At 26.4% G+C, this 144179-nt stretch overlaps 9 protein-coding genes across 10 annotated transcripts; 5 read left to right on the forward strand and 4 right to left on the reverse strand.

Annotated features, from left to right (window-relative positions):
- Positions 1 to 20722: 20722 nt before the first annotated feature.
- LOC135929472 (bifunctional peptidase and arginyl-hydroxylase JMJD5-like) lies at positions 20723 to 22599 on the reverse strand. The gene has a single exon (XM_065466075.1). The coding sequence runs from the start codon at positions 22597 to 22599 to the stop codon at positions 21136 to 21138; it is 1464 nt and encodes a 487-aa protein (XP_065322147.1). The 3' UTR covers positions 20723 to 21135.
- Positions 22600 to 22698: 99 nt separating this feature from the next.
- On the reverse strand, positions 22699 to 23441 carry LOC135929473 (mediator of RNA polymerase II transcription subunit 10-like). Its single transcript, XM_065466076.1, has 5 exons — positions 23302 to 23441; positions 23152 to 23257; positions 23026 to 23109; positions 22884 to 22986; positions 22699 to 22836 (listed from the first exon to the last, which is right to left on the reverse strand). Exons 1-5 carry the CDS (start codon positions 23336 to 23338, stop codon positions 22735 to 22737), a joined length of 432 nt encoding a protein of 143 aa, XP_065322148.1. The 5' UTR covers positions 23339 to 23441; the 3' UTR covers positions 22699 to 22734.
- Positions 23442 to 30294: 6853 nt separating this feature from the next.
- LOC135930191 (uncharacterized) lies at positions 30295 to 35388 on the forward strand. Its single transcript, XM_065466972.1, has 2 exons — positions 30295 to 30344; positions 34836 to 35388. The coding sequence occupies exons 1-2, from the start codon at positions 30295 to 30297 to the stop codon at positions 35386 to 35388; spliced, it is 603 nt and encodes a 200-aa protein (XP_065323044.1).
- Positions 35389 to 49558: 14170 nt separating this feature from the next.
- Positions 49559 to 83896, forward strand: LOC135929781 (bifunctional purine biosynthesis protein ATIC-like). The gene is made up of 15 exons (XM_065466492.1): positions 49559 to 49576; positions 49619 to 49822; positions 56796 to 56862; positions 71185 to 71422; positions 71636 to 71792; positions 72878 to 73003; positions 73585 to 73692; positions 73881 to 73966; positions 78434 to 78523; positions 79471 to 79599; positions 81653 to 81819; positions 82932 to 83037; positions 83199 to 83258; positions 83305 to 83400; positions 83690 to 83896. The coding sequence occupies exons 1-15, from the start codon at positions 49570 to 49572 to the stop codon at positions 83807 to 83809; spliced, it is 1761 nt and encodes a 586-aa protein (XP_065322564.1). The 5' UTR covers positions 49559 to 49569; the 3' UTR covers positions 83810 to 83896.
- Positions 83545 to 102825, reverse strand: LOC135929782 (dual oxidase maturation factor 1-like). Of its 2 annotated transcripts, XM_065466493.1 has the most exons (9): positions 102637 to 102825; positions 98156 to 98213; positions 88181 to 88321; positions 87766 to 88129; positions 87446 to 87657; positions 87230 to 87346; positions 86895 to 87187; positions 84190 to 84334; positions 83545 to 84143 (listed from the first exon to the last, which is right to left on the reverse strand). In XM_065466493.1, exons 1-9 carry the CDS (start codon positions 102790 to 102792, stop codon positions 84079 to 84081), a joined length of 1551 nt encoding a protein of 516 aa, XP_065322565.1. In that variant the 5' UTR covers positions 102793 to 102825; the 3' UTR covers positions 83545 to 84078. The 2 variants fall into 2 exon arrangements, with proteins under 2 accessions (XP_065322565.1, XP_065322567.1); XM_065466495.1 differs by lacking the exon at positions 83545 to 84143 and having other exon boundaries at positions 84239 to 84355; positions 102637 to 102824.
- Positions 102826 to 103847: 1022 nt separating this feature from the next.
- On the forward strand, positions 103848 to 104437 carry LOC135930385 (ATP synthase subunit g, mitochondrial-like). Its single transcript, XM_065467180.1, has 3 exons — positions 103848 to 104009; positions 104048 to 104208; positions 104251 to 104437. The coding sequence occupies exons 1-3, from the start codon at positions 103946 to 103948 to the stop codon at positions 104347 to 104349; spliced, it is 324 nt and encodes a 107-aa protein (XP_065323252.1). The 5' UTR covers positions 103848 to 103945; the 3' UTR covers positions 104350 to 104437.
- Positions 104438 to 109236: 4799 nt separating this feature from the next.
- Positions 109237 to 119705, reverse strand: LOC135930384 (cytochrome P450 10-like). The gene is made up of 8 exons (XM_065467179.1): positions 119545 to 119705; positions 119058 to 119267; positions 117531 to 117727; positions 117285 to 117469; positions 116495 to 116715; positions 110570 to 110719; positions 110195 to 110358; positions 109237 to 110051 (listed from the first exon to the last, which is right to left on the reverse strand). Exons 1-8 carry the CDS (start codon positions 119641 to 119643, stop codon positions 109529 to 109531), a joined length of 1749 nt encoding a protein of 582 aa, XP_065323251.1. The 5' UTR covers positions 119644 to 119705; the 3' UTR covers positions 109237 to 109528.
- A 17954-nt stretch (positions 119706 to 137659) lies between these two features.
- LOC135930192 (piggyBac transposable element-derived protein 3-like) lies at positions 137660 to 138412 on the forward strand. Its single transcript, XM_065466973.1, has one exon. It carries the CDS (start codon positions 137660 to 137662, stop codon positions 138410 to 138412), a length of 753 nt encoding a protein of 250 aa, XP_065323045.1.
- A 2839-nt stretch (positions 138413 to 141251) lies between these two features.
- On the forward strand, positions 141252 to 142824 carry LOC135930193 (fatty acyl-CoA reductase 1-like). The gene has a single exon (XM_065466974.1). The coding sequence runs from the start codon at positions 141286 to 141288 to the stop codon at positions 142822 to 142824; it is 1539 nt and encodes a 512-aa protein (XP_065323046.1). The 5' UTR covers positions 141252 to 141285.
- The last annotated feature ends 1355 nt before the right edge of the window (positions 142825 to 144179 follow it).

The raw sequence follows: 144179 nt of genomic DNA on the forward strand, positions 1-144179 counted from the left end.
GAAAATATAGCAAAGAATTTAGTTATATAAAAAAATAGCAGTAGCACCACTATACGGGAGGGGCGCAGGGGCTCGAACCCCCTGAATAATTTAAAGAGTCCCCTCAAAAATTTTGAATTTTTTTTTATACAGCTAAAAAAATAGGTAAGTAAGCTTTAGCATATTGCAACTTGGACTTCATGTAATTATTTATTGCAATCAATAAACAATTGATACAAATTATATTAAAATCCGATAACAACATCATAATATTACAATCATAAATATCCAATATAAACATCATCATCCCATTCCTTAATCCCCGGCAATCATTCTCGAACTTTTTCCATCTCCAATACCATATGATATGGATTCATTATTCTTGTCCATCAATCCCCGTATTCGGCAGCTAATCACTACATTAACTAAAAAAGAAGGTATTAGATAATGTTAGCTAAAAAAAGGTAATTTTGGAAATAATTATAAAAAGATTTTTGAGCCCCCTAAGATTGTAAAGACTAATGACGCCCCAGTGCCAATATACTATAATGATGCATTCATTGTAAATGAGGGGTTTTTTAATTGAATTCAAGTTCCAAAAAGTAACTCATTTACTTTCACAAATTTGATAGTTGATATTAGAGTATTAATAATTTACGTTATTCTTTTAAAACTTATGAAAGGAGTACCATTATAATCAAAAGGTGTAATTATTAATGTGGAAATGGCAAAATAATTTTTTTTTGGGGGGGGGGGGGTAAGCATAGGTTTTTGAGGAGGGTTTACATCCAGTGGAAATCCTGTAATTTAGGGCTATGCTACAGAGATAAGGGTTAGGGTTTAATTCATTATAGTTATTTTTTATCATGCACTATAATTTAATTTGTTAACATTGCGCATTGGATTGAATTGTAAGACTCAGGATGAGTCATGTTATTTATATTCGAATTATTTTTTATTTCTATATAACGTATAAAAAGGCCGTTATCGGCAGATTATTCATAATTAATATTGTTTTTATTTTGAATTTAATAAAATCTATTCTACCCGACTATTTGTGTGAAGAAAAATAATTTCTAGGCGGACAACGGCAATACTTTGGTAAAATCTAAATGATACTTAGGGCTCCTGGGCAATAGTATTGTTAAATTGTTGGATCGGATAGGCTTGGCCGAAAACCCAGCAAGGTTTGACAAAAATAACTACCTTAAACCCGAGCCAACTCATTTATTAGCCATAGATCAGATCCAAACAGACCAATGGCCCTCATAATCCGACCCATCGGGTTTGACTGATGGGTCGGTCTAAAGAGTTAGCATGCTAGATCGGCTTATGGGACGGCTAGTTGGGTCAACAAAATATAAAAAAAATTAAACTAATTTCTTATTATTCGAGTTTATAGTTTTTGATATTAAAAAAATGTTCTAAAATCTTTGGTACTAGTAATAAATTGGCATATATAATTAAAGATTGAAATATTATTCATTCTCATCTATTTATAGAATTATATGTCATTTAATAACAAAGGACGTATTGCGAGACACAATCATTGTAATGCCATTATTCAACGTACCCTTAAATCTGCGCCGATACAATCGATCCTAGAACCTAGTGGTCATTATAGATTGATAGAAAACGTCCAGGTGGCATTACCCAAATTTCTTGGAAAAGAGATCAATTTCTATTTAGGGACTATTCTTATATAGACCCCCTAGCCCTTAGAAATCCTAGCACATATCTTCTACATCAAAGAGCTCTCCAAAATTAATAAATATTCGGAAATATCTAATCTCATTTTTATACCTATAATCTCCTCTACATTAGCCACATTTGGTAGCCGTAACCTTCTTCAAGGAATTCGGTTCTCTTATTCGTAAAATCACATGATGAACCCAAGAAATGTATTTACCTTAGGCAAAGACTCTCCATTGCCTTTCATAAATCAAATTATATCATTTCATTGGAAGCCTCCTTCCAAAGAGCTAACCTAATTTTTTTTTAAAATCTTATTTCCATATTTTATTTTTTTTGTATATAATATTCCTTTTTATATTGAATTTGTGTCCTTATATTGGGGGGGGGGGCCCCCATAAGTTCCGAAAAAAAGTATTTTTTTAATTTTTTTTCTTATTGCAAATATTTTAATTAAAAAATGGTTTCAATTTTTAAATAAAATTATATACGATATGAAAATGAAATATATTTAAAAAAACAAATAAGAATTTTCTATTTTAAATGATAATATAGTTTAAAAATATATATTAAAAATTATATGTAAAATATTAAATAACAATAAAAATATATTTTAATTGTTTTCTCGCATAGTTAAATTAGATATTTATAAATTTAATAATAAAATTTATATTGTTAAACTATAATTAGATAGTTTTAAAAATTTTAATTAATTTTTTATAATTTTTAAATAAAAGAAAAATCATTTAATTTGGTAAATATAATGAGAAAGTAAAGGTGATTGCTAATATGTTTGGGATTAAAAATTTTAAACCTATATTAGTTTTAGATAGTCCAATCGCTTAAATATTGATGCATCTACGATTGAGGATTTTCATAAAATAAATATTTTTATTCCCCTATTGATACATTTTTATTTCAATTAAAGGAAAGATTTATTAGTCAAAATTTTATTATAAACAGCTTTTATTTTCTTTTGCCGGTTGATTCTAAATAAACTTTAAACACGAGAGGATATTAAGAAAATCTCAGAGTTTTATTCTGATGAATTATCAGGATCGTATGATAAATTATTTTGTGTTGTCAAATTTTGGTATAAAAATTTTGACAGAATAGGTACTCTTTGAGACCAAAATATGCTTTGCAGGCCCTTTCCATGTATAATTGCACTTTAGATTCCCTGCCTAATATCAAAACATTGCCTTTTATTTTAGCTACCTTACCGATAAGCACCTACACTAATGAAAGGTCTTTTTAAACTTTGAAAAGGTAAACTTATTTAAGCAATAGCACCGATGAAAGCTGTTTAAATGTATTAGCAATATTAAATATTTATAAGGAGATTTTTCTAGATAAAAATTTGATTCTAGATGAATTAGTCAAATCTCAGAGAAAAGTAGACCTCTCTTTATAAATTCAAATTATAAAATTGCTATATTACTATAATATGATCTTAGAAAATTTTTATATTCAAAACGTAATTATAATGAATTCTTAGTCATAATATTTATATATTATACTACATTTGCATTAAGAATTAGTGATCTGCATCGGGTCTAAATTTTCAAGCCCGGCCCTACCTGAAATTATTTTAAAAAAGTTTTGCCGGCCTGAAACCGAATTTTTTTTTAAAAAGTTTTGTCGGTCTGGCCCGAATTCACTTAAATATAGAAATTCATTTTTATAATTAATCAAAATAAAATATATATGTTATATAGCGCTAGTTTTTATAAATAAAATCAAATATTTTTATTTTACATATAAATTTAAGATAAAATTGATATATTTTAAAAAAAATTCCAAGGCCCGAATTTTTTTAAAGATATTAGACCCGCACCAGTCCGATCCCGGTTTTCTTACTTTTGCGGATTTATAATAAGAATTATTTATGTTTTATTAATATACTAATTTGTATTAATTATATTATAATTGTTAAATTAGATTTTTTTAAATACCGCACAAGAATTACTCATATTTTATTATAATTCTATTTTTTTTTAATATAGTTATTCAGAATAAATTTTTAATATAATCTGTATAAAATTTATACATTTTGAAATTTATTTTATTGTATAAATAATAAATAAAATCTATAATAAAATTCTCTGCAAAATTTTGTTATATGCAAAAATTTAATTAAAATAATTATTTTTAAATAGAATAAGATATATTGAGTGATGATAAAAAATGGGAGGTTGGGAGGGGGGCGATTTTATTACACCGAATGGATTGAATTAATTTACAATTGACTAAACATTGATAAAATTTTCAGAATAATGCTTTCAGTCGCGTATTAATCATAAATTAGTAGTGTAAAGCGTTCGTGAACGAAGTTCGTTTTTTTTTGAAAAAAATGATGAACGGCGTTCCTTTTATTTTTGACGAACTTTGAACGTGAACGCGTTCCTTTTTTATGACGAACGCGTTCGAATTTAACGTTCGTTCAATTTTAAAAATTTTTTTATTTTTTTGAAATTATATTTTTTAATCGGCTATCGCCGGGGTGGCCTAATGGGTAAGATGTAGGCTTGGAAACACGAGCATGAACAAGGACGCGGGTTCAATCCTGGTAAGAACCATAAAAACTTTCAAGTTTTTCTTCGATGACTGATGTGTAAAGACATATGGTATGATGAATTTCGGAGCTTAGAGATGACACCCCGGTCACCGACAGGCCTGGACAGCCGGGTGCTAAGGATACCTGTCCAATAAACAAAATGAAGGACACAAATGAAAATATGAATATGAAAGCTAGGGCGTTCCCTCCATGCAACGCGCAGGGTGTAGACCTCCATCCTGTGAAAAATAAAGTAAAGGTCAAAGCAAAGAAGACAAGACTGGCAAGTTTGAATATTGGGACGCTTAAAGGTAAGACGAGAGAATTGGCATCAATGTTGAACAGGAGAAAAGTTGATATAGCGTGCATACAAGAGACGAAATGGAAAGGACAGAAGACTTTGATGATTGGAGATGGGATAAATTGTACTATAATGGACTTGTTAGCAATAGGAACGGTGTCGGCATCATCCTCAGTCAAGATCTAACTTCCTCAGTTGTAGAAGTCAACAGGATCTCTGATAGACTAATTAAGATAAAACTCTGCATTGGTCAATCAATACTACACATCCTATCAGTATATGCTCCTCAAACGGGTTGCAAGGAAGAAGAGAAAGATGACTTTAGAGCTATCCTTGATGAAGCCGTAATGGAAATCCCTAAGGATGACCTAGTCATAATTGGTGGTGACTTAAATGCGCATGTGGGGAAAGCAAGAGATAGCTACAAAAGGCATCATGGTGGTTTTGGATACGGAGAAAGAAATGATGAAGGAGAGCACGTACTGAAATTTGCGCAAGCCTTCGACCTTGCCTTAACCAACACCTACTATAGGAAAAAAGATAGTCATTTAATAACATATGAAAGTGGTACTAGGAACACAGATAGATTACATGCTAATCTCTCGCAGAAGATTAAAAGATGTAATAGACTGCAAAGTCATCCCAGGAGAAGATATCGCCGCGCAACACAAGCTACTAATCATGGATTTACAAATCTCAAATAAATCCACTCAAAATAAGATAAAACTGGAACCATGCATCAAATGGGGCAAATTAAAAACAATGACAGATGCCTTTGCAATCAATGCAAACATTGAAACAATAAATTGCTCACAAGTCAGTGAAAAAATCTGGACAGACCTTTCATCCAGATTAATAGACACTGCAAAATCGACGCTAGGCTTGACAAGAGGAGGCAACAAATCACACAAAGAACTATGGTGGTGGAATCAAGAGGTACAAACCACTATACAGGAGAAAAAAGCCCTTTATAAAATATGGTACAAATCCAAAAATGCAGATGACAAGTCAAGATACAAAAAATCCAAGAGATTAGCTACAAAGGCGGTGGCTAGGGCCAAATCTATGGCATACGATGACATGTACGAAGATCTACATACCAAAGAAGGGCAAAATAAAATATACAGATTAGCCAAACAGCGAGAAAAGAACTCTAGGGATATAAACGGAGCTCCGAAAGTAATCAAAAATAAAGATGGGAAATTGATAATAAAGGAAAAAGAAATAATGAATAGATGGAAAGAATATTTTCAGGAGCTTCTCAACTTTAATTCCCACATATTGCATCTCGACGAACACTCCCCTTGTCAAAACCTTGTACAACCTATAACAGAACAAGAAATAATCACATGCCTCAAGCATATGAAAAACAACAAAGCTAGGGGTCCAGACGATATTCCAATAGAAAGCCTTAAAGCACTAGGAGATGATGGAATACATCTCCTCACAAATCTGTACAATAAAATACTTGAAAATGAAGAGGTCCCCCAAAAATGGAGGCAGAGCTATCTAGTTCCTATCTTCAAAAATAAAGGGGATCCACACAATTGTCAAAATTACAGGGGCATAAAACTAATGTCACACTGTCTAAAACTATACGAAAAAATAATAGAAAAAAGATTAAGAGATATAATCGAAATAGGAAAGACTCAGTTTGGCTTTATGCCTGGAAGATCAACAACCGATGCTATCCACGCAATTAGGCAAATGAGTGAATAGGGGAAAGAACAAAAAGCTACACATGGTCTTTCTCGATCTAGAAAAAACCTTTGATAGAATCCCAAGAAAACTTATCTGGTGGGCGCTACGCCACAAAAATGTTCCCGAAAAAATAAGAATAATACAGGATATGTATATGGGCCATACAACAATGGTCCGTAGCACAACAGGTACTTCAGCAGGCTTCACAATAGCCGAAGGAGTTCATCAAGGGTTGGCTCTCAGCCCACTTCTCTTCATTACAGTAATAGATTTATTAGCACAGTTTATACCTCAAACAGTCCCGTGGAATATGATATTTGCAGATGATATTGTGATACTTGCCGAATCCAAGGATGAAATGAAAGAAAGGTTAGTGAATTGGATAAATATCCTAGAAACGCACGGATTAAAAGTAAATAGAGAAAAGACGGAGTATATGGTGATAGGAGGAGATGAAACGGAGAGTATTGATATAAATGATTGGCAGATATCCGCAATTGAAAGCTACAAATATTTGGGCTCCACTATACAAACAAACGGCACAATAGAAAAAGAGATAAAGAATAAGATTAATCAAGGGTGGTTAAAGTGGAGATCTTTATCTGGAGTGCTATTTGACAAAAGAATCCCACACAAATTAAAGGGAAAAATTTACAGTTCCATAGTACAACCAACTATTCTATATAGTTCGGAAACATGGCCAACCAAAGAATCAGACGAGAGAAGTCTACAAACTATGGAGATGAGAATGCTGAGGATGATTGCTGGGGTAACAAGAAAGGATAAGGTGCGCAGTACAAGAATACTAAATAGTTTAAAGGTAGTGCCCATTAAGACTAAGTTAATGGTAAACAGACTTAGGTGGTATGGGCACACAATGAGAAGGCCTATGAACTACATAGGAAATAAAGTTGAAAGATTGGAAGTGATGGGCAAACCTAAAAGAGGAAGGCCAAAACTTCAATGGGGCCATAAAGTTAGAGCCAATATAAAGAAGTATAAAATAGATAAAAGAGATTGTACGAATAACATAAAGTGGAGAGAGATGTTGAAGGAGCTTACCACCAGAAAAGGTGAAAGCTAAAGAGAAAAAAAAAAAAAAAAAATATTTTTTAATCGGCTGTGTATTCCTTTTCACATTTCAATTTTTTTAACACATAGTTTATTAATTTGAATATTATTGTTTATATTTTAATTTAATAGATTAGCATAAGCATGGATATATCCTCATCATCTGATTCTGAAAATCCAAAATCAGATGAATTATCATTACTATGGCAAAATATGATAAATGTTTTACATTAACATCCTATATTTGAAAGAACTAATCCAATGCTTACCAAGTGTAAAATTTGGCCAAAAAGTATTATATTGTCAAAATCTTCAGGTTCCAATTTTAATTATTTGATTTTATAATAACTAAGTTAAATCCTTAAATTTGAAAAATAATGCATTTGGGATATTTGACCCCAACAATAACGATAGTTATTTTAAAATTAAAAAAATTAGTGGTCTTAAATATGGTCAATCATTGATAGACGCCGTATTAAATGGGATTAATAAAAGGTATTTAACCTATCACTCTCAATTAATCACATATATTTATTTTTTTAAAGATTTGAACATATATATATAAGGATCAATATGTTCTTTCTGCAATTATACATCCAGCATTCAAACTTCAATGGCCATAGATAAAACTTCCACAAAACGAACCTATTAAAAATAAACTTATAGCGTTATTGAAAAAAATGGATTGAAAATCCTAGAGAACTGTTAATTTCGAGATATCCTTTTTTTGGCGAGAGTAGAGAATGGATTGGAGGAGTATAACTTATCTCAATTTTTTGCAAATAACAAAACAATATGTTTTTAATTAATTCTCCACGTTAAAAGAGCTGTTTATTAAGTATAATACCGCAATCCCCTCATCTGCCCCTGTAGAGCGCGTTTTTAAGCTAATGCCGTATTAACTGCCAAGTGTTCCTGTCTATCAGATAAATATTTTGAAAACAATTGTTACTAAAATTTAATAAGAAAAATTTTTTATATATAAAAATATCTTTTTATTCGCTATATTATATTTTATTTATAATTATATTAACAAAATAAAACTATATTATTTTTTAACATGGCTAAAATATATTGTATTAAAAAATATAAGTTTATTTATATTAAATTAAATTTTAAAAAAATTTATCATAAAATTTTGAACGGTTTTATGAACGTGAACGCGTTCGTGAACGTGAACGCGTTCGTGAACGTGAACGCGTTCGTGAACGTGAACGCGTTCCTTTTTTTTGAACATGAACTTGAACGCGTTCAATTTTTGTCCATGAACGTTGAACGTGAACGCGTTCGATTTTTTTAGAAATGTTTACAGCACTATAAATTTGGCAATTTTGTTACTAATATTATTTTCATTTATGCTGACTACTATAGTGGTGACACCAATATAGCACAAAATTGGCAAATTCTTAAAATGAGGTTTGGGGCGGACCCAAAAAATTTAACCCCCCCCCCCATATGGATTAATCGTGGCTACGCCACTGATTAAAATTATGAAAAATATATATATATATTATATATAATTTATATTATTATAATAGAATATAAATAATTTAAATATAAAGCAGACGATATATTACAAATAAATTTTTAATTTGAGATATAAATATATTGAATATATGAAATATATTTAATAAGTTACTTGAAAATAACTAGTTAATTCGGTCGTTATATTTAAAAAAATGTCACTAATTAGTGTCTTTGCGCATTTTATCAAATTCGAAAATAACTAATAATAGTGATTTTTTTACAAATTTATATCTACAATAATATATCTAACTAGCATTAAAAACATTAATTAAATTTTAAATAATTATACAGTTCCCGTATATTATAAAATTTTGCAACAAATTCATTTCTTAAAAAAAAGTGAAAACATTTCACCTTGCAAGATATGAACCCTAAACCTCGAATTGCTAGATGACATTATCAGTACTAGACTAGGTGAGCTATAAGAATAAAAAGTTTTTAATTTGTATATATTATAGTTAATCAATGGTTGCTAATCTACTTATTATACCTAAAATACTTTTATATTAAAATAAACAAAATATGTTTATTTTTACATAGGAAATAAAATTTATTACAAAAATATATATTATATACTATACATAATTTATATTAATAAACAGAATAACATCTTTATTCTATAATTATGTCATTTACTATTCAATTTTCTTTCTTCTAAAACAAAAATTTTCACTTTTTATGACTTCTAAATATACTTATTTAAAAAAGACGAACTTGTTCATACTTAAAATAAGCAAAATGACCTCGTTCAAATACTTTTTGACCTGCATTAAAAAGTAATTAAATATCCAAATTAAGCCGACCTTGAACACAGCCTAAGTCTTTAAATTTAAAATATTTTACAAGTTAATTTTTAGTATTTTTTTTTATCAATTGTGAGATTTTTTTTATATAATTAACATTTGTCAGAATCAAATCATTGAAAACATCAATTGTTATTTTACTGACGATTCGATTTGATTATATTTCATACTCTATACTATATTAGCCACATAGAGAATTAGAAATTTCACATCCAGTTAGCCACTCATATTTATATTATTGATAAATACAGGGTTTTCCATTCAAAAAAGGAAAAGTCCCAATCAAAAAAGGAAAAGTTTCAATCATAAAAGGAAAGGGTCCGATCAAAAAATGAAAAGTGTCAATCAAAAAAAGAAAATCCAAAAAGAAAGGAAAAAGTCCGATCAAAAAAGGAAAAAGTCCAATCAAAAAAGATAAATTCCCATTCAAAAAAGGAAAATCGTAATTTTTTTAAAAAAAATTATAAAAAATTATAATAAATTTTTCAATTTTTCTTAAATTTTTATTTATTTTTGTCATTCCTTCTTATTTTATTTCTAACTTTTTGCGATTTCTTTACTTTATTTGTATCTTTTCAATTTATTTTTCTTCTCATTTTTGATAATTTTTTTGTTTTTTTTTATAAATAATTTATAAATTTAGGTTCATTTTTTTAACAATTCTTTACGTTTTTTTATCATCATACATATGTCGTAATTTTTAAAGGGATCATAACTATCCGGGATCTTCACGGGATTTAAAGGGATCCCTTTAATATTTCAATTTTTTAAAGGATAAAGAACCATGATATAGAAGAATCTTATTTTTAAAAGCGTTTCGTTTCGTTTTTTAATTTTATTGTTATTCATTAATTTTCAATGTTGTTTTTTTTGCCTTATGAAATAAGATATGTCTAATATAGGGTATCAATCGATAGCTAATCAAAAGATCTATTCAACTGGAGGTCAATCTCTCTCCCATAATGGGCGGGTCTAGGTCTTGGGGGGTCAGAAATATTTTTATCAACACAAAATATCGATATGGGTATCAAATAAAAGCTAATTTTAATATGGTTTGAATGTTTTCATTCTTTGTCTGGATGGGTATGACTTGGTCTAGGGGTGGGGAGGGAGTGTATGGAGTGGGGGAGTGTAAAAAATAAGTTTTTTTGATATGTGTATCAAATAAAAGCTAATTTTAATATCGTTTGACTGAAAGTCTTCATTCTTGGTCTGGATGGGCACGACTTGGTCTGGGGGGTAAAGGGGGGTGGGTGTAAATAATTCTTTTTGATATGTGTATCAAATAAAAGGTAATAAAAATATTTTTTTATTGTAATAATAATAATGACTAATAGAGGGCGGGTCTAGGTCTTGGGGGGGGGGGGGGGTAAGGAATATTTTTATCACTACAAAATATTGATATGGGTATCAAATAAAAGCTAATTTAAATATCTTTAGATTGAAATTATTTATTTTTTGTCTTGATGGGTATGCTGTCAAGCCCTCAACATATTAACAAAATGTCTAGTTAGATAGAATTTACAGAAATAAAAGAGAATGAAGATAAAACAATTTTTTAAATCTTTTTTCGGTTCCAATCCTGAACTTGAAATATATAATTTGCAGTGTTCTATATTTAGCGCGTTATTCCATAGCTATTTTTTTAGTATCGATAGCTTTAGCGTGCTACATTTTTTTAAAAAGTGCTCTAGCAAAAATTATCATAATAATTTTATAATTAATTCTAAAATCATAATCTTTTTATTTTATTTATCTAAATTTACATTTAAAAATATGCATTGTAAATATATTTTTCAAAAAAAAATTTTTTAAATGTCGAGAGTAGACATTGATAATTAAAATAATTTTGGTACATATAAAATAATAATATTATAATTTTAGAATTAATTATAAAATTATTATAATAATTTTTGCTATTTATTTAGTAACGAGCTACCGATCTTTTGGGGGATGATATATAGAAGGCCGGACTCGACCACGTGATTCCGTTATAATATATTAAATAATGAGGGTCTTATTACATTTTAATAAATTTTGATCGGTATTTAGCAAATTAGGTTGGTATTTAGAATATTTCCATTCATTTACTTGGTAGTAAGCATCATTAACCTTTATCTTCATTCTCTTTTATTTCTGTAAATTCTATCCAACTGGACATTTTGTTAATATGTTGAGGGACTGACACTCTCCCAAAATCCTACCTTCAGCCTCATCGTGGCTGGGGAGTGGCAACGACATTTGGCGTCTAATGGAGGTCTTAAAGGTTCCCTGTGATCTGGGTCTAGAATAGGATCACTGTCTCCTCGACGGGGCGTAAAAACCACTTAAAGAGGTTGATGTCAGGAAGGGCATCCGATTGTAAAAACCTTGCTACAAAATTTCCCTATGGTTACAACAAAGCATGGGCGGGGTACAGCCCAAAGTACCCCGTGGGCCTCCTCATCCGCCTACGACAAAAAGAAGGATGGGAAACCTGGTAAAACCACGATTCATGAAAATGAAATATATGACGGCATAAACGACCTGATAATAAGTGGAGAAACCAGTCTACGGGGGATCGAGTTAGGGTCGCGACATGGAATGTTGGGAGTATGACGAGAAGAGCGGGAGAAGTCGTCGATGTATTGCACAGAAGGCATATAGATGTGTACTGCATACAGGAGACTAGATGGAAAGGAAATGGGACCAGAATGATTGGCAAGACTAGCGAAAAATATAAATTCTTTTGGCAAGGAAGTAATGATGGTAAGGCTGGAGTTGGGGTATTGTTTGCGGAGAAATTGGTAGACAAAGTAGTCGAAGTGAGAAGGCTAGATAGCCAGATAATAGTTATCAAGATGATTTTTGGTAGAAAGCTATATAATATTATCTCGGCATATGTTCCTCAGGTTGGAAGAAGTGAAGAAGAGAAAGATATATTTTGGGGACAGTCTATTGGAGGTGACATCGAGAATGGCAAATGAAGAGGGAATTATCCTGACTGGTGATTGGAATGGACATATGGGAGCGAGTAGTGAGGGTTATGAAGGAGTACATGGAGGGTTCAGTTACGGCATGAGAAATTTGGAAGGAGAGAGGAATCCGAGAAGCTGGTGACTTATAAGTCGGGTAGTACCAAAAGGGCAGTGGATTACTTTTATTAAGGAGATGTGATCGATGTATAGTAAAAAATGTGAAAGTGATACCGGGAGAGGGATGTATAAATCAACATCGACTAGTTGTAGGAGATCTCACTCTGTGCCAGGGTCAATAAAAGAAATTTTGTGCCAAGGCTGAAGGTTTGGAAATTGAAGGAGGAGAGTGCTAGACGTCAATTCAATATGACATTGGCAATTAAGGAGGCGGAGGTGGCACAAGCATCTGGGGTAAACGACAAGGGGGAAGTCATGAAGAAAGTTTGGATGATAACAATTGAGGAGGTATGTGGATGGATAAAAGGGCCGCCTAGACATAAGAAGACTTGGTGGTGTTTCAGAGTATGATATAATAGAAAATAGTGATAACGATATTTACAAGATGGCTAAAAGAAATATTAAGAAATTAATAGCGAAGGCTCAATAAGAAAAAAGACACGAGTTTGCTAAAGAAGTGAAATACGCTGATGGAATTGGAAATATGGTTCGAATGGCAAAGCAGATGTCAAAAAGAGGCAGGTAAAGTGTTTGAAAAAAAGAGAAGGAAAAATGGTGATTGATAGTAGTGGTATTAAGAACACCTGGAAGATTTACATGAAAGGACTTTTAAATGAAGAAAATGAATGGGATAATAATGTTAGTTGTGCAAAGGTAGAAAGTCCAGGGTGTAAATTTGTCAATGAGATAAAGAGAACAGTGAAAAAGATGAAAAAGTTTAACGATGGTGATATCAGAGATGTTTAAAGGTTCTGATTATTTAGGGATTGAATGGTTAATAAATTTAGCCAATCAAATTGTCACAGAAGGAACTATTCCCAAGGACTGGCGAAGAATTATAATTATCCTAGTTTACAAGGGGAAGGGTGATCCTTTAGATTGCGGGTCTTACAGAACTATTAAACTCTTGAAACATGCAATGAAAGTATTTGAGAGAGTGTTAGAGAAGCGGATAAGGGAACAAATTAAAATTGATGAAATGCAGTTTGGTTTTACATCGGGAAAAGGCGCGACAGATGCAATTTTTGTGGTGAGACAAATGCAGGAGAAGTATCTTGCGAAGGAAAAGAAACTCTATTATGCGTTTGTTGATTTAAAGAAAGCATTAGATAGGGTTCCGCGTGAGGTTATAGGTGGGCCTTGAGAAAATCAGGTGTGGAGGAATGGTTGGTTATCGCAGTGATGGCAATGTATGTTGGAGCACAAACAGCAGTACGGACGGATTATGGTGATAATGATAGATTTGAGGTGAAGGTAGGACTTCATCAAGGATCCATGCTGAATCCATTATTATTTATCTTAGTTATGAATGTGGTGGCTAAAGAAATGCGTGAAGAACTTCTCTGGGAGCTATTATATGCAGATGACCTTGTATTGGCAAACAGTGAGAAAGAATTGAGGGATAAAATAGTAAATGGAAGATGACTATGGAAGCAAAGGGCCTGAAAATGAATGCATCAAAGACAAAGGTGATGATTGGTGGGGAAAATCTAAAGATGGAGGAATCCGGTAAGTGGCATTGTGGTGTATGTGGAAAAGGAGTTGCTAGAGATTATATCCAATGCACCAGATGCCAGAAATGGGTACATAATAGATGTAGCGGGAAAAAAGGAAATGACCTTTATTTGTAGAACATGCATGAAAGGGATACATAATAATGATAACCTAGAAAATGGTGGTCTGGATATTGGCAATGGGTTAACCCTAGAAAAAGTGGATAAGTTTTGTTATTTAGGTGATATGCTAAACTCAGATGGTGGTGTAGATTCTGCCGTTGTTGCAAGGACCAGACAAGCTTGGAAGAACTTCAGAGTCTCTATTTACAAATAAAAAAGTCTGTCTGAAGTTAAAGGGGAAAGTTTACGTAAGCTTTGTGAGGAGTTGTTTAGTTTATGGCTGTGAAACATGGGCAATGAAAGCGACTCACGAAGCCAAATTAGAAAGAACAGAGATGAGGATGATTAGATGGATGTGTGGGGTATCTCTGAAAGAGAGAGAAAAACTAGCAAGGAATTGCGAGCAAGATTGGGTATAGAAATGATTGGAATGGTAATGCGACGAAATAGACTAAGATGGTTTGGGCATGTGGAACGTATGACAAAAGATGACTGGGTAAAGAGATGCACCATGATGTAAGTAGGAAGATCAAGACCTAGAGGAAGACCCAAGATGACGTAACAAATGTGATAGCGGCGGATATGAGAAGCATGAATCTTACAAATATTGATGCCCAGGACCGTCAAAAATTGAAAAGAAAAATAAGAGGGAAAACTGGCATACCCGGGTAAACCTGGAAATCGCCATATAACGGAGAAGAAGAAGTTGAAGGACTGACAATCATACCCATCAAGACAAAAAATAAATAATTTCAGTCAACCCATATTAATATTAGCTTTTATTTGATACCCATATCAAAAAAAATTATTTTTACACCCACCCTCACCACCCCCACCCCCCAAACCAAGTCATACCCATCAAGACCAAGAATAAAGACTTTCAATCAAACCATATTAAAATTAACTTTTATTTGATACATATATCAAAAAAATTATTTTTGCACCCCCCCCCCTACATCCCACCCCCAGACTAATTCATACCCATCAGACCAAGAATAAAGACTTTCAGCCAAACGATATTAAAATTAACATTTATTTGATACCCATATCAAAAAATCATTTTTTTTACTCCCCCCCCCTTTATTAACCATACCCCCCCCCCACCCTCAGACCAAGTCATACCAATCCAGACAAAGAATCAAAACTTTCAGTCAAACAATATTAAAATTAGCTTTTATTTGATACCCATATCGATATTTTGTGATGATAAAAATATTCCTGACCCCCCAAGACCTAGACCTGCCCTTTATGAGTAATTATTATTATTACAATAAAAAAATATTTTTATTACCTTTTATTTGATACACATATCAAAAAAAATAATTTTTTACACTTACCCCCTTTCTACACCTTCCCCCCAGACCAAGTCATGCCCATCCAGACCAAGAATGAAGACTTTCAGTCAAACGATATTAAAATTAGCTTTTATTTGTTACCCATATCAAAAAAATTATTTTTTCCAGCCCCCCCCCCCTTCACCATACACCCCCTCCCCACCCCTAGACCAAGTCATACCCATCCAGACAAAGAATGAAGACTTTCAGTCAAACCATATTAAAATTAGCTTTTATTTGATACCCATATCGATATTTTGTGTTGATAAAAATATTTCTGACTCCCCAAGATCTAGACCCGCCCATTATAGAGGAGAGATTGACCTCCAATTGAATAGATCTTTTGATTAGCTATCGATATATACCCTATATTAGACATATCTTATTTCATAAGGCAAAAAAAACATCATTGAAAATTAATGAATAACAATAAAATTAAAAAACGAAACGAAACGTGCGGAAAACGCTTTTAAAAATAAGATTCTTCTATATCATGGTTCTTTATCCTTTAAAAAATTGAAATATTAAAGGGATCCCTTTAAATCCCGTGAAGATCCCGGATAGTTATGATCCCTTTAAAAATTACGACATATGTAAAAGATAAAAAAACGTAAAGAATTGTTTAAAAAATGAACCTAAATTTATAAATTATTTTTAAAAATACAAAAGAATTATCAAAAATGAGAAGAAAAATAAATTGAGAAAAGATACAAATAAAGTAAAGAATCGCAAAAAGTTAGAAATAAAATAAAAAGGAATGACAAAAATAAATAAAAATTAAGAAAATTTTTTATATTTTTTAAAAAAATTACGATTTTCCTTTTTTGAATGGGAATTTTTCTTTTTTGATTGACACTTTTCCTTTTTTGTTTGGACCTTTTCCTTTTTTGATCAGACCTTTTCCTTTTATGATTGAAATTTTTATTTTTTTGATAGGAACTTTTCCTTATTTGAATGGGAAACCCTGTAAAGTACGAAAGCAAGTTTTAATTTCTTTTTTAAATTTTGTAAAATTAATTAGTTTTGGTTTCACTTTTTCAATAACCAATTTCTCCACATCAAAATTTCTTAAGCCAGATGATATTTTTAATAACATAATTGCAATTATTAGACATTTTGAATTTATCAATTCTTTTAAAAAATAATCAATTTTTTAACAGATATATCATATAAAAATGTTTCTTCTTTTATTTAGAAAATAATTAGCTTTTTTTATTTGTTACCCCAGCGCTTATTTTTCAAACGTTAAGTTATACAATATATTGTGCAAGCTCAAGATTTGGCAAGTAAAAGACCAAACTTTCTGCCATCTATGAGCAAAATCACCAAGCCTGCACAATATTATTTATTATGGTTATAATCAAGATGTCATTATTAAAAAATCAACCCGAATCGGGTTTTTTAACAACACTAAAGATTATCTTAATTTTATTTTTTTTTTAAATTTCAAGGAAATCAATACTTCCCTTGCCTCTTTGGACGCTTAGTTACTGATATATATATATTCTACAATCGCAAATATATTTTATATTAAAAACATTAACTTTATGCTTACCAAATGTTTTGTATTATTTATTACTTATATGCTACTATTAGTATGTATGCATGGTAAATGGTAAAATATGGGGGGTATGGTGGGCGAAGCCCTCCTTTCCCCATAATTTATTTTAGTTGAGCCCCTGGATCTGCAAAAGCTAAAAACGCCCCTGAAACCTACATGTATTCACAAATCAAAATAACATCTATAATACAAACTGGACTTTAAATTAAATGCTTTACCCCTTAAAACCAATAAAAATTCTCAAATTATAGCCTTAATTTAAAAGTTTTATCTTTTATATTTTCTTCTCAAAAAAAATATAAAAATATTTACCATGTTCGGTGTTTGAAACGAGCCTAATTCAAAATGAGCATTATTAATTGGAACTAAATATGACCAGCTTTTAGCAAACTCCAGAATGAGCGCAAAAATGGATGTTCACTGAATTTAAGCAACCTTAAAGTATTTTATGATTGGGAGTTGTTTTATTTTGATGTTTAGGATAATCTAATGATATGATAATTTATAAAATAATAATAAATAAATTATATTTATTTTCATCTATTATATTTTTGATTTTTCATTAATTGCTTAAAGCGAAAGGAAGGAAATTATAATAATATAATGCCACAAAGAAAATAACAATTTGAAGTAAACCCTAAATTTTATAAGAAAGTTAAATAAGATATTAATGTATTTGTTTAAATGTGTTATTTATTTATAATATTTTGAAAAAGAAGGCTTTAACAAACATAGCATCTAACTAGTGATACCCCTACCCGATGTTTCATCCCCACTTTAAAAATAGTTAAATTGATTATGAAAAAGAAAAAAATATATCTTCAGGATTTATTAATACAAGAAGCTTTAATTAATTTTTTTGAAATGAATGTCATCTCTTCAAATGATGATTACTTTTGTTTAAAAAGTAATATATCCAATCAAAATAATTCAGTAAATGATATTGAATGAGAGCTCTTAAATTGTATAGAGATGACAGGTGTAATATAAATATGTTAAATAGTCAAAAATATATAAAATAAATATTTATTAAATTGACATAATATTGCCATCCTCTGCCCTCTTTGAACGAATATTCAGCTTTGTTAATATGATCAAAAAAGGAAATCGTCAAAGGCTAAACTACAAATTGTTTGAAAAATTAATAATAATAAAAAATAATGCTGATTTATGATATTTACTAATTAAGTTTTTATAATAATATTGCTTTCATTATAATATACAATTTTTAAAAATATATCTATATATCGCATTATCTATATAAAAAATTTGTCTTTTTCTGCTAGTTTATTTAAAAAATAAAGCTTGATATTTTATTTAAAGTTTTTAAAAACTATCTTGTATATTATATCTATTGATAATTTTCCTAAGTATTAAGTATCTTAAATACAACATGTTTAAAAGCATTTGTATCTGAATATAATTTTCTGAAAATTTGCCCAATACATAGTATAATAAATCTAATAGGTTTAAAAATTGACTTTTTTTGTTGATTCAAAATACAGCTCAGTATTTATAATATATTGAATGACTATATAAGGCTTGGCTAAGGCTAAAAAAGTCATAAATAGTGTTGTTACAGGAAGCGTTATGTTCTTAATTCTCCCATTTAGAAAATGAAACAAAAATCCACTTTAACCGTTATTTGTTTGTGTAACTCAATGTTATTATTAAATTAGCACTAGCGATAGCTTGAAAGTAGCATAGTAGAGGGCTACTTTCAATTGTTAAAATATTAATTCTAAAATCATATTTTTTATTTAATTTAATCTTGAAATTTAAAAATCTGCATTATAAATCTTTTAAAATTAAAATGGATTGATATTTAAGATAATTTTGGCACAGATAATATAGACAAAGTAATTCCCCAGAATATGATGATAATATGGAATTTCCTTTTCTGGAGCAAAATATTTTAATTTCGATAAAAAAATTAACACAGGGTATAAATTTCATAGTACGATATGCTGGAAGGTTTTAATAAAATAAGCATTTAAAAGTAATATATCAAACAAATTTAATATCAATGTACAGACCAATCCTTAAAAATTTAAATCAAAGCTGTATTTATAATAGTTTTTAAGCTAGATGAGTTAATGTGAAATTGATTTTCTGGCCCAATTCAAACATGGTATGTTTCAACTGGCCATAAGATATTATTCAGGAATTACATTATAAATGAAAAATTACAATAAATATTAACATTTCATAAATTATTTTCTAGATGTTAAACATGCTAATTTCTCAATAGATAAAAATTTTAAAGTGGTAACATGGCCTGTTGACAAACATATCACTTATCCCTTACATAATTTTTATTCTATTAATATTATATAGAACCCTAGCCAGATCAAAAACGCCGCCTACTATGGATGATTTTGCAGAAATAAATAACACTATTGAAAATTAGACACATTTTTTTAATCTAAAAATGCAAAACGTTATCAAAAATAAATGCTCAAATGAATATTTTTCTTATATAAAAATGATACATTAAATTTAATACTGCATTGTGTGCTAGTGTTAAACGATAATTTAGTCATAGCTAATACTTTCTGATCATCACTCTAGATTGGGGGGATGGCAGTATGAAAATTCTATTATTATTGGGATGCAATAAAAAAGTAAATAAATTATATCTATTTGGAATATTAGTAATATTTTTTATTTGTGATAGGTAAAAAATATTTAAAAAAATTCAAAAGTAGAGCACTTAGGAAAATGCTATTGGTAGCCATAGTACCATACTTTTAACACTGGTTTAACGTTTATTTGTTACTTTAAACACATTTTTATGCTTCTTTTAAAGAAATTAGGACTCTTACTTACCAGCAAAGAACTTAGCATTACTATTGGTCTTTAATTGGACTGCAAAATTTTACGCAAAGTCATACACTCTCTTTTACATCCATATAGATAGCCTAGATCACCACCCTAGTCGCTTTTCAAAATGTAGTTGCATAGGTACTATGCCATCAATTCGATCATTAGTTGAACATTGAGACCCACAAAAAATATTCCTCCCATGCAGGAATTTCTGGTCTCAGCCCTGACACCCGATGGGATGACCCTAGTCCCCTAGAACCAATGTATAGCTTTTACTTGGAATTATAATAGTGTAAATTGTTTTACCTGACCCCTATTAACTCCATCATGAGAGCAGAAAGCATATATACCAATACATACACCTAAATAATCTATTGTATGTTCCAATAGTTTCAAACAACTTTGGTTAATTTGGACCTCAAGCCCTAAAATTATTCAAAACAAAAGCAAAGGTTACATTTAATCACAGGTGATGCAAAAGAGGGTTTCTATTTGTGACAATGAATAATGATATAAATTTTTGGATCAAACTGTATAACTTATACAGTCATTATGCCAGAATAAGAAATTTAAAAAAACAGCACACAAAAATTATTTTATTTCAAAAATTAGTCCTTTTATAAATGCTAATGATAAATTTAGTTATTATAATAAAATATAATTATTTTCCATAATTCTTTATAACACTTTCGATTTTCATTTATTCTTATTTTTAATTATGTGATGAAGAGCTTTTTGTATGTTGCCAAATCCTGTACAGGATCTGTGAAATAGTTATTTGAAAAAGGTATGATTTAACTTACTATAAAAAAGTAGGCATGTCATTCAGATAATGGAGAGTATTTTTTGTCAATATCTTAGAGGGGTATAAGTTTAAGAGCCTCTGAACTAAGTTTCTATACTAGCTGCGATATACATTATGCAATTACAATTCATATATAGTAATAGCGAATTATTTTCACTTTATAATTAAATCATCATTATTTAGATAATAAAAAGTGTAAAAAAATATATTATTTATTCAATTCTATTGTCATTCCCACCAAAAGTTGACAGAAAAGCTAGATGTTAGAGATTTAACAAAATGCCAATATTTAGGTGGGATGTATAAAACATCCCCAGATTTGAGTAAGGTTTCTTTATATGGAACATCAATAAAATTAGGATATTTATCTATATCTGGATTTTCTACATCAACTGGGCTTGTGTTATCACTCAATAGATCCTTTTTTGAAAAATGATATAATTTTTCTGATGTAGATGGGTGATATAAACGTACATACTTGACACCAAATACTTGACATAATAAATTAGGTTTAGGATCAAAGTGGAGAGGAGATACAGTGCCAGCTGGACCAAACCAGCAATTTATTTCAACGTCTTCCTCAATGTTAGCCTCTGGCATATTTCTTTCAACATTGTTATTTATATTAAATTTGGAAGATGATAAATTTTTATTATTATGAAATTTTTCTTTGTTTTTTTTAAAGGCAATCAACTCATTTGATAAAGTACACATACAATAAATTGGAATGTCAATGTCCTCTTTTAATTCTGGTATCTGTTCAAATAAAAGATGTTGTGCCAAATAACCTTTTGGATTGTTATCATCGAGTATATAATCTTTTATAAAATCTGAAAAGAGCATTAATTTTTGAGTCCATTGTTCATCAGTATATTTTGAACCTATTTCAATTGGGACAGTTCGTGGCCCACAGACATTTAACAAATATTCTAAGTTCCATTTCATTGCTCTATTTGATTTGGAATCATATTGAAAGCATGGCCAATCAATGATCGATTTTATAATGACCAAAGGCTCTTCCCCAATTAACATCTGATGAAATTGGGAAATGGAAGGGCAATTTAATATTGGGACCTGATAATTAATGCAATAATTTAAATGTTGTTGTTCATTAATAATTAGATCTTGTAAGTTATTTCCTATAACTGTTGAAATATAATCTGGATCCTTAGTTATATATTTACTGAGTGATGAAGCAAGCTTGTTATATATATTTTCCCCATTATAAAATATATTTGTTAACCCCATCAAAAGTGAATAATCACATAATTTTAATAATTTTAGCAATAATTGTCTAAATTTTTTCTTGTCATTATCAAAATCAATAGGATATTCTTTTAAAAAATTAATCACAACATTTAATTTAAAAATATCAAGCAAGGAATTAGTGCATGCAATATAGATTAGTTGGATCATTAAAATAAATTTCAGGAGATTTATAAATGAATATATATATCTCCAATGTACTCCAATGTTACTCCATAGTCCAGTATTTAATTTTTCCCATATAAAATCAGAGATATAATCAATAATATTATATATATCTTCAATAACTATGATAAGAGATATTGTAAAAAGTGAATAGGGTTTTGTTTTATTATTCTTCCTATTACTTTGATTTGATTGCTCATTTTCAATTATAGGTAAAATTATTGTAACTTTATTTGATGCTCTATATATTAGATTATACATTTCAGAGCCTATATTAATTTCATCTAAATAATTTCTGATAAATTTAAAATTCTTGGGTATAAAGGGTGTTATTTGAGTTAAAAATAGGTTATGAATTGATTTAATATTGTATATGGTATTCATTATTAAAAAAAATTATGGTTGAAAAGTTGTATCTTCACTTCTTAAAATACAATACTTTGTTGTTTCAGTAGGAAAGACTTTATTTATTTCAGTCATTAGTGTATCTTTAAACTTCTACACAAATAATTTTTTAAAATAATATAGAATAATTAAAAGGAAACTTTCAGAGATTCCACTCTATTTTTGGCTTCTTCATTTTTAAATAAACATTTATCCATATAATCTTTTATATAAATCTCAGGAGTTAGACCTTTATCAACATATCTAAATAAAATATAAAGCCATATAATTTATAATAACTACTCAATTAAATCCAATGGTATTTGAATATCATAAATAATCGCTTTAGATTTTTGAAGATCTTGCAAACTTTTAATGATTGAATTCCTTTTTATAAATAATATAAGATTATAACATTAATACATTTACAATTGGTGATTAAGATTATTTTGACTTTGAGGTTGAAAATCGCAGACCATAATTTCCAATAATCGTATATGTTCTATCAATTCTTCGAGTTGATGCTCCATATTTTCTATTTTATTTATTTCCATTTCAAATAAAAAAAATGAAAAAAACCAATCATTTGATATATTTCCATCAAATCAAAAGTCATTCGCGTTATGATGATTTTAAAAGATAGATTGACATTTCCTTTTAAAATTATTTTACTTGCAAAAATTAATAAAATGTTTCAAATGTGGAGGATTATTGAGAGAGAAAAAATGAAAGAAGGTAGTGTACCGAACATAAAGGAAACGGAGTAGCAAAATATAGAATGTTTTATGCCGAAAAGGGGGACATGTGGCAAAAGACTGGGGAATTTGTGACTATGTTATGGATGGCAAAGAATATATAATAACAGTCACGGCCGAGCGAATAGGTGGCTTTCTTAGGAGGAAATAAGTAAGAGGAGATGTGTAAATATGCTACAAGGGAGGTGGTACATGATACTTGTTCTAGAGTGATGATAATTTAAATGAGAGAACGATTCCCATGTTGTTTGATACGGGAGCAGCTATTTCGGTAATTGGTTAGGATAGTATCAGAGTATTTCGCTAGGGGAATACTAGATAATGAGGGATTAAGAATAAGAAAATTTGATAGGACCCTGACTACTATGGGTAAGATAGAAATTATTGAAGAAGCAACATTGGATGAGAGGGTTCAGGTATTAGAATTATGGATTATCAATTGAAGTATAGAAGCTGTGTTCGGGTTGATCAGGGTCACTCGAATTGATTCATAGTATAGTTTATAGAGAAAATTTTCATAGTGGGGCATATTTGCACCAATAACTAAGTGTGGAATATGCAGTTATGGCGTTTAAAAGAGAGTATATGTTGCCGTAAGACCTTGTTGAATGGTGGAGAAAGGGGGAATAATTCTAAGAGCGAAATTGACGAAAATAATTATAAGAGAGAAATAGGGGGGAATAATGAAGTAATTCTCAGCTCGAATTAGGGGAAAATAATTATGGGAACGAACATCAAAGGATCGTAATAAGGGGAAATAATTATAGGGGAAAAATAGGTAAAAATTACCAGAGGAAAGTTGGACTTGTTAAAGAATATCATGATATCAAGAGAAGAGAGGAGAAAAGAAAGAGGGAAGGGACGTTTGAGAGACACAGAACAGTAAAAGGGAGTTGTCACTTAATGAAAAACTGACCAAAGTGCAAGAGAGAGTTCGGAGATTGGTATAAAATAATCACGATTCAACGAAGATTTTTGGGGTGCCTCAGAGATTATGAAATGGATATTAAATTAAAGGATGGTTGACAAATACCATTTGAAAGAAGAAAATAAGTAGAAATACAATTAGATCAAAGGGTACAGAATAGCATCGTATGTCCTGTTGAATATATGGGCGACTTAACTGGTGCCTGTGAAGAAAGCCAGTGGCGGCTCCGTCTATTCGCAGATTTCCGGGTCACGTTATATCCATGGGGTCATATCAGTTGCCACGAATTAAGGAAATTTTGGCCAATTTAGAAGTATTTATTTTTAAAAAGTTGATTTCTTGAATGCATATTTGCAGCTTGATAATTCGGAGGTAAAGAAGTTATTAACGATTACTACGCGTAAGTTATTGTTTGCATCTGTAGATCGCCATTTGGACTTACGCATCAGCTCCTATTATTCAGCGAACAATGGTGGTCGTTTTTCAAGGAATGGAGGGGGGTTTTCTAATATATGGACGATGCACTGGTAATGGGAAGAACTCTAGAACAGCATGAACAGAGATTGGGGGAAGTATTTGGGAGAATCAAAGAAAAAGGATTACGTACTAGTGCGGAGAAATGTGTGTTGGGGGTGATGGAGGTGATATATCTTGGGATCAAAATTACAAAAGAGTTGAGGTTGACACTTAATAATAAAGCAGAAAAGTCTTTTTGGAAATGGTCAACTATTATCATTGGTTTGTGGAGGGACTTACCTAAATAGCAGCGCTAAAATATAAATTGCTGAATTGGAAAAGAACCTATTTTGGTTTAATTTAATAATAAATTGTAGGTGTTATTGGCTGAGAACGCTTGTAATGAAGGTCTAGGAGGAGCCTTGTTGCATTATATTGATAAATTAAAGAGACAGGTATTATATTTTTCAAGATTATTTAGAGCAGCAGAGACCAGGTATTCTATGACTAAGCAAGAAGCGTAAGCTGTCATTTTTGAATTAACATCGAAAATATCTCGTTGGAAGCAGGTTTGTTATTTATATGGATAATAAACCGCTCATCTATTCAAAAAGGACATAGTATTAATGCTATCGCCCGGCAACAAAGATGATAATTGCTAGTGGGCAATTTTCATGTACAAGTGAAATATCGACGAGGAAGAGAAAATTATTTACCCGACATTTTATCATGCGGAGCTGGAGAAGATTTCGAGGGAAATGAACATGAAGAATGGGACTAAGAAAACAAGCATGTACTGATCAGAACGATGACTGGAATATCAATAAATTAAAAGGGCAACTTTAAAAGATAGAGAATTGAGGCAAATTAAAGCGTGCATAAAGGGATGGAAAGCATGGCAGGATGGGGATAAAACGTTCAAATATATAGAAAATGAGTTGGAAATAATAATGAATGTCTAGTGAGGGGAAGTCGGAGGAGCATGTGCTAGATGTAATTCCTGGGCTTCGATGCCTCGAAAAGACAAAGAAAGTGTGGGCCGAAAGCAACTCAGCCGTGGGAGACTTCTTTGGTTTGACAAGTTATATAGTAGTGGATGTTTATTCAAAGTAGGTGGAGTATGTGGAGGTAGGAAACACAACTTAAGTGGTGATAAAAACATTGAAAAATCTATGGGTTAGATACGGAGTGGCTATTACAATCATATCGGACGGAGGTGAATCTTTTTTAGTAGACAGTTCAAGGTTTTCTATTGGGAAACCGGAGCTAAACACATTTGTTGCCACCATATCACCCGAGTTCGAAGGGTCAGGCGGAGCGGATGGTAGCCGTGGTCAGAAACTGGTTGAGAGAATCTAAAGATGGAGGCGGAGAAATGTGGGCGGTATTTCCGTATTACAACAACAGTAAAAAGGTAGAAGAGGAATAGCCCGCGGAGAAACCACCCATGAATATTAGAGATGTAGAAATCTATTTGGAATTTCTGATTGGCTCTTACGAAGAAGGTGAATGTGTTTATTTTCCTATGGCAAAAGAAGGTATTTTCGATTTTAAAATTTTTGCTTTTGCTCTTTCAAAATCGAGAGGTTTTCTGCTATCTTCATTATTAGATTGTTGTATAGTCGCGTGTCCAGTGGTATTAATTTTAACATATTCTACTGTTTTACCAATTTTCAAATTTAAATCTCTTAGGATTATAATATTGTATCTTGATGGCAGAGAGTCTATCATATTTGTCATTGTGTTTATAAACCCCAATCTATCGTTTTTAATAAAATTTTATGGTAATTAATAACTTACTAGTAGAAAGACCGTCAAAAATAACTGTGAATGAGATTTTTATTCATTTTTTTACGATAGACGTCATGCCAGATCCAAGCTCAAAAGATTAGAAAGCATATAATTATTAAAAAGTTTATCCAGCCCAGTTCAACCCTTAATAATTTGTTAAAGATATTCCCATGTCAGGTGCAAGCTAATATAAATTTTGAGGTTCCAAGCCCAGTCGTATCCAATATAATTTTAAAAATTTTTTCCCACCTCGGAGATAGTTAAATTTTTAATTGATTTCATCACATGAAGGGGAATTATCAGATTTACCAATTAGTCTAATATGGAAAAAAAAACGTAAATTCCGTATTAAGGAAAACTGGGAAGGCCTGGGCAACCGCTTATTAGAGAATCATGACAAATAAAATTAAAATAAACGACTCTTATACTTTTTTTGTAATATGATCAATTAAAATTATATCTAAAAAATATATTGTTTATTATATAGGGTTATTGTTTTTCAGATAAATTTAATGTATGTCTTGCATTTCTGATATTATTTGTCAAAGAATTTGATAAGGGATATATATTTTTTTATGTTAAGTAAAAATAAAAAATGCTGTCTATTTAAATTACAAAAATGCCATTAAACACTAATGAAACTTATATGCAAATTATTTATATATTTTTTAAGATATTTTTTTATTGACATATAAATTTAGGATAATTTTTTTAAAAAATAATGAGGATTATTTATTATGTATTTGATAAAATTAAGAGCAAATCCTTGTTGACATTTTAATTTTTGATGAAAAAAGCGACAAAATAAATCTGGGCGTTCCCTGGAGAGGAAATAATTAATGTATGATTTTATATCATTTAGGGTTGTAGATGAAAGTGATGACGGATTTACAAAGCAGTGTACAAAACACATTACGTCCTGATAAAGATGATATGCCTATGCCTTGGGATACCGGTAAAAGAAGAAAGAAAAACGATATATCTGTCAATGCCAGCATTGGTATCCCCCTCTAAAATAGAATCATGAACGACAATAACTCACCATAAAACGGTCGTAAGTATTGTTATTAAGGCCACGACAGAACTACTGCATATATTTCCATTAATAAAGTTGATAAAATTGGCCGTACTGTACATTCAAGTTTGAACACGCAAAATGATATTTTTGTCAATGTCAGGATTGGTATCCCCTTCTATAATAGAATCATGAACGACAATGTTAACTCAACCATAAAACAGCCGTAAGTATTGTTTTAAAGGCCATGACAGAACTACTGCATATTTTTCCATTAATAAAGTTGATGAAATTGGCCGTACTGTACATTCAAGTTTGAACATTCCTCTAAGTATTCATGAAAATTTCTCAGAGAATCGGATAAAGTAATATTTATATTAACTCCTAGTGAAGTGAATGATAGTACAGAATTAAATGTTTATATTTGTTAAAAAGGCGGAGGCATAGGGATTGTGGTAGTGGTGATAGTATAATTTGGAGAACTGGGTGAAAATAAAATAAACATAGATATAAAACATAAGATAAAAAAAACAAAATAAACCTCCAGATGAGTTCATTTCAAGCGTAGTTCTTTATTAATTTGTCTACCAGTAACTCTAGAACGGGTAAGGCATTTGTTTAATCATCACTATTTTCTTTGCTTATCTTTAATAATAGATTTATCATGTTGTAGCAATGTGAGGGTTTAGGGTAACCTAGACAAATAAAGAAATCAGTCAAAAATATAAATAAACTATTGTTGAAATTAAACAAACATTAAAATAATGTAAAACCGGTAGATAGGTCAATATTAGATGCATATTTATAGTAGTTGAAGGGCTATCATCAAAAAAAAATCTTTGGGGGACTTATCAAGCCTATTATGATATTCTAAAAGTTAAAAAATAACATGATGAATGTAATGTTATTAAGATTAAGGTTAATTAATTGTAAGGTAATTAAAAAATAAGATAAAAAAAAGGGGGGGGGGAAAGAAGGTATAAATGATTATATTATAAAAATTATATTAAAGGAATTGATAAGATTTTGAGAAATAGTGGTTAATAGATAATTGAGATAGAAAAAAAAGAATGAGATAATAAAATTCAGTGATAAATAAATTCATTAAGGGAGGGGAAAAATAAAGAAAGAGTTATTTATAAGCGTTGGAGATTATAAATAGGTTAGGATAAGAATATTTAAATATTTGAATATAATTGGCTATCTTCTTAATTATTGGTTATGAAAGAAAAATATGAGTATCAAAAATTGTAATATAAGTACTGACAAAAATTGTGAGTATGTTCAAAATAAATATACAAGTTGAGTATCTTGTAGAGATTTCATTAATGTATAATTGATAATATGAGATGAAAATTGATAAGGTAATCTAAAAAATAAAGAAAGGATTAAGTGAAATAAAAAGTTTCATTCATATTTACAAAGTTGAGGGAATATTGTTTTTATCAATTCAAAGACGATTTTTCAAATCTCTCAATCCATGTTAGGTATGTGTACACCATCAATTCTCGAACATCCATTCATCTGTTTGTATAAAATAAATAAATAAAACAAATAAAAAAAATAAAAATAAATACGTACCGATGACATGACGTAGCGAAGACATGACGTAGTGATGATATGACGTAACGATGACATGACGTCATGATGGCGTAGTGAGGACATCGGAAAATTATAATATAGATGTCAGTTTAAAGAATATTTTTGAACTTGAAAAAAGCTGTTGTTAAATATGGTTTTATATTTATAATTATTTTATTTAAATTAGATGTTGTTTAGCATAAATTGCAATTTATTTCATTCATTCGTTGTATTTTAAATTATCTATTAACAAAACCTGTTTATGATATAAACTGACTTCTATTTTTATACGCAAGCTGTATTTTATTTCCTTTCAAATTTTAAATCTTTTTCCATTATAATGTCTATGCAGCGTCTACATGACAGGATTTCCACTGGATGCAAACCCCCTTCATAAACCTTTACCTACCCTCCTAAAAAATCCCCGCGATGTCTCTTTATGATTATTTTCACCTATTTATTTATTGATACTCTTTTTAAATAATTTATAAAAGATAACTTAAATTAATCTATCTCTACTACCAACTATCGATATTTTTTGAATATAAAGAATTTATTTTTTAGATAATAAATTTAATTAAAACCTCCATTATTTACAATGAATTAATTATTATGGCATTATGAGCTTGCTGAAATATCTAAACCTTTTAAATTATATTTAAAAGGATAGTTTATTTGGAAAACAATGTGTATGATTGTTTGCAATATATAGATTTGGTCGATGAATTGTATTATAATAACACTATAATAAAAGTATTAATTTTTACAGCGATAAACTTTGTCTTATTTTATCTCAAAATTTAATAGATAACCCCCCAAAAAATTTATCCTACCCCCATTAAAGCAGCTTACCCCCTACCCCCTCAAAAAAATAGGATGCAAACTGTTCCTACCCCTCCCGCTCATGTAGACGCTGATTGTATGGGTTGAATCATTGATAAAAAATAACACTATATCTACTGTTCAGGCAAATTTTTTTTATTTTAATCATATTTATTTACAGATTCTATGAACATTAAATCTCAATAGTGATAGTAATCATCAAAATGTACACTAAAGAATTTAAACTTAAAATCAGCCATCACCCACCTTTAAAGTAATTAAATTATACTGTAGTTCTCGGGTGTAGGCTCTTTTTTTACCACACTCCTTTTTACTAAGCCTATAGAGGTTTAAGCAACTTTTTTCGAAATGTAACGCCTACAAGTACGGGCGGCTTGCCCACAAAGTGTGAAGGGCTCCTCATTTTTCTTCCCCTAATTAACTATCCAGTTTGATGGATTTTGAGGAAAACCTAGCTTAGTCTGTTGTACCCACAACCAGAGGTCGAAAACGCTTTTATCGTATCACGTATTAACATTTTAAACAATTATATTATATTATTTCATTCACATGACACAAGATTAAGAATTTGATTGATTGTAAAAGTATATATATACATGTAATTTATAGTTGTGTAGTAATATTTTTTAGATAAATTAAATTAATAAATATTATATTTGGCAATTCTTTGCTCACCTTAACTGCTGCTGTCATATAATTATAAATTAAAATTAAATTCTAAAATAGCAAGTAAAATCATTAACTTATAATTTATTAAATATATTTTTAAAATATAAAAGCTACTGAAAAGGTTGCAGAAATCAAATGTTATAAACGTATATTAAGTCAATTTATTGATATTTAAATTTAAAAAATATAATGATCACATAATTCAAAATAGTTTCCTGTATATATTGACAATTTAATTTAATGTAGTTTATAATAAATTGATCTTTTTTTTTAAAGTTAAAATAAAAAATTGAACATTAGTTTATTAAGTAAAGAAACAATTCTTATTACATTTGAAATATAGTTACGCCATAAATAGCTTAAGGATGTAAAAAAAAACAATTTTTTAAAGTTAAGATAAAATACATGAGTGTCACTGTTTAACAGCTACAAATAAATTTGATTTTAATATAGTGTTTATAAATTGGGATATGAGGGTACCCAACCTAGTCTCTCACGTGTGGGAGATTTTATGTTAGCTATTGCATTATTCGGAAATTTCATAAAACTGGTAGGATTATATTCAGCTTAGTGTTATATTTTGATTTTTCAAAAAAATTGTGGTAGTCTACATATTAATGTGGCAGACCTGGAAATCATGCGCATATGGCTCATCGAGCTAGCATCTGTGATTCATCTATTGGTCCGCTCAAAATTAACAGTGCTAAATATATTATTCTTAAATTATCTAAATCACAAATAAATAATTTACGGCTCAAATTTAAACTCAGGTGAACTCCTGAGTCGACTCAAATGAAAGCTGTTTTTGGAACGAGTCTATTTTTGAATTCAAACTGAGTTTAGAGATTAGTTGACTCGGCTTAGCCATTTAGCTACATTATTATAGTAGAATTAGAACAATTAAAAAAAATACAAGTTCCTTAAATACATGCAAGTAATCACCTCCCCCCCCCTCCCCATCTTATTACTTTTGTTGTTTTAGTAAATATTATAAAATGACAAAATATTTATCATAAGCCTTTATCGCCTTTCTCTCTCTTAAAAAAACCGATAAAATATGTAAAAATATTTATAATAAATATAAGTAAAGTATAAACTTTTTGCTCCAAGCAAAATTTTGTATTTTTCACATATTTTATAATCTCCACTTAAATTTATATCATCTATGGTATATTTGAGAAAAACTTCAATTAACATGTTTAAAATATATTAATTTATTTATAATATTTGCTATAAAAAAGTTTTAATTTAATGATTATGTCAATTGTCACTTTTATATGGTCCATCTTTATTGAAATTTTAATTTAACATGATTGCATTATATATTTTTACCCAATTGCGACAAAAAAATTAAAACATAACGGTTATGACAATTGTCACTTTTCTATGGTAAATCTTATCTTTATCGGAAGTGAGGCCTTCTATTTTATTAAAACAATGTGAAAATTGAGACAGATCACAGGGGGCCCCAAAGAATGATTTTACTTTCGTCAGCATATTTCTCTCTAAATTGGATCAATTTTTTAAGCATTCACTCTTCTCTAAGGTGATATGTACCTATTTTAATATTTTTTAAAGTTCTATTTAATGTTTTCTATATAAAATATATATTGATATATTTTTTTTTATATAAATTCTAATATATTCTTATTTGTTTTTTTTAAAATATAATTTTAATTTGATATTGTTCGTATTTGTATATAATTTTTTAAATTGAAACTGCTTTTTTAAAAACAAAATTAACTACCAAAAAATCATTTTTACAATATATATTGTTACCCCATTTGCATAAAAAAGTTCAAAAAAGTTAAATAATAACGATTATGACAATTGTCACTTATCTTTAATAAATTTTCATTGAAATTTTAATTAAAGATGTTAATAATATATATTTTTTACCCATTTGCGACAAAAAAGTAAAAAATTGACGATTATCACAATTGCCACTTTTTATGGTACATCTTCATTGAATTTTAATATAGATATTAACCCGTATCGGTCAATTCAGTGAAATTTTTATCGCGAATTTATCACGAATGTCGTTTACAGAGAATAAATTTTATAGAGAAGGTAATATCGCGAAAAAAGTTCCGCGAATATTTTTCTGCTAAACATTTATAGGGACGAAAATATCGCAAATTTATTTCTGCGAAAATCGCGAAATTATTAGAGCGAATACATTTTAGCGAAACTTTTATAACGAATTTTTTACCACGAATGCTTTTTCGCGAAGTCATTATCGCGAAAATAAATATATTGTGAATGATTTATTTAAAAGAAAACAACATATTGAATATTAATTTACTTAGAAAAGTTACTTAAATCATAGCGAAATGTTTTATGAGTCTTTTGTTACCTATTGTCTATTAAGTAAGCATGTAACCTTTATCTGATATGATAAAAAATAATTAACCAATATGTTTCTGGCCCCCCATCACCCCTCAAAATTTTTTTTTTTATATTTTATTTAAAAAACTGTTTCAATTTAGAAATAAAATAAATAATATATACGATATTAAAATGAAATATATTTTTATGAACTAATAAAATATTAAATAACAATTAAATATATATTGTAAATATATTTTTATTGTTTAATTAGATATTTTAAATTTAATAATAAAATTTAAATTGTTAAACTAAATTGATAGTTTTTAAAATTTTTATTTAATTCCCACATGGATATAAGAAAATTTTTACTAAATAAAGGTATATTTAAATTGATTTAGAAAATTTATGTAATTTGATTTAGAATAACAAAATCCTCAAATGCCGATGGTAATGGTATTCACTTTTATAATATCTTTTATTTAAATCTTGCAATTAGAAATACAACCACTATACCCAGGTAAAACTAATGAGTTAATAAAATTATCAAATGATAATGGTATGAAATTCTAAATTATCATTTTTAAGTTCTGTTAATAGTGTTGTTTATTCAAATTTGTAAAATAATTAATTGAGTATAAATTTAAATGTTTTGTTACATATTATGTTGTTTATTCAAATTTGTAAAATAATTTATTGAGTATTAATTTAAATGTTTTGTTACATATACCAGTATATATACCAGTCGATGATATACATATTATAATTATTATTATTTTATTTTTTAAAGTAGAAATAAAATTTATTTAAAACTAAACACAACTTAATTATTTCTTGTTTCTTTTAAGTTCTCTTAATTTTTTATAATTAGAAACATTATGTGTTATAAAAGCATGTGAGCTCTCAGTTGATTTGGCTGAAAATTCATCAAATGATGGTATGGTATTTTATAATATAATTAAGTTCTAATTTTTATTTGTAAATTATATTATTTTCATTTGAGTTATTAAAATTTTGCAATGTGCTTTATTTAGTTATAACCCTTTTTTATACGAAAAGCTCATCATTTTGATTATTGTAAATTATAAGCACAAGCAGAGTTGGGCAGTATTGTGTAAACCTGTATCTTAGATAAAAACAAAAATTTCCTTCTATGTCTTACCCTGTCTTTTAAATTTGTAATAAGTAACTTGAATCTTTATCTAAGATATATTTTTTATAAACTATATTCTTTTCTTGTTGTGCTGCTCAGGTCTGAACTCTACAATTCACATTGAAATATATAATTTAAAATTTAAAATAAATATAGAAAATCAATGTCCTCAAAAAGATATTTCATTATACTTAAATTTTAAGTTTAAAAATGATAATGAAAAATTGTTGGCTGTTGAAAATATTTGGACACCTGACAAATGCTATAAATTCCCATTGTCCTTGGATAAAAGAAATTTAACATTTCAAACATCGTGGCTTAACAAATATAGCTAATGAAAAGAGAGCTTTTTGTAAAGTGTGCGTCATTTTTTCGCCAAGATAGGAACCGGGTTACAAAAACTCAAAACATTGGTAAGTCAAGTATATACAAGATGGAAAGATGCTCTTGAAAATTTTAATTATCATCAACAAAATATATATCATCTCAATTCTTGTGAGATATCTGATGCTTTAAAAGCCATCTCTATGAATCAAAAGATATCAATATCTAGTGTATTGAATAAAAAAAAATTGATATTGTTACAACCAACAGAGCCAGAATAATTATAATAATTGATGCAATCATTTGGCTAGGGAGGCAGGGCTTAGCATTAAGAGCTCATAGAGTATCAGCTGGCCCTTTAACACTTTCATCTTCTCATAATGAGGGGAATTTTAAGGAATTGCTGAAACTTTTATGCAACAATAATGATAATTATATAAAGCTTTTTGAAAGCTCGGCTAAAAATGCCACCTACCTTAGTCCATGCATTCAAGATGAAATTATATCCATATGCAATAAGTTTATATTGAAAGAAATTTCTTCAAAAGTAAAAGCATCACCATTTTTTAGTGTTCTGGCCGATGAAACTTTGGATGTTGGGAACATAGAGCAATTATCCATAGCAAAAAGGTTTATTGATATGGAATCAGGTGATTATAAAATGAAGGAACTACTTGTTCAATTTATTGATTTAAATGACACTAAATCAGAGACAATAGCCAAAGAAATTTTAGCATCCCTTCAAGGTCTAGATTTAAATCTAATGAGAGGCCAGGGATATGATGGAGCTCCCTCAATGAGTGGTCACGTTAAGGGGGTGTAGTCAAGAATTAGAGAGCTTTATAGCACCCATTTATATTTTAACTGTAGTTCACATTGCCTAAATTTGATGATATCCGAGGCATGTGAAATTCGAGACATCCGGAACAGTTTACGTAAAATTTTTTTAATTTAATTGGAATTTATTATATTTTATTATGTATTATAGATATCTTTTTATAATTTAATATATTTTTCAAAATTTAGAAACAATATCGTCGGTTTGTGACTTTTTCACCCAAAAAGTGACAGCTATTTATTGGAACATTTGATGATATTGATTCAAATAATCCTATCATTGAATCAATCTTGAACCTATTTTTTAAAAATGAGAAGTGACAATTGTCATAATCTTTATTTTTAGACTTTTTTAAGGCAAATGGGTAAAAACATTTATCAACATGTTAATAAGATTTCAGTTGATGTACCATAGAAAAGTGATAATTGTCAAAATCGTTATTTTTATTTTGAATTTTTAGCAAATGAGTAAAAATATAAAGGGTAAACTTGTTAAATTGAAATTTTAATAAAGATTTACCAGAGTAAAGTGACAATCGTCAGAATTTTTAAGCTATTTTGCGAAACGAGCGAGTTTTTAGCTCACTTTCGCTCATCTAATAAGGGGCGGGGGAGTAAAATAATTTTACAAAACGGACGAGCGGTGGGTAAATAATTATTAATCTCTTCACATATTAAATAAGTTATAAACAGCAAAATAAATTTTAGAAAAAAAAATAATTTATCGATTTTAAAATCAAGACAAATTTTATGTAATTTAAATCAAAAAGTCAGAAATAGTGTTTTCTATCATATAAAATATCATTAGGTAAAGATCATACTTTAATTAAAACATGCGCATAACCAGAGAGGGAAGAACCCCCCACCCCTCCACCGTAGCAAATATTTTTTAATAAATATAAAAGATTTTCATAATGTGTTAATTGCAAAGTAATCTATTTCTCAAATAGATCTTTTAATTAAAATCTCACAAAAATTTTAGGTTTATTTTCTTACACTTTTATGGATATAAAAATATTTTATCAATCAAAAAAAAATTCATTTAATTTCAATTTCTAGTGTGTATGAATTGTTCAGATATTCAAATAGTCAGAATTTGCTGAATAAAATTATTTCTAAGGTGCTACAGGTAGAAATAAACTGCAAAAAGCATGCCCGACTAAATGGAACTTTCGACATCAAGCTGTTACAGCTTTTTTGGATATAAATAACCTATTGAGTCCCCTTAAAGAAATATCAGAGTTGCCTTTCCAGATATTTCATCTGAATAAGATCATTATTAGATTCAATGCGACTAAACATCAATTCGAAATTATAAACTCTCAATTTTATCAAGTATGAAAAATATTAACAATATTTTTAGTAATTTAATAGAAATCAAATTTTAATTAATTCAGAAGACCAGTAGCAAGTTTTGGCGGGGTACTTATTATGTTAAAGCAAGGTTTATTTTGAAAAAAAAAATCCAACTAAATTAAAAAAAAATATTAGAAGCCACTGGATAGTTTAGGGAGACGAATGATAATAGATTTTTGACTTATTTTTTGTAAATTATATCAAGTTTTTCACATCTGGTTGATATATATATCTAATTATAGATGACCTGGTAAATTTGACAATTTATTTTCAATTATTTACTTAGGAGTTACTACTGTTTTTACGCAAATTTTTTTAAAAATAAAGATGCGCTATGACAAATAACCCCTAAGGATAATAGGTACCCCGGTAGTTTTTCTTATTTCTTAAATTTTTATTTTTTTAAATTTTATAAATAAAAAACGAAATTATTTATTTTCTTAAATATTTTTTTTATAACACATTAATTTTTTATGCACAATATAACCCCGGCCTCCCCTAATCATCTTTTTACAAAATTATAATAATATTTTGATTTAAATAACAAATCATAATATTTTATAAAAAAATTTAAAATATATGTGATTTTAATTTATTTTTGCTTTTTGTTTTATATGTATGGCGCCACATATCATTTATTTTTACTTTGTTCTATTTTTTAGAATTAAAACCCCAATTCAAATGATATATCACGACAATAACGCCGTATATGTGTATGCCTCCGATTCGCACATAGTTAACTCGTTCTGCGGATACGACAACATGTCAATTTCATTCATCGAAGCACTGATGTCTAACATCCCATCATACGCCATCAACCATATTAATGCTAAAGAAGTCTCAGCAGGAGTTGGTACCCTTCTAGCAAAAGAAAAAGACGGGGTTCACCTGTTATTTTCACCGACTCTACGGTCTGCTTACGTTTACAAAAAGGGGGGATCTTGCTCACCATCCATTGAAGTAGTCCTGACTCAGATTCTCTAAATGTTAGGACTCCAGCACTTTGAAAACCTAGAGCACGAGCCATCAGGAAACTTGGTTGGGGATAGAGCACCTAAGTTACTCTTCGAAAGCATCAACGAACCAGCTACAATTCTCCCCGCGGTAGAGCAGGCTGACCATCAGATCAATCTTCAGATCCGAAATAATAAAGACTTCGTCCCTAATATCTGGACTCTCAGTCCAGTCCCACATCTTGGAACCTAGACCAGATATCCATCGCCACAGACGACGACCTTAACCAAGGTTTACAATGCCAAATAAAAACCAAATCCTCAACAACAATGAACATTTAGAACACAACTTCCCAGCGCTAATATAATATATATATCGCGATTATAATACAGCGTCTACATCCACGAAGGGGGGGGGGGTAGGAGCAGTTTGCATCCTTTTTTTGAGGGGGATAGGCCGTTTTAATGGGGGTAGGATACATTTTTTGGGGGGTTATCTATTAAATTTTGAGATCAAATAGGACAAAATTTACTGCTGTAAAAATTAATACTTTTATTTTAGACCTATTATACAGTTCATCAACCAAATCTATACATTGTAAACAATCATAGACAATATTTCCAAATAAATCTATTTGCTATCCTTAAAAATGTAATTTAAAAGGTTTAGACATTTTCAGCAAGCTCATAATGCTATAATAATGAATTCATTGTAAATGATGGGGGTTTTAATTGAATTTATTATCTAAAAAATAACTCCTTTATATTCACAAAATGTCGATAGTTAGTAGTAGAGATAAAATAATTTAAGTTATTCTTTTTAAATTTTCTGATTATCATTATAATTAAAAAGGTGAAATTAAAAATAGGACAACATCGCTGCCGAAGGCGGCGAGGATTTTTAAGGGGGGGGGGGTAGACATAGATTTTTGAAGGGGGTTTGCATCCAGTGAAAATCTTGTCATGTAGACGCTGATAATAATCATTACCCATTGTTGTTCTTATTTCTTCCAAAAAATTTCTTTATTTTGTTATATATTTACCAGTTTTATTATATCGTAGGAAATTTGGTTTTTATCATTAATAAAGCACCCAAATATAGAAGCCATAAAGGCCAAAATATTTGGGCTAAATTCTATCATGCAAAACATAGGCATAGTAATAAAAGAACCCTGAATGTAATTTGACCTTGGTTTTTATAGTAGTTTAAGAATTTGTATATAAGGAATATATCTACCAAATTTCAAATTATTGATTTGATATTTTTTTAAATATTTGAAATTTGTTGAGCTTAAGGTATGGGGTAATTACGGACGAAAAACGTAAAAAATATGCTTGAGCCAACAACTATTTAATATAATATCATTAAGGCTTAATGATGGGGGACCCCACTTATATATTTTTGTGAATAGTAATTTTTTCACAAATTATTTTGGTATTTTAAATCAAAAAGTTCAAAATAACGCCGGTTACTCCTATATTTTTTTTAACAAAGTATTATATATCGTGTTAGATCATACTTTACTTATAACGTATTATTCTGATTTTTTTTGATACAATTGTGACGAATAATCGACTTTGATAATTTTCAATGGCGTTTAAAATTATATAAACCCAGTATTGAAAATAAAATGAGATTAATCGAAAATAGCTAAAAATTATGGTTTTTTTATATATTCTCTAAAATAGTATTGATTATGATATATTGTAGTCTAGAGTGGTAGTTTTTAATAATATTTATATAACATCTGCGTGGTACAATAAGTTAAAAAATGGCGAATATGAAAATTGTCACTTTTCTTTATTTCATCTTTACTGAAAAAATTTTAATTTAACATGCTCACAATTTATACTTTACCTATTTGCTTTAAAATAATGAGTATAACAATTGTCACTTTTCAATGGTTCATCTTCACTGAATTTTTAATTTAACAACTTATAATTTATATTTTTACCCATTTTCTTCAAAATAATTGAAAAGTAATGAATATAATTATTGTAATTTTCTATGGTTCATCTTCACTTAATCTCAATTTAACATGTTTGCAATTTATATTAGCCATTTGCTTCAAAAAAAATTGCAAAAAATTTAAAATGACGATTTTGACAATTGTCACTTTTTATGATGCATCCTCATTTATATTTTAATTTAACATGTTTACAATTTATATTTTTACCCATTTGCTTCAAAAAAATTAAAAAATAAGGATTTTGATAATTGTCATTTTCATATGGTTTAAATTCTCTAAAATCTTAATTCAACATGTTTACAATTTATTTTTTTACCCATTTGCTTCAAAAAATTCAAAAAAGTTTAAAAATAACGATTATGACAATTATCACTTTTCCAAGAATCTTCGCTGAAATACTATTGCCATATTTATAATATATATTTACTTATTTGCGTCAAAATAAATTATAAAAATAAGGATTAAATGAAAATTGTCACTTTCTATTTATCTTCACTAAAATCTCAATTTACCATGTTTACAATTTAATTTTTATTATGAGTATATAGTAAAGCAAGTTCGACCTAAGCCGACTAAATGGTTCGACTAAGCCGATTAGATGGATCATCAGTCGCTAAAGTTCTTAGTATAGTCGGAAGAACTAGACTAATTAACAACACTAACCAATTAACGCGATATAGATCTCCTGATATTAAATTCGCTATAATATCTTCGCAATATATTTCGCGAAATAGTTTTTGCTATATAGTCTTCGCGATTTGGGTTTCGCCTCGCGATAAAAGTTGCGCTAATGACATGGAACCTAATTAACCTATATTTACAAAAAAAAATTATAAAATAAAAATTTACTAAATTCTTAAATAAAATTGTATAAGAAATTCAAATATGAAAAGATTATTGTTCAAATATTTTAAAAAAAAAATCTTCAAATTTTCTGATCTTCAAAGATCTCGATCTTAGAAGATTATTGCTAATTTTCTTAAAATAAAAAGTCTTCAAATTTTGCGATCTTCAAAGATCGATGAAGATAATTGCTCAAAATTAAAAAAAAAATAAAATCTACAAGTTTGACGATTTTCAAAGATCGAGATCTCTATATTTTTTTTTAATGTTTATTTTCAATCTATTCTTTTTATCTTAAAATGTGAAATTTCAATTTCTTTTCAACCTATGATAAATAAAGTAAAAATCATTCATACCAAAAGTAAAAATTTATAGTAACAACCATATAAATAAAACATTTAACCTATTTTCACTTACACTTTGTAAACATGCTTCAATCATATCTTATTCATCTCATCTCCCTTCCATTATACAAATATCCTTACAGTATGCCAAAAATATTTCCTATCCAAAACCATATCAAATAAACCTCTTATTATTAATCCCAACATGGGGCGTCATTGGCCTTTACAATCTCAGGGGGCACAACTAATATTATGCTTTTTTAATTATGCAAACTCTGAACAATTATTCTTAATTTCATCTTTTGATATATTATGCAACAAATAATAAAATTAAAACAATACAAAACATTTCTAAATATTATATTTTTAATATAAAATATTTTTAATACAAAATATTTATCCATTTATTACAATATTAAATATTTTCGATTGCAAATCTAAAAAAAAATTTGGTCTAAAGAATTACAAGTGATAAAAAAGGTTAACCTCAATTGATAATGGTTTTTAAAAACCACACAGGGCGATATAATTCTTAGCAACCTACATTGACAAAATGTCATTTAAACTAATTTAAAGTTGTGTTACCATTTTAGAAAATGTTTTATAGAATTGACTAATAAGGAAAAATTTGTAGGTCTAACCAAATCAATAATTCCTAAAGAGGATAATATAAAGACTAATCCAAATCATAAGACTTTATAGGCAATATCATTGTATATGGGTTAATAATAGATACTGGCAAGTCAACTTATAACAATTTTCTAAATACCAATCTAATTTGCTAAATACAGGCCAAAATTAATTTAATGTAATAAAAATCTATTATTTAACATATATTATAACGGAATCACATGGTCGAGTCCGGCCTCCTATATATCATCCCCCCCCCAAGGGCGGAACCACAAAGTTGGAATAAGAAAAAAACATGATCTTTGTTGGGATTGGACACCAGAACCATAGAATTGACAAGCGATGTTCTTGCCTATAGGCCACAGACAATTTACAGAAATCAAGATTTTTCAAATATATATTATCATTAATTTGGTAGTACCTATCCAAATGAAAAATAAACAAAATGCAAATATGAGGCAGTATCTATAATAAATGGACTATATGATGGTTAAACCTAGATGACATTATGAATTTAGATATGTAATGTAGATAATTATTGTGAGACATTAAATTTCTAAAAGATATCTTCCATTTTTAATGATGTATAAACGACTAGATAGTTGACTATTATCCCTCATCTAAATTATCAATCAAATGCTCTCAGCAGCAGGAGTAATAATCCTAAATTACATAGCCACACAAATAATAGATGCTTGTTAATTTGCAGTCATAGCCATGGCACTCACTATGTAAACTCTATCAGAATTTATTATTATTACAAGTTACCTTAAATATAACAAAAATGCCCATTACTCTCAATTATATAACTTAACAACCCAAAATAATTCTTTCTAATAATATTAAATAAATACCATTGACCATTAACGACGATCCATATTTAACATAATTATCTTTATTTCCAATAAAACCACAACAATCTAACATAAAATATGTAGAAAAATATAACATAATATAATTATCCAATTCTTCATTTCTCAAGGGTCCACAGCTGACATCCAAAGGTCCACAGCTGACATCTAATTCAATATCTCTTAATCTCCAACTACAGGTTTTTCCGAACAATGAAATACACCCCGTGTTATCTCCTCTTCTTCCCCCAAGGAAAACTTAATTTTCCTGTCAGAAAATAACTGACATTTGATGTATTATATTAAATTTATTTCTTCTTTTTTTCAACAGCTACAACACGCCCACCCTTCACAAGCCCAGCGTCCCTCTCTTTGTGGTGGTGTTGTATCAAATCGCCCCTTTGAATTGTATCGAATCACCTCTTTGAATTGTATCGACTCACCCATTATAATTGTATTGGGACGCCTTGAAGATGTTCAGGGAATTTATCGAATCAACTTCCCTTATAATGATTTATAATATAATAACTCCAGTGCATTTCAATATAAAATCGCCAAAACAGACATTATCAATAATGACATGTACATTGGGGTATCTGCATTTATAATCTACGGAACATTAATATGGACAATGTAATATCCGTAAAACATAATAATTTATTCATTTTAAGACATTTGGAAACTACTAGCTATAATATACATTATTAGGGTATGATTCATGGTAATTAGGAAATAATGATTTTACATATAATAATGTAATGTGAAAACATTGTCTATGTGTGAAACGCAATTTCAACACATGTAATTTTCATTCTATCATGTGAAAAAAAACAAAGCTACATCTTTATAAATATTTCCTAAAATGAATATAAAAATCCATCTTTAGGTATTAAAAATAATTGTGAAACTTGGCCGAACAAAGATTAAAAATAAAATTACAATACATACGTATATAAATACATTTAATATTATATATGAAGGAACAAATATATAATATGTAGAAAATACAATATTTTCCATCTAGGAATTACTCAGTATCCTAAGAAAAATATACCATTTCTACCTAACTCTGTCATCACAATTAGCACAAATTCACAAAAATGTAGAATGCAAAGTAACAAAAATTGATAATATAATGGGCTATATGGTATATATGTAAAGAATTTTTAATATACCTTCACAATATAAAATAATTTGAGTCTTTTCTTTAAAAATATGTTCATAATTAAATAGTAAAATGTGATGTGTTATAAAATTATTAAAAAAATAATGTATTATGCAGCATAAATTTACAAAAAAAAAAAACTTTCCCCAGTATGCAAACTAAACAATATTTTCACCTCAAGGCATACCCCTCAACACGGGCTGACCTTATCTGTAAAAATATTTTCCCTTCACATCATTGCATACCACACAAATAATATAATAATTGCAAATAAAACTTCTTATAAAAATTTATAATTTAAAAAAAAATATATATATTAAATATAAAGATTTCATAATTTGGAAAAAAAAATATTATACACCATCTAATGTATCATACAAACTCCTATCCAATTTATATATACACTAAATGCAGACACTAAATCAAAATAACTATCCACATCTAACCTTATAGATATTATTCTGACTTCATCATACTTCAATTCCTTCAAATTCTCATTCATAATTAAATATATCATATGTTACCTATACAATATATTAACATTATAAATAATAATTCATAGTTAAATATATCATATGTTACCTATGCAATATATTAACCTTAATTAATAATAAATTATCCCATACATATTCATCCCTTTACAAACCCAAAATGCATAATTAAATAATACACACTTTATTACAAGAGTCTATATCCATATATATTTTCATAAATTTCACATATTTAAATATTTAACAATCCTTTCTGTCCTGCTGTTCATGAGGTCTTTCAGCTTCCTATGACGGAATACCTATAACACCATTCAATGAGTTTTAAGGCATACCAAATAATGATCAAAATTATATGTACCATATACATCTAAACATAAGATAATATACCAAATATTACTGTCTTAAATTCCTGATCTTATTTCCATATTTCTGCCTAATACTCATTACATACTTTCTATCTTACACCTTTTAAGTTAAATATAAAAGTATAGAAATCCTTAAACTCATGTATCTGTATAGTTTTTAGTACATTGCCTTGTCAAAATTTCTCTTATGTAATATGCATACAACAAAAATTTTGTTTTACTTTAAAACCGAATGAACCCACTCTTTCGATCTTGGTCAGCTGGCAACAATATTACAAGTTACCTTAAATATAACAAAAATGCCCATTACTCTCAATTATATAACTTAACAACCCAAAATAATTCTTTCTAATAATATTAAATAAATACCATTGACCATTAACGACGATCCATATTTAACATAATTATCTTTATTTCCAATAAAACCACAACAATCTAACATAAAATATGTAGAAAAATATAACATAATATAATTATCCAATTCTTCATTTCTCAAGGGTCCACAGCTGACATCCAAAGGTCCACAGCTGACATCTAATTCAATATCTCTTAATCTCCAACTACAGGTTTTTCCGAACAATGAAATACACCCCGTGATCCTTATCTCCTCTTCTTCCCCCAAGGAAAACTTAATTTTCCTGTCAGAAAATAACTGACATTTGATGTATTATATTAAATTTATTTCTTCTTTTTTTCAACAGCTACAACAATTATGTTATATAAATTAATAAACAAAAATAATATAAATCTTTAGAAGAAATAATTATGCAAATATATTGAAGCCTTGAGTTATTTACATGGCAAGGATGCCATATTAGAAATGAATTTTGTAACTATAAGGACCAGAGTGATATGATGAAAGCAATTAAGATTTTATATATTATTGTCGCACCACATCTAGTTGGTATATTATATCTTAAAATAATAATAGTTCGTAATAATATCAAAAATATACTGTATTAACAATTTAACTTACAACTGTATTTTAAAGAATAAGAAAATAGCTTTCCTAAAAACAGGTAAAAAAGAGAAGAAAAGATATCTAATAAGATTGCATCCATTGTGGGATGAATTATAAGATGTTTAATTTAATAAAATTTTAAATAAATAGATCGTTAAAGAAATGAATGCTAATTGTTACTTATATTTATTAACAACAGCATTTATTTAGTAAATATTAACTGTTATATATATTCTATAACTGTCAAATACGTCTGTAAAAGTGGCATTTTACCTAATATTTGATAATCAATTTTATATAATAGAGGATTATTAACTATATGTCTACTTACTTTTTATAAATAAATCTCATATACTTATTTGGACCTTGAAAATATTTTTAGGTAGAGGCATGGTAATTAAATCTAAAAATGAATAATATAGTTGATTAGTGATTTTGAACTCGGCTAATTACATTATTAAATTTGTTAATTTTCAATTTATAAATAAATATATTTATTTTAAGATTATAAAATAATTTTAAATAATAATAATCAATTAAGCTTCAATTGTTAATGCTAAAATAATATTTAGACATTATGAGTGATCTTGATATTCCATTTTTAACACAGATTTATTGCAAGCTGACATAGTGAATATATTTATATGTATTTATAAATAGTCTTATTAATTTTTAAATAATAAAATCAAATCAATATATAATATTTAATAGAATTATAAAATAAATCGTTCAGGGCAGTGGCGTAGCTACGGGGGTGGTTTTCGGGTTTGGACCCCTCCCAGAGCAAAAATTTTTTTTAGATTATACGTTCAAAAGACTTAAAAGTGACTTTATATCAAATAAATACCATTAATATTTATATTTTCCTGATTTTGATTTTGTGGAAGGATATTATAATACTATAAAAATTATTCTGGATAATATTATTATAAAGTCATTGAGAATAATCTACTAAATTATAATAACGTATTATTGATGCATTTAAAAAAATATTTATTATATATTATAGAAGATATTTATGATTTGTAAGATAAACCTTGCCGAAGGCCGAGCAAAAGGGCCGAAGGCCCGTATAAGGTGGTTGCTTTTATGGTATGGACCCCCTCTAAGGAAAATTCCTAGCTACGCCACTGGTTCAGGGGGTCAATAAGTTTATTTTTAGTTCAGGGAGGTATTAGGGAGCCATTAAGAAAAATTTTTTCCGCTTCAGGGAGCTATTCAAATTTATCAGGGGGCTATAGCCCCTGCCCCCCCCCCTCTTGTGACGCTACTGCCAACATGTATGTTAATACCATCACAAATAATTAAATCTATGATTAAAAGTATCTTCACGACATGGAAAATGTTGTTTATAAATGCGGAATTTTTTTGTTTTTAAAAATTATTCCTTTTCACAAAGAACCAAATCGGAAAATGTTTATTATAATTTTTAAATCAAATCTATACTCATAAAGACAATTTTAAAAATTTAAATTTCTGTTTTCATGATTCAAGGGATATTAAAGTTAATCCTAATCACGTCAGGAAATATTTTTCATGCTCACTCACGCTGTTACCCACGTGACCTATCGTGTTAATTTCACGGACCACACCCACTTCTAATCTATATATGACTTGACAACTTATTTGTCATATCTAATATTTGATTTCTAAGTTTATCAAAAACCTTTTCCAAATTTTTAATTAGTTACATCTAAAATTTAGATGCAAGTTAAACTAATACACCCTGATAAAACTACAAAGCAACCTAAAATAAATTTATCACTGTAAATCTCTTATTCTTATAATTCACTGAAATTTTAACCAATTTATCGGTTATATTTACTCATATATCTTTCAAAACTGCAACATTCTTGTTTCTTTGTTTAAAAGATATTTGATTTTTGAAAAATATATCATGAATTAGTAATACATTCATCCATAACATGTTCCTTTTGAATTTAGAATGAAGATCGAAAAATCGGATTACAAGCCTCATTTTGGAAGTTTATTATAAAAGATGATAAATAGAGGCTATTCGAATATTATACATTTTATTATCTTTTGCAATAATTAGTAAAGAGAAGAATTAATCATCACATATTCATAAATCCAAATTTAATGAATTTTTAGTATATTTTGCTGACTTAGTGTTGTTAAAAAGACAGGTTAGGGTGGATTTTTCAAAACGGCTCGATTAAGATTTTAGTTTAAGTAATATTATTTAAGCATCGAGATTTGGCAAATAGATGTCCAAGCATTTCTGCCAGCTATGAGCAAAATCTTTAGGTTTACATAATGTTTATTTTGGTTATAATTTTAATCGGGCAGTTTTTTAAAATCGACCTGAATCGGGCTTTTATAACATTTTGATGTTTTTCTAAGGATTGAATTATTAGAACCGTTGTCAAATAAAGAAAGGTTAGAACTAAAATGATACTAAAGACTAATATCCTCGATATATACTTTTCTATAATATTCGTCAAATAAGAAAGGTTAGAACTAAAATGATACTAAATCTTTATTAAATAATAAGATAAAAACATAATCAAAATAAATTAATTTAAAATAAAATTAAAAATTAAAGATTAAAAAAATTAAGTTCGTAAAATCATAATCCTTTATTCAAAATTATAACATTATCAAATTAACAAAATTATAAAAGTAAAAATAATAAAAAAGATTAATAAAAAAAATAATAAAAAATAAAATACAAAAAAGTTAATAATTATAAAAGATTTCTTTGTATGGTAAAAATTGGCCTTTTTATACTTTTTTCAATCTTCTTTATAACTAATATTCATAACTATTCAAATATAATATTTTTATCATGCGTTATAATAATAAATCCAAAAGAATTCTTTATGCAAAATAAATATAAAGTACAAATTTAACTAATCTAAAATTTACAACATTTAACAACACTATACTAACTAAAAGAAATTATTCATCTTGTTCTGGTTTTAGAAATTATACAACTATTCCAAACATTTTATTATTATGGAAAAATATTTATATTTTATCTGTCAAACCATATAAAAAATATAATATTTATAAATAATAGGAGTTCTCTTTGTTTTTTAGTAAAATTGCAATTCATATTTTTTTGCACATCGAATCTATCATATTTTCAAGATTTTCATCAAAGGATGCGATTGAGCGGTTGATTTTTCCTGCTGTTAAACTGCCTTCAAAAAATTCTTTCCGAACTTTTATCATTCCCAACATATTTTTCCATTTTCGAATATTTGGCAAACCAGCAAAATAGAGAATTAGAAAATTCACATCCAATGTGCAACATGTTTTTCATATTTATTGAAAATTAATAATATATTTTCTTTTCTTTTCAAGTTCTATAAAATTGATTTTGGTTTTTCCTTTTCAATAATCAGATTCTTCACAAGAAATATTAAGCAAATGATATTATTACTAAATTTTTTTAAATAATATATTTGCAATTATTAGACATTAAATTAATTATTGCCTAAAAATAAAAATCTTTTCTTTCTCTTTTATTTATTAAAAATATAAGCATTTTTTTAAATTGCTTTCCGATCCCTTATTTTGTTCACAATACATCCGCATGATTTTCTCTTTATTTATTAAAATAGAAGCAATTTTATATTTATCCATATAAAGTTATTTTTTTAACGTAATAAAAAAATCATACAGAAACGAGCATGATTCTTTTAAAATATTTATTTTAAATAAATAAGCAATATTAAATTTGCTTCCAATAATAGCTAAACGTATAATATTAATTTTAACATTGTCAAAATAACATTCTTTTTTTTTAATGAAGTTAAATCATAATTTATTTTTTAATATAGCGTAAAGATTTTAATTATATTCAAGATTCTATGGAAGCTTCGTCGCTTGAAAATTTATTTTAATTTTATTCATTACAATTATCTTAATAAACTCTTCTTTTTTCATTAAAACATTAGGTTTGTTAAACCACTTTAATTTTATTTTTGTGGCCTTACCGTTACCAATGACAGACATTGTCTTACATGAGACTTTTCATAAAATTGTTTTCTAATTTAACTTTCTTATTTTTAATAACTTTTTGAAATACCATATCTAGATTAAAGGAAAACTAATAAAAAACGCAATTCTAATTTTCGATATAATAAAAGATAAAAATACTTAATTGGGCCTAGCCACATTTTTATTATATTAAATAAGATTGACCGATGTCACAGTTATCTGTTATTTCTTTATATTAAGCGGCAATATATACTTTTAAATTGTTTAAAATGCAAGGTGATTTTTTCTTTATGATCTTTTTATAGATTTTTTTAATAGCTCTTATTAGTGTTTATGACAAGACTGCCCTTGAGAGTTTATCTAGATCCCTGTTTTCAAATGGTTATGAGATTATAGCATCAGGAAAAACAGCATCATTTATATCATCATTGAATATACCTGTAAAAAATATATCCCTCTATACAGGATTTACAGAAATTTTAGGAGGGCGGGTTAAAACACTTCATCCTGCAATACATGCCGGTTTTGATTTTTTTATTTTTATGAAAAATGAAAATTATATCTTGAGAATAAGTTAGAATAATATTTAATTTATGCATTGCAATCAGAGAAATGTTGACTAATTTTTTTTTATAAAGGTTAATTTTTATTTTGGAATATTGGCCAGTATTGGTTAAAATATAAAGTATCAGCCAATATGATCAGCATTGACTTTACACCAATATCAAGTATCATTGTATAGATTACAATTCTTTAATTTCAGAACATTGACAAAATATTAATAAGTTTGCAATTAAATAGTTATTAATGATATGAAAAATTAATATTTGGCTCAAGCCTGTCAGTAGCTCAATTTTTTAGATCCAATCCTGTGGCCCAAGCCCGAATGTTTAAAAAAGATTATAGGGAAGAAATCTCAAACAAATTTTTTATTTTATTCTCTATTTAAAAATATTCAACAATAGATATGATAATTATCTAATTTCTATTTATTGTATTATAAGACAATTAATAATATATAATTCCCACCTTAAATATATTTCATAATTGTGATTTTCAATCTGACAAAAAAGGAAGAATAGGAGAGAACTTTGAGCTACAGACTGGACCTTTATTGACAATGTTGTCACAACCTGGGTTGGCAAACCTGGTGTATTTTAATATTCATTCTATTTTTACATTTATCCATTTTTCTTTAAAATATTCAAAATAAATATTTTATACACTCTTAAGAATAACTTTATATAATTTTTGAATAAAAAATGATTTTTGGATATTAAATTTAAAACTTTAATAAAAAATGACAAAATAGAAAGTTTTTATAGAAAAGGAGTAAAATAAAGCAATATCAGAAATAGATGGACCAGATGGCTTAGGGTTCTATGAGACTTGATCAAAGATAAGATGTTGCCCCCTAAAACTTCATTTGATTGTGGGATGACTGACTTTAGCTTAAGGCCTGTTGCCAGAATTTATTAAGGTTTTTAATCATTTATATATCATTCCAAATCAAATTTAGCAAAGTTTATTATAAAATCTAATAATCAATTAAATGTAAAAAATATTCATATTCCATTAATGTTAGGAATAAAAACGTTAAATTTTATTTTTCTCCTAAAAGAAAATTTATTTTTGAATAACTTGAACCCAAATATAAATAATGAATAAGTTAAATAATTTCATATATAAAATTACTATAAATATACTTGTTATTAGGGATGTGGCAATATTAAATATTAGATCCTGGCCAATATAAATCCTTTAAAAAAAAATTGAATTGGGCTAATATTAAAAAAAAATTATCCAATATTTTTATTGTATAATTATATAATATTTTTTATTTTATACATAATTCCCTAATAAATTACAGAATAAAAGGGACCAAAGTTGTATTTTTAAAGTTAAAAAAAATCAAATGTTAAAGAATAGTTAATAATGTGATATTATTAGACATGTGCTCCAACAGCATTTTTGGCGGCGGCGTTTCTTTTTTAAAAATGATTGGCCGGCGAATCGATTTAGATGCCGCCACAAAAATCGGCAGCTACAAATATTTTTCTAACTTAATTTTTTTTAAATTAAATTTATAAATTCATTGGAAACACTTTTAAAATAAAATTTATACTTTATTATGTTTATAACTATAATTTAATGATTTTATTAATTTATAATTATCATGAATAAATATTATTTTATTTAGATTTAAAGGACATAATAATGATTTTTTAGAGTTCAGAGTGAGCCCAGCTATAGAAAATACACGCTCGCTGGGTGTGATCGTAGCTGGAACGCACAGGACCTTTCTAGCTAATATTAAAAATTTAGGAATATCCAATGCTCTTATCTTCCAAAAATCTAAGACATCTTTTATCTCCAAATTATAAGGCGAAAATAATGAATAACACTCTTTTTCTAAACTGGTTAAATAGTCTTGTTGTTACAGGTTATTGTTATGAATAGATGAATGTTTTGTAGCCAATGGCTTAAGATAATCGAGTTTTGAAGCAACTTCCGTTGTTTCACATTCGTTTGATTCGTCCGTGTATGGCCGTATAGAGGTAGCGTGTTGACATAAAAATTGAACCGGAGTAATATTTTTTTCCTTTAAATATTCATTTACTATGTTTATAGATTGAAAACGAGGATCCAAAAGTGCTCCTAACCCCTAAGTAAAAAAATAAAAGAAAGAGAAATAATATATAAAAAATAATTTATGTATTTTAAAATACTACCTAAAGATTGGTTATTGAAAATCTATTATCAAATTTAGTAAGCATATTTTGTTTAAGGGATTCTATGGGAGGACTATCATATTCTTTTACAATTAAATGATTGTTAATTTCACTACGAAATAATAAGGCTAAATTTATAGTAACTCCTTTTTGGACAGAAAATTTTTTTTGAAGGTTTTAAGAAATTAAAAGTTTATGCACCAAATCCCAATCGGAGCTAAATAATTTGAGATCCGGTTTCTCCATTCTATTTTATAGAATATTTAAAGGATTTTTGTTATTGCTAGTCACACTTTTCAGCATTATTAAAATACTATGCCAACGTGTAGGCATATTTAATTTTAAGGTTTTATGTTTTTTCTCATATGATTTTTGATTTTCACTATCTTCATCAAACCCCAAACGATCTTCATTAAAAGGATCATTATCATCCAAATCTAAAATATCCGATGTATATGATATCGATTCAAAACATTTTCTATATGTTTATATTTTCAAAATCCGCTGTTTTGAATCGGCAACTATAATTTCTCTCACTTTTTTAATGAGATTTTCTATTTTATTAACTTTTTTATTCAATCGACTCACTAGATTATGTAATCCATGCCCCAAACATAATAGACGAACACTTTTCTTTACATTGGGTCCTGCATCCGTAACCATTTGAATTTTCTTGGACCCTAAATCAAATTCATTTTCAACTTCTATCTCGGAAAGAATAGTTTCAGCGGTATGTTTTTGAGTGACATGATGTGTCGCCAATGTATAAAATACAATATTAAAATTATTATCTATTTCGTGAAATGTAAAGGTAATATAATTTCGCCGTCTATATTTGTCTGTCCACATATCAAAATTTAGGACCTATATTAATTTGTTGGCATATGTATGCTTTCATTGATAAATACACATCATCTAATCCACTCCGGCTAAGTGTAGTTGTATCTGGTAATTCTTTGGTATCTGAAATAATGCCATTGTTCTACATAATAAAAAGTTAATAATAAAAATATTATGCCATAAAAAATTCTAAATATGAGATGTTATAAATAATTAAATATCTTAACAGTTAAAATAAAAATTAAGATTCCCCTATAAAAAATTATAATAATTTTACAAATAACCTTTAGAAAATCTTGCATTCCAGTATTATTTATAGAAGAGAATGGCATTAAATCCTTGCAACACATGAGTACATAATTCCTTACCAGAATCCATTTTTTATCTTTTATAGGGTCAGTTGTATCTTTTACAATGGGTTTAGAAATAACTTTAAATTTTGTTTAGATATTTCTTCTTTACATGATAAATCATGTTTGTCAAGTAAATGTTTTATTATGTTTGATATGCTGATATTTTTTGAAAAAGATTTGATTGGATAACTAATTAAAAAATTTACAAATATTTTTAAAATAATCTAAAAATTTACTCTGAAAATGAATAATTATTTTTATTCTCACCATCTTTATCAAGTGCTATTTGCAAGCATATATTACTAAAGACTTTATCTGTAGCAACACTGGTTCTCTTATTATTTATGCCAGTTTTTAATATTAAGGATCCAAATTGTTTCCATGCAAAAGAAGGCTACAAAGTATTACAATGCTGCATTCATTATAATTGTTTTAGTCCTGCTATTTTTATATATATGTTATAATGGAAACAAAATAAAAATCATTATTTAAATTTCCTATTATGATAAAAAATAAATTTTATATAACGAAGTTGTAGATTTTTTGAAGCATCAAAAATTAAAAGAATAAAATATAGAATAATATAAATACCTTTTCTAATTTAATGTCCTAATCTTATTTTATCTAGCACGTTGGTCACAGACATGCCCAAAATGAGAGAATATGGATTGTTACAAATCAAACTTATAGCAAATAATATTTATTAATTTTAAAAAATAAAATCGCATTTTTTAATAATTCAAAAAATATTTAATATTTTTCTTCTAATTACAATTCATAAATAATATATAAAATAAATATTATTTGTAATAATAAAAAATATGTATCATGCTGCCACGTCGCCGAATTTTTACATCGGCGGCGGTGTTTGGCGTCGGTTTGGTCAAAAATCACCGGCGGCTGCGCATTTGACCGGCGGCGCACATGTCTAGATATTATTTATTTTTTTTATTTGCAACAAGAAAAGGATTTTAAAATATTTAACAAATTACATTCAGCCATATACTTTACCCATATTTTAAATGACATGATTTACCTTTATTGAATAAAAAAGATAAAATATATTTAATCATTAATGAATATCCATTAAATATTACCTTCTCTATGAATATGAAATACGGAAAATTTCAAAGCGTTCCTTATTTTGAACAGTTTACGATTCGTTATTTTTTTGTATTGTAAATATTTATTTTTTTATGACATTTGTTCAAAGATTAGCAGAGACCTGCAGAGGTACCATTTGCACGGTCCGGCCTGGATATTTTAAAATAAAAGATTTTTGGCCCCGGCCCGGATTAGACGAGGCTAGGAATTTTTTAAAATTATATTCGACCTGGTATATACAAAAAATTTACCTATTTGGTATTTTATCATATTTTTAAGCAAGCATATTAGCTAATGTTGTTAAACGGCTCGTTTTGAGCCGATTTTTTAAAACGGCTAACTCAATTTTTCGCCAGAAAAATATTGACTAAGCCTCGAAATTTCGATAATATATGTTTAGACCTTTGCTCCTTCTATAAACAGAATTTTCAGGCTTGCATAGTATTTTTCTGGATAAAATACTGTGTTAGCCGTTTTTAAAAATCGGCTTAAAACGAGAAGTTTAACGTACATATTTTATTTTTTTATATTCTAAACAGATATTTAGTATGTTACAAATTGATACTATAAAAAATTTGTATAAATAATATTGAATATACTATATTAATTGTATTTATAAAAAAAATAAAACTATATTTTAATAAATAAAAAATATACATATATTATATAATAATGTATTTATTACCTATTATCCTTTGCGTTTATTCCATGGCAGGAAAACTATTATATTATGTAATAGATACTATGAGTGTTAGCTAGTGTTAACTTTCACCCAACATTATATTAATCATAACTATATATAATCATTATAACCATATCTAATCATTATAACCATATCTAATTGACGAATATAATAATTCATGTTAAATAAATTTCTTAAAAAAATTTTACAGCCCGGGTATTTTAAAAAAAAATTTTCAGGCATGGCCCATGTATATTTTCCCGGGCCGGGCTTGGGCCGGGCCTGCAGGTCTCTGAAGATTAGTAACTAAGAATCAATCAAATGTCATTTAGAAAAAACCAAAGTATTTTTCCGGTTCCTGGAGTTAAACCAATTAATTTTGATAGGGGGAGGCATAATCATTTCTCTGCTACCGCACAGCATATAGCCAGAAATCCCGGATAAAAGCCTGTGAAACAAATCAACACAAAAAATATGGAAAAAGACATAGGAGAAAAGACAGTGGGGAATAAATAGAAGAAGCGACGGAAAATTTTTTACAGGAATAAAAGGCTTCGAAAAATAAATCTATATATATTAAAATAAAACTGCTAAGAGTAATATTTATGGTCAAGAATTATAGCTTATATTTTTAATTGTACATATTTTATGTTTATTTATTTGACATCATTACGATTAGACTCAAAGCGGCCCGTCAAGAATTTTAAAGTGGTGGTCAGGTCATAACAGGGGTTTGCTCGGTGCGTAAAAAAATTGCATAAACTTTCTGGCCCGGTATGTGATAAATATTTGTGAGAGAAAAATCATAAGAAAATATTTTGCACAAGTTGTCTGGCTTGTTTTTAGCCTGATCTGCTACGCGGATCAAGACATGCAGATCTGTAATGTATATTTCCTCCACCGAAATAACATTAGTCGAAATTAGTTAAAATTCCCCTTTAAAAAAAATATTATTCCTTATATCTTCCGAATTGAGGTTTGAAAACCTTTTTCTAAAGTTTTTTTATATTCACTGTAGGCAATGGTTGATCGAACACGATTTTTGTGATTAGGGGAGAATAGATCATATTGCTCGGATTTTGCATTTTTGCGATATTTATTTTTAATTTCAGTTTAAATAATACGATTATTTATTTTTTTATTTTAAAAATATAAATTAAACGCATTTTTACAAAGTGAATTAAAGAAAAAATCACAAATTGCTTTGCCCTAATTCTAAATAATTTTATCTTAGGAAAAAAAAGGGATAACATCATTTAGTTTAATTTTTAAATTTTTTAATGGCCTGGTTAGTCTATCCGGTCCAATTTGTTAAATTTATAAGTCCTAAACCAGGCTCTAGCGAGGCGACTTTCTACCCCTCCCCTTCTAAACCTTACTGACGTATTAGATATATACATGCATAATTAAAATAAGATTATTCTTGATCTTAAATATTACTTTTAGTAGTTTTATTTTTATATAAACAATTTATTTTCTGATATTCCTGCACAATTTTTATCCTCAGTTTTTTGGATGAGTTTTTTTTCTCATTATCGGTTACTCCACCCTTGAAAATAAAATTACAAACAATTATAAAATTAATCGAAATATAATTATGGTGACAATTGTTAAATTCATATTTTTTATTTTAAAAAAAATTCACAAAATTGTTGATCCATATTTTTTTTAATCATAAAATCATTAAAAATGATTAAATAAAAATATAATTTTAATTTGAGACACTAAAATACCATGTCAAAAATTATTGCATAAAAATTTACATATTATTCTATCAACTTTAGGCATCCTTGCAAGAGACAACGAAATGGATCAAAAAGAACTCGACAAATTGAATTACCATAAGATTGAGTTAATATTATATATGCTGTATAAATATTGTTCCCAATTCCCATCAATAATGTCTTGAGTGTTGTTAAATCGCCTAATTTTACTCCAAAACGGGTTAACCAAGTTTATATCTTAATTTATTTTTCTCAATTTTCAAGTAGAAGTTCAACTTTAAAGTTCAAACCAATTTTTTTAGGCGAATAATATGGTTGAGCCGTTTTGAAGTCGGCCAAAGATAGTTAATTGAACAAGACACTATCTTGCCCAAACTCAATTAGATATTAATTAAAGTATTAAAAAATTCTTGGTGATACTTATTCATTTTTTTCTATATATTCCTCAACTTTCCACGATCAATAAATTTTGAGTCATTATAAATATGAAATATTTAACAAATTACATTATGTTTCATATTTAGTTTTTTGGAAAGTTCCAAATATCCGTTCTCGTTCCATAATTGTTCATAAAGTTCTTTTTCATATTCCTGATTAAATATAATTTATCGATATCAATCATTTTAATATCGGCTGGTCAAATTTTAATGTTCCATATTCATTTTTTTCAATTGTTTAGAAAAGCTTTTTTTAAATTTAAATGGTAGAAATTTTTTTTTATCTGATAGATGGAATGATATTTAAGCAACTTATCATCGCTTACCCTAAAATAATATTCCCCGAAAACTCATTTTTATACCTTTGAAAAGAAGTGCATGGGAATGGAATAAACAATAAATTAATTTAATTTCAATATGTAAATATTCCATATCCAGAAATAGAGGCCGCATTTTATTTACAGATAAAAAATAAAGGGTATGGAACATTTTAATTATTAAAAATTTACAAAATAAAAGAATAATGTTTGATTTTTGAAATAGCCTCATACTAATCACAAGATTAGATATTTATAATTTGGATACAAGGATTTAAAACTTTATAATATTAATAAAAAAAAGATTCTTATTCTTTGACATTTTTATTATTGATTTTTTTATATTTTGCCTAAAATTGGATATAGAACATTAAAATACTTACCTACTGTGTATAAGATTTAATTTGTAATAAGTTAAATATATAGTGACAAATCAACATGAGTTTTAACCCGACTCCTTCAAATTTTTACTAGAATTTGCATATATTACAACCAGGGTTGCCAGATCTTCCGCTTTTGGCGTAATTTCCCGATTTTTCACTTTAGTTTATGCCAAAATAAGCGTCTATTGATTTACGCGTTCTCTCGATTTTCCTAAAATAATTATCCCGATTTTTTTTATAAATTTTTCAAAATGTAAAATAATTAAAAATAGCTTCCAGAAATTTACGCTATCAATTTTAATTCAATCATTCATTTATTTTTTATCCATATGAGAAAGGAAAAAACAAAGAATTCTAATCTCCAATTCCAATTTAAGATATAATATTAATATTAATATCTTAATTTTAAAAATAAATTTTTATGATAAATCATATAACAATTACTTCTTCTGATTCTGATGATATAAATAATTCTTATGTAAATGTGAAGTAATATATATAATTTTTAGAAATCAATCTATATAAAAAGATATTTAAGAGGTAGGCAATTTATTATTTACAATTTTAACAGTTTTATATGGCCTAATTATAATTTTTGATTAATTAAATAAAGTTTTCTTATGATATTTCATTTATTTTCCAATTTTGTTCCATTCATTTAAAAAATATATAAATTACAATTTAGGAAAGTTTAACCCAATAAAATGTAAATTGCAATATCAAAATAACTGGAATTCATTTAATCATGTGTCAGAGTAGATAAAAAATTAAGGTTGTAAGACAAAATTTCATAAAATGTGATGATCATGATAAAATCGCAACATTTGAAAATGAAGCTAATAAATTGATTAAAACACTCATTTCGTATTTAGAAAAAAAAATGAATTTACAAATAATAAATGGGAAATCTAAGTATTATGAAGCTGGAATTTTAATATAAAAGATATCGAATTAGATGAATTATTTCAGGAATTCGTTGCTTTAAATACATTTATAGAACAAAATAATAATATATCGAATTTGGCTCATGAACATTGCGCCAAATTTTGAAAAAATATGCAATATTATATTCTCGTTATCACATTCAACCGCTGATTCAGAGCGCATATTTAGGTATGATTTTTGGCGAAAAAATCGTAATCTGTTGTCTTTATCAGCTTTAGAAGTGGAATTAATGATCAAACATGATTTTAATTATATACTTATATAGATTTTAAAGAATATGTAGCAAAAAATAAAATTTAATTAATAACAAAATCTAGTGTTGTTAAAAAGTCGAGTTCTTACGACTTGCGACTCGAGTCGTAGTCGTAAAAAACGGCTCCGGCTCAAGCCGATCAAGGAGCCGCATGAGTCGGCTCACTTAGTCGGCTCGCTTAGTGGGCTCAGAGGGTAGCTTGAGTTTATTTTAAATTTAGAGCCAAAAATTATTTTTATGTTATTGAGAAATTTTAAATAATGTAGAATTTTATTTATTTATTTTTAGTAAAATAATTTATTTTATTTATATTTTATTTAATTGCAAATAATATGTTTTGATTTGATTATAATAAAAATGGATTTATTTATTTGATTTTTTTTTAAATAAAAAAAAATTAATATTTTTGAGCTAAAAATTTTAAGCATGCTGATTTTTTAAAGAAATTTTATTTTTTTGTTTTATCATAAAATTTTATTCTTTTTTTAATTATATCATAAGTAAATAATCTTTTAGGTCAAATCTTCTATAGTTTTTTTTATATTATTTTTATAAATATATCTATATTTTAAGTTTATTATTAGAGGTGGCTTTTTTTAAATATTTTTTTAATAAATATATTTATATTTTAAGAATATTAAAAGAGGTGGTTTTTCTTTTTCTAAATAATTTTTTTTTTAAAAAATATATCTATATTTTAAGTATATTAAAAGAGGTGGTTTTTCTAAATTATTTTTTTATTAATATTTATGTCAAACTTTTTTTTAATGCGACAATTGTCATATGCGTTATTTTTTAAGATTTTTGAAATTTTTGGACACAAAAGGGTTATAATATAATTTATATTGTAAAGATATTATATTATAAATTCAATGAAGATGTTCCCTGGAAAAATTTAATTATCATAATAGGTAGGTATATTTTTGAACATATAAGATTTTTTTGTGACGCTAATGGGCAAAAATATGTTTCTTTAACAGGTAAGATTTAATGTAGATGTACCCTAGATAAATGACAATTGTCATAATAGTTATTTTTAAAGTTTTTTAAATTTTTTTGACGTAAATAAACATGTCTAAATAAAACTTCAGTGAAGATGTACCCTAGAAAAGTAACAATTGTCATAATCGTTGTTTTTAAAGTTTTTCCAATTTTTTTGACATAAATGGGCTAAAATAAGCATTGCTAACATGTTAAAATAAAATTTAAGTGAAGATGTACCTTAGATAAGTGATAATTGTCATAATCGTTGTTTTTAAAGTTTTTCGATTTTTTTTGACTAAATGGGCTAAAATAAGCATTGCTAACATGTTAAAATAAAATTTAAGTGAAGATGTACCCTAGATAAGTGACAATTGTCATAATCGTTGTTTTTAAAGTTTTTCGAATTTTTTTGACATAAATGGGCTAAAATAAGCATTGCTAACATGTTTAAATAAAATTTAAGTGAAGATGTACCCTAGATAAGTGACAATTGTCATAATCGTTGTTTTTATAGTTTTTCGAATTTTTTTGACGTAAATGGGCTAAAATAAGCATTGCTAACATGTTTAAATAAAATTTTAGTGAAGATGTACGATAGATAAGTGACAATTGTCATAATCGTTGTTTTTAAAGTTTTTCGAATTTTTTTGACGTAAATGGGCTAAAATAAGCATTGCTAACATGTTTAAATAAAATTTTAGTGAAGATGTACGATAGATAAGTGACAATTGTCATAATCGTTGTTTTTAAAGTTTTTCGAATTTTTTTGACGTAAATGGGCTAAAATAAGCATTGCTAACATGTTTAAATAAAAATTTAGTGAAGATGTACTAAGAAAATCATAATATTTTTTTTATTTTTGTCAATTTTTCTTTAACTTTTATTTATTTTAGTTATTCCTTTTTAATTTATTTCTATTTTTTTATTAATATTTATGTCAAACTTTTTTTTAATGCGACAATTGTCATTTATGCGTTATTTTTTAAGATTTTTGAAATTTTTGGACATAAAAGGGTTATAATATAATTTATTTTGTAAAGATATTATATTATAAATTCAATGAAGATGTTCCCTGGAAAAATGATAATTATCATAATAGGTAGGTATTTTTAAACATATAAGATTTTTTTGTGACGCTAATGGGCAAAAAGTTGTTTCTTTTAGCTAAATAGGCTAAAGTAAGTATTGCAAACATTTAAATAAAACTTCAGTGAAGATGTTCCCTGAAAAAGTGACAATTGTCATAATCGTTATTTTTAAAGTTTTTACGCAAATGGGCATAAATATAGAATGCTAACATGTTAAATTAAAAATTATGAAGATGTACCCTAAATAAATTCTAATGACAATTGTCATAATCGTTATTTTTATTTTCAATATTTTTAATTTTTTTAGCCTAAATAGGCTAAAATAGGTATTGCAAACATTTAAATAAAACTTCAGTGAAGATGTACCGTAAAAAAGTGACAATTGTCATAATCATTATTTTTAAAGTTTTTTAAATTTTTTGACGCAAATGGGCTAAATATAGATGGGTGGGTCTATTTATCGCTCGGGCTAACCACATAATAAATTATTTATTACTAAATATCGCTCGGCTAGTAAATGTCGCTCGACAAACCACATGATAAATTATTTATTACTAAATATCGCTCGACTGGGAAATATCGCTCGGCTAACCACATAATAAATCATTTATTACTAAATATCGCTCGGCTAGTAAATATCGCTCGATTGGGAAATGTGGCTCGGTTAACCACATAATAAATCATTTATTATTTAAATTACGCTTGGCTAATTACATAATAAATTTTTTATTACTAAATATCGCTCGGCTTATATTTATGTATTAAATTTCCAAACATTTTCCAGTGGGTTTTCACTTTCCTAATATTAATTAAGAATTAATTAGTTTATAAATAAGATAAAGGTTTGGACAGGTGTAAAAAATTATCTATTAGATATTTTAGCTTCAATACTTTGCTCATAACATTTTTTATTTATTAGAGTAAAAGAAATAATATTCTATCCGCTAGATGGCATCTTTAAATTTTTTATTATAAAATTTAAAAATAATATTTTTGAATGTGTTTAATAAATTTCGCCATATTCTATTAAATATTTTTAATTTTTTTATTATAAAATATAAAAAATTATTTTTGAATGTGTTTAATTCGCCATATTCTATTAAATATTTTTAATTTTTTTATTATAAAATATAAAAATAATATTTTTGAATGCGTTTAATAAATTTTGCCTTATTGTATTAAGAAATTATATAGGATAATCATAATTATCCAATATTTCTAGAATATCGAATATATTTCATCAATATATATCAGAGTTGTAAACCCCCCTTCTAAAAAAATGGGTTCAGGTGAGAGTTCAGTGAAAAATCTCTGAATCCGGTTCAGGGTAGTATAGTTAAATAGTCGAGTTTTATTGACCCTGAACTCGAGCTGTAGTCGTAAAAAACGGCTCAGACTAGTGCGGCTCAATAAGCCGTTTGAGCCGATTCTATATTTAAAAATATTTTATATATTATCAAATTTATAAAGAATTATACAAACTATTATTTTATATATATGATCCCCAGAGTTGTTAAAATACACTTTTTAAATGGATCTAGATGCGAATACACCCATTTTTAAGTTTTAAATTAAATATAGGGTAAAATAAATCCTTGAAAAAAAACCGAAAAAAAATTCCCAAAAAATTTTTGTTTAAATTTTTCAAAAATAATTCTGCAGCTAAAATAACGGAAATATTTCTAAAAAATTATATTCAGTATTTTCTGAAAGTTGAGTATTTATTCTCGACGTTTGAGGATTTTTTTTAGCATTATTTCTGTTTTAATTCTAAGCGATATAGGGCAATCTCAAAATATGGGAATTGATAAATCGGTTGGTAGCTTTGATACTTTATAATTTATTAGATAACATAAAAAGTATAGATTTGTGACATCTTGGAAAGAAAACATGATAGATTTTTATAGAAATAGATGAAAATTATGATTTCAACTTTTGAAAAAAAAGATGGAAACAAATAATATTTTTATTATTTAATTTCTTTTGGGGAAAAAAAGGAAAGGGAGGGAAATACAATTGAAAGTTATGCTATTATGAGAAAAAAAAATATGTAAAAAACGGAAGTTATTAATATTAAAAAAAATAAAACTCAAATTTTAAGATGCCAGCCAGGCGGCAAAAGGATTCAAAAAGTATTAATAGTTAAAAATTAAAATAACATAATATCAATCACAATTCACTTCAAAATAATCATTTGTTACACATCATAAATTTTTTTTTCGAATTCATATTCACAATCACAATTCACTTCAAAATATAATCATTTATTTATTACACATCATCAATTTTTTTTCGAATTCATATACACAATGGAGGATGCTATATTAAGGTTAATATTCATTTACTCTTCATATTTTCTTTACCTATGAAATGATTCACAAAATATAGTCAATTATTTTATTATGGTTTTTACTTTTTATTCAAATAAAGATACATAGGTTGTTACATACTGTGACCCTATTAAAAAAGGGTTCGAGTTTATTTGCAAAAAATATCTGAACCAGGTTGGGATTCAGGTTCGGTGCCCAGAAAAAACTTAATTTAGTTAAAATAACAGATACAAATTTTTTATTAAAATTAATCTTATATTTAGTTTAAGAATTCACCGTAAAAATATTTATCATTTGGAGTTCTGGTGACCATCATTTAAAAAAACAATATGGAACTATATAATATCATTCTAGGGCCATAATTTAATAAAATTTGACAAATCGCTGTTTTTATTGGGAAATTAGACTGGTAGGGTAGTTTTTGAATTGTTTTAAAAAATATTAATATAAATATTAATTTTACCCAATGTTGTGTGCCGACTCTGAATATTCGCACAAGGGTTCAGACAGCACTCACATTTTCATACATCCAAATTGGAAATCAAAGATTTTGGCAATTTTATTTGATATCAAGAAATTTTATTTAGTCAATTTTAATAAAACCTTGATATGGTTACATTTTATAAAAATCTTATTTGATTTTATCTTCGTTCTTTTTATTTACTCAAGATTCATCACTTGAAAAAAAATTAATTTTCTCTATTTTTGCAGATTAAAAAGAGATCCAGCTATGGCCTTAATAGAAAAAAATAAATTAAGAGAGCCACAACCAATAACGTTAAAGAAAATATCAAAAGATTCTATAAGTGAAAAAATTATACAAATGGCGCAATCTCCAATCTTAGAAAATTATATTCCGCAGGAAATTGAATCTGATGGTAATTGCTTTTACCGGGCGGTTTCAATGTCGTTATATAAACCACAAACACATCATATTTTTTTAAGACTGATAACGGCAATAGAAATAATTATAAATCCTCAATATTATGATAAAAACCATCCTGATTTTTCCAAAACTATAAAATTAATCCAAATATATGGGTGAATGAGTATTATGAGATACTCGATTCGGCTCTAAATATAAATGTTTGGGCTGAGCAAATTCATATATGCGCATTAAGTGCTGCTCTTGGCAAACCAATGCCCATCAAATTCATTAAAGGCTTTTACCGATATCCTTTATGGCAGGGGTGTAAGCCAGAGTTTAAAGCCTCATATTTTAATCATGTGGACATCTACCATATGTCCAAATGATATATTTAATATTAGAATCAATCACTTTGTATCTCTCATACCAAATAATTATATTAATACATTAACAAAAAAACCCCAACTGTCCAACAATATCATAAAAGATTTATCATTTTCGATAGAAAATATTCTAAAAAAACCATGTAGCGAAGATATCCGATTAAAATCTTTACCTTTTTTTTAAACAATATTATAGCCGAAGGAGGTCATCCAAACTATGGGTTTTTTTTAAACATTGTAAAATCCATAAAAATTTTGCTTTCTCCCAATAATATATTGCACGAAATACCTTTAGGTATAAAATATAATATGTATTTTTTAATTTCTAATAATAATTTTACAAATTATAAGAATAAAAATTTATATATAGATGATTGTGGGCCATGGACAGGCTCAAAATCAAGCTCAAGAAAATTATATTATAATATATATAATGATATTGTTCAAGGTCCGTATATTTTTAAAGATGGGCTATTTAGGCAGGACACTCATCTAGGTGGTTCTAGAATTTTTAAAAAAATAGAACCTCAACCTTTAACCAAAAATATAATTGTTCTTTAAAAATACTATAGTATTTTAAAGAGAAGTAAAGAGTATAAACGCCGAATTTTAAAAATTAATTTTATTGAAAAGCCTAATTACGATTTCAAAGATATATATTTAGTTGAATATATAGGACAATGGCCTGGTCCCGCTTGCCATGGGAATTCCAAAAAGATTGTAAATCCTTATGTACGGACTTCAAATCAGTTATTATCAAACATTAGAAATCAAATAAAGGACAATCAAACATGTCGCAATATTTATAATAATTATATATTTCAAAAAGACCCAATTAAACCAAAAAATTTAAAACAAATTTATAACTTAAATTATAAACTTAAAAAAGATACAAAAGTACCTCTAAATTTTGCGATTAATATTTTACAAATTACTAATGATCTACATATTTCGCCATTTATCCAATCAATAATTCACATCAAAGAGAAAACACCATCGATAATTTGTTATACTCATTTTATTATTAAAACTATTAAGTTTTTGTCAAACCAATCTGACTTCTTTATATTAGGCGTTGATAAAACATTTAATTTGGGTGATATACCTAACTGCTATAGTATTTAAACATATAGCAGTTAAGAGATATAAAACAGATGAATCCCCTATATTTTTAGGACCAATATATTTGCATGGAGATTCTGATATGACCACTTATCATACTTTTTTCTCTCATTTGCATTCTGTATTTTTAAAAAATAAAATAAATATTAAAAATATCATATTTGGTAGTGACCAAGAAAAGGCTATAGTAAAACCTATTCAGGAAATATTTAAATTTAATACTCATTTAATATGCACACGTCATTTAAAAGACAATATAAGAAAATATTTGTCGGAAAAACAAGGTGTAAATGCTGTTATGTCTAAAAAAATTATACAGGATATTTTTTCTTTTAATGGGATTTTATTTTCTCGGAATGACCAAATATATAATGAAAAATTAAACGATTTATACAATTATTGTAATAAAGAAAATTTAAATATTTTTTTGCTATATATAAAAAATAAATTTCAAAAAGTAATTTATGAACATGTTTACATTCCCCTAAAAAATAAAATAATAAATTGTTTATGGACAAATAACAACTGCGAATCTATGAACCATGTTTTAAAATCATATATAAACTGGAAACAACGTCCTTTAAAAGAATTAATCGAAAAAATTAAGGATATCACAATGTTACAAGAAAAAGAATTTAAAAGATCCTTCTCAGGAAAAGGAGAATATTTTTTAAATAATGAATATCGCAATTATTTAATACCCGAATCGATAGATTGTCATGATACATTAAATAATTTACTTAATAGTCAAAGCAAAGATAAATTACATTCATTAGATAAAACTTTATCTGTTTTAAAACCAAAAGGCTCAAAAAAACCACATCAGCGACGTAGAATTAAAGCAGAAAGGACTCGATAAAATATTTTTTATAAATTTTAATTCCTTATTTTTCCCCAATTTTCCCCTGCTCATAATCTATTTCATCAAAATATATAATTTTATTATCCTAAATGTATATTTAAATCTTCTCTGCCGAACAAATTATATTTTATGAACGCAATAATTATATTATAATAACATTATATATCAATTTGGTAAAAATAATTAATATGAATGAATAAAATGAATTACCATCGTTATTAATTTATCTGATTAATAAAAATTGCAAAATTTAAAAAAGACTACTAATTTTTTACCAAAATATAGATAATGCTATAAAAAAAATCATAAATATTTTAGTCATCATGAGAGAATATGGCGAAATTTATTAAACACATTCAAAAATATTATTTTTAAATTTTATAATTAAAAATTTAAAGACGCCATCTAGCGGATAGAATATTATTTCTTTTATTTTAATAAATAAAAAATGTTATGAGCAATTTTAATTTTATAAAAGTATTGAAGCTAAAATATCTAATAGATAATTTTTTACACCTGTCCAAACCTTTATCTTATTTATAAACTAATTAATTCTCAATTAATATTAGGAAAGTGAAAACCCACTGGAAAATGTTTGGAAATTTAATAAATAAATATAAGCCGAGCGATATTTAGTAATAAAAAATTTATTATGTAATTAGCCTAGTGGAAAATTCGATTAAATGACTTTACTATCTTAAGTAGACAACAAATTTTCTATGGAAAAGATTATAAATTGAAAAAAAGGGTGCGGTTTATCCGGTGCAACATTTATGGAAAACTAACAAGAATTGTTAATTATATAAATATATGTATTTTCTAGATCATACTACACTTGAATCATGGTCAGTACATAGATAGTTACATCTAAAGAAAGGTTTTGGTACTTGTGGAATCCTAATTATGGACATATATAGATCTGTAATGATCTTACATTTGTGAATCCCTTAGTTACACCTAAAGAAAGGTTATGGTATCTGTAGAACCCTAATTAAAGGACAGGTTTTTTAGAACTAATGATTTGCATCTATAAATCCCTTTTAAGGAAATAGCATTTATTAACTATAATATAGATAAATACATCTTTTTTACACATATAACTTTAAACTATAATAGTTACTTGTTCAAAAATTTAAAATAGCCAGTTTAAGCAAGAATGCACTTAAATATAAGAAAATAAGGAAACGCTTGGTTCTCTAAAGGGGATTATAATAATGCATATCATACAAATTCTATAACCAAATGATGCAATTTTATATAATAACAGGGCTCAAACTCTAATAAAACTTAATAAGTATATAGAAGCAACTGATTGTAATAGAACTATAAATTTAATTAATAAAAGTCTAACCCTGATTATAAAGATTATATCCATCTTAATCCTAATATTCTTAAAATATTGTCTAAATCCTATTTTAGAAGAGACCTATCTAGGTATGAATTGTTTAATGAATAAACTTCAAATTTCAGATATTGACAAAAATATGCAAATAAGTCAATGCATTGGAGATCTTAAGATGATTTTAGATTTTGAATCTAGCAATGTAATTATTAAGCAATATTGCAAAATTATCAAAAATCTTTTTGAAGTAGCAAATAGTGGAGAACCAACACTTGCTAATGTAGAAATGATTAATATTACCACCATTCTCTTCTAACAACTCAGAATGCACCTAAAAATTTATATCAATTTCTTAAAGATATGTCATTCTTATCTAAATTACAGATTAAAAATATAAATGATCAAATTTTGCTCTTTAAATATATCTCAAATATCAATCCAACCAATTATCCAGATAAAATTGGAAAATCCTTAGAATACTTAGAATTTATAATTAAAATTTTAAAATATAGTCAACTCTCAAAGAATCAAAGTACAAATAATTTTCCAATTGATGTTCTTGGTCATTTAGAACATTTGAGCAATATTAAAAGATTTTGATACTATTGCAACCCTTTTTTAAATAATTCAGATAAACAAAATATCAAAGAAATTTTATCGAACTGTGAATCAAATATATCTGATAAATCCCATAAGATAGAATTATAAAAATTTATTAATTATATAGTTTATGATAAATGTAAAAACTAATTCATGTTAAATACATTTCTTTAATATTAATCAACAATATTTGTCTATTATAATATAGCACTGTCTGTCTTTCAGGTTTGAATTTTCATTTGTTATACCATAACTGATGAATTGATAATTTGGGATTAGCTAATTGACATTTAATTTTAACTAGAAACTAAGAAAAAAAAATTGATATGGTAATGATTATCTCAAGTCCGTGAATAATAATGATAACGATTCCGGGCTCACTATAATAATGATAATGTGGTAAATAATGAGGATCCTGAGCATTGCTTGCTTACTACAAACAAGGATTTATGCAGACACTATTGACTCTAGAATGACGAGAATAATTGAAGGTAAAAAGAAGGAAAATATCAGACAAAGATAGTAAGCTCTTTTAGGATAATGGGTCTCAGGAATTGGGAATACAATTACAGGGAAGTTGGATGCCTCCTAATAGGACATGCTATATAGACATAACGTTATCTTACAAGGATATACATACCTAACATAAGAATTACTTTTTTTCCATCTCTAAAATATATGACCAGGCGTCAGGTACATTATTATTTATATTTGGTTACAACTTCTTAACACTATCTTGCCGGTAACGGAACTAATAGATCTCCTCTTTCTTACTCCTCTCTTCTTTACTATGCTAGCTGACTACATAGTGGTACCGTCCACTATAATAAAACGGATATACATCATGTATAGGATCTATATAGTAGTGAATATACTTGGTGCACGCTACAACTCCTGGTGGGTGATGAAATTGCACGAAGTGCAATTTCTGGCGTGGTAATGAATGAATGAATTAGCCTAGCGTAATTTAAATAATAAATGATTTATTATGTGGTTAACCGAGCCACATTTCCCAATCGAGCGATATTTACTAGCCGAGCGATATTTAGTAATAAATGATTTATTATGTGGTTAGCCGAGCGATATTTTCTAGCCGAGCGATATTTTCAGCCGAGCGATAAATAGAACCACCGATATAGATTGCTAAGATGATAAATTAAAAATTTAATGAAAATGTACCCTAGATAAATAACAATTGTCATAATAGTTGGTACATCTCCACTAAAATTTTATTTAAACATGTTAGCAATGCTTATTTTAGCCCATTTACGTCAAAAAAATTCGAAAAACTTTAAAAAACGATTATGACAATTGTCACTTATCTATCGTACATCTTCACTAAAATTTTATTTAAACATGTTAGTAATGCTTATTTTAGCCCATTTACGTCAAAAAAATTCGAAAAACTTTAAAAACAACGATTATGACAATTGTCACTTATCTATCGTACATCTTCACTAAAATTTTATAAATAACTATTCTTTTAAATATTAAACTTAAAATATTTAATAACTTTTGACTTCATTTACAATTTATTAATAATATTTGCAATAGACGAATGATTAAAATGTCATAAATGTCGATTTCTGATTTTCTATTTATGGTTTATGACATTTAAATTTTTTAACAATATTTATCATTATATAACTTTAAATGCCTACCAGTATCTTATATAGGAAAATTTAAATGACGCTTTTAGCTCAATTAAGTTTAAAATTAAAGATAATGTATTATACCCAAATTGACCAATTTTTTTACTTTTAGAGACCTCGATCTCAGCCGTTGTTTGGAGTTGGGGGCTAATAATTAATTTTTTTTAGTTATTATATCTTAGAAATTTTTCTAAGGGGGCGGGTTGAAAATAGTGTTTTTTTGTTAATTCATCACGGAATTCACCATATATATATATTTTTTAAAGAAAGATTATTGAAGTAGATAACTTTATTCTAATTTTGTCTTCCATTTTAATAAAATATAAGACTCATCAATTAGTTTTTTCAATATTTATAAATAGTATTTAAAATTCTTTTCATCCTTATAGTTACAAAAAAATGTTAGCTTTTTTTTCGTTATTTAGAGACATGCGATCTGTAGTAGAGCCCTATTATTTCCTCTCCTGATCATTAATCTTACCATTTATAAATATTTGTTTGAATTTGGTTTTAGGGAATTTTAAACTTTACTAATTATCGCGATCAAAATATTAATACTGCAAAATGCCAGAAAAGTAAATGTTTGATTGAACTTAAATTTTAAAAAAGGTTTAATTACGAATATTATCAAAGATTTACGAATAATTCCTTTTACGATATTTATTAGAGAATTTTTTTTACGAATAACAATTTAAAATTTGTAATAAATAACTCAATTTAATAAAACCTCTTAAAATTACTATTCACTTTTAAATGGGTGACTCCGAAATATGACTTTGTTACGGTCCTGATAAGATACTATTCATTTATTTGAGGATAAAATCTCGCGCTTAAGGATTTAAGGTTTATAAAATCTTTTTTTCACATATTGCTTTAAAAACAGTTTGGTGATATGTAACCTCTATCCCTTTTCTCAAGTAGTCAGAGAACCTGATGTAGCAATGGATGTAGCTATAGAAAACATAGATATAGGAGGTATTACTTTGATCAGGGCGGCGGCTAAGAATTTTGAAAGAGTCACCGTACTTTGCGATGTAAAGGATTATGAGAGGGTTTTGGACGAAATTAAAACCTATAAAGGCAAAACCACACTACAAACAAGACAGGAATTGGCTTTAAAGGTTGAATAATGCATATTAAAGTCTTTTCTCTGAATATATAGAAATATACTCTATTTTAACCACTTATATGATTTACTTATAGAGATAATTCATAACTTTGCTATCAATAATCGAATTTCAAATATTTTTTATATTTTAACTTGTCATCTGTTAACAGCTACGTTCAACAAATACTTATATATTATTAATTTATTCCTTATCTTAATTAACTAGGCATTCACTTGCACTGCTGATTACGATGATAAAATATCTGATTTTTTTCGTAAACGATTTAGAGATTCAACTTATCAAATTGATTTGAGGTATGGGATGAACCCAAGTCAAAAACCTGCTCAAATCTTCAGTTCAAACCACGAATTGCCATTTAAAGGTTATCCAAACATTTTTAATATAAGCTAGAAATCGTTTGATTATATTTTATTATTATTATATTTAGAAAATCGACTTGACATTGATATTTTAAATATAAAATTTAGGTAATAAAGTGGAATTATTATCGCTTATAAATATGACGTAATGTGTCAAAAATTTGATTTATATGATAATCATAAATATCTATTTATTTTAAAGCTAACTGAAATTAAATTTTTTTTTTAGTTTGAAATCACTCAATGATAAAGCGAGTAGATTGTCGCTCGAAAATTAGAATGATACTTCTTTTTTTTATTATAGTTTTAAATTATTAATTTTTTAGATTCTTCCATAAATAATTACTAATATAAAAATATTGCATTCATTTTGTGCTTTTATTTTTACAAAAAAAATAACTTTAATAACTATACTTTTTTTGAAAATAACTGATACATTTAGTTTGTTACTATGAATATTTGCATTATCTTTATATGATGATTTCCCAAATTTAATTACATTGTTTATCAAATATGATGCCTCACTTACATCAAGCTCTCCTTTAAAACATTTTTTATAATCTAGGGAAGCTTATTTTTTTTAAAAAACTCACCCCTTTTAGACAATATTTAAAAAAAAATAGATTAGCGTTAAACTCAATAAAAATTTATTAAGCCACATTAATTTAATATTATATTGTGTTAATTTTATATTTTTTCGGTGCTAATAAATATTGTGGTATTTTTTTTTCAGCGTAAATAAATATTACATTGTGATGTATTTTTATTTTCAGTGCAATTATTTTTTTTATATAATTTGTTTTCATTTAATTGATTAAAATTTTAAATCGTAAAATATATTTTTATATAAAAAAATTATCTTAGGAATATAATTTATAAAGTATTTTATAATGTAACGAGTTAATTTTTGAAATAGCTAGTTACTTAAAATAAATAAATAACGAGTTACTCTTTTAAGAAAAATAATATTTTTCTACGCCATTAGCTATCATTATTTCCGATAAAAATGAGAAAATCAAAAAAATAAATTAGAATAATTTATATATAATTTACCAATTTTAACCTTGAAAAAAATATTAAAAATTAGTATTGAATGGAGCCCCTGGTTATATAAATTTACTGGACGCCTTAAATTCTTGGCAATTGGTGAAAGAACTTAAAGGCGCCTTGAATATACCGGCAGCAGCTTCATTTAAACACGTTAGTCCAGCAGGTAATATAATTTTTTTTAAAAATAATAATCTCATTATTATCTTGGCCCTTTAAGGTTGTTTTCTCTTATTTTTAATACCTATTGACCAAAATGCAACTTATACACCATAAAGTGACCACTTTGAGATTTTAAAACGACTTCAATAAAATCAGGCCGGTCTATCTTTTGATATTGGTATTCGGCCCGATCTCAGTCCTTGATCCTCACTAATATTTAATAATAAATATATAAAAACGAAGCACAAATTGTCATTTATTAATTTTACTAATATTAAATAAAATTCATAAAGGCGAATACATAAGTTTTAATTGATAAGATGCATTTATTAAAAATTTCCTAAGTAAAAATATTAATGATTGCAAAATATGTAATATTTATTAAAATAAAAAAATACGAGAAACTTTAAAGAATAAATTTAATTTAATTTTAATCATTTAATAGTCAGGGTTGAAAAGACCGGAACCTATTAAAAATCTTTTAATATCGTTTTTATTTATTCCGAACTTTGGCCTTTCATTAAATATTGACATGTGGATATACATAATTTTTATTGTTACTCTATTTCACTTATAAATTATAAGGTGTCGGTATTGGTGTGCCATTCAATGAAGAAGATGCAAAAGTTTTCATGGTTGAAGATCTATTAGAACGATTAACTCCTATTGCTTTCGCTTATGCCAGAGCCAGAGGTATCTTGTAGTTTTTATATCACTCACAACAATGAAACTCCCCATAAATTGTCATCGACTCCTTTTAAACTTTTGGTATATAAATTTTTCAAAACGATTGCGGAAACTTAGTAAGGATTATTAAGAGAATCTTATTAGATCCTATTTATAGATATTTATATTAGCATTTTAAAAAATAAACAAAACAGGTTCTGATAGAATGTCATCTTATGGGGATTTTATAGCACTATCCGATACATGCGACTTTATAACGGCCAAAATAATATCCAGAGAAGTTATATTTAATTAAATTTATTAATATAATTGACGGAATGACTCACAAGGGATGTGGTAATTTGGGCCCTCACATCTGGCCCATTGGTGTTCTTGAGAGGGAGGGATCGACGATGGTCGTTATTAGGCGAGGTATCAGATATAGAGGGATCCATTTTCTTTCTTGGTTTAGAATCCTATTAATAATAGTGCTTAGAATAAATGTAAAAAAAACATGGCAAACGAGGAAATCCTTTTAAATTATCCTTTTTAATTTAACAACCTATTTGATGCATTGTTATTTCCACTGTAACTGCATCCATATAAAACCTAAATTAAATAATAATCAGCCGTTAAGAAAAATAATCGTTAGGAGTAAACCTCTGATGGGTTCTGCCCCTTTCAATAAAACAAAATATAACCCTAACTAAAAAATTATTTAAAAGTACTTAAGGGAACCATCCCTATCGAAGTACGAAAACAAATATTTGTTATAAAAGGAAACATTTTATTAAGCTAATTTTTACATAATTTTATCAAGGGATTATATCAGAGAACTGCGGAAGTACTAATTGTCCGCCTGGCCCGGTTTGTTAAAAAAATATTTTTAGGCCCGGCCCCGATTTAAATTATTTTTTATTTTTAGGCCCAGCTCGATTTTTATATTTTCAGGCTATGCCCATATTATTTAAAGAAAAATTTCGGGCCTGTTTTTTTAATAAAATATACCAATTCAGCATTCCATTTGTTTTTTCAGCGAATATTTTGCAATTTATGTTTTATAATGTATATTTTTGATTTACTAAAAATATTAATTATAGTCAATGTAATATATCATTATATGATATTATTTTAAAATATATTATATATTTATTATTACACATGATAATGTCGAACAATATTCGGCCCACCCTGAGATTTACAATTTTTGGGTTGGCCCGGCCCGAGTTTATAGGAAATGGCCTGACCTTGGTTGTTGAATTTTTTTTCTAGGCCCGGACTTGGCATATTTAACTTTTTTTGCCAAGTTTTAGTCTGGTGCACGTCTCTGATACAAACTATATAAAAAAAGCCTTTATATAATATTTTTCTAAGCAATTGCAACAAGAAATAAATACTCTCTTTGTAATTTACACAAAAATAGTCCTTTAAATTTTTAAAAAAAGTCTGCCTGGACCCCTTAATTTTTTTTGTTAGTATTTTCCGGCCATCACGTTTTTAATATCTATATCTAATTTTATTTCCTCTATGTTTTTGATATCTGTATCATGTATTTTTAATTGCATCATAAAAATAATTTGCTTATTTTTTTGTAAATTTATATTTAGTGTTGTTAAACGGTTCGATTTAAGCCAATTTTAAAAACGTATAATTCAATATTTTATCCAGAAAAATATCTCAAGCCTGAATATTTTGCTCATAGATGGCCCAATGGTCTAGACTAGAGGTCTGCATTGGGCGAAGTTTCGGTCCGCCCACCAACGCCCTCCCATCTAAGTGGGCGGGTTAAGAAATTTAAATTTTTTGTTCAAAAACAAATAAAGAAAAATCATATAAATGATCAATAATAATATTTCTTTTTTTAGTTCCAATCGTTTTTTTTAAGTGAAGAACACTTTACTAGTTTTTCTACATCTTTATCTAATTCTTCACACCATATATAATGTCTCGTAATGGATTTCATTGATTTAATACCCGGATGTCCCGTATGCAATATATGTAAAACTCTTTTTTGAAGTGAGTACGAATGATTGATCTGCCATTCCAAAATAAAATACCGTCATCATTTTCTATTTCATCTATTATTGTTCTAAAAGCTTGTAATTCTGGTGCTTGATTTTGTATATTTGTACATTTCTTAAAATTGGATCTTTTGCGGTTTCCTCTCTAAGTTCTTTTCTTGAGAGAGTTAATGTGTCATAATTAAGATTTCCTATATTTTTCACTGTTTTATTTTCGCTTTCTATCATCATTTTTTTCTATTGGGTTTCGCGATAAAGCATCTGCAATTATATTATTAGCGCCATTCTTGTACATTATATCATAATCATATGCAGATAATTTATAAGCCCAACGTAATAATCTTTGGTTTGTTAATGAGCTTAAATCTCTGCTATTACCAGGTTTGTGGTCTGTTCATATTTTAAATTTTGGTCCATACAAATAGTTATGAAATTTTTCTACGCCGTTTATTATTGCTTTTGCTTCTTTGTCTATTTTAGAATAATTCTTTTCAGAGTCTTGATTCTTGAGGTGTAAGCTATTGGAAATTTGTTACCATTATCATATTTTTGCATGAGTCCAGCTCCAAATCCTTGGTTAGATGCATCTGTTTCTAATATTAACTCGAGGTTCGGTTTATAAAACTGTATAGTTTTTGTTCTGTTACTATTCCGCAGGGATCCGAACCGAACCATTAAACCGCTAAAAACCGGTATTTTTTATTGAACCTGAACCGAACCTGAACCGCTAAAAAATTTCTAGCCTAACAAAACCGAACCTCTAAAATCCCTCTGAACCGGTTCGAGTCTCATAATTTTATATTTATAAAATAATGTGTAAGTTATTACTAGTATATTGCAAAAATTTAAATATATTCGAATTGTTTTAAAGATTATTATCAATCACATTTGATTGATAAGTGTCAGTCATAATTTTTATAAACTTTTGTATATTGCCATTTTACAACATTTTTAAAATATTTTAAGCTTATAAATTATGATGACTAGAGAAAAATTAAATCCAATTATAAATTATTTACATATAGTATTATAAATGACACATCAAATCTGATATACTACTGGCAGTGCCAGCTACCCAAATTAGTATGGAAAGATGTTTTTCAACTATTAAATTTACATTATCTTCTTATAGATGTAATTTGAGTGAGATGAATTTTGAAATTGTGCGGCTTAATAAAAAATTTTTAAATAATTGTTCATATTAAAATTAATCATTGATATTTGTTATATTTATAATTTAAATGTTATTTTTTAAGGAAATGAAGGTTTTATATATGTGTTTTTTATTTTAATTATGAAATAAAAAAAATTCTTCCCTATAAATAATTCGAATGTAGGTTTGAATATAAAAGTGTTCAAACCGGTTTTAAAAGTTCGAACCGAACCTATATTTTTATTTTTTGCGACCCGAACCTAAACCTTGAACCGTTAATTTTATCCGAACCTGAACCGAACCGATATTCGTTTCGGTTTGGATCCCTGCATTCCGAATAGCATGAAAACGATTACAAAAATAGCATGATGTTTTATTTTGGAATGGCAGATTAATCATTCCGTACTCACTTCAAAAAAGAGTTTTACATATTTTGCATACTGGACATCCGGATCTTCTTAAGGAAGAAGATATATTTCAAACGGATATCCTACTTTGGTGGAAACGACAAGAAAGAGATTTGCCAAAGCTATCAAGAATAGCAAGAAAAATATTGGCAATTCCTGCAACTAATGCTTCTTCTAAACGAGGATTATGCATTGCTGGAAGGTTTTCAGAACAAAGAAGAACGTGTTTGAATCCCGAAAATGTCGATTCATTATTATTTTTGCATTATAATTACATATAATATCAATTTTATATTTATATTTTTTTCATAAATATTCTATTTGATCAAATAAATTCTCCATAATTTAAATTAATTATTTTTTTTATAAAATTTATTGCCTAAATTATAAACTTTTTGTAAAGGTGTAATGCTGAAATATTTTTATTAAATGCTTAAAAAATTGAAAGAATGGCCATAATTAAATTTATAAGCGTTAAAAAAAACCCGCTCGCCCAGCCCGCCCATAGTTTTCAAAAATATATATACCCGCCCGCCCCGCCCATTTGTCTAAAATTCTTACCCGCCCGCCCATTAGTCCAAAATTTTTAACCCGCCCGCCCATTATTTTTTAATCCAAGCCCGCTTATAATTTATAATCAAATTTGTGTTATTAGAAATTGTCAATATTTTATAGTCACTAGTTCTAATAAATTTATAAAACTTAAGAAAAAGATTCTTAAATAACTGAGAATAATTCTAACCCCCTTTTCCCCCCATAGCGAATTCCTGCATACGCGCCTTTTACTATATATTATATTTATATTTTATAAATTGATTTTATATAATAAAACGTATTATTTAAAATATTTCTTAAATTTTAATTTTAACGATTATACTACCATAAAAAAATAAATTTTTAAATATTCCTTTAAATAACTTTTCTTAACGAAGGTAAAGAAAAACGTAAAAAAAGTTTCTAAAGTAAAATAAAAAATACACAAAGGAGAAGAAAAGAGGAAATATTAATAACTAAGAAAAGTTTCCTGACAAAAATAAAAAGCTCCAATTCACAAATGTTTTATTTATCTTTCCTAAAATTTGATATATGCAAATTTTTCATCTATATTTTTTAATATTTTAATCATTTAAATAAATATGTAATATAATTTATAAGATAAATACATATAAATTACTATTACCATATAGGTTTCAGATGGCATAATTGCACCAGATTTTACTCAAGAAGCTTTGGAACTTTTATCTAGGAAGAAAAATGACGGATATTGCATATTAAAAGTTTATAAATATTTTTTTTAAAAATATTGTATGCATTGCAGAACCATGAGTAGCAATGTAATTAGTCTGTGATTAGCCATCTTAATGGTTTGCTTTAAATAGAATTTGATCGTCACTTATTTGGCTTAATTTTTTCCTTAATAATGTGATAATTTTAAGGAATTCCTCACTAAAAACACCAAGAGTATTGGTGGCAGATTAGATAAAATATGTTAGCAATGTCTGAATATTTATTTATTTTCAAGATTCTCTGCTAAACTAATTGCTGAGGCATTTCTGTCGAATCATGCCGAAAAATTTATGTAAGTGTAATTCGAGCAACTGAAGACCAGGGTATTAAACTGATACCATTGGGTCTTGTAATGTTCCTTGAGCATAAGATGATTGGATTCTACGGTATTGGGATACTGGCCCTTTTAAGAGCTTTTAAGATTAAGTATGTTTGTATGGCATGGGCGGTGACCTTTAGAGAATCTTCAATGTAAAAGATGGTAGTATTCTTTGAAATAAGATTCTGGTCTTCCATTTTCTCGGGATTACACTTGTATCGATTTTGATAGCAGTAAGTTTAGCAAAAATCTTGTAAATAAATAAATGTTTAGACATCGGTAACGTATTTATCCCACTTGTCACCAATAATCTTGGTGTTTTTGGTAAGAATTCTTAAATTTATCCCATTATTAGGGAGAGAATTAAGCCATTACGATGGGTATTATTCAAAGTAATTGCATTGCTATCCATAGTCTAGCCTCGAAGTAACCCTGTCTCACCTTTGCTATTACCTAATTTAATTGTTTTTTTAAATTTATATTATATAGTTTTTTTATGTGTACTTTGTTTTAAATTCTATTAAATATAAATAAATAAATGAAGATTGTTTTGAAAATTTATATACTAATTGCTTTAAAGCTTAATCAATTTATAATTATGTGTATAAATGTTATTAGATGGATCCTACTTATGAACCGGAAGTTATGGAACGAAAAATCCTGTATGGTTTAACCCTGGAACAACCTAGAAATAAAACTAAAATCGATAAAAATTTCTTTTCACAAATAATGTCGAAAAATATAGAAGTAATTTGATAGTTATTTTTTAATTTCCTTATTTCAACTGCATTTAAAAAAATGAACATAACTATTTAAGGCACGACTACACACCACACCAAGTTTGGTATGGTTTAAACTTCATCTTATATTTTGAAAATATCTGGTTACAACTGAAAAAACAAAGATAAGTAATGGTTTGAACAAGCTTGTTAAGCTATCCTTCTAAAAGGATCGAATTCCGATTTTTTAAAATGAATCGAAATTTAGGATCTACTTTTTTTTAAAAAGGATAATGATACTTTTTTTATTTTATAAATTTCTGAAGAAAATTTATGCTCGATACAAAATTAACTAATAGAAAAATAAATTAAATATAGTGTAAATTTATTGTAATAGAATTATTTAACAATAATAATATATTTATAATCAAAATTACCTTTTAATAATAAAATTTTTTGCGAAATTGTTATCATTCAAACATCCCCATCTTTTAAGTTAGCTTTATATAATCGCTCCACCTGCAGGTTTTTCAAATGGGTAATTAATCTTTCTTCTAAGAAATAATAATTAACATTATTATATGTAGCTGAAGAATAGGTAAACGGTCTCATTTTTATCTGCCACTTTAATAACTGTACGTGTATTATCTTTTAATCTATAATAGACATTAGTAAGAACCTAAAATAATTTATTTTATTTATAACTCAATAAAATTTTTATTTAAAACTTCTTTATTTAAAAAAATATTTATATATTGAAAAAAAATTCATATAAAACATAAAAACTAATAAAATTTGTAGGTTGCAAATCAAATTCTTAAATTGTCTTGATAAAATTTATTAGAAAAAATAGAAAATATGGCGAAGGATGCTAAAATATAGTGGAGTTATTTAGGTTTTTTTTAAAAAATAATATTTTAATTTTATTTATATACTTTTTAAGTAAAAAAAATAAATTTTTAAAAGGATGATTATTTAAAAAAATCACTATCCTCAATTTAATTGAAAATTAAAAATCCGGGTAAATTCTCAAAATTAAGATCGAATCCAAGATCGTCGAACTTTTGATCTATCTTTTAATAACTCTGGGTTTAAATATAGAATAAAAAACAAGTAAAATCTAATTTTTTTAGAAATTTGTTTACATAAAAACGATAGCTGAAATTGTAAATGAATGAATATTTTTATAAATATGTAACTATAATTGAAATAAAATATGTTATAACAACAAAATTTCAAAAGAAAACATTTAGAGCTCTCAATTACTCCTTCTTAGGCATCATCATCTAAATTTATTTGATTAGGCAGATAATTCTAAACCATTTTATCTATTATAATTATAATTGTTAACATGATTATTCATTATATTTAAAACGTAGTTGTTTCATTATTTTTCGATAATTCTCCTTTATTCCTCTAAATGCACTTTATATGCTTGAACGAAGAAATTATTTTTTTCAAAATCAACATTTCTCTAATTATATTGAATAAAGCCCTCCCTCCCCCCCTTTTTTTTATCAGGTGAGATAATATTTAAAAATCAATAACGTTAAATAATAAAAATTGTAGAATTTTTTTTTAACAATTAGGAAATCATGGTGAGAGATATAGCTATTTACTAGAACACCAATAGCCACTTCCAACTATTTATAGTAGCAGTTATTTTATTATATAGGATAAAGTAAATTTTTGGGCACATTTATAGTTTTATTTTGTTAAATACTTTTTTCTTTAAAAATTCTGACTATTCACCAGTTATTGCCTCATTTAAGTGATATTAATATTTTTGAACATTCTTTTCACCAATATCATTTTTCTTTCAAATATTACTGCATCATTATAAAACACAAAGGGATATATGAGAAATTTGTGTGGGAGAATAGGCTTCTCAAAACGTTTGTGATTAAATTTAAACCTAATTAAAACTTTGTATCATGCATAAATTTTTATATTTAATATTAATTTCTGCAATTTGTTGTTGCCTTTACCTTCATTTGCGTAACCCATTTTTCCTGAGTATTTTAAAAATGTCATTCATGACGAGTTGATTAATGAAATTATTTCTCATAATCTATAAACAGTTATCTGATGCTGCTTTGAGTGATTTGATAATAGCCACAATATCCCTAAAATTTACTCAATCAAATTCTGTGTGTTATGCCAAAGATGGTCAGACTATAGGGATAGGAGCAGGTCAACAATCGAGGATTCACTGCACCAGATTGGCCGGAGATAAAGCTGACAATTGGTAATATATAAATAAGTATTGTTCATTAAGTTTTCTTTTAGTTTGTTAAATTATTTTAATAAATATAAGATTTGAAAATATATTTTGAATATTCTTTATTTCGAGCCTCTCAAAAATTAAATTTATATAATTTTTTTTTCTGCAAAAGAATTAAAATGACCTATTTTGTATTTAATAAATTTGGGTTTAGTTACTAGCGTTAATTTTTTTTTTTTGAAATTACATTTTTTAACTATCACATTTTTGCGAAAATATAATTATTGTAAATTCTTATATTTTTGGAATGTAACGACTAAAATTATTTACTATTTAATTTATTAAATAATACATTATATTTCATTATCATCATCTGATTCAACATTTAAAATGACTACATTAAATATAATGTCTCGCTTACATTAAGGCGCTTTTATAGTTTATTTAGTCTAGGTATTTTTGGAGAAAACTAAGTGTGCCTTATAAATCAAATTTTGAGAATAGTGTATTTCTAAGGTCAAATAAAAATTTATCAAGCCCAATTTTGTACGAAAATATATATTATATTGGGATAGTATGACAATTTTTTCAATTCAAATAAATCTTTTTTTAGTGCAATTGTTTCTATATTCAAATTTATTTTTACTTAAATTCCTTTGGTTTAAATTTTTCGCAAAACTATTATTTATAATAAAAAATGTATAAATAATTTACGTATTGTTACTTTTCAAAAGTATATAAATACTTTCTTAGTTAACAGATTACATCCGCTATTTTTAGTAAGATTTGACAAAAATCAAACCAAATGTTAATTTAATTTTTTTTTCTCTTTAGCTTTCACCTGGTGGTAAGCTCCTTCAACATCTCTCTCCACTTTATGTTATTCATACAATCTCTTATCTAATTTATACTTCTTTATATTGGCTCTAACTTTATGGCCCCATTGAAGTTTTGGCCTTCCTCTTTTACGTTTGCCCATCACTTCCAAACTCTCAACCTTATTTCCTATGTAGTTCATAGGCCTTCTCATTGTGTGCCCATACCACCTAAGTCTGTTTACCATTAACTTAGTTTTAATGTTAATTTAATACATGTATATTAATATTTAAACTTTTAATCCTTAAATTTTATAATAGGTGGTTACGGCATCATCCAAAAGTTTTAGGGCTGAAATTTAAAGAAGGCACTAAAAGAGCCGAAAAAATTAATGCCATTGATGCTTACATTACTCAAGAGATAGAGGTATCTAATTCTATTTAAATGAATGTTTATAATATAATGTTTATGAGGGAAAATGTTATCTCTATCTCCTATTGGTATTAATTCTATTAACTAATTCAATCAATTCCACTTATTAATAATATAAAAAGTTTATTAAGCTAACGTAATATCATATGATACAGAATATTACAGATCAACAATGGTGTAAGGTTTTGAAAGAAATTCCTCAAGAACTGACCTTAGTAAAATAATCATTATAATTTTACGTTTTGAATTTCTTTATTAAAGCACGAAAAAGTGGAGTGGAATAAAAAATTGAACGGTGTAATCCTTAGTTCAGATGCATTTTTTCCTTTTAGAGATAGTATTGATAGAGCTGTAAATGTGAGTCTATCATAATATTATATAAAAATCATTGCTTATTTTAAATTTCAAAATATCGTTATTTAAAAAATCTTATAAATAAAATTTATTTTTATTCAAAAAGATATGAGAATGCTAATTTTTAAATTAGAAGTTGTCTATTAAATTTTATTAACAATTTACACGAATAATTAATAACGTTTTAGCCTTTTAAATTAGGGTATCAGTTTTAAATTTCTAATCCCTCGGTAAACGGCTTATTATATTAAGTTTTATACGTTATAAATTTCTTTACTAAAAAAATATTTAGTCTGGCGTTGAGTACATTGCAGCTCCATCAGGTTCTAATAATGACAAATCTGTTATAGATGCTTGCAATAATTATGGAATAACTTTGGTTTTTACCCACGAAAGGTTGTTTCATCATTGAATATAATTAATTTTTTGTAATGATTTTATAAATATTATAATAATTCCAAATCACTCATGTGATATTACACGCATTATTTTACAATAATATTTGATTCTTATAAAAAAAAAATATGATTATAAAATAAATTTGCATTGTTGGAATAAATAGTTTTGTAAAAAATGTATACATAATAAATACATAGTTTTGATATAATCATAAAAATTATAGAATAATTTTAAGTTTCATTTTTAATTTGTGACAACATTTTCGTAATTTGTCGATTTGAACTATATATAAGATTTATAAGACGGACTATTTAAGATTGTATCCTCCCCAAAAATTTCATGCTTTTCTAATTTTCAATTAAAAATGATCAATAAAATTAACAATTAAAATACCTGTTAATTCTTCGATGTTGAAATCTGGTTTATTAGAAAGGTGAATAGGAACAGATTTGGAAGAAATTAAACTTGATTTTTTACTAGAAAATTTTTTCCTATAAAAAAACGAATGTGATGTGCCTCTTTTACGCAAAACTGGAATCTAATTATTTTTAAAAAAAATCTGAAAAATAATTGCTATTAAAAAAAATTAATACATTTTCTATGATAATTTAAAAAAGATCATTCTATAAAAACGTAAATGGAATTACAAGTTCCCAAAAAACAATTTTAGAGTATTTGGGGATGATTAATTCTATTAACGTAATTTTGATAATGATTTTTTAAATTTAATTACAGTAATAGGCAAGTAGTTATGAGCAGAGGCGTACCAATACCAAGGCTAGTCCTAAAATTTTTACCCAAATTTATTGTAGTAAAGATTTTTTTTATATAAAACAAACTAACTTTTTTTTGTTATTTACTAATTTATTTTATTAATCTTGGTTCAAATATGCCATAAATGAATGGCCTGACTTTTTCCAGGTGATGAAAATGCTTAATTTTTTCAAATATTATTTATTTTAGTCTGAAATTCTAAAAAACCCTAAAATTACCCTAAATAGGAAATTTAAACCGTTACAAGATCATTTAAAAATATATATAAAATTTCAAAATTTATTTGACAACTATATCAATAAAATGATTTAGGCATTTTTTAAAAATTCTAATTAGAATTGTAGAGCGTTTGTTATTTATTTATTGTTCATTTTCAATTTTCACTTAAAACAATTTACAATTTTTTAAAAATATTCTATTGGATCAAGAATCACAGAATGAAAATACAAAATATTTGAATTCGGGTCAGGCTTAAAATTCGGCCTGGTAGGTCTCTGATACCCTACTTATACTTTATTTATTATTAGTAAAAAAATATTTCAACATTGTACAAAAGATTTTAAAATTATCTCAGTGCTGCTAGATCCCACCACTCTCGAAGGTTTAAAATAAATAATTATATAGGAATAAAAAAATGAGATAAACCTAATCCAGGGTCATCTTTTCCCTCTGGATCAGGAGATATTTTTGTATATATATTAACGCATTTATTTTAAAAAAATGATTTATAAATCATAAAAAAATTTTTTAACATTATTTTGATTAGTAATTGAAAATAATTAATAAGGTAGTTACAACACAAAAAAAATAATCTCTAGGTGAATAATATATTGGATACTGTTGATTAATCATATTTATTTTACTGATATTTTCATTGAATTAAATTTACATCATGTATAAGAGAGTTAATAAATATATATAAAATCCAACATCGAACATGGTTTTTAGGATTTAGCACAGATGAAGAAATTAAACCCGGTAGATCTCTAAAAAAATCAATAAATTTTGGGTTTGTTCTTTAAAAATATAATTTTTTAATAGTAAATTGTTGAGATTTCGACTCAATAGAGATAAAAAGTATCGGCCTTGATATCGATGCATCTCTAGCTAAGAGATAAGAAGCTATAATTCTGCAAATATTGCATTGGTCCTTTTTTTTAAATTTTTTTATTAATTGTGTTTTTATCTATTAAAGAATTTGTTTTTAAACTGTATAAATGAAAGTTTTTTACATTATGGGATAAGCTTCTAAATATTTTTTAAGTATCAAATAAAAGTACATGAACTTTGCAGAAATTTAGTGGAGTATGCAATAGAGGGATAGAAAAATAGTTGCAGTAACAATTTTAAAATCTTTGAAGGGTTTAACCCATTACTTCTGAAGGGTTAAAAGATTTTAAATTGAGCTAACTTAATAAATTTTAATATTCATTATGAAAAATAACCTATTATTTACCCTTTTCGTTAAATTCATTTTTTTAAAGTTGCATATACTAAATGCTTAAGATAATATGTATTGCTCGCTGAGTATACTAATTAGCTAAGATCCTTTTGGATTTAGAAAATTAATTTATTTCTAAGTGAATACTTACTCACCAACCATTTTGATAAAATTAACTGCTACGAATCTAGGACTATTCAAGCATTATACGTCATAATTATATTAAATTAGCTTTTGATTAATTTCTTTTGGAGACAAAAAAATGCATGCAGCATTTCTCGTGCTAAATCCAATGTAAAATGTGAAATATCGATTTGTAAAATAGAAGAAGTATATGTTACTTGCATGTATATAAATGATTGGCGACCATCCAAATTATAAAAAAATTAAAATAAATTTCCTACATCCAAAGAGGTTGTAAACTCATCCTCGTGACATCGGACCTTCGTTATTTAAAATCAAAGTGCGATATTTTACAAAATTTGGAAGATGACAAAAAACGTAATATAAAGGGGAAAAATATATTAACATAAAGACTGAATAATTTAAAAACAATTATGAAAATGATATCTATAACCTTCAAATAATAAAATATTTAAATTGAATTCAGAAAACGTAGCCAAATATTCGGCCATTATAATTTATGAATATTATTTCTTTTCTCTGTAAAAAATTGTTATGATCTACTTAAGGTATTTTAAACTTAGTGACAACGTTCTTCATTTGAATAAAATGTTAGAATCAAAATTGTTCAAAGATTTACAAATAAATTAAAAATTTTTATATAAAATAATAAGATATGGTTTCATTAGATAAGACGAATATTTGAACCATTACCAATTATTTTTATAAGTTTCTTAAAACGTGATCAAAATTTAAATACCTGTGTAAATGGTTCGAAATGTGATAATTTTGATGAGTAACAAAGATCATTTGCAAAATTTAGTGAATGGAATTTGGGATCATTAAAAGAGCAAAGCGAATCCGAGACACCCTTCAAACCATGATTTAAATTATTTTTGAGCATGTTACATTTCCCATTCATTTCAATATCAACATTATCCTTGTCTATTGCATTATCATATTTATTAAATGTGCCATTCTTTTCAAGTCGATTTTCACACTTGTCAATATCGCTTATATCATCTTTATGTTGCATACCTAATTCGATAGGGTCTTGGAAATATATATAACTTATATTTATTGTATATTATATGCCTGCTAAATAATCCTCATATTCTTGCAGAACGTCTATTCCAAAAAAAGCCATTAAATGAGCATAACATTTGGAATCTGCAAAAACGATTGCTAGTCCAATCATAATTGATTGGATACCTGTTATATGTTATATAAAAATTATGTTGTGCTAAAAATTGAGTTTTTTAATATAACTAATAAGGTTAGTTGCTCATATAATAATTAATATACGCTGACCTAAATAGAACGTAGTCCAAAAACTGATTCCAAATGAAAATTGTAAAATTGAATCGCCTAAGTGTATGTGTAATGGAACAGGACATTTGACTAACCAAAACACAAAATTTGCTGTTAATAAACTTAGACCAGTCAATATCCAAAAGAAGCCACTGTATTTAATACATATGTACACCAAAATGTTTGCAAGTAACCAAAATGGCAGGGAGAGCCTTATAGATATATGGGGAAAAAGAGTAAAATTAATTATACAATAACACGAATTGAATGAAAAACAGATTTAAATTTTAAATTTCATGGTGTGTCTAATAAATTATTACCAAATCAATATATGGCTATAATAACCGGCTAAACGATAATGTCTACCCCATCTAATTTTTTCAGCATCCATTAAAAAATATTGTGCGACCCAGAGTATGGGTGTGGGCGTGCCTCTTATTCGCGCCTCGTTATATTGACCAATAAATTTCCCTGATATGGGGGAATGATAGTTTTGAACCCCTTGTTCCCATTCCCACCTGAAAGCTTCGTTATAGTGTATATGGCTTAAAATGATATTGATATTGTGTTTTTGACTAGATCTTTGGGACGCATTAGTTAACGGATTAGTTGACGAGTTTGCATTAAGATAAAATTGACTCATATGATTAGACTTGATTTTTGATTGAGTAATTATGGCTGGGTCTATATTTTTTAATAAAGCATACAAGAATGTATAAATTAACATATATATACCTATCCCCTTCAACGAAACGTTAAACCCTCGCAACCCAATATGCACAGAAATTTGGCAAATTATATTTTTCTTCGAGGCAACGCTAAAAGTGGTAGAGGTTATAATCGAAGCTGTTTCCCAAGAGTATGAGTAATTACATACTGTATATAAATATATAAAAAAATTCTTAAATTGATATTTTTGTAAATTTTTAAAATGTTTAGATTTTTGATGTGTATATTTATAATATTATATTTTAAAAAATTAATAAATAACATGGTAAAAAATAATGTTAAATAAATAGAAAGCTTATATCCATCATCTGTTTAAATTGCTCTTAGTTTTCTCGATCTCAGGGCTTTTCTTAATTAATCTTTCGGGTAATTAATATGATGGTTCGGGAATTTTATATGCTACGCAAGTGCAGAGAATTGGCTTTTTGTTATATGATATTGTGACTTAATTTTGTTTTGATTGTGCGCCAGGTTTGACTTACGGATAAATAAAACAATAGTTAAGCTTCCTATGTGGAGAATAGAAATAATTAAGAATCACATTAATTTTACTAATTGCCTAATCTTTGACAAAGATAACTTCCTAAAAAATTGATTAGGGAAAGCATCGAATCGTTAAAACTAAAAACAATTTGAACAGGGAGGATGTATTTAACCTCCCTATCAAATGGAAGAGCTTATTATCCCCTATCAATGTCATTAATATACTGTAGATGACCATTCATTCATTAAAATACATATAAAAGTATACATATATAAGAGTCGGCTGTCGACCATGATTTCTGTGATTTGGGGCTTCGAACTCGTTAAATATAAGGTGCAGTTTCAAAACTAGATCAAATTCGTTAGCCCGGTTTGGTTCAAAGTGGGTTGGGTCAAATAAATTAATTTAGAATCCAAAAGCGTCAATCAAATTATAAAAATCAAATATTTAATTTTTGAGAATCTAAATTTAAAGGCTATTTATAAAGGTATATAATATTTTATTCAAAACTACACTAAAACAAAATACAATATTAATGTCTCAAATATTGATTATCATTTTAATAATATACATAATTCGATGTTTATAATTTTAATACAGGAATCCGTGGCGTCAGTAAGGGGTTATAGGACTCGAGCATTATCAAAATTTTGGAAATAACTCTCAAAAATTTAAAAATTCAATTGACAAAAATTTTAAAAAAAAATACAAATAAAGTAAAAAATATTAGTTTTTGCTTATTTATAAAGATGGTGACTATGAGTACCCAATTAAACTAAAAAGTCTAATGACGCCCCTGATAGGGCATATGTGATATGATATAAATAATGGGAAAAAAAATGATAAAATAAATTCTATTTGCATAATTATATCATATTTGAAAATTAAAATAAAAAAAGCAATTTAATTTTAAAAATATTCGCCTGAATCTGAAATTGAAAATGGGTTAAGTTTACAAATAAATTCATCAGAACCTGGTTTCCAGCTATGAGTTCAGTTCGGTTAAAAGTCCTGAATTGACTAAATGGCATTTATGTTTTTATTTTAAAAAAAATATTCTATTTTAATTCGATATAAATGAAAAATGTCATTTAATCGGTTCCCGTTCTAAATCGCTTAAAATAAAAAAATAAATTGGGAAATTCACTTATATCTCATAGAAAATTTTTAAAGTAGTTTTAAAAATAATATAATAGATGATAAGGAAGTAAGCGTTCGGATTTAAATTGAGTTGTTTTTAAAAAAATTGCTAAAAATGGGATAATACCAAAAGAAACTCCATTTCCCATCTTTAGCCATTTTTTCAAAAATTCAATTTAAATACGAGTGTTTATTTTTCTACCATCAATTAATATTATTTTCAATATTACTTAAAAAATTTATAGGAGATAAGCGAGATTCTCACTTTTTAGGGATCCGATTTCATTTAATCTCCGTGTAGACTACAAAATAGAATCTATAGCTAATTTATTTTGCCTATTTCTCTCAGTTAATGTTAATCAGTACATAAGGTTGTGTTGAACAATATGTGACTTTTCCTGTTTGGATCGCCACTGCCAATTTTTATATTATATTAACCCTACCTCCTAATATATTCACTTTTCTACCTCTCTAACCCCTATCTACCTACTCGAGGAGGTTGATTTAGTTTAAAATTAAAAGCGACCTTCTACGCTTCAACAGGGATTTATATCTTTGAGCTATAATGAAACTTAAAAATGTAACAAATCTTTTCATATACATATATTATAATCATAGGTGGCACAAGCTATCAAAACAAAAAAATGCAAAACACCGATAACGCAAAACTATTAAAATATGTACTGTTTAACATAACCCATTTCTTTCATTATTTATGTTAGAATTTATTTTTTATCCTAAATTTTCTTTAATTTTATGTTTTCTTGACAATAATAACTAAAATGTTGTTTAAACGTCGGAATAAATTTTAACTTAATTTCTCATTAAATGTGTTATGCCATTAAAACGACAGCTTCACAGGTGGCGGCGTATCGATTTAGACGCCACCACAAAAATAGGCGGCGGCGTCAATTTTTCTAACTTATATTTTTTTAATTAAAATTATAAATTTATTGGAAACACTTTTAAAATTTTTTTTTGCTTTATTATGCAAATTTCGAATTAAAACTATAATTTAACGATTTTTAACTTATAATTATCATGTATAAATATTATTTTATTTAGATTTATAAGATATAATGATGATCTTTTAGAGTTCAGAGTGAGCCCAGCTATGAAAAATACACGTTCGCTGGGTGTACTTGTAGCTGGACCATACAGGGCTATTCTAACTAATATTGAAAGCTTAGGAAGATGTGATGCTATTATCTTCCAAAAATCTTAGACATCTTCTATCTCTAAACTATAAGATTAAAACAAAGAATAACACCTTTTTTAAGACTAGTTATGCTATATTTGAATGTTTATATATATTTTAAAAGGTTACGCTATTTGAATTATATAACTTTCTTACATTTAATATTATCTTATGGAGGTCAATGTAATTGCATATTAGTAGAAGTTAAATTGGATAATTATATAAATGTATATATACCAAAAGAATTATAAATAAAATTCATTATCGTTTTTTAAACTTTAATCGATTTAATAAGTTAAATAGTCTTGTTCCAGATTTTTGTGATAAATTGATGAATGTTTGATAGTTAATATCTTTAGATAATCGAATTCTGAAGCAACTTCTGTGGTTTCACATTCGGTTAATGACAACAGAGGTAGCTATCATCTTTATCCAGCATTATTTGCAAGAATTTACAAAAGAGTTTATTTGGCGTAACATTGGTTCTCTTATTATTTGTATCAGTTTTAATATGAAGGATCCAAAATGTATCGAGGTAAAAGATTTTGCTGCAAGGATAAGGATATAATGTAGTTGTTACAAGATTTTATAATGCTGTATCCATTATATATGTTAGTCCTGCTATATTTATATATATGTTATGATGGCAATAAAATAAAAATCAAAAATAAATTTTATATGATAAGGAGTTGTGGATTGCACTAAGAAAATATTGTATTACTCCTTATATAAATGATGGTCTTACACAAAAGTTTTGACAGATCAAATCATTGACTCAAAATTATAATCTATACTAACTATATACAGAATACAGATGATAAAATCTTACCTTTTTAAAACTTATTTAAAATAAATCTTTTTAGGATTAACGAAGGAATAGGATTAATTAAAATAAGAAATATATAATAATATTTCAATTAGTGATCTGCATCGGGCCTAATTTTTCGAGCCCGGCCCGAAATTTTTTTTAGAAAAGTTTTGCCGGCCCGGCCCGAACCCGAAATTTTTTTTAAAAAAATTTACCGACCCAGCCCGGCCCGAATTTATTTAAATATAGAAATTAATCTTTATAATTACTCAAAATAAGATATATGTTATATGTAGTTTAGTTTCAATAAATAAAATCAAATATTTTTTTACATAAAAAATTCAATATAAAATTGATAAATTTAGATATATTTAAAAAAATATCCAAGGTCCGACCATACCCGCCCCGAATTTTTTTTTAAAATATTAGGCCCGACCCCGAATTTTTTTTAAATATTAGGCCCGGCCCGAACCCGATTATTTTAAATAGAATTAGGCCCGACGGGTAACTTTGCAGATCTCTAATTTCAATACCTTTTCTGTATTAATCACAAATAAAATGTTATAACAAATATTATTTAATAATTTTAAAAATTAAAATCGCATTTTTAAATAATTTTAAATATATTTATAATATTATTTTTCTTCAAATTATAATTCATAAATATATAAATAATATTTTTAATAATAAAAAATATCCATCACGCCGTCATGTCACCAGATTTTTACATCAGCGGCGGCGTGTTGAGCGCCAACAGTTTTTGGCGGTGGCGTCGTGAGCGGTTTATTGGCTCTGCGGGGCACAGGTCAAAATATAGATAATTAATAAATAATAATATTTTGCCTATTATCACCATCATTAAGTATTTGAAATTTTTAGAGACTGGTAGAAAATTAGTATGATTTTAAAATCTGGGGAAAATTATTTAGACTGACCAAATTTAAAAGTCAAAACCGAGGAAAATGGGGAAAAATTATATCTGGACCAGGCGTGAAAATGGGCAGCCTATGATTCATTTAAATATTAAAAAAAAATTATCATTATGGCTAAAATTATGAAAAAAGAACATTTGCTTGATTTGATGATAAAATGTCTATGGCAAAATATATAAATTAAATGTCATTTTATATGTTAAATTTTTTTTTATCGTGACATAATTATATAGTGAGGTTATATAAAGGAATAATAAAAGAAGTTATTTCAAGTAACAGGTTTAATTTATTTCATTTTTTTTATTAAAAAAAATTGATATTAATTTTTTAGGATTCGTGACAAAAATTAACAATAACTTCTTTTCAACTGATAAATCCATGCGTAAATTTTTGGAATTAAAGTATTTAATCAAGTCCAAGGTAAGAAATATCCAAGTTCAGGGTTAACTATACAATTTAATATTCCCAATAAAATATATCGTGTAAACAGAATTCCAAGAAAATAAATATAAAAAAAATTATTTTTTTGAAATCGACTTTTTTTTTAATTGTCTTTAATCATTTTTATTTATTTATGTTAAAAAGTGAGAAAAACATGCCTGCACTTTAAATATAAAAATTGATCCATTGTATTATTTAATGAATTTTTAATATTTCCTAGATTATAAGCAATATTGAGACTAGCACTAAATAATTTTTTTTTTAATAAGTATGATGACTGGTTAATTATTCCTCAATTTGTAATAAAAAAAATGTTTATCGGTATTTAAAAATGTATGAGGGATCTGCTGGCCCGGACTAAAACACGGCAGTAAAATTTATAATAAAATCAAGCCTAATGAGACCTATTTTTTTTTATTTATAAAATTTGAATCGGACCAATTAAAAAAAAAATTTAAATTATATAAATTAATTAGTAGGAAAATAATGAAGAGCTTAATATTCATTTGGACTGGGCCATAAAATTATTAAAAATTAAAATCGGGGCAGGGTATAAAATATTTTTCAAATCCGGATCTGACCGTGTAATAGGTATTTCTGAAGGTCTTTGATCAAAATTTACCTTGATCTCATTCCCTAAATTCTATCATTTTATTTTAATAAAAAAGTTTTTGCTAGATTTAAATAACACAAAGAACCGAGTCCAATTTGCAGCTCTGGTTATTGATATACAAAAAGTTTAAAAAAAAAGAATCCAAAGAGAAACTATTAAAAAAGCCTTAATTTTGATTATACTATTATAATTTCAAAAAAATAAGACAACGAAAATCAATTTTTAAGAATAGGATGGATAAATTAAGACGGGCAAAAATTTTGTTGATATTAGCATATTGGGGTTGATATCTATATGCATAAGGTTACACTTTTTTAAAACATATATTTTCCTTATAATTTATAAAAAAAAATTTAGATATTAATTTATATAATTAAACCTTTAATTCTTTTGAATAAAAAAAAAGAACGCAAAAGACTGGTCGAAAATCATGGGGAAATATTGGTGTTAAAAAATAAGGTCAGATATTTTATCAAAACATAATTTTCTTTCAAGATTTTTAATTTCACAATTCAAGAAATATAAGATATTATTTTAACCTTTGGTAACTTAATATAATTTTAAAAAACTCACAAATTATATAATTTTTTGTTACATTAACCAAAACATTTATGTTCAATGAATCGTTTTTAAAAATAAAGTGAATGGGTGTAGAGGAAAATCATTTGGGTTCGGCGGGTTATTTTCTTTTCTTGTATAGAGGTATGTGTATGAGTTAGTTGAGATAATGTCAGCAGAAAATATAATAGAAACCTCCTGAAGGTCAGAATTTTTTTCAAAATTCAATTTTCAAACCCGGCCCATTTTTCTTAAATTTAAGCCAGGCCTGATTTTTAAAATATGGATCATTTTAAGATAACATTTCGAATTCTAAAAAATTTTGGCTGTATTTATATTGTTTCGAAAGGAAATTAAAGGTATGAATAGTTAATAAATTTTAAATGCTTCATTATATTCCAAAATTCCCCGCTGATTAATTGAAATTGTAAAATTATTATATTTGTATATAAAAAAAATTTTTTAGTTTGAGTTTATGAGAGTTAATGGATTTAAATGATACAAATCAAAATGATTATCCAAGGGGAAATAAGATGGATAAATCTTATAAACTTTGATTGAATGACAACCAATTGAGCTATGAGAAATAGGATAAACAACTTATAAAAATTAATGCCCATATTATTGAAGGAAATTTTATTAATAATAATTACTAGTTAATAGTCTGACGAAAAATTTTCTATATTTAAAAGCACCTTATTTCATTAGAATTCTAAACAGGGGTTGGCAATCTTTTCGACCTCATATTGATTGTTTGGAAAAATCTATGTGTTTGTTTAATAAAAGAAGCTTCAAAAAGAAAACTTTTATAGATCAAGAAATTGAAATTCTTTGATAAACAAGATCAAATATTTCTCAAATTATATTTGCGATATGAAATAGATGTATTGAGGCAAATTGCTCCTGCCTCCTGTTTATATAAACATTATTGCTTTTTATTAATAACGGCTTAAAGTTGCGAATGGAGGTTTGAGATTTTTATAGTCAATTAATGCTTAATTTTAAGGGTAATGTTATATGATGTTGATCAGCATATAGCCATTTGCTAAACAACGAACAACATTTTAAAAATTTCATTAAGACTTAAATATATATTAACAAAATCAAGTGGTCGAGTCCTATCTAGTATATATCATTCCCCATTAGCACTTATTTCTCCTGGGCATATGTAATAAACATTTTTGGGGATAATTTGCAAATTAGTAGTTGCAACATTTTATAAAAGAAGCACATCTTGAGCTAATATTAATTAGTTTAAATAGTACAGTATGTTGATTTATATAGTGAGTATAGTTGGGTAATCAGTATATTTTGAGCCGTTTAAGCTTTTTAGCCGGTTAAAAAATCGTCTAACCCGAGTTGTAGGTCGAAAACTATCACTTTGGGCCCCGGGCTTTCTTCGCCGTAATTTTAACGGATTTTCTCTGTCACGCGCCTGTAGATTGAGCCAAATTAGCCGACATTTAGCCATTACCCAACTATAATAGTGAGATAAAAATTGGAAATTTGCAAAAATTATAAAGAGATCTAGTCAATTGTTTTTGACTGGGTAAATTATTAATAGGGTCTATTCCTTTAAAAACTAGCTTTATTAATTTAAGGAACTGATGCGAAAAAATTTTAATTTTATATTGGCTAGTTTGTTGTTATGTAATAAAAATCGAATTGTGGGATGCAGATACTTAGCAAAATACACTTAAGTCGAGTAGATTTCTCATTTTAGTTTAGTTCTTCGTCAGATTTGATCATAAGTATGATTTTTTTAACATCGTTTTTTTTTAGATTCAGGGGTGTGATTCGTTAAGGTGTTTTTTATTAAGACCAGACATACAAAGTACAACTTGCCAACCCTGCGTTTTTTTCCAATATAAATTTATTATTATTTTTGATATCGATGGTATCGGCCGATAGGTGTGAGTATCGGTATCGGCTAAAAAAGATGTTATCGATTCATCTCTGGAGAAGATTGTATTATTCTTTCAAAAATTATATGATATTTTCTATTGTCTTAGCAGATAGATATTTTATAAAACGCTCAAATAGGGAAGTATTTTTTTCAAAAATACCTGAAAAAATCTATACTTTGCGAGAAAAACCTTAGGCTAAATATATGAAATTGGAATAAATGATAAGATGTAATCAGGGGCCCCTTGAAATCGGGAAAAGATATATGAGAAGAAGAAATCATTATTGAAAGTTTAAAATATCTATCTCAGAAATTTTATTGATAGAGAATAAATTAATCCATATAACTCTTGTTTAACTACTTCCAATGTTTAATTATATTACTCTTAAAAAATAAAATAAAGATTATAATATTTTGAATGAATCAACTATGCTTTGTTTTTTTTTTATAATAAAATTTCCTGGAAAAGTGAATTTTTGATGATATTGAAAAAAAAACGAATTCTGATTATTTGTGAATTGAGTAGAAAATTAAAACATATAGCTTAATATTATAGTAATATAATAAATAAGATAAGATTATCATGATATAAAATAAAATAAAATGTTTATTTATTTTAATTTATATAGCAAAATAATGTCAAATTACATAAAAGATGTAAGTTTAGTGTGATAATTTCTCATTTCTTAAGTAATTAGCTTAATTTTGAGATAAAAATTTAAAGGTTTATGTGAGATTTAATTCATAGGTCATTAGAGTTTTGTTTAAAAAAAACTAGACTGACTCATTTAGCGAATTTAATTGTAAAAATCAGCTCCAATTATTGGAAGTCAACTCGAGTTGATCAGAGCCGTGAGTATTAGAACTTTTAGTGGACGATGGAAAAATTAATTTGACGATACTTTAAAAAAACCACCCTAAGAAAAGGATTAAATCAAATTTAGCCAAAAAAGGGAATCAAATCAGTATATAAAAGAATAATTAACAAAAAACTGAAATTAGCAAAAATAGGAAATAAAAATGTCTAAGATTCAAAATTTAATGGCCCCTAATAATTTAGAGGCCGCTTTTCCACCTGCTCTTCCCAAGAGTCTGGTTAGTGTTTTTAAAGGGCTCGATTTGAGTCGATTTTTAAAAACGATTAACTCTATATTTTATCCAGAAAAATATAACGCAAGTCTGAGGACTTTCTTCAAAGATGGCACAAAGGTTTGGACATCTATTAGCGATCTCGAGTTAGGCAATATTTTTTTGACTAAAATATTGAGTTAGCCGTTTTTAAAAATTGGCTGAAATCGAGCTGTTTAACACTGAGCCTGGTTAATCAAAAAATTGTGATTAATTTAAATAATTGACATTTATGTAAAAGTTATGTTGGTGTTTACTTTTGTTTATTTTAAGATGAATTATTATTTAAAAATTTTTTTTAATTAGAAAAATACGCCCATATTTTATTCAAAACGGAAGAAGATTCTATATCAATAATAATTAAGTTTTTTTTTCATACTTGATTAAATTAGAAGGAAATCTAATTATCTTATTTATAAAATTATTTTTCATAGTTTAATATAAAAAAAAATCATATTTTAGATTTCATAAGTTTTTTGTAAATTTGTTAAATATTAAGTTTATTAAGTCAATAAATTTATACAAGTCATCATACTATTTTGGCAAAATCTTAATTTAAGGACAGATATTATTAACCTCAAATATCAGAGTAAGTTGTTGTATTATAATATTTAAAAAAAGCTATTAGATGATACATTTTTATTAGTTTTTTTCTCCTTTAAGAAACACTTTTTTCAATGCATTTTAAGAAATATTAAATCATAAGAGGCTACCTTCTTTTTATTCGAAGCTGCTATTGGTCAAAAAAATATCTAGAATTAAAATAAAATTACTTATGATCAAGATCCCGGTCATCAACGTCAAGCAGCCATATATAAACGTGTATATTCTCTAAATTGTGATAAATAAATAACGATAAAAAATAAATGTATTTAATAACATATTTATTATTATTATGTATGTATGAGACGGGCTTAAAACATCTTAAATAAAACTAAGGATCTACACAGGAGAGTTCTAACGTTTGACAAATAGAACGTTTGGTAGTTCGTTATAACAAAAAAGTCAATACTATAAAGTTAAAAATTATAGAGTAGTTTTTAATATATTAGATATGCATAGAAATATGAAATATTCGGAATTAGAGATCTACAAAGTCCGACCCAACCAAAAGCCCGTGCCCATTATTTCATTTTGATTAATATTATTACACTAAAGTACTAAATCTAAATAATATAATATAAATTCATAAAAAAATAAACAAATATTCATGATTATGATACAATTACACAATACAGATATCAAACCCAATTGATTTATAAAACGATTGTTGTAGAAATAGATAGCCATAGAGGAGAGATATAAAAAATAAGAGCCATAATTGAAATTGGGAAAAAATTAGTTACCGATATTAAAAACAGGGCTCCTAATCCTTACAACCCTCGAGATTTAAATTAACCCGAACCCTTTTTTTAAATTTAGAGTTCAGGCTTTAAGAATCATTTTTTAAAAACACTTTTCGTGGCATCCTTTCCGTCACATTTTGTAAAATTTTTTATCATAGATAATATATATTTTAGGTTGCTTGCTGAATTTTTTTAAAATCGCTGACATATATATGTCCTTGACAAAAGGGCCCGGAAAGCACATTGGACAAAGACATTGTATAAAAATACCCACAAAAAAAGACAGGACAAAATTTACCCCTTAAAATTTCTAAAATGGGTTATTTTTTTCAGTGTATTTTTGCCTGGATTTTCTCGATAAAAAAGAGAACAAAATATAACAAGGTAAAAGTTGCAACTTGCAATGCACTTTCAAAGTTAGGCAAAAAAAATCTATGTCATTCTAGATTTTGGAAGATATCACGATAATTCGCTTAAATAAAAGCGAAATCCCTGAAACAGATTTGGGCTCAAAATCTTAAAAAATCTTCTAAAATTTAGTAAAAATAACAAAAATATGCAAATAACTATAATTTTTTAAATAAACCATAGTTGTCATTTTGATCATAGTGTAAAAGATGATTAAAAAATATTTACTAATATTTCAACATTTGATTACTACGAAATGAAAGTTCAAAAGCAATAATGATGACAAACTAGAGATCTGCAACAGAAGGATATTTATCAAGCCACAGGCGGGCAATTTAAAAAAAATTAAACATTGGTTGGGTGAGCGGGAGTGTTAAAAATATTTTAAAACAATGGGGGGGGGGGTATATTGAGCGGAATAACCGGAACGGACTTTCATTTATTAAAAATGATTTTTTTATTTCAAAATATTGCATAAACTTAAATAAAAAATAGGGAACCGAACTGTTAAACACAAACAGTTAGAACCGTAACCAAACTTTTATGCCAAATCGTTTAAAGGAAAGAATCGAGCCTTTATATTTTTAGAACCGTTTCAGACCATTTTTTTATATATAAATTATAACTTAGACCATAATATTTGATAACTTACACATTACTTTTCCCTAGGGAGTTTTTATTAATTATAATTTTTTCAAATTCTGCAAATTTAATATTTTTTAAGCTTATTTTTATTGTGTCCCCATAAGGAAAATTTTCTATTTATGGCCCTGATTATGACAAAGCAAAAGGTAGTGTATATTATTACCTATTATCGAACGGAAGAATAAAAATTTAAAATAACTCAATTTGATTTTATTTCTGAATTAAAAGTCAATCAATAATATTAAGTATTAATTAATACATTTAAAAAGAATTCATCATGAACAAATTATCAACTTTCTTTTATAATTTTAAGCTCTACTATACTATTGTATTATAAAAATTATTTTATCACAAACATAAATTTAGATAGCCAACTATTTCGATATCTATACAATAAATAATAATAATCAAGGACTATGAGTAAAATTAAAAAGGATATAAAAAATTTATAAAAAATTGAGGCCAAAATAGGTTGAAAATAAAAGTCATTATAGTTTTTAAATATAATAGTATTAAATTTAATATAGATGGTGCACTAGATTTTTATTTGATAACTTCGTATATCCTTAAAAACATAGGAATAATGATAATATTATTATATTTCTTAAAAAGCAATTGATTTCTTTACAAAACAAAACTCTTTTCGATTATATTGTCAAAATATAATTACATTTATATTTATATTTTTGAAAATCGCGTTAATTAGAATCAAATAATTCTTTATTTATATTAGTACGAATAAGAAAAACATTATCCGATTCGATTTGTTGAAATATTCAATTCGAAAACTAAATTCCTTAAAAATATCTTCAAAAATGAATTATTAAAATCAAAAATATGATTTATAGAAAGTATAAAATATAAAAAAATATAAAAAAAATATAATGTAAGGAACAAGTTAATACTAATAAAGATTAAATAATTTTGAATATTTACGAATAATTTCGAATTATTCGATAAGATGGATAAAAAAATTACTAAATGAATAATATATTTTTCGTATTCGTATAATATGAATCAAATTAAATAAGGAATAATTCGTTTTAGGTGTAAATTTTAAATCATAATTTAAGGCAAGGCTTTAGGCAGTGTCCTAGGTCGGCTTAATATTAAACAGTTGGCTATTTAGTATCCAAAAAAGTAAACCAAAAAAAATATATAACCAAAAACCAAAAAAAAAAGAAAAAAGAATAATAAGAACAATGCCACCAAATACTTAAAACAAAACAAAAGAGGGTGTCCTGGTTTAAAAACTTTTTAGCCTATAGTAAAAAGCAATTAAGTATCCAAATTAAGCCGACCGAAGACACTTTTTTAAAACTTATTTACCCGTGTATAATGTAAATTCAAGTATTAAACTTTAAAATTTACATTCAAAAATTTGCGTTTAATCTAAGAAAAATATTTTATAAATAAAGATAAAGGGATTATTTTATTTCAAGCAGAGATGCATCGATACCTAACAGTTCGATATCTTGAAAAATATTGATCGACGGATGCCACAAATAAATATTTTAAAAGAAATTATATGTAGTGTACATTCAAAAAAGTATATAAAATATTAATACTGAATAAATTCTAATTTCAAGCGTTTTGTATAAAGTTTAACAATTCGTCAGTTATTTATATTTTTACAATAAAAATAATTGAATTAATATATATATTTAAAATTGGCAAATTATTTAAATTAAATTATTTTTTAAATATATCAGCAAGGTTTTTTCTTTTGAATGAATGAATGTTCTAAGACTCGTTTGTTCCGGGAAACTTCAGACAAATCAGATACCTACAGAGGTCGGAATTTCAAGCCCGTCTCTGATTAAAAAAATAATAATTTCAAGCTCAGTCCAGATTTTCAAAATAAATTTATTTTTAATTTTTGACCCAATCTGTATTTTTACTTTTTTTAAAATCATTTTTTGATCAGGGCCAGAATTTTCAAAATTTAGTTATTTTGAATAATTTATTGATTAAATAAATATCAAACGTTCTATTATAATATTTTTCAACTGATTAATTAATATATTTTAAATTAATTTTTTAAAAATCCTACCTGAATTCTTAATTTTTTTAAACTCCAGTCCAGATTTTTAAAATTATACCATTTTTAGCTGGTTCCAGGCCTGCATATTTATTTCTAAATGGTAACAGGGGATTTATCTATTTTTTGAGGAATTTAAATAACAATTATAGAATCTGACAATTTCTATTGTGGTGTATTCATATTCATTAACTGCTCTTTAAATTTAAAAAATTTCAATATCAATTAGTATTTCTAAAGGTGTAAATCAATACAATTAATTCTCTTAATAAAAATTTAGTTGGTGGTTTAGACAGCTCTTATTTATTTTTCATTAAACAAAAATACTCCTTCCCAACCTTTATCCAACATTTTAGTTACCTTTTGTAATAATATATTAAATTATATTCCCATACAAATACAATAATTTGCCCACCTTTTGGCAGTATCAAAGTCTGATAGTGATATTCATCTAATAAGCTGTAGGGCCATTTTTTAGGAGATTAATTTCTGATTATTATGGAGAGTTGTAAAATTTCACATATTGTAAGGATACAAATAGACAACCCACCACCAAATTCTATTATAAGAAACTGGATTTTAAAACGCCTTCAATGGTTTAAATCAACATAGATTTTTAAAATATTTCAGTGATACTTAAAAAAATTGCTATCTTGTAATAAAATTTATTTAAAAAATTTATTCAATAGGATATATTTTTATCAGTATTGATTTCTATAATATGGCAAAAATAATTAAGTTTATTTTGTTAGTATACTAATGTACCTTGGTAAATAAAATGTCAATTTTTTTAAAAAATAAATCTTAAAATTACTTGTTTTCCACGCACACCAGGTAATATAATAAAAAATGAAAATATCAATGAGCCGCAGAAGTATAAAAAAACTATTAAAAAATTATCGCATTCTAATGATTTAATAGGTGAATATAAAGTTGGGTAATTGAATTCGCGAAATGCTTTAAAAATCATAAATTTTCAAATTAATATTTTATCATATGTTTGCATTTATTTGTATCCACGACAAATTAAGATATTTAAATATTTTGCAAAATTAAAATCTACAATTGATAAAAGTACTGTTTTTCAATATTTAAATTCAAAAAAATGTCTAGATCCAGGTGCGGTTTTATCCGGTGGAAAATTTGAAGTGATAGAACGGTAAATACAGATTCTATGAACATTATATCTTAATATTGATAGTAATTATAACTTACACTAAAGAAATTAAGCTTAAAATCAGCCATCACCCACCTTTAAAGTAATTAAATTATACTGTAGTTTTGGGTATAGGCTTTTTCTTTGTCCCACTCCTTTTAAATTAAAGCCTATAGAGGTTTAAGCAACATTTTTCGAAATGTTGTGCCTACAAGTACGTGCGGCTTGCCCATAAACGTGTGGAGGGCTCCTCATATTTTTACTTTTATACCCAAATTAAATTGTTCCAAATAGATGGAAATGAGGAAAACCTAGCGTAGCTCTGTTGAATCTTCAACGCTAGAGGGCAAAAGCGCTATATATCATGTATCACGTAAATCTACAATTATTATATATAATAAATGTGATTTCTATTTTACAGACTAGCAGATATATTGTGTTTATAATATAAGTAAATTTGTTCTCATTCATTTTTTTATCCGATATTCATATAGTTTTTTCATAAGGTTAAGGGGGGAAAGGGGTGAAGCGTATTCGAGCCCCCAGAAAATGTTGAAATCTTTTTATATTAAAAAAAAGTTAAAATTTTAGTTAAAAATAAGGCCATTTTGAAAAAAATAGAAAAAAAATATATATTGATATCCCTGAGATTATAAAGGTTAGTGACAACACTGATATATATTAATTATCAAAATGGTTTTAAATTTCAGGGGTAATATTGGAGGCAATCAATGAGCTAAAATTTCATAACTAATCGAGCCAAATTTTATATTTGAAAAAAAACTTGGGCTACCTTACAGTTTACAATTTTTAAAAAGGGGGTAAAAATTATTAAAGCGGGCCTAATCCTGATCTCATTATTGCCTCACAAAAATATAAATAGATTCTAAAAAATTGACCATCAGCTGTCATAACTGCATTCTAATGTTTTCTGTAATTTAATATCCTTGTTTAGCTTTAACGATAAATGGCATCAAAATTGAACAAAGTTATTAATACATTAGCTATCAAGGGTCCTATATATACAAAAGGTATTTAAATTTGCAAAATTTATATATATATAATTAAGATGCAATCAAATATACCTACCCCAAGCTGAAAACCTTTTGGCATTATGCTAAAATCGAAATGAGACCTCCAACATCTTCTGAATTTCCAAAAATTCAAAATCAATTTCAAGATATATTATCATTATTTAAAAATGGCCAATGGAAGAATCAATCTATTAAAGTTTTAAAAATATATTATTTTTGCCAAATATAATAAAATTAGGAAGCCTGGTTGAATTCTCTAGTGGCTGCAGAAATATCATTTTGGTTTTTTGTTGGTGAAATTATTGGCAGAAGAAGTTTTTATGGCTATAATGTCTAATCTGAGGCTCATTTTAATATCTATTAATGTCATAAATTTATGTCACATAAACAATTAGCATTTTTTTAAATAAAGAATAATTGCTTTATATTTTTTGTTTTCATGGAAATAAATGTATTTTTTATTTATTTTAAAATTTGGTGCCCTTTTAACCAATATACATTATATTACAATTAACATGGATATTAAATTCATAAACTTATTACATTTATATCTAAATATTAAGAAGGGTAGGGCAGGAACTTGTCGTATCTCTAAAAATTGGGATTGTGCTCTTTCCAGAAATTTTCCAAATATATAAAGAGCACAACAGGTTATTTATACCTTTTTTGAATATAATGTTATCTTAATATTAACATTTATGTTTTAGCAAATAGAAATTTTCCCCAACTTTCATCCTGCCCCCTCCCAAAAATGAAAACAAGATGTATAAACTATTATTTTTTTAAATTCATGACTAGGTTTATTCAATAACAAATCAAAGAATAAATTATCAAATACAAGTAAACAATTATTTGATTCAAATACAAATTAGAGATCTTCATTTGGGCCATGATAGGTCTATTTTTATAAAATAATTTAGTTCAGGCTGGCATGGGTCTAATGTTTTTTAAAATAAAGGCAGGATCAGGTTAAAATTTTTAAATATGAAGCCATTACATTTTGTCAAATAAATTGATATAAAATTCTTACAAGAAACAAGGCACTAATATTTTTTATTTGTAGAATATTTTTTTACAATAAAAAAAATTATTTTTCTATATTTAAATAAATTTGAACCTGGCTGACAAATAATTTTTTGCTAGCTTTTTGGAACAAATAAAGAATTTTTTTATTTTGGAATAGGCTGGGCAGAACAAATTTTTAAAAAAAATTAGGCCCGGCTTAATAAATTAGACCTGATGCAGATCACTAATTTAAATAATTTATTTTGTTCCATTTAAATAATTTGAATAATTGGATTTTTTTTATTGAATTACAAATAATTGAAATATTCCACTTCTATTATTAAATATTTGGATAATATAAATTATTTATTATAGTTTTTGTTTTTTAAAAATAGGATAAACATTTACAAATCAAAATAATAATAAAAATTTTTTAAGAAAAACATAATTGTGCTCCTAAAAGGGAACAATAGTTAAATTTTAAATATTTAATTGTGTAATCAATATAAAAATTCTAAAATACATATTTCCATTTTATAAGAATTCATTAGGTTCAAGTGTTTGCATTTTATTTTGTGAGCTAATTTTAAAAAAAAAAAGTGATAGGTGGGGCATTCCCACATCAAATCGACCAAAAAACGAGGTTTTTGGACGACCATCCTTAAAATGAACGAAACTTAGTATGATAGTTATTTATGTTGTATATATTAATAAAATCAAAATTTTAGAGTGCTAGCTCAACCAGATCTAAAGATATACGCTTTCAAAATCGCGTAATGCGTGATTTCATTAAATCTTGTTTTTTTTAAAACATACTTAAGATAGAGTTACAAAATTATATATCATTTTATAGCCCTTAAAATTTTATATTGGAAAATGTCGAAAAAAAATTCCAAATGTTTTCTAATTTCCGGGAAAAATAAAAAATTAACATTTAGGATGGGATTTTTATGGGTGTTGATATTCTCTAAAAATGTTTATTACCTTTATATTAAACGATTTAATTAAAAATCTCGATAGCCATTTCTTTTTTTTTAATTTTATAAAAAAAGAAGTTATATAGATGGCGTTATATTAAAATGATTTTGCATATAATATATTTAATAAAAATATATATTGGTAAAATTTCGATTAAATATAACCATAACCAATATGATATCCTGGGGATTATTAGGACGATATATTTAAAAATAAACATATTTTAAATTTTATATACAAACAATTTTTAAAAAACCACTTGTTTTAATCATTAATAGATTCATGAGGCGATAATTTGTAGGTACGCCCTGTCACTGTTATGGGATCTATAATCGTTATTTGATTAATGGCAACCATATCTTTTCCTCAATTGCCGAGTAAAAGAAGGATTGTGATGGTTAATGGGGTGTAAAAAAAGTAAATATATATCTCCTCTGTAATTTCATTCTTTTTTAGAATTGTGACTAACCACCAAAAAGAGTCATAAACACATGTTGCGAATCCTTCAATATCAGCAAAAGAGAAATTATCCTCATTTGAGATATTGTTAATTTGAAAGGTCTGTTCATATGAATATATTTTTGATTTAGGTTTACTTAAAAGCAAAGGAAATACAGCATGTATTTCCCGGGTTCCTGGATTGGGGCAAGCTAAATTGAATCTTTTTAATCTCTTCTAAATTGTATTATTCGTTGGTTCTATAGGTAAAATTTACTGATGACATGTTTTATTTTGCAAACGGATATATATCAACTGGTGTTAAAATGTGCCCTGAACTGGTGCGCTGAAGACTTGAACGTATCTTTCAATTTTTCGCCAAGGCCATCATATGGACCTTTTCCATGGGATGTAGTTGAAAAATGTCATTCAGCTGATACACTAAAATCTAATTCATGATAACACAGATTTATAAAAATTTTTGTTTTTACATTGCATAGCTGATAAGTCAGAGCAGCAATATATTTTACTGTTGAATTGATTGGTCAAAAAAATAACGATAATATATACAAAAGTGAAAGGATATATTTACAAATTATGGCCTCAGGAGTTTCTATTAATAAGCACAAAATGGAATACGATAAAAATAAGAGATATGTTTTTTATAATATTTGAATACAAATTTTAAAATGTTTTTTACAATATAGCGCCTTAATAATCATCATATCTCTACGGGCTGCTTCCTTACTTATTGCCCCAGGACATCTGGTTATATATAATTAATCGATTTTTTAAATTTATAACTAATATAATACATATTTTATTAAAAATATTATATTAATAATTAATTAATTTTTAATTTTATAAATTATACATATAAGTGTGTTTTATCAAACAAAATTGTATAATGATGAGATCACCATTCTATAAAAAAAAGATATAAAGAATTTATTATAATTGCTCGAATAATTTAAGACACGGAGTTAACTATCAAAGCTAGGTCAATAATGGATAGCGAATATGAATATAGCGGAGTATATTCCAGCATAAGGGATCCTAAATATTCCAAGTATAATGACATTAACAACCATCATTAAGATTTTAAAAATCCCTATTACGCAGTCATAAGGAGATAATCTTTACCAGCAAATTCTCAATCCTTACAAAGCCTCACCATTGCTTCCCCTACTCATGATAAATAGAGTTAGGAATAAAATTACATCTTAATATTTGCAGATTTCTTCTGGGACATTCATTAAAATTCAATTCTAAAGCGGGGGGAGGGGGATCAGCCTACCAAACGCAGTTTTATAACATCTATTTGCTGCATTTATCTCATTTTTTCCCTCAAGCAATTTGTTTACAGCAAAACCTTTTAAAAATGATGAATGCTACCAATGCCACAATAGATAATAAGCTGAACTAGTTTGTATTTCTAAAAATGGCCTCCATACACTTTGAAATAGAAAATTTAATATGAGCAGCTATTGAAATAATGGTATTATTATATCTATTTAATCTCATATTTTGTTTCATGTTTCTCCTTTCAGCATTCACAATAATTTTTTAAAAATATTTACAAAAAATAAATTTAAAAAAAAAATAATATTAAGCATTTCCTCGAGTTTCAGTGAGTTACCTTATTTTTTATATGAACTTTGTTTTAAATTCTTTTTTTAGTAATAAACTCAACGAACTAAAATAAATCTTATTTTTGTATTAGATTTGAAGATTAATAAAATTTCTTGAGAAAACATATTTCTACGTTAATTTACTATACTGAGTGGCTGATTACAATAAGATATGAAACATTTTGTATAGGAATAGATTTTTTGGCTTCATTATAATAATAAATTTTTAATGACAACTAGCTTAGAAGATGTTTTTAAGTTTAGTTTATATATTTACACCTCAAAAAATGAGCCAAATCTATTTTATTATTTGCATACGAATTTGACATTATATTCAAAATTTATTTTAAAAAAATAATTCAAAAAAATTAATTTAGAATGATTAATAATATTTAATTATAATTTTTTATTAACTGCAAAAAAAAATGATAAATTGTTTCAAGATAAATTTAACGCAAATGGAGTAATAGCGCTTTTAAGATGTAAAACATTTTTAAAAAATCGGATTTTAACCGGATAAAAAGTTATGAGTAGTAGATAGGAATGGTTTATTTTGAAATAATGTTAATTTTATTTGCTCGACAAGGAGAAAAATAATTAATTTTAAACAAGGGTCTGCATAAAAAAATTTGGGTGGGATTGTTTAAAGTTGATGGTCAATTTTTTTATTTATCAATTTTTTAAAAAAAATTAAATATTTTTTCTCGTGGAGTAAAAATTTTTTACTAAACTTAATATTCCTACAAGATTTGTATTACTGGTTTAATATCAAAAGCTTTTAATTCAGTCCAAAATCTTATTTTAAAATTTTAACTTGTTATTTTAAACTATTCACAAAAAATTTTATCCTGTAAAATCCAATTTTTAAAATATTTTACATTTTAAAAGTGCTATTAGTGGAACATACTTTATCAAATTTTTGCCAAAATTAAACTTAAAAACTATTTTTTCCATCTATATTTCTTTTTCAATTTTTAAACAATTATGTGACAAAATGATGCATATTATAACCTATATTTAGAAATAATTACTTAATCCTGTCTAATTATATTTATCTCTATAACATATAGATACCTATAGTCGCCCTAGACAATATAAAAATTGTATATACTCTTCTATTTTTTTAATACCAATGATGTAAATTTTTTTTATTTTAAATTCAAATAAGTTCCTTGTTTAATGAATATTATATAAATACCAATTTATACTTAAATTTGATATATATACATATATATATATATAATAATAATATTAAATGTATAAATATAACAAATTTATTAACATTGATAATATTTTGAAGATTTGCATTTAAATGATATTTTACAAATCATTAAACATAATACAAAAATATATAATACTGAATATTTTAAACTTTTCATTATTAATTTAGATATATAATCAAATTTAAATAATCACAATAAATGTAAATTGCACTGGATGAAAAACTACCCTTAGCAAGAATGATTATTTTCTATGGGTAAATTTTAACTTGATCTTGATTGAAGGGCATAAAACTAGATGTAATACAGGATCTACATCCTCCATATGTTTACCAATTGTCTCAATTTCGTAATGCTGAATTATATTAGATATCACGGTATATATTTCAACTTCCGAGATTCGCCTCCCTATACACATCCGTGCACCATGTCCCCAAGGCAAAGATGCAAAGCTAGATATTTCTTTGCTCATTTTTTTAATATTCATTTGAGTTTTAGTATTGTTTGAGCTGAACGGACATTTAAGATTTCTTTGATTTACGTTATCGATTTGAAAATAATCGTCAGAATTTTTGTCTTTTGTGGATGTTATGTTTTCATTGGACCATCGTTCTGGAACAAATATCTCTGGTTCATCAAACAAATTTTTGTTTCTACCCATAGCATATAAACTACCTTGCACATGAGTTTTTATAGGTATATCATATTCATTTAATGTTAGGCTCTTGTCTATAATCCGACTGGTTGTATAGACTACAGGGTATATCCTTGAATTTAAAAAGAATTTGTTATTAAATTTATAAATGCAGGTGAATTTACTTCTAAAAAACATAAATAAAAAATTTAATATAACAACTAGGTTTTGATCAACAATTCATTAAGATCGCAAATTTCTAAAAGTGCAATATACCTCAAAGCTTCTTTTACGCAACATTTCAAATAATTTAGTTGATGCATTTGATCCAAGTTTATACCATCAGATTTTTTAATTTGTATAATTTCTTCGCACAATTTATTTTGTACCCTGGGATTTTTTGCCAAACAGTATAAAGTCCATAAAACTGCAAAACACGTCTATTGTATTTTTAGAATTAAAAATATGTTTAAAAAAAATTTGAGCATTTATTTTGGTGGAATTTTGATATCCATTTAAGAAAAATAGATATCAAATTTTTTTGTAAGAACATTTTTATAAATAAATATACTACTACTACAAAAACAAGATAACAAAATGTAACATCTATACGAACAAAAATATAGATAAAATAAAAAGGTAAAAATTTACTGTTTCTATAGCAGCCATCATTAAATCAATCAAAGTGACATTTATTTCCTTTTTTGACCAAGTTGTATTCATTAAAAGATGACTTAAGATCGAATATGATTGTAGAGAAGTGTTTTGTAATGTATTATTCTTTTCGTATTCTAAAACTTTCTATTAAAAGAAATATACATATTAGTATAAAACTAAATAAAAAATCATTAAGTCTTTGATCCCTTTCATAAGTCAGGTTGGATTTGTCAGAAAAAATGAGTTTTTAATATGTATAACCTTGATGTTTTTTAAGCCATTTAATTTGAATAATTTATTATCGAAGGCTATGATTTTTTGCGGTCTATCAAAATGGGCAGTATTTTTATTATCAAAAAATAAATGTTTTATCCTTTTAGGTAGTATTTATAAAATAATGAGCAGTAAAAAAACTGTTTTTTAATAAAAAGTTATATTATAAAGTAAGTCATTTTTAATTTTTTAAATAAATACTTAATTTTTTTGAATTTCAATAATGGTTTGATGCAGGTGCAAATTCTTGGGTAAACAGCAATTGTTGCAAATAGAAATTATTTACATATGATATTAATTAATTTCAAATTTCTCTTTAAACAATAAAAATTAAGTATTATAATAAAATTACTGAATATGTTTAATAATTAAGTTATATAAACAAATAAATAATTTATTAGATAGTTTAGATCTTTTAATGTAATTATATTCAAAATAATTAGAATGAGAAAATATAATATTTAATCCGCAAGGTGATTTATTGTTTTTTATATATTATTTTTATTCTGTTCATTGAATTTATTATTAAAAAATGAATAGGTCATATAAAACAATTAAAGATTATAAAAATATAACGCATAACATATATAAAAATTTAAATGAAAACAAACAATTGGCTTACTCACAGTGCTATATGGAACCATAAGTAGCAATGCAATTACTTTAATGAATAGTCATTGTAATAAAGATCTGCAAAGTTAGGCCCGGCCCGAACGGGCTTCGGGCCGTGCTTGGGCCTAATTCTATTTAAAATAATCGGGTTCGGGCCGGGCCTATATTTTTAAAAAAATTTCGGGCCGGGTCGGGTCGGACCTTGGAAATTTTATTAAATATATCTAAATTTATCAATTTTATATAGAATTCTTTATGTAAAATAAAAATTTTTGATTTAATTTATTGAAACTAAACGCTATATAACATATGTCTTTTATTTTAAGTAATTATAAAAATTCATTTCTATATTTAAATAAATTCAGACCTGGCCGGGCCGGTAAATTTTTTTAAAATAAATTTCAGGTTCAGGCCGGGCCGGCTAAACTTTTTAAATAAATTTCGGGTTCGGGACGGGCCGCAAAACTTTTTTAAAAAAATTTCGGGCCGGGTCGGGCTTGATTAGGCCCGATGCAGATCACTACATTGTAATGGTTTTAAGATTTTGATCGTATTTTCGATCATTATTAATACGAATTTTTATGGAGGTAATTATTCTATTTATGCATTTATTTAATATATCATATAATTCCAAGTAATATTTTAACAATATTTAAGATATAATCTTAATTTGCAACATTAAATGGAACGGTCAGAAAAGTAGACGAATTTATTATAAAATGACTTTACGATCATAGTTAGACAAATCATTGTAATGTAAAATAAAATGCTTCATTACGATTGGCCCTTATTCGCCATAATTTTCTCCTTAAAATGTGATAAATTTAAGGATTTCCTCACCAAAAACTCCAATTGGTGACAAGTGGTATAAAACATACCTTAGCAATGTCTGAATATTTGTTTATTTTCAAGTTTTCTGCCGAAACTAATTTTTGAAGCATTTCTATTGGATCGTGCCGAAAAAATCGATGTTTTTAATATATATAAATAAAATAATTTAAAAACGACCGACCTTCGGGATTACTCACCAAAATTATTAAGGTCAATATTGAGTAAATATTACAATCATTTATTTTAAATAATATTAACCCTATCCCATATTTGGAGATGAAATTCATAGCCTCACTCAAAAAATAATTTTAAAATAAAATACGCCACCATACAAAATAATATTCAATTTCTTATTTTAATTATTTTGAATTTGTTTTCTTTAAAATATTTATTATTAATTAATATTAAATTTAATAATAAATATATCCAGTAATTTAATTTCAATGATTTGTTTTTATATTATAAGAACGGCGTTACCTTTTTTCGTGCTATTTTTCAAAACTCGAGAACGGGAGTTAGCTCCTTTTTAGGTGGAGTGGAAAGGGGGTGCTCCGTCGCTCCTTTAATCTTATCCCATAGATTATTTTAAAAAATAATCTTAATTAATGTATTTGTTGAATACAATAAAAATAATATAATTTGTTTAAATTTATGAAACTATTTAATTACAAAGTTATTCATATTTTTTTTATTCGTACCATTTTATAAATTCAAATGATAAAACTTATGGAAGATGTTGAAATGGATGTATAGATCTAAAGAAAGCAAATATTAAGACCAAATGTTTATTATATAAAAAAGACAATATCATTCAAATATTTTTATAAAATACATTACCCCTCTTCTCTCTAGTTAGTGTTGTTAAATGGCTCGATTTGAGCCACTTTTTAAAAAGTAACTCAATATTTTAGCCCGAAAAATATTGCCTAAGCCTCGAAATTTCGTAGATGTCCAAACCTTTGTGCCATCTATGAGAAAAATACTTAGGCTTTCATAATATTTTTCTATAAAATATTGAGTTACTTTTTAAAAATTGGCTCAAATTGAGCCGTTTAACAACACTTAGTGCTCTTGTGCGCTTATTATCCCTGAAAATATTTTAACTGAGTAGCTTGGCTGCTTATCAGATTCAAATTTAGAAAATATATTACTTGTAATAGTAAATAATTTTTTTAAAAAATTTAGCGGAGGAAGCCCACTCTTTTAATAACTCAGTCGTGGGTGTGGGATCTAGCTTCTTTGAAATGGTGGGATTCCTTTTAAAAAGGCGTTAACAACTATGAATTGTAATTAAGTCAGACAATTCCAATATTTTAAAATTAAATAAATTCACACTTTAAAAAAATTTAGACCTTCCTAAATGCCAACAAAAAATGAAAACGTATTAATAACTTGTCAAAAGTTTAAAACGATTACCAAATTATTCAAATAATTTCCAAAATTTAAATTAAATACTGTCTAAGTAAATTAATTTGCCCATATTTCTTAATAAAAATTGCTTGAATAATCATATGTTTATTATTAATTTTTTTAAATCTTTACCGAAAAAAAATAACGCATTTTGTTTAAGCTTACTTTTTTATGTAAAAAACTAGATAATTTATTATGGCTCTCTTTTTTAATATAATAAAAGATTTCAAACAAAGGGATCCATTAAAACTTCTTTTTTTTGCTTCAATATCCATCATCTAATCTCCGAATTCAAACAAAGGTTCAACTTAAACCAAAGTTTATGGTATTAGCTGATTGAACCATAAGTGGCCACTCAACGAATGTAGGTACTTTAAAATATTTGAAGACTAATTCCCATGCGTACAGCCTTACAATCAATAATAATATAACAGATTATATTTTTTAAATAACAAACAAACCAATTTGCTAGGCTACAAAATACTGACAATCACCGTGTCCGAAGAACTTCTACTCAACATTTTCAAAAGCTTCAACACATCCTAGGTCATTTACCAGCATATCAATGTCTATTTATAATACATAAATGTCTATATATCTAAATTTTTACAAAATTCTGTTTATCAGCCTTCTTTAAAACAATATTTTTATATCCAAAATTTATAATAAATCAAAATATTTGTAGAAAAAATTTTAAACATTGAATTACCTCATTTAATTGGTCACTCGCCCAATTGCCTTTTAAATCGAGTAGTTTAGACTCTTGCACTCGATCTTTTATCTTTGAAATCATTTTTATCACCCAGATTAACAAACAACTCCCACCAACCGTATATTAGTTTACGCAACTAACAAGTTGGAGACTAAACCACCTCACACCCTTTCATCAATCAGCACCTACAAATTCTATTCCCATCTTTATACTCAACTTTCAAGCATTTAATCAGTGAAACCCCTGCAGAGTTGTTATCGAGAGTACTTGTATCTTAGTTAAAAGGTCCATTTGTCAATATCTTTGTGATATTTTTAATAAGATACTTGTGTTGTAACTGTATCTAAGGTTCATTATTTTCAAAAGAATCTTATAGTTTTATTTTCTAGACAAAAGACACTGATACATTTTTTTTTTATATTTGTGTTCATAATATTCAATAAGCACATAAAACTATATTTTCGTGTATTCTTTTTTTAATTTCATTGTTCCTATCATCATATTTTAAAAATATCGTTAAATTTTACCAACAAAAATATGCTTGAAAATCTACAATTTGCATCAAGATAGATATATAACTACATCAAAACAAAATAAGTGAATCATATATTATATATATCAATCTAACATAATGGAATATCAACATTATATAACATTTGTAATTTGTGGGATGCCAAAGTTCTTAGATTGTAAACTCTTTTAATCTGCTGACAAACTAAATGGTTAAAATCACTCCCTAGTCGTAACCTTGGTAATCTCTTATGAGATGAATGATTGAGAGGCCATTAATTTACGTATTGAACCGAATAGCCACATGTTTGTATCAAATGAAATTCACCAGCTTATACAAAGATTAGACATTGCATACATATGATAATATAGCAATTAACATAGTATTAACACGAAAAGTTTCTCGAGGCCACCAAATAAAATATATTTTTCATTTTCAAGGCTTAACAGTGGCACTTATTCCCAATTATATCGAGCCAGCAACCAATCTAACATAGATGAACTAAGGCCTGATAGTACGATAACCATCCATTGGGCCCTTGACAATATGGGACTGTATTTACTTCTCCCTTCAAACACCAACATAATCTCGAACCCAGGGATCAAAAAGATTTAAAAAATTTAAAGATTTAAGCAACTTTCTTTTCATTCCTATAGTCACATCCACATATGGCCATTTTTCGCCAATAACATCCAGGTTCTTAAAAAAATCCAGGCAGCAAAATTAGACATTATACCAACGAAACCAAAGAATTTCTATGCATTAGATTAAAATTAAAATTTTTAGAAATTAGACATTCTTTAATGGTTGTTAAAAAGTCCGATTTGAGTCGATTTTTCAAAACAAGATTTTTGCTAAAATAATATTGTGTAAGCATCGATATTTGGCAAATAGATATCTAAGTATTTCTGCCAGCTTTATAATCTTAATCGGATTTTTTTAAATCGATCCGAATCGGGATTTTTAACATAACACTACTTTTTTTTCATTCTAAATTTGAACATTTCTTAGATTATATTATTAAATAAAAAATTGTAATATTAAAATAATCACTTAATAATAGGATTTTATTTTTACAATAATAATCCAAACTAAACATTCTTTAATAAGGCTCATTTGAGGTTAGTCATTTTTATAAAATAAATTTATCTATGGGCAATATCATATATATTTTTAAGATAACTAGGAAATATATTGCAACTGGAATAGGCTGCACTTGCAAAAATTACCCTATTATAAAAATTCGTATTAACATTATGCCAAGAAGATATTATTTTAAAGTGCCCGTTAACTATTTGCACACTAATTTGTTTTGCGAATGATAACGTATTTTAAATGTCTTGTATAAAAATGTTATAAATTAAATTTTTAAAAAAAATTTCATGTTAATAATATTTAACGAAATTATGCTATAGAGCAATAGTATAGAATAAAAAATTAGTTCAATAGAGTTATTATTAAAATTAATTTAAAAGAAACATAATTATTATTTAAAAAATTTTCTTGTTATATTTGAGGGGAAGTTAGGCTAATTTAGAAAAATCTTTATATACTACTTAAATCAGTTTACTTCTTCAACAAGATCCTCACCAGTTTTAAATATGACATCGGCATATTTTTCATTTTCTTTCCATAATTTAGTTTTGTAATATTTGTACCAAGGAAAATCTGTAATCAAAGACTGTAATGTACGGGTATATCCAGCAACGCTTTCAATAAAATGGGTCGTTTTAATAGGCATTGGATCTTGAAAACAATTTAAACGAGAATCGAATAGCAATACTCCAATGGCTAAAATTGTTAACATTTTTTAACGAAACATACACATTTTATTCTATACAAAAATCATGTTTACACCAATAATTTTGAGATTTTAAAATTGTAAATATTTAAAAATTTTACATTTACATAAATTTTAAGTAATTAATGCCATATCTTAAAACATTTATTATGATGACATTTTTAGTAAAAAATGTCATAAAACTACCAGATAAGAAACCATTTTATTTCAATTGTTAACCAGTATAAAAAATGATTTAATTAATTTTTGGCCAGACCCCATCTTTTTAAGATAAAAGAAAAATTAGCAAACGTAAAAATAAATTAACTAATTTTAAAATTGCATGGCCATATATATTAATAACCTCCTTGGAACGACCATCATTATTTTTTAATGATTAAGGCTGTCAAACATCATATACCTGTGTATGGTAAAGGCTTGATGCGGGTTACAAAATAACTATTATATTAAGGATACTATTTTAGTAATGAAAATAATAATGATAGTCATGTTCTTCTTTATTGTTCCCTTAACTTATATTTAACAAATTTACACGTTTAATAAAAATATAAATATTTACATTCCATTGCCCATTTAAAGAGTTCTTTTTCAATGCAAAAGTTATCTAGCCTGGAAACAATCTTTAAACGTTGAACAAAATCGGTCGATACTTCATTCAATCTTGGCAAATAATTATTTGCCTCTTTCATATCCAACATTTTTGAGTTTAAAACTTTACGATATTTGTGCCAATCCTCTCCCACACTATATAAAAGAAAATTGTATTATAATATATAACCATTTAATGTTTTAAAAAAAACTTTACGCATTAAAAAGACCAATGGGTAGATTGCGTATCCTTCTATAGTGTATCATAGGCTCTAGAGCCATTCGGTTTGGGTATTTCGAATCGGTTCTAACTACCTTTGAATATTCCTTGGGGTCTGTTATTACGACTAATACCTCGGGCCCTATCTTTTCTTTATAGATCGTGCCAAATTCGAGGCTTCTATCATATTGAGCCTAAATTGTTTATTTTTTATGTTTTTAATTTATATATTATATTAACTTATAAATTCAGAGATTAAGGATATATTTGAATAATTATAATGAGATAAAAGATAATTCGAGGTTATCTTATTAAAATAAACAATTCGCAAGCACATAGCAATAATGAAATTAATTAAACTATTATGATACCGTTAAAGCCTTAAATATTAAATTTTGAAATTCATAGATCATACGCATAGTGTTAATTAATTTAATTTATAAGGAAAACTATTTTCACACATTTAGCCTTGAGTAAAATGAAGTAAATAATCTTTTAAGTTGACGATGAGATTTTTATTTTATCTCAATTAATTGGTATGTAAAAATTAACTTAAAGGCTTTAAGATATCATTTTGTATGTTTGTGGTTTTTCTTATATCTATTTATAAATTATTATTTACAAGATTAGAAAATAAATCATTTCTAAAAAATTTATGTAAATTTAGACAAACAAAAAGTTGTATAATGTTAGTTAAATTACATGTGGTGGGCTTTGGTTAATGTGAAAATTCTTACTTTTTATATAAAAAATTTTTTTAGTTTAGAGACAAAATTAAAGGTTAATACACCTAAGACATAAACATTGTCGCAAATAATTATTCAAATGAATTTTAGCATTACAAATATTATTTTTCTAAAAATGCACCTCTTATTTCCAATTTGTAACAAATAAGTTGAGGCAAATTAAAAGATCTCTATGGAAAAAAAAATAAAAATGAGTGGTTAATATTTAAAATTGTAAATAATTTAAAAGGTTTCATTTTTTTATTTAGTATAAAAATGGACATACCTACATGTGAGACAATGGCATCACTAGTGGGTCCTATCTGGTGGTTCAAGTCCGTCAAAAAATTTCGAAACATTTCAAAGTAGAGGTTTGAAATGGGCGGGTTTTAGCCAAAAGTTCGCCTGCTCGTTATTTTATAATTTATTTTAACTCGCCTGCTCACCCATTAAAATTCACCCACTCGTCTTCACTTCGCCTACTTAAAATCCTCTTATTGTTTAAAGCTATTTATGGCCCGCCCACCACCCGCCTAATGTTTAAAATATTTAAGAATGCCTGTCCGGAGATGGGCGGATGAGCTATTATTGCAGATCTCCATTTCGAAGCAAAAAAAATTGATTTTTAACGAATTGCAGATTTTAAGTACTCTATGAGCCCCGGAAATTGAAAAGTCTAGTAATGCCCTTGGTCTGAAACGGTGTCATATAAATGTGGGTGTGGGGGGGGGGTGCTTATTCAAAATTAGTTATCTTATTATAACGATGTATAATATCACTTTTAAAATAAAATGTTAACCTTAAACATATTATCGAATCCATAACCATTCTTTTTGATATAGTCAAACAGTGTTCCGATCAAAGGCCAGCCTTGTGGTCCTGGTATCATATCAAAAGTTTTAATAGCTTTAGTTATAATTTTTTTCTCATCGACTTCATTTATTTTGGATTTTTCCTTGAGAGTAAGGTTAGAATCGGGCAAGATTATTGAAGAAGAATAAACTTTATCCTTATAATTAATATATAAATTTATATTATTGACTAATTTTTTTAAATATATATTTGTATTAATGATTTAGATTTCACGTTCATTTGATAAAAAGTGTCAAAATTAGGAGGAAATATAGATGATTATTTTTAATTTAGTAAAATATATAATTGTTCAAGGCTTCCTTAACTTTTAAAACTCTCCTTTTTCTGAGATTATATCTAAATCGAATCTTAATTCAGGGATTCCATGTAATATTTTATACATTATATTTTATACTATATTTTATTAAACTTACATTATATAAATAGTTCCTTCCATCGATAGGTAAATTTTTGAAGTCTTTGCGAAGAAGCAAATTATAAAATTTAAGAATATATCCTTCTAAATGTTTCATAACTTTATCTAATTTCGGATATCAAAATTTAAATTTTTTCTTAAATAAAATAATTTTGAACTTATATTTTTTTTATAAATAGTGTCTTTGATATAAATAGTGTCTATAATATAGTATTTATTAAGAGATACAACTTTCTCCATATAGGTCAAAAGTTGTTATGCAATATTTTTTAAAATAATTTTTTGTTAAAAATTTAGTTTTGTAATTTCATTTAATTATATAACTATATATTTTAATTTGCCAAAGGAAAAAATATTATTAAATACTAATATAATAAAAAGTGAATTTTTAATAATATACCTATATTTAAATCTTAAACTTGATTTATATATTTAGTTTATAACAACATTTTAAAATAAAACGTTATGTGCATTGGTATAATTTTTTTTGAATTAAATTATTCGATGATAAAATATAATGATTTCATTTACAATGATTTTACATATTATAGTTGGATAAAAAGCATTAAGATTTCAAAAAATTTATATATAATATAATATTTAAATTTTATTTTCCTTTTTTTTTAAATTGTCAAATGAAAAATAAAAATGTCTATATTTAAAATAGTTATTATTAATGTATTTTTGTTTTGTGTTATTTGTTCGGTGTCGTGATAGATTGTATATTTTTTGTGACATCTTTTTCGACACAATATTGTTGCAAGAATTGGGGATGAATTTCTTAAATTAGCCTTTCGAATTCAATAAAAAAAATTCAAAAAATAGTTTTATATTTTGTGGGTTAAGGTTAAATGTCACCTTGTATTTTTTAATTTAAAAAAAAACCCACTTTATAATGTGAGGATGAATTAATCATTTCTTTGTTTGATAAATTGACGTTGTGTTATGTGTTTAAAAAATTGTTTAAAAATAATTAGATATATTGAATTTACCAATTTATAAGGAAAAAAAATTATATTAAAATTAAAACTTATAGAGCTTTTATCCTGAAACTCAAAAAAAAATAGATGTCACATTTTGTGATCGATATCGATAATTATATAAATATTGACTCTGAAAAAGATATATTATATTCTCACGATGATATAAAAATATGTAATCTTATGACATTTATTTATATAACAGAACAAATATTTTTAAACATGATTAATATAATATTAAATCTAGTATAATTTTTTTTGAAATTTTAATAAAAATTTATCATATTTTTAAGGTGTCCTATATAAATTTGAGCAATAATGATAAAAAAAATTTGGCATATTACATAAAAGATAATTATCATAACTTTATTTTTAATTTGAAGAATATTCAATTTGTGTTATTAAATGATATAAAATTTAAACATAAATTAAATGAATTTATAAGTTTCATAATAATATATTGAATAATTATTTAAATTTAACTTAATTGGTAATAAATAACCTATTTATTTAAACTAAATAGAATCCCTAATTTATATATTATTTTAATTGATCTTGAATCATTGTAAACGATAAATAAATAAAAAGGCCCATAAATTATTTTTTAACAAGGGGTTAAATGAGTTTTCCTACTAATATTTTTTCAAACTCAAAACAAAAGGACGGGATGAAGCAATCTCAAAGGGAAATTTCAGATGTTTATTTTGAATTTTCAGTGTCAGCTATTAGATAATAATTGCAACACCTTTTAAAATATTTGCAATGCACTAACCTAAATATAGAAATAACAAACATTGAAAAAATATTAAAAGGAATTGAAAATGATTTTTATTTAAAGTTTAAAATTTTAGGCTTAAGAATTCGCTAAGTTTCGAAAAGTATGTAAATTTTTTTTTTATAAATTATGTCAGAATGATAAATTGAAGTTAATTTTTTTATAAAGTATTTAATAAAATAATAATCAGCTAAAAAAATGGCATGAAGTAAAAAGCAATTAATAATAATATAATGAGGATTGATAAATAATTTCTTGGCTCCTTCTATTTGATCAATCTCTTCATAAATTTTAGAACACCACCTTTCCAGAGTTTATTTTATTAATTCAAGTTACTCAATAGTTCATAGATTATATTAGCACAGCATGACTTCATTAGTCAAAATCTGTTACTAACAGCAGAACATGATTTCTCATAATTGAAGTTATAAATAAATTTTAAATTCAGGGTCCGAATCAGACTCGAATTAGATTTGAACTTGAATTGGTGTATGCAGGGCTCTACTTAATCTTTTTTGTGAGATTGAATTGTGAGGAATTTATTTTTTTTATAACGACAAAATTTTTAATTTTTCTGTTGTTTTTATAAATATATTTTTTGAAATATAAAAAAAACTGGATGGATCGGCTCGGTCCTTTTTTCTAAAAAAAATTTTTGGATAGGATTGGACTCGGATTTTGGAAAAATATTCGTAGGATTAATTTTTTTCTCGGATAACCACTCGTCTCTTGAATGACATTACACCTATTTAAAAATTTTGTTTTATGTCCTTTTTAGTCACCTTTTTAGCCACTCTTATATAAAAATATATTTATATTTACCCACCCATAATTCTATTATGTTTATATATAATTTTTCTGTTATTTTTTATACGAGATATAAATATTTAGGGGCGACCAGGGATAGTGTTATCCCGGGACAGGTACTTATCATATAATTTAAAAACTAATTTACCTTGATATTTGAAATTTTAACCATAAACATATTTAAATAAGATGCTTCTTCAATGATTCTAAAAATGTTTCGCATGTTGTTAAACGGCTCGTTTTGAGCCGATTTTTAAAAACGGCTAACTCAATATTTTAGCCAGAAAAATATTGCCTAAGCCTTGAGATCTCGCTAATAGATGTCCAAACCTTTGTTCCTTCTATAAACAAAATCTTCAGACTTGCTTAATACTATTCTGGATGAAATATTGAGTTAGCCGTTTTTAAAAATCGGCTCAAAACGAGCCGTTTAACAACACTACATAAATATGCACATGTAAAATTTTAAATATAACTTTAAATTTTAACACGATAAAAATAATTTTTTACATTTTTACAAATAAATTTTTTTATAAAACTTACTCTAACTAAATATCATTTTTAAATAAAGTAATTTCAATTTTATTATGCATATAAATATTAATAATATTTATGTTATTTTAATATCTTAAAACTATTTAATTAAATGTGAAGACCTGGGGCAGGGTTGGCGGGGTGTGTATTAGCCATTTTTTAACAAGACCATATTTATGAGAACACGAGAAGCCACCAGGTTGTCTAGGGTCACGAATGAGATTATAAAGTTGGTTGACGCTTTTTTTGTAAATTATATGAGAGTTTTAAGTGTCAACAAGTTGTTCCGGGTGATATATGATATGGATGAATCTGATATATTTAACATATTTGACAATATATCTTCATTAATTTATTTAGGATTAACATCGTCTAGGGTCACGAATGACAATATAAAGATGGCTGAAACTTTTTTTGTAAATTATATGGCAATAAGTGACAACAAGTTCTTCCAGATGATATATAGTATGGATGAACCTGATACATTTAGCATATTTGTCAATATTTTTTCATTAATTTATTTAAGAATATTTTTCTATAAAAAAACAAATATCTATTTTAAAAAAACACCACGAAAGGCTAAAAGGTACCCCCGGGCATTTTTCATAATTCTTACATTTAAATTATATATTAATAAGAGACGAAAAGATTTTTTTCTTAAATATTAATTTCTACAGTATTATATTGAAAGAATAAAATTACTTTTAAATATTTTGTAAAAATTGCTCCATCTATTTTTTATACTACTGGGCATTAATAACCTCGTCTTCCTTATATCAAATCTTTTTAATTATCTAAGACCAAGGTATTGAAGTTAAACCATCCATCAGTTTATCCACTGATACTTGCAAGTAGGGCTCTAGTAAGATTACATCAAATTATTGAATTAAAAGTCGCATGCCTTGCATATCTACTTTACTATATAATCAGTACCTGTCACCTTTTAGAATCGACCGACTTTTACATTTTATGCATGGATGTGGTTCAACTTGGTAATGCATCCAACTATTCATAACCACAAGTGCAATCAGTATTTTGTAATAGGGGAATATATTCCAACGGAGGATTCGATTAAAGTATTTGGCAAGTTTAATTAAAGGTTAAAAAATTGATAGGCATATTAAGACTGTGGGTAGAACAACTTCAATCAAGGCCAATGATTTATCCTTGTGAGTGATAAAAAATAATTGCATTATTCAACAAACTTGATGCCAAATGAAAGATATATTTTAGGTGTAAATTAAGCCTCCATTTTCCTAGAAATCTCGCAATTTAATATTGAAAATATTAACCAATATATTTCTAAAAACTTTATAATACAATTAATTATTTCATAATTTAAAAAAAAGAAAAGAATCTAAAAATATGAAATAAAAAAATTTAAAAAGTATAATTCTGAATTTTCCAAACATTAAAAGGATGTAGCCTTCATTTATAATTCATTTTTTATTTTTTGTCAATTTTTAAATGCAACCTGATATTGGTGTGTAAAAATATTTCGATTTTGCCTCAATAACATATTTTTTTTAAGATAGATGACAGATTAAAATATTTTCTATCCCAATGATACATCTTATAGAATGTTATTTTAGAAGAGAATTTGAAATCTAAGCTTTATTGGTTTTATGAAAAAATTAAATAAACGCAAAAGTGCTATCTAGCCCCAGTCTAATTTAATTAACAACAAATATATAAATAGTATTTAATAATGTAGGGGACTATAGTGGGCCGATCGGGGAAGTTCATATATACTGTGGATACCGTTAAGGGCTTGTCATCTAGGTGTGAAGTGTGTGCATAAATTAAAAAAAATTTGGCAAATGGCATTTGTTTCAAATTTAAAAAAAAAATTTTTCCTTGTTAAAACTTCAGACAGGACATTTGCCATAATTTACTATCAGTTTAAAACTAGATGACTCCAATTTATATAATATATTTAAAATTAAAAATACAAATACAAATACAAATTACCCATCATATTTAGTAAAAATTGAAATTATATAATTTTAGATGCAATAATTTGTGCATCATCATCCATCAGTATCAAATAAAAAAAATTATTTAAATAAAATGTAAACAAATTGATATCATTTTAATTTTTATTAAATAACAGTTCAGAGTTGTTAAGAGATATTTTTCAAATGAATTAAACATAGATACGTTGTCTAAAAATGGATCTAGATTATTCATGGTCTATAAAACATATTAGAAAAAGATACTTATTACAAATGTATCTAGTTACAGATACAATTTTTATTAAACTTATATAAGATAAATCTCTAATTGGGCTAGAAAAGCTGATATCCCATCTATATAAAATAATGATTGTTAGATTATTAATTCATATACAAAATATATAATTAAATGATTTTAAAAAATTGTTAGATTTTAATAATTAAACATTCTCTATGACTATATTAAAATCTCGGCACTCATTTTGAAAAATATTATTCAAAATTTGATGAGTGTCAAAACTTATATCCAAAGGGATACCCAAATAAATTGAATCTTAAATTATTTGATAAAAATTATGATAGTTAATTAATATAAATAAAATAAATAATAATAAAAATTTATTTGGTTTGATTTTATAATGAAAAATAAGAGGACATATTATTAAATGAATTTAATTTAAATATTATTATTTTTAAAATAAAAGTAAAATAAAATTGCATCTAAACATATTTAAAAAGTATCTAAAACAGATACCTCTAAAATAGTATGGAGAAAAGAAACTCTTTAAAGCGTATCTAGATACAGATATCACATTTTTTTTATCTAGATATCCTTAACAACTCTGCTAAATATGATGGATCCTAAATTTATATATTTAAATAATAAATATCATAAAACCAAATAATATTTGTCAATTTTCAGAGTTTTTATAATATATACCTATTAAATGGATTTAGATTTAGAAACAGATACATCGTTTAAAGACAATCTATATAAAGATATATGGTCTAAAAACATATCTAGTTACAGGTTCAATTTTTATTATACTTATGTAAGGTGCACATATAGAGCTTAAGGAATCTATTGTTATAATTCAAATTTCTAAGTAAGTTAAAAAATTTATTAAGCTGATAAATTAAAATTTATATACTAAATATATAATTAAATTATTCTAAATAATCACAAATTGTCAAACATTCTCAAAATTTTTAAAATTAAGGCACCCTCTTTTATGTCTATAAAGACATTTTTAGCTTTATAAACTCTTTCTACCAAGGCATTTGACTGCAGAGTGGTTGTTATATCTGATGAACAACATAGTTAATTTTGCATAATCATTAAATATATTAAAGTACCCACACTTCTTTTTAAAAAAATCATCAAAGGGGTGCCCAAATAAATCTTATATGAATTTTTTTGGTTTATTTTCAGGAAATGTCTAAAAATATTGATCTAAAAATTATTATACACTTCCAATTGAAATTACTTTTTATTTTATCCTGCTTTCAAAGTTAGATAGAATTCGAGGCGAATATAAAATATGATATAAATATAATAAGTTTACAATTTTTTTAGACTTCGCCGAATTGAGAAGGGACAAATTATCAATGTTTTCTGCAAATTTCAACAAGACCAAAGTTATGCACATGGACAAACAGAATTCAAACTTTTTAACATGTAAAAATTAATTTTTTTATTAAACTTTATAATTAGACCTTGAAAACATCAACATTTAAAAATAATTTGAGTCAAATGTTTTACTTCAAAGTTGTCCGTCATTAGCTCGATTACATCCTCTGAGGCGATCTCGTCATTCATTAGTTGCACAATCAACAATTCTTTGATCAAAACATAACCATTCCTCCACAGGTCGCTTTTTGAGATAGAGAATGCAAGTTTGATAACCACATTCTTGAAGGACGCTCCATATCTGTAGTCAATCGGATTGAGATGGGGGGTATTGTAGGGCCAAAGTCTTGGTAAAATAAACCTGGACTTTTGAAAGAAGATCCACAGTTTACTCGGTGAGCTGGCGCCCTGTCCTGCTGGAATATGGAAAATTCACTGCCATACAATTTAAAACATCATGATAGTATTATTCACCTTCTACCCCTGGATAGATAAAAATGAAGTCTGTGTCAAGATTTGATATCCCGGCTAAAGTTATGACGGATTTAGAGAAATATGAATAAATACGAAGCAATCAATTGACTACAACTTGTTTTTTTAACCTTATTATTTTTTAGATTTATCGGTAAAGTTCTGTAAACAGCTTTTCATTCGTGAACCATATATGAACTTCTGAGAGTCGTAGAAGTTGTTTAGTACATACCAGAAGAACAATCTTATCCACATCGGTTAGATCCTGCTTGTTTCTTTTTAAACATTGCAGCTACTGCCCTTTATGGATAATCCGATGAACTGAAGCTTACGAAATATTACTGTTTATCTGCTAATCTAGTAGCAATAATTTTTGCAATCAATCGGTTTCAGGCTTAGATAGACCAGCTTCTGATAGAAATTTATTTCAAAATCTTTTGGCTTCTTAATGTTTGTATGGTTTTAAGATTAATTAAACTCAATATCTTTACTAAAAAAACATTTTCAAAATTTGTTTGTCCAACTTAGAATGTGCATAACATTAAATCCTGTCGATAGAATTTAATGAAATTTAGAGAAAGCATTAATAATTTAGCCCTCTCTCAATCTATATAATTTTATTGAATTATATTTAGAATTGCCAGATCTATTGCTAAAAGAAAAAGAGTATAAGTTCAATTGGAACACATTGTATATATTTTTTAAATTTATATAAATAAAATAAACTCTAATATAAAATTTACCATGTTGTCGTCATCCATTGCGTACAAAAAATGTTGTCTGTTCGTTAATGAAATAAGCTCGGACAAATTATCAAATGATTTAATTCAAATATTTTTATTTTTAATATAAAAAAATGTAAAATAAAATTACATCAAGATGTATACTAAAAATATCTAAAAATTATATACAGATATCTCGAAAATAGTATCTAGATTAAGATACCGTTTATTAAAGTGTATATAGATGATACCATATTTTTGGGACTAGATACTTTAACAACTTTGTTAATTTAAATTATAAATAATTTTCATTATTTTTTTATTTTTATAAAAAATATAGTATAATAAACATATAATAAAATAGAAATATTGTCAAAACCGGCGCTTTTGAAAAAATGTTGAAATCAAGATTTTAGCAAAAAAATATTACAAAGGCCTCGAGATTTCGCATATCGATGGCAGGAAGGTTTGGCCCTGACGAAATCTCACTCAAGTAATTTTTTATATCTAAAATCATGATTTAATCCTTTTTAAAAAATCACCTATATCGTGGATTTTGACAAATTAATTTACCTTGAGTATTTAATTTATATAAGAAAAAATATATAAAAAATAAAATTTCTATAAAAGATAGGCCCCCCACCCCCTCCCTCTCCCCATTTTTAATTTTTGTTGCTTATTTATATTTTAAATATTTTGAATAAAATGTTCAACATAATTTTTCATTTAAAAGTAATAATGAACAAAACCAGCTAAACTCATTTTAGCCAACTAAAATTAACAAGGGTTTCAATCTCTGGGTAACTTAGCGGAATCCTTGAAGTACAAATCATAAATTCTTGGTTAATTAATCTGAATAATTACATAGAAATAAGCCTCCAAAATTTCTTTTTTTTAAGTTTTATAGGTGAGACCAGAGAAAATCTAAAAAAAAATTTCAATAGTTATTTTTATTAAGCCAAAATTTTAATTGTAAAATTGAAAATGGTAATCAAGTTGCGACAGCTATTTACTTAATACAATAAGAATAAAAACAAAAAATCAATAAATACATTTTTGGTAAATTTAAAAAACTCTAGAAGTAATTTTTTACAATTATGGGCAAAAATAGTTTTTTGGGATAATATATCAAATCAGAAAGATTTTCCAAAGAATGAAAACATAAGAAATTATTTATAAAAATATATCTTTAAACTATCTACAATGCCCGGTTTGACCCGTTATTTACATAAGTTTCCCGCCAAATTTTACAAAAAATCCTCCCCAGCCCGTTAAATTTTATTGGACGGATTTCCCGACAATCACATTTTTAATATCTCTATCTAATTTTTTCCCAATTCCAATTAAAGCGCTTATAGCTCTCCTTTATGGCTATCTATTTCTACAACAGCCGTTTTCCAAATCAATTGTGTTTAATATCTGTATGTATTTGTAATTGGATCGTTATATAAATAACTTGTTTTATTTTTTTTTGAATATATTATTTATAGATTTATTATTTTAGTTAGATAATTCTTTAAAAAAAAGTAAGCATATTTTAATTAATTTTCAAATAATATTCAAAATCAAAATATGAGCTTAAAATTTTAATTCTCAAAATTTAATGCCCGGATTGGTTTATAAAATTTTACAAAAATCAGAAATTTGTGAGGCCCTGCCTATCTTTATGCATAATTTGTTTACAAGTCCGAAATTTTTTATGTATAAATTTCTTGATCTGGACCGATTATTTTTTGCCTGCTGGAGCTCCGTTATAATTTTCTAAATTTTGCCTGGCCTGGCTTGTGCTGGGCTTTTGGAAAGGCCAGAGTCGGCTAAACAGATCTCTGTTTTACACCATATTTAACAAGGGTTAAAAAGTTAATATTGTTCCGTCAACCCAGTGTATACTTGTTTTAACTTTATTGGGTCACTTTTTAATTTTTAAGATTAACAAAAAATGATAATAATATCCTAAAATTAACAAAAAAAAGACTTATATAAAAAATATGCATATTAAATTTAATACTTCATTGCGTGGTTGAACGATTATTTAGTCATAGCTTATACTTTCTGATCGTCGCTTCAGATTTGGGGAAAGACAAAATGGAAATGTTATTATTATTGAGATGCAATAAAAAATAAATAAATTATATATATACATTTGAAATTTTAGTCATATTTTATATTTGTGGAAATAGAGATATACGTAAAAAAATATTAAAAAATTTCTAAAGTAAAAAGTAGCTAATAACAGCTCTTTTTTTAAAACGTGGTAGCGAAAGCGCTACTTTTATAGCGGGAGCGATAGTTCGTTTTAAAAGTTGCTTTTAGCAACACTGTTTACCATCAAGTTAGCAAGAGAGATAACTAATAAAAATTTTATTTGGGCAAGGGAGCTCAAGGTCGCTATTTCTATCTCGCTAAGCACCTTTTAGATAAAATATATTATTAGTTAATAAAATTTTGATTTTAATTAGTGATTTTTAATCCGATCCTTAATATTATAATAAAGGATGTTGAAAAAAGCTTCTTATAAAGCCTTAAGCAAAATGTTTTTTAAAAATTTTGCAATTCTGATATAAAAATTTTCCAAAAATGCATGAAAATTTGTTAAATATATCACTATGATGTTTTTTGTCAATTTTAGCAAAAAATAAAAACATTGATATTATATTGACCTTAAATATGATCTTTTTTGTCAATTATAAACAATCAATTGCAATTAATATCCATCAAATAATTATTATATTATGTTTTTCCCCAATGTAAAATAAATTTTGATTATGACCAATAAAAATGGGATCTTTAGGGAGAGGAGCAGGGGGCTCAGGCAGAGTTGGGCAATACCGTTTTGACATTTTTAATAAGATACTTACCACCTGTATCTAAGATACTCTAAAAAATTTAATATTAACTTTTAACATTTTTTTTATCATGGATTCTTGCATTAATTTTGCCGTTTTCCTTTCTTTCTCATCTTTATATTTATTTTAATATACATGATTATTTTATATGTCCAGAATTTTGAATCGCCTTTGGACACCGTAAACTGGGTATAAAAATAGTAATATTTGAATTATTTCGATTTGTTGATTGTATTTATTTTAAAAAAATTTATTTAAAATAATAATTATGTTTGGTTTTTAATTTTATTTATATAAATGATATAGTAGGAATATTTTATTATAATCGTCGAAATATCAAGTGTTAATTAGTGTTAGATTTTTAAAAAAAAATTCTAAACGATTTGAAACATTTTGGACTTGAAGAAAAACCATAGAATGTGATGTCATTTATTTGAAATTTATCTTTCAGCTCATGTATTTATCTATATATGATAGACCGGAGAATATTGTACATAAAAAATTGAAGTGCATAAAAATAGATAAATCAAATTTTCTAAAATGAAACGTAGGTTTATTCTTTATATATATATCTTTACTATAGGATATAATATTTGTTCTTCATGGTGAACTTCAAAAAAGGAACGCGGTTCACCGTCGTTCAAAACTTTATGAATTTTTTTAAAAAATTTCATTTAATATTTAATTTAATATAAATAAATACCATAAATTTTTTAGCACAACATATTAGCCATTAAAAATTAATAATTTTTAAGTTAATTAAAAAATATTTTTCTTTATAAAAAAATTTCTTATTAATTTTTAGTATATTATAGCTTTTATATATCATAAATTATTTACAAAATATATAAATTTAATTTTAAATTGTGTTATTAAAATATAAAACCCTTGATAACAACAAATTTCATATAATCACACTAAAAATAAATAAATTCTAAAAGATATATATTATTTTATATCTTATTATAATAATCATAATAATAATTTAATAAGTATGAAATACAACAATCTAAAATATTATTAATAAAATAATTAAATTTCAATCAAGTTTCTCTTTAAATTAAAACTTGAAGGTTGCTAAACTGATAATACTTTTTGGACACATTTTACATGGTAAGGTAGTAGAATTAGTTTATCGAACATATGATGTTACAGTTATTTATTATATTTAAGCCAGGTGTTAATTCAGAATCAGATGATGATGAAATAAAAACATCCATGCTTACGCTAAACTATAAATAATAATAATATTCAAATAATAAACTATACAATAAGACTGAAATAGTGGCTGTAAAAAAATTTTAAATGTGATAATAAAAACAGCCGATTAAAAATAAACTTTTATTCTTAAAAAATTTGGATTATTATTTTTTTTATTTTCAAATGAATAAAAATAAGCAGATTTTCTAAAATTGAACAAACGTAAAAAATGAAGCGCTTGTCAAAAAAAAAGAACTCGTTCGCGTTCAAAGTTAGTCAAAAATAAAAGGAACTTGTGCATAATTTTTTCCCCAAAAAAACGAACTTCGTCTATGAACGCGTTCAATCATTGCTTTTACCCTTTCGCAGTGCATGTTATGAGTTTTTTTATTTTTAGTATTTTAAAAAAGAATTCCTTTAAAAATGTTAATCCTAAACAAATAATTCAAATAAATTGTTAAATGTGTTAAATTTACCAGGTTCATCTATATTATATATTATCATCTAGAAAAACTTGTTGTCACTTAAAACTGTCATATAATTTTCAAAAAAAGTCAATCATCTTCAAATCATTCATAGACAAACTCGGTTTCTAATGTTATGAATATATTTTGATTTTTTATTTAAAATAATCTCTTCTTATTAATACACGCACTCTGCTAAAACCTGCTCCAGCTCTTAGCATTTAAATTTTATTTAAATTCACAATATAATAAATTACTGTAAATATTGTCAATATTTTTATACATGATAAATTGAGATTACTTTATCATTTAGAATTAATATTTAGTCTAAATAACTTTTATGGAAAAATTTATTAGTAAAAATTAAAAAGTTTTGATGTTTTTAAATTTTTATTTGCATTTTAAACTTTTCATGAGCATATTTCTGCCAAACATTTCTAGGACCATTAAATCCTCTAATTAAAATACATTTATTGAATTTCAAATATCAACATTATTATTTTTTAAATTATTTGACAAGAAATTCCTTCCTCCGGGGTAACACTTTCCCTGGTCTCCCCGATTTATGTTTGTTGGTTTATACATCTCTCCTTCTACTTTTAATGGTCACACACCATTCCTTGAAATAGTAAATGAAAACCCATACGACATCAGAAAATCGATATGGATTAGCTATACTAATCTACTTAATATGCATATAATTTCCTGAGAGGTCTGCAAAACCTATTCAACCCATCGACCAGCCTAGGGGTTTGGGTCGGATTATTGTAATTAATTTTATTTCAGGCTAGGCCGGATCGGGAAATCTATTTTTACAGGTGAGTCGGGTTGAGTCTATTTTGGGGAATTTGTTATAATTTTGAATTGGATTAATTGTATATTATTTTACAATTTTGTTTATTTTTTTAGATGATTTCTTGTAATATTTTAATTTTTTTTTTCGGGTCAGGTTTGGTAGGGAATATGAAATTGAAGTTATGTTAGGATGAAGTGAGTTAGATCGTGGTTTTTTTTGTATAGGTAGGGTGAGTCAAAAAAAATTCTTTTGCACGTCTCTAATTCCCAGTACAAAACAATTTATTGAAAATTGGCTCAATCCCAAAGAATTAAATTTCCATTTGTTAATTAATTTTTTAAATATGTATAATGTTTAATTCTATATTTTATTGTTATTTACTTATTGGGTTATAAAAATATAATTAGGAACTTCTACACTCCTTCTAAGCTAATTACCCTTCCCCCTCAAAAATATACCCCTTTTTACCAAATCAAAATTAGTAAAAAGGACATCAAAATTCGCAACAAAAAGGAAATTCAACAAAACTATCTCTACTCCTCTCCCATTTATTCGAATGACAATAACATTTTCATAAAAGTACCCCTCCTCTATTCAGTGACAATCTTGTGTCATTTACTATCGAAGAAAGTTCCGTCATATAATTTATAAATATTATGCATAGTTTATTTGCGCTCTGATTAATAATTTTACAAAGCTCGGCTTAGACCAGAATATGCACATGTTGCCCGGCCTGTTTTAATTTTTTAAAAATTTTCAAGCCCTGCTATACAAAAATCAGGGCCGGATAGATAGTAGTCTTAAATCCAAAAAAATATATCAAAATTATAATGCCCATGCTGACTTATTAAAATATTAAGAAGAACTAGAGATTTACGAGGTCATGCTTAATTTCTTATATATAAATTGTCTGGCCTGGCCCACGAAAATTTTATGCAAGAATTGCCCGGCCATTTATAAGTTTTTTCAAATATTTTTCCTGCCCAGGGGCGGGTTTAACAGATCTCTAATTTTATTTGTGTTCGAAATTATTAAAATAAAAAATATTAGAAAATAGATTCAATATATTTTAATACCCCCCTCCCCCCTTCCTTAAGGAATTTAATTTAACTTCTATATCTATCATAATTTATGCAGCAACCCGTTTTTGCTTAAAAAAATATCTTGTGGTCTGTAAAATATATTACGGTGATTATAAATTTTTTATGCAGAAAAAAAATAATTTTAATCAAAATTTTTAAAAATAAACACTAATTTTATTGTATTTATTAATATTAAGACAAAAAATAAGACATAAATCTTAGCCTGAATACATAAAAAATAGATTTTATTTTTTTGGATGGTTATCATTTTATAAGTGTTATTTATTTTGAAACAACATATTAATCATTCAATCTAGGATTAATTTCAAGATATAACAGTCTAGCAATTATTATAGACATAATATTTTGGGAACATTTCCTTATTATTTATGAATTAGCGTTTTGTATATGTCTAAAAAATGTTACCTCTGTTAATTTTATCAGATATCATTTAACAAATTTTTGCTATATAATGTAATAATGATAATCAGAGGTTTTAGATAAAAAAAATTTTCATGATATCGAGATCCTTGTCAAAAAGAGCTTACTAAATTATTTATATTGATTATACAAAATAATTAACTTCAGTGGAAAAAGGAGTGTAGACACTGACGATCCCAATGAGGATTTCTATTTAAATCTTTTTTTAAAAGATGGAGTTTGAGCCAACCTATTTATCTTTTGTATGGTTTGTGATAAAAGATTTATTTTTTTCCTAGTCTGTTGAAAATAATTTTATATTTTGTTTAAAAAATTCCAGATATAATGTATTCACTAATTAAGATGGAGTTGTGATGTTAGCCAACCAATTTATCTTTTGTCTGGCATGTGAAAAAAAATTAAAAGATTTCTTTTTTTGCTCTGTGAAAAATTCCAATTTTATAACTTTGAAAATGTTTAAAAAATTCCGGATAATGCATTCACTAAGGCTACGCCTTCCCAAAATTACGCTAATAAACGAAATCTTATTCATAAAAAAAATAAAAAATCTTTTTATATGCATTTTGCGAGAATGTATTTTTTTTCTCTGATTCACACAATTTTAATGTTTTCGGAAGACCTAAGCTAAAAAATTTTTTTTAAATTTTAATGAATTTCCAGAATACAAATATTTCGGGGATAAATACTATTAAATCAAATAAAATAGAATACAAGGCCTTAACGTTTAGAAATTTCACATCATTTATTTAAAAGGCATGTGTTGCTTTTGATTTAAATCCATTAGAAATGCCAAAAAATTTATTTTTATAATTGTCAAAGTAAGAGAGACCAAATCAGGTCGGGTCCTGGACATGTCAGTTAATCCAATATAACTAATATTGGATATCAGTAGAAATTTGAATAATATAGCTTCAAAACTATCTTTAAATGAAGTATTTGAATTTAATAAAAAACAAATTTTAAACAAATTATCTCTAACAATTATATATTTATTTTTATTCATAAAATTTAGGGATTTAATGTCTTGGTAGCTCAATTGTAAAATGTTTATGAACCTCAAATATTAGGTTCAAATCCAGTTCAGACCAAAATAAATTTAGGCCAATTTTTTTTGCTGAAACCTATAATAATACACACGTAAAGAGTTGCTACTTTTAACAAATTATCTCGTTATAACAACTATATTCATTTTAGCATGTTACTATATAGATTTTTGTTAGAACTAACTGCAGACTCGTCATCTAATTTCGTCCAGCATCAAAAAATATATTAAATATTTATTAAATCTCATATTTAAAGTTTTTAAAATAAATTCTTACATTATTGATAGAATGAAATGAAAATGATATATGAAAAATCATGTAGATTGAAAAGAATAAGAAAAAACTATTGATAATATAATATATTAAAAATAAAAGAAGAATAATAAAAAATCTATCTATAATATTTTATTTTTTTGTTTCACTAACTTCATCTAGAATCATATAAAAATTACATGAATCATCATAAGTATTGCACAGAAAAAACAAACCCTATAGTTTTCAAATAATATAAAAAAAATAATATTTCAGGAATACTTTAATAATATATTAACTTCGTTTGTTGATAAAGGAATGCATCAATTATCTATAGTTGTACTTTGATACATTTCGATTTTGAGTATTTAATCTTTAAAAAAAGTATCTTGCATCTAATATACTTTTTAACATCGTCTTTATCCGGATACAATTTTCTGTAGTCTTTATTTGGTTTCTCAGCTATATCCATATATGGCACATCCTGAACCATAATTTCCGGACAATTGAAAACACTTAGGTTTAGGTTAGTTTTTCCCCTCTTACCGGCATTTCTATTACGAAAGGGGAATATAATAAAATATTCTTTGAAATTGAAGGAGTCTGGAGTTAAGAAGGCACTTAGTATTTAGAATAAATGTAAGGTAGTAAAAAAGATTTTAGGGTAAGAAAAAGTGGGGATTTACATATTTTTGCTAATTTTTATTTGGAATTTTTTTTGCCAATTTGTATTTATTTAAAAAAATGGTGGGAGAGAGGGGATTTTGATAGGCTTTGCGTCTAATATCAATTTTTTTGGGCAAAAATATTGAAAAAATAATTATCAATTACAGAACTTTCCTGCTCACAACCCGTTACTGGTTAACTGTGCATATATGCACCACCTCCTATATACCTTTAGTAGTTTTTATTTTAAAAAATAATAAAAAAGATTTTTATATAGTTCAGACATTGTACTTCAAAACTGGAAAAGAAAATTATGAAAAAAATATTTTTTTATGTTCCTAAGAAACCCTCAAACTTTGCGAATTTATGAGGTCTAAAATGCAAAATTTTTTAAGTGATCTCACAAGCATATTATAAAATTATTTCGATGAAAACTAGTGTGTATATATTCTTTATAGATAAATCAATATTTATCAATCATTTTGGAATTTTTAAATAATTAAATTTTAATAGGTAACCACATAAAGTTGACTGGTGCATATATGCACCGTTAACCATTAAGCAGTATAAATTATTTTAAAAAATTCAAACAAATGAAATTTAACATAATGAATTATAATTTTTTTATATTATACTTAAAACCACTACCGTCATTAAGGGTGGGGGGAGGAGGGGTGGGTGGCTCGAGCCCCCTAAGAATTTTTTTTTTTAAATTTTATACCCAAAAAAGACCTTTTGAAAATAATTTAAAAATTTTTTTTAGCCCCCTGAGATTAAATCGAATAATATATTGTTCCTATTATAATTTTTAATCCCGATCAAATTATATGAAATTATTAGGTTCATAAATATTCAAAAGTTTAAAATTATTTTTAGCCTCTTCCTTTCTGAAGATTTTATTTTATTTATATAAAATATTATGCACCTGTTTTGTCAATTCAATCAAAATTATCAAAATAATAGATGACTAATAAAAAAATCAAGATTCTACGAAAAGATATTTAATTTTTAATAAATTTTTTTAATGAAACGTTTTCTAACAATTGAACAAGTGCTTGCTCAACTTTTTGAAGAGGAACCAATTGAAGAAAGAGATATGGTTATAATTCCGCCAAACCCCTCTGCAGTTAGTGATGAAGAAGATTTCGATGAAAATGACGTAACAAATGTCGGAGTTTTGCCTTCAGATACAGCTGGAGAATTGGAGATTCATAATTCAGTTGATGACGACCTTCCAGAACCATATTCTACAAGAAGCTATTCTCGAATTTATCACAATTTAAAATGGAGAAAAACGGATGCAATATATTCTTCAAGCCCTTTCAATGGAGAAAAAGAAGATGTAATAAAACTTGAAAATGATTTACATGGTAAAAGTCCATCAGATTAATTTTCGACGAAGACTTATATTCCCTAATTGTAGAACAAAGTAATATTTATGCTAAACAAATGAATAGACCTAACATATGCATAACCATCCAAGATATTCAGAGATTTATTGGAATTCTATTATTTACTGGATATCATTCTCTCCCACAAGAAAGAATGTACTGGTCTAATGATAGCGATATTTCTATTCCAATAATCTGGGATACAATGACCCAATTACAATTTCGAAACTTGAAATATAATATCCATTTGGCAGACAATACAAAAATAGATATACATGATAGATTTTATAAAGTTAGGCCTTATATTAATATATTGAATAATAAATTTCAGCAATTCGGAATTTTCAAACATCATTTATCAATAGATGAACAGATGATACCATATCGAGGAAGACATTCTTGCAAAATGTTCATAAATAGAAAACCAATTAGATTCGGATACAAGTCTTGGATATTTGCTTCTTCCGACGGTTACGTATTCTCATTTGATATATATCAAGGAAAAAGCGAAAATAAATATGAATTAGATGGAAATGTAATCATAAAATTATTAAAGGCATTGCAAAAACCAAATTATCATAAAATATATTTTGATAATTTCTTTTCATCATTTAAACTCTTGTCATACTTAAAACAAATGGGATATTTTGCAACTGGAACTGTGAAGGACAATAGAATAGAGCATTGCCCAGTTGAATCTATAAAGGTTGTAGCAAAAAAAGAAAGAGGATATTATGATTATAGGTTTGAAAAATTATGCGAAATATTTGTAGTTCGTTGGAATGATAATTTGGTGGTGACCGTTGCATAGACATGCCACACTATCTCTTTGCTTTCTAATGTTTCAAGGTATTCTAAGAAAATATCTTCTAAAATAAAAATTCCTCAGCCAAATATGGTAACTGCTTATAACAAACACATGGGTGGAGTTGATCTATGTGATAATCTAATATCTACATATAGAATAAAAATAAGAGGAAAAAAATGGTGGTGGCCAATATTCACCAATTTTATTGATGTAGCTTTGGTAAATTCATGGAAAATCTGGAAATTCGTGAATCGAGATGACAAGAAGAGTTTGCTTGCATTTAGACGAGAAGTTACTAACTACCTCCTTCGAACGCCATTAAAAATTGAAAAAAATTCAAGTACAGGTCACGCCAGCCAGTTTGCATTACAGTGTGAAAACCCTATTGATTCATCTGGACATTATTTATCCAAAATTATAGATGGAAAAAAACGAAGATGCAGATATTGCCATTCGCACTCAAGATATATGTGCCAAACATGTCAAATCGAATTCCATATTAAATGTTTCAAGGATTTTCATAATATATAAACATTTTCTCGTTTTTATTATAAATTACAAAAAAAGAATAAAGATATTTGTTGTTTTTTGATCTTATAATATTTTATATAATTTTTATCTTTTTTAACCTCTTAATGGTTAACGGTGCATATATGCATCAGGCTAGATTTTCTATTTAGTATTATTTTTTTTGGCTGATTTTTTTAGAATATCATATTTGAGCATTAATCAATATAATTTGAAAAAATTGAGCATTTTTATCCACTAGAAAAATCTTGACCATTAATGGGTTAAAACTTAGATCTGGGCTAGAGTTTTTGGTGTTTTTTAACTGAGGTTTTACAACCCTGAACTCGACTTGGAGTCATAAAATATTATTTTTAATTAAGTGGCCCTAAGCCGCATGAGTTGGTCATTGAATCGGCTTCAAAGTTTGCTCGATGAGTCTCAAATATTTTGAATCGGCAGACTATTATCATTTACTCCAAGTGGAAAATATTCAAAAATTTCAACGAATTAATTATTTTTAAATTCGAAATTCTAGAACTTATGTGTATTGTTGTAATTACTCGACTCATCGAGCCGACTTATAAAACAACTCATAACGCTGCTCATGAGTCTATGACTCAAAACTTAAATAGAATTGGCTACGTCGACTCAGCGTAAGCATTTAACAACATTAGCAGAGTTGGTCTATGTTTAAAAATAAATTATATTTTTTAAAATATGATAAATTTTAACCAAATTCCCTACCAAAACGGTTATTACTAAAATTAACATGGCATGAAAAAATTTATTTGTGATCCAACAAATTTATTATTTTCAACTATGTGATTCACCACCATCTTTGATTCCTCTGATTCTCTTTCTTTTAAAAAAAATTAGATAAGACTCTCTATTCAATTTATTATTATAAATCTAGCATTTTTTGATATTACCAATCGATCTCCGAACAATATTAATCTTTTTATGTTATCACTTCTGATTTTATTTTGTATATTGTTAAAAATGTATATTCAATTTTTTTGCTTTATGTTTCTAAAAATCTTCAATTAACTTCCTAATTTTTTTTTTAGCAAATTAAAATCAATCAACCAAATTTTTGAGACAATTTTTGAAGAACAAAATCGAATTTTTTTTTTTACATTTATATTATTTTATATACACTTTGTCAAAAATGACTTTTTTTCATAAATCAATTTTTAAAGTTAAACTATTCTAATTACACAAGAAAATTCGAAATATATATAAATTAAATCATAGTGAATATAAGGTTAAATATCAATTAAAAACAATAGAAACTTAATTTTTAAAATTGCTCTCCTGCAAAATTATACTCAGGCGACAAAATTTGTAATTCCATCATGGAAGATTTTTATGAATAAAAATCACAAACTATTTACTTATAAAAGATTCTCTATAAAAAATATAGAATTTTAGATAAAATTTGATCAAAAATGCTCTTCAAGCATTATCAAAAAATCTTTAGATTAAATTGAAGATTATTTCTCTGAGCAAATGTCAAACTCTATTAAAAATACACATATATATTCAGATACCATGGCAATATATAATATTGAGAATAATTTTTTAAATTTATTTATCCTTAACCCCAAACTTATATTGCATTCCATTTTTATTTCTGAACTCTGATAATTTCCTATCTTTCGGGGTACCTTACCATTTATTTATTACCATTTTTCATTTCGTTATTCGTGATTTCCCAACCCAAATATTTTTACCTGACGGTTGGGCTAGGAATAATTAGAAAATAAATCGTAATTACATTTATCAAAGAAAAAAAATTAAAATATTAATAAAATTATGAAGATATAAAGACATATTTTCAAAATTAAAGAAATGAATTGTTTGATGATCTAAAAAAATTATTTTTAATGGGGAAGATGAATTTTTTTGTGAAGATTTTTTAATTTCGCCTAGCCTAGAAATAGATGCGTGAATTATTGGATTTTTATTTGCTTAATTATTTTGCAAAAATGATTTGAGAAGTTTTTAAATAATAAATTTATATGGCATATTTTAAAATAAAAATTATTTATGAAATTTTTATAATACGTAGCCTAAAATTTTCAAAGACTTAAATTTTTTATCTCTAAATCATAAAAGTGATTATAAATTTTTTGATACCTCTTTATTAATTAACAATAAGCCTTAAGACAGCTTATTCTATATTTTTATAATAAATTTTAGATAGTCAGTTTGCTAGGGTACTCTTCAAATTTAACTTTTTGGCAATATTATAATTTTTAAAATTTCAAAAAACTTAAATTAATTTATTTTGATATAAAATCATTTATAAATTTATTAATGTCAATTTGAATTTCTGAATGTGTTCGAAACTTGAATTATAACATATGGATAGATATGAAACACCAGTATTAAAGTTTTATCATGGGAAAAATATCCTTATCACAGGGGCTACAGGATTTATTGGAAAGGTTTTACTCGAAAAACTTCTTCGATCATGTCATACATTAGACCATTTATACATACTAATTCGCCCGAAAAAAGGTTTGACTGTCTCACAAAGATTAGAAAAAATTATCATTAGTAAAATTTTCAACAAAATTCGCATTTCTAAAAATCATGCAGTGCTTAAAAAAATAATAGCAATGGAAGGCGATATAACCAAGCAAAATTTTGGCTTAAATGATGAAAATTTGGAAACTATAAAAAATCATATATCCATAGTTTTTAATGCTGCAGCCACAATACGTTTTAATGAAGAGCTAAAATGTGCAATTCGTTTTAATGTGATAAGTGTATTAAATCTAATAAATATATGCAAAACTATTAAAAATTTAACTTCCTTGGTACATGTATCAACTGCATATTCTAATTGTCACCTAAAATTTATTGATGAAAAAATTTATCCACTTTCAACACATCCATCAAAAATTTTAGATCTTTTAGATTGGTTTGATGATGATATTTTAATGAAAATCACACCAAACTTAATAAAAGGTCGCCCAAATACATACACATATACCAAAGCTATGGCCGAGCAATTACTTTTAGAAAATTCTGAAAATTTACCTATTGTTATAATCAGACCTTCAATTGTTGGAGCATCTTGGCAAGAACCAATACCAGGATGGATTGATAATTATAATGGGCCAACTGGATTATTAACTGCCATGGGCAAAGGGCTTTTAAGAATTATGAGAGGTAATAATTTTGCAACTGCTGATATAATTCCTGTAGATATATCAGTAAATCTTATGATAACACTTGCTTGGTATATTCATAACTTTAAGAGTAATCAAATATTAGTTATTAATTGCACATCTGGAGCCATCAATAAATTAACTTGGGGGGAAATGGGGAACTTTTTGAATACGTCATTGAATAGAACTCCATTGAATGGCCTATTCAGAACACCAAATGCTTATTTTACAAATAATCATCAATGGTTTAAATTACGAGTTCTATTAGATCATATTTTGCCTGCCTATTTAATTGATACCACAAGATGGCTTATAGGTCAAGAACCTGTTATAATTCATCTTTATGAAAAAATTCATAAGGCATTAAGTTCTTTGGATTATTTTACCCAACATAATTGGGAATTTAGTAATATAGGATTTAGCAATTTATACAAAAATTTGAGTAAAGAAGATAAATCTATCTTTTATCTTGATATAAAAACATTAGAATGGAACAAATATATTGATAATTATTGCTTAGGTGCTAAGTCATTTCTTCTAAATGAAAACATTTGTGAACTCAAAATTGCCAAATCACATTACAAAAAGGTTAAGTTCATAACTTATTTCATAAATATCATATTTTCTATCATATTATGGAAATGTTTAACTAAAAATACAAAAATTGCTCATAAATTATGGTATTATATTTTTAGCATTTATGCTAAATTTATTAAAATTTTATAGTGTATAATATTGCATTTATTTTCATATGTTATTTATATTTATTTGAACCTCTTATAAAATATTAAATTTTTTTTATTATACATGTTTATATAAAACAATCTTCTAACTGATAAATTAGATTAAATTGCTTGTATATATTAAGTTTTTTAATTCAATCTGGTAAACATCCTTTAAATTTAGTTGGTAATTTTTTTAAAACTAATTATATTTTTGATATAATTTGTATGTATGAATTCTGGATAAAGACCCTAATTTTAAAATTTTCAGGTCCCACCTTACTTGGATTTTTGATATATAGCATTTTTGGTTCATTTGAGGCTAGGTTTACAGGCTGGATCTGCAGAGCTTTAATTTAGTTGATACAAAATTAATTAACTTAAATATGAAGCTTTGCTATTAGAAAGGAAACACTAATAGGGTACATTTTAGTGTTTTTTACTTTTCTAGTTACAGTTAAAAACATTATTCAAAATTAACTAGTTACATTATAACTTTATAAATCATTTATATAACTCATCATTTTTTTTTATTAATATAAAAATATAATTACACTGAAAAAAATCTGGAGGTTATAATATATATATATACATCAAAATAAAATATAAGATTATTATATATATTTGCACTTAATATTTTTACAAAAATTTGGGTTAAGTAAATTTTTATTTCCCTTTAACAATAAACTATTTTCAAAATTTCTGTATAAAGAATTTGCTTGTTTCTCTTCAAAAATAAGCCTTCCTCAACTGACCACATTTTGTAAATTCCACAAAGGTTGGCATTTGATATAACATGGTTATATGCTTTCTTATAATCCATCTAAAAGGATTTTATTGGCATCTTATATTTATACTAAGCTTAATGTATGACAAGAACATATTCATTGTCTGGGAAGTTTGTTCAAGTCATTTTAGTTTTAGTATAATTTAATTGATAATTCTATATAATATTTAGATAAACAAAAATCTTGTCACATGTACATCTAACTAAAATTTGGTACAATTATTTATTTCTTTAAAATGTTTTATTAAAAATATATATATTATTTAAAATATGATATAATTTTCATTATTAAATTTGTTATTTTCTTTTGAAACGATTTCAAATCTCTTAAATTGAGCAATTTGTCTAGCAACATCTATATATACATATCCAGAAAATCGGGTTATGACATATAATCATTTATCAACTTATAAAATTAAATCGTCAATATCTTGGTTCAAGTATATAAGCAGGGTGATGTACGTCCCCAGTGTAACCCTTCAATACTCCAGAGTGGTATATGAAATGAAACCCCAGACATTCTAGAAGTGATATTACATAAAAACGATTAAATATTATCATCTGGATTCTCC

The sequence above is a fragment of the Gordionus sp. m RMFG-2023 genome, chromosome 5 (genome assembly GCF_954871325.1).
Source record: "Gordionus sp. m RMFG-2023 chromosome 5, tfGorSpeb1-WG-v2, whole genome shotgun sequence".
In the NCBI taxonomy this organism is placed as follows: domain Eukaryota; kingdom Metazoa; phylum Nematomorpha; class Gordioida; order Chordodea; family Parachordodidae; genus Gordionus; species Gordionus sp. m RMFG-2023.

Coding starts and splice junctions, on each gene's coding strand:
- LOC135929472 (XM_065466075.1), bottom strand. CDS start 22,599: ATGTATAATCTAATATATAGAGCATCAAATAAAGTTACAATAATTTTA.
- LOC135929781 (XM_065466492.1), top strand. Junction 71,793..72,877: donor CCACGAATTGCCATTTAAAG/GTTATCCAAACA, acceptor ATTAAAAATTAG/TATTGAATGGAGCCCCTGGT. Junction 78,524..79,470: donor ACGGATATTGCATATTAAAA/GTTTATAAATAT, acceptor AAATGTTATTAG/ATGGATCCTACTTATGAACC.
- LOC135930193 (XM_065466974.1), top strand. CDS start 141,286: ATGGATAGATATGAAACACCAGTATTAAAGTTTTATCATGGGAAAAAT.
- LOC135930191 (XM_065466972.1), top strand. CDS start 30,295: ATGTACACTAAAGAATTTAAACTTAAAATCAGCCATCACCCACCTTTA. Junction 30,345..34,835: donor AGCCATCACCCACCTTTAAA/GTAATTAAATTA, acceptor TACAACCAACAG/AGCCAGAATAATTATAATAA.
- LOC135929473 (XM_065466076.1), bottom strand. CDS start 23,338: ATGACTTTTGATTTGATGGAAATATATCAAATGATTG. Junction 23,110..23,151: donor AATAATCTTAATCACCAATT/GTAAATGTATTA, acceptor ATTTATAAAAAG/GAATTCAATCATTAAAAGTT. Junction 22,837..22,883: donor ATAGAGTGGAATCTCTGAAA/GTTTCCTTTTAA, acceptor TTATTTGTGTAG/AAGTTTAAAGATACACTAAT.
- LOC135930385 (XM_065467180.1), top strand. CDS start 103,946: ATGGCATCAAAATTGAACAAAGTTATTAATACATTAGCTATCAAGGGT. Junction 104,010..104,047: donor GGGTCCTATATATACAAAAG/GTATTTAAATTT, acceptor TATATAATTAAG/ATGCAATCAAATATACCTAC. Junction 104,209..104,250: donor GGAAGAATCAATCTATTAAA/GTTTTAAAAATA, acceptor TAATAAAATTAG/GAAGCCTGGTTGAATTCTCT.
- LOC135930384 (XM_065467179.1), bottom strand. CDS start 119,643: ATGAAACATTTAGAAGGATATATTCTTAAATTTTATAATTTGCTTCTT. Junction 116,716..117,284: donor CTTTAAATGGGCAATGGAAT/GTAAATATTTAT, acceptor TAACAATTTTAG/CCATTGGAGTATTGCTATTC. Junction 110,359..110,569: donor TGATGGCTGCTATAGAAACA/GTAAATTTTTAC, acceptor AAAATACAATAG/ACGTGTTTTGCAGTTTTATG.
- LOC135929782 (XM_065466493.1), bottom strand. CDS start 102,792: ATGATTTTTAAAGCATTTCGCGAATTCAATTACCCAACTTTATATTCA. Junction 98,214..102,636: donor CTGGTGTGCGTGGAAAACAA/GTAATTTTAAGA, acceptor ATCACAATTTAG/AGAATATACACGTTTATATA. Junction 88,322..98,155: donor GACCGGGATCTTGATCATAA/GTAATTTTATTT, acceptor ATTTATATACAG/TATGTAATTACTCATACTCT.
- LOC135930192 (XM_065466973.1), top strand. CDS start 137,660: ATGAATAGACCTAACATATGCATAACCATCCAAGATATTCAGAGATTT.